The sequence below is a fragment of the Genypterus blacodes genome, unplaced genomic scaffold (assembly GCF_046128005.1).
Source record: "Genypterus blacodes isolate CSIRO-AG114 ecotype Tasmania unplaced genomic scaffold, CSIRO-AGI_Gbla_v1 ptg000067l_1, whole genome shotgun sequence".
Taxonomy (NCBI): Eukaryota; Metazoa; Chordata; class Actinopteri; order Ophidiiformes; family Ophidiidae; genus Genypterus; species Genypterus blacodes.
In genome coordinates this window covers 5,674,247-5,779,325 of record NW_027466879.1, presented here as the reverse complement: position 1 = coordinate 5,779,325, position 105,079 = coordinate 5,674,247, and the positions used below count along the sequence as shown (strand labels likewise).

The following is a 105,079-nucleotide window of genomic DNA, read 5'->3' as shown; positions in this document are numbered from 1 at the left end:
CTTATACATGAAGGTTCTGGGGAGTTTGTCATTGTCTTCCTAGAGAGCTCAAGTCAGGAACCATGTGCTGTTGTGGGCCTGTAGAACCCTGAGAGATTGAATGCGATATTGGGCTTTAGCTATACAAATAAAATTTGATCCAATCATAGTGCCATTAAATTAGCACTTTTTTGCTGATTTTATTGCAATTTTGGAGCTCGTGTAAACAGCAAACTACGGTTATGCTCATAATCAGAGTCACATACTGTACTGCAGATTACTTCACTATGACTTCAGTGCAGCAGTAGGATGAACGCCACTTTATGCTCATGCACTTCAGTTCAAAAACATAGTGAAACGGAAGAAGTTGCAACAGAGCAGCAATAATAGGCACATTTGTTATGTTAGTGTTGGTTACTTAGAAACAGGTGGTAAAATAACCACAGTTCTAATGCTGTGTTAGGGCGCTCATCATACATTGGTAGATGCCAAAGTGTAAGTGGTGCAGTTAATCTTTTAGGCAATGAATTTGGGGGTACTCTGTAACTCACATGGGTTGGACACTGATGGGCTCATACTGTATAACAGGGTACATTCATTTCTGTGTGGACAGACAACCCAAGAACAAAAAAATAGGTCACTAGAGAGAGAGAGAGACAGAGAGACAGAGAGACAGAGAGAGAGATAACCATCAGAGCTAGGAGCTAGGAACCAAGCGTACATGATGATTTGGGAGCAGGATGTGCAAACAACAGTGTGAAGTTGTGCTTTGGTGACAGATGTGCGCATGTTCGCCTGTTACAAGGCCCTCAAGGTCCTGAATGAGAATAAGCAGGCACGCAGAAATGTGGGCAGGGAGGAGTAAGAAGAGTATAAAAAAAGAACTAAAGGTGAGGCTCATTCTGGGTAAGGAAACCTACATGAGAAATCTGAAAGAAATACTCAAGCAGCAAATACTCCCTCTCTTCCCAATTCCGTTGCCCAACTCTTTCCCCTCTCCCAGTAAGATGACAGTGATGCAGGACCTTACCCTGATGACCAGGAGAGTGGACTACCTGACTGGACGGCCACACCATGTTAGACTGCAGAACCCCACAGGGGACCACACACAGGACGGTCCTGTCTTGAAATCCTGCCACCTGCTCAAGTTCTTGGACGACACAATTATTGATTCAGTGAAGGGGAGGAGACAGATTACAATGTTGTGGTGGAGCCTGCAGCTAAACAACAGTAAAATTAAAGAAATGGGGTGGAGGTACAAAATGTCTCTATCCCTGGGGAGGAAGTTGTGTTTGCACAGGTTTAAAAGCACCTTGGAGTCTACATTGACAACCAGCTGGACTGAGATAGGCTCCATAAGGCTGTGTACAAGAAGGGCCAGAGTCGACTATATTTGCATTGGAGGCTCAGGTCATTCAATATCTGCAGTAATTTGCTGAGGATGTTCTATCTGCACCTTTAGCAACAGACTGAGAGTGCCAAAGTGCTCCTCAGAACGCCATAACACAATACTTAGACTATGGGTCTGCATATAATCAGTCTGCCATCACTGAGTCCATCCTCACCTCCTCCATCACCATCTGGTTCGCGTATCATACGCTGCACGGAGAAGGTGATCGGCTGCAATCTGCCGTCCCTCCAGGACCTGCACGCCTCTCGGACCCTGAAGTGGGCAGGCAACATTGTGGCCGACCCCTCCCACCCTGGACACAAACTGTTTGCAACCCTCCCCTCTGGCAGGAGGCTGAGGTCCATCAGGACCAAAACATCCATCACAAATCCAGTTTCTTCCCCTCTGCAGTGGGCCTCATTAACAAGGCCCAGGTCTGCCACCCGACCACATAATTTCCGTAGCAACTTGCACGTTTAATCTTATTCAGTTCAGTTAATTTATTTCATTTTGTGTGTTTTCTAATTTATTTCAATTTCTTTGCATAGTTGTTGTCTTGTTGTCTTATGTCTTATATGTTTTATATCGCACCAATAACCACAAAAAATCCTTTTGAGTGTAAACTTAATTTGCAATAAAAGCTATTCTGATTCTGATTCTGATTCTGATTCTGATTCTGATTCTGATGTGTTTCAAATAAGGCTCAAGTCGAGTCAGGAAGATCACAAGTGAAGACTGTTCGGAGTCCTAAACATGTCATGATGCACCGTATACCAAACTTAATGACAACAATTCGTATAGTTTATTTACACAAATTGTGGATGCTTGTGCAAAACAAAAGTCAATGGAAACCCGGCTACTGTGAGTATGTGGGTACAGACACACACTCAATGTAAACGAGTGAGAAAGCTCTTCTCTGTGTTTACTAAGGGGCCACACTGAAGTTTTACAGTTTGGCTCTGGTGATGAATACATGTTTCAATTAATGCATTTTGGGTGCTCTGTATGTGTAACTGCCAAAATATGAAAGGAGGGAATGGAGAGAACTGATTAGACCTGATTTCATTGCTTTGGATTTATAGGAGCAATATTTCACAGATTTCATCAGTCACGCACACAGCATGCAAAGAGACACAGGTGTGCTCCACACAGGCTTTGACGGGTCTAATCCTTACGAGCAGCGCTACTTTCATATCATATTTCCTGCGCTGTGGCTGTGCTCATTCATCAGTGTTTCTTCAACATCTATGGGTCATCCATCAAAAAATTAAACTGAGAAATGTGCAACGATGAAGACATTTCCTTCATTGCATCCTCTTCTACGCTGCATTTAGCTAAGGGAGCAATATGAAGGACAAGGACAGGAGGCATTGTACTCATCTTATTATGTATTATTAAGGATTATCATTATCAATAATGCACACAGCACAATCGTTTTCTTCGTCCACCCAAATGCCCTCAGGGGGACGGATTCATAAAGCTGTAGAGATTTGACACAATGGGATGTTCTGCAGGGAAGTAGTTTGGATCATGGGATGTTCCAAATAGTGAATAGAGAAAGAGAGAGAGAGAGAGAGAGAGAGAGGGAGAGAGAGAGAGAGAGAGAGAGAGAGAGAGAGAGAGAGAGAGAGAGAGAGAGCTAGAGAGAGTGCGATGTGGGGGGCATTGAGCACTGATAAGTCCAGTATTATATTTCATATAATATGTATTGTATATAAATTTATGTATTATATTATGTAATAATTTAATAATTTAATTCACATTTGGGATTTTGTTGGATTCGGAAGATAAATGATATGAGAATGGTCTAAAATCTTCTTAATTGATCTTTTCATAATAACAGGAAGTCTTGTGTACCTTGGACCAAAACCCTGTCCCTCAAAATATGTACATTTTGAGAGAACACATGTTGTAAATGTTGAAGTATTGTTGTTCAAGTCTGTCTGAATTACGCAAATGATACATCATACATCACTGTCTCTTGCTCTTCAATGTTCCTCCTACGACCCCATGCTTTACTGCTCCCTAACACACTGACTCTGGATCTGTAGGACCTCAATTTTACAGTCAACCCCCTAATTTACATAATGCCACTTACGCAATCAAATAGCTCATTTGTTCCCTCCGTAGTGAAGGTTACGGTCATTGACGTATCTTGTTAGATAGAGGTGTTGAATTAGGTAAACATTCTTGTTTACCAAGACTCATAAGAATACCTGTTCTCCCCACCCATAAGCCTGTGAAAGCTTTGAGAAACCCGGGGATATGTGCGGTTCCGCCTTCCCCAAAGGCATTCTGTCACACAGGGAGTGTTTGGCTTTTACTTTCCCTGCAGAGTCATCACAGCTATACCTTGATCTTTCTATGAGATCTTTATCTCCCGAGTCCTGGGTAAATATGATTCACTGGCGAACAAACTGGAATCAGGATGTGGCCACAACCTACACACATGAAGGCGATAAAACATCTCACAGGACTGGATGACTGATAGACCACTGCTGAATGCGAGAAGTCACCAGAGGTCACAGTCTAGGCCACTCAGCACACATCGCCTCCATTATGACTCAATAACAATAACACTGTCTGACTGATATCATATAATGGAATGACCATTTAGTCCTCAAGCACCTTTTGTTGTGTCCAGAGTGTTGCTGAGACAATACACGTTATCTGTAAGTTGGACCAGAATCATTAAACATTAACTACATTAAAATACAGCTGCAACTCTACAAAAGAGGCTTTTTGACTGCTTTGTTCAAAACATCACTGTGTAGAACACATCAGCACAAAGTCCAGCCTGAAACAAAATCAGTAGAGACGTCTCCTAATCCCTCGCACAGACAACACAAATGTAAAAATTATGTGTGTGACGTCTGAGACCAACACACACACACTTATCATAATTACATGCACATTATACACTGATGTTTGTCTGTATTGCAATTATTCAAATGGTTTATCTTTCTTAGGGGAAAATGACACCAGTGATAAAGCAGCAGTTAAAATCACAGAGGAAGAGTGAGTAAGCGCTACTGTTTATGTATGCAAGTCGCTGGTCTATTTATTCTTTTACCATAATTTAAGACCTGTGTAACAGCGTAAAGGAGCAAATATGATTTGATGAAATTATGATTGTGATAATGACCAATGCCGTTATCTGGTGTGTTCAAAGCCAAAAACACTATTTTTGGCCTGAACAAATTTCAGGCCAGCTTCTCCTTGAATATAAATGATTCAGTGGTTCTCAAAGTGGTGGGCGCGCTCCCTAGGGTGGGGCGCAGAGCTATTGCAGGGGGGGGCACGGCGTGGGATCGGTAGAGGAGCGATATGAATAAGTATAGCCTCAGGTAAATGAATGAGGCGATACTTCTTTATCTCGCTGCAGGAGAATGAGCATCCAGATAACATTATAGCTCCATGTATTTGTATCCTCTTTTATCTGGTTTGTCTGATTGTTCTTTTACGTCGTCCCGTATTGTTTTAGATCGTCTGATTTAGTGTTAATCACACATCGTATCAATAAAGGGGGAAGGCAGTAGCTCAGTGGCTAGAGCTTCTGCTTTGGAACCAGAGGGTCGCCGGTTCAAGTCCCTGCTGAGGCGAGGCCGAACCCTCAATTGCTCCCCCCTCTGTAATAGGTGGTAATGTAACGTAAGTCGCTTTGGATAAAAGCATCTGCTAAATGTTTGTAATGTAATAAACTCAGGACAAAAATGGAAATGCTTAGCCTGTGGCAAGAAGCTTTATTATTGAGCCTTAGAATCTGCACTAAAATTAATCAAACACATTTACTTAAATAGAGGATTTGTGTATGACCTCATCATTTGAAACTTTCACTGCGTAAGCTTGCCATCACTTTAAGCTCATTTCCTGCGTCGATGGGACTTCAGGGCAGAGGAAGTTGCTGGGGTCTTACTGGGGTCAGTCACAGCACAGTCCGTCTGCTGGCACCCACAGGCGTCAATGTGGGTGTAGGTGTAGCTGATCTGTGTGCCGTTACCACAGGACAGCTGGGCGCGCCGCTCTGATGTGGATATCTCCCGGCAACAGGAGCAGGAGTGATGCAAGGAGTTTGACTTTGAGGAGTAGCTGCAGGGAGGGAAAGGACAAGGGAGGAGGAAGGACACACATTTAGGTCTGGAGAGGTTAACAGAGAGCTTTCATAAACCTTGTCAGAAAAATTAAGATATCTATCCTCTGTATTGAACTCATCCTAACCTCAGCCCAGCACCTGGGTACCGACTCCAGCTCCAAAGCCTCGTGCCTTGCGCAAGGGCAATGGCTGGAGCACTAACCTGACATGTTTTTTTAATGGTGCGGGAGTTAACAATGTGGGGTAGAGAAGGTGCAATCTCCATATACAAAATGGGAAACAAGATTCCAACTCAGGACCTTTTTGTTGTGACGTGTAAAAATGTATGAATCAACATAGAGAGAGAGAATTTTAATTGACGGAATGTGAGAGATGAGAATAGACATGAATTAGATTAAATTAGATCAAAAACGAACAATTCTTCCTTGGGGTTGACTATAATCTTGTGAATAGTTGGTAAACAATGATAAACAAATAATAGTTACCAAAAATACCAGCTACCAAAAGTTAAAGCATCATCACAGGCGAATACGACGTGAGGAGGAACTTACAAGGTAAAGGTACCACATGCTCCAGTACAGGAGGTGATGTTGAGCAGCTCTTTGGTTCGGCAGTCATCGCTCTCCAGGTAAGTGCTGGTGGTGGTCACGCTGCACTGACCCTTGTTACCTGCCACACAAACCCATAGGGAGGAATTAATGACACCAAGCCATGAGTTTTGTGTGTTTTTAACAGCCTTTGGACAACAGTGGAGCTCTGTAGCATAACTTCCCTTCCCTTTTCTTTGTCAGTTCATAGTATAATACCAGTACGCTGTGTTAGTTATTTTCAACATATTAAAAGTCGTCCTGTTCAATATGTTCCATTTCCGTGAATTAACTTTATATCTACATAGGCTGCAGCTATGTAGCTAGCGAGTTAGCTAGCAGGTTTGACTCTCCTGCCGTTGTTTATGTAGCGTCACATTTGCTAGGCTAGCACGGAGTTACTCAGCAGTTTGTAAGTTTGTAATTAGTAATAAATTCCTTTCAAATTAATGTACTGTGTGCCAGCAGATGAATGTGTCAATATTAGCGGATTATCTTAATTGATATTAATATAAAATAAGGCTTTTCAATCTCACTTTAGTGCTTTAAGGGAAAAAACAGTTATAGTTGGAATATTGCAACAACAAAAATAAAAAAACTCACAAAATGTGTCATAACAGTGTGGCAGAATACGTTCATATCTACTTGATGATTGATTTTGATTGATTATTGAGTCTGTACATGCATTTCTGACTCTGAGGATGATTGTGGAAAATAATGTTTAGTACATACAGAAACGGCAGCATCCGTCCGGACCGATAGTCTCCGTTCCCTGCAGCAAAGACAAATATTCAGCTGTCACCATGTAAGTCTGTACTGTGTTTTCACCAACCTGAAGGACCTAAGGAACGACCACATGAGACAGTTGTGTGTGTGTGTGTGTGTGTGTGTGTGTGTTTGTGTGTTTGTGTTTTCCTACTGGTATGCACTCCTTAGGGTTGTAGGCAGGGCAGACGGTCTTGGCCTCGACTGTGATGAACTGATTATTGATCTTCAGGCACTCGTACTTCACACACGGGTCTTCTGCAGGAGTCCAGATGTTGCCAGGCTGAAGAACAAGACACACTCGAGTTACTCACTATGGTTACAATCACACTACCCTGACTATTTGGCTGTGTTATGGCAAAAAAAAATATGCATAAGAGGGATACAGGGCAGGGCAGTGAGTAGGCTCAGGCCAATGTGTGCAATAGGCTGAATCACAGATCAATCTCGAGTCAAACATGTCCTGCAGAAACTTGTTGCTGTTACTATAACCTCATGGTGTGTTATATTTACGTTTTGGTGCCATCTTGTGGTGCTTTTCACATTAAATCTAAACTCTAAAACTACAGCCCAGGCCTAAAGAAGGTGAGAAAACAATTTGAGACTCCAGAGGGTTAAACTAGAAAAAGCTTTGTTGTTGCATTTGATCATTGAGACATAAAATACAATTCCTCTTTGTCAATCACAGGCACACACATGCACCAACACTCTGCCTGCTGAGATACGAACCTTAAATGCTTGTGTGACATTGTTAGGAAGCATAACAACGCAGCTGGTTTGCACGCACACTCCGCAGCACTTGTCCTGGATGATGTGGTACTCGTAACCCTGGAAACAAGTGTTTATGATTAGGGAAGGTGCAATTTAGACATAATTTTAGCCTGTAAGACAAAAAACGATGCACTGAACATTGAGATTATAGCAATAAGCTTATTTGTGTGTGTGTGTGTGTGTGTGTGTGTGTGCGTGCGTGCATGCTTGACTTACCACTGCACAGAATGTATCACATTTTACAGGCTGGCATTCTACTTTGTTCAGGTGGCTGATGGGATCGACGTCTTTGCTACAGTTGCATGTTTGACACGACTTTGCGGGCACCGTGTCTCCAACCTGGACAGGCAGAGTCAACAAGGTCAGTGCTCACACAAGGCTCACATTACATTACACTGCATCACTGTACACACTACACAAACATCTAAAGTGCGACGACTGGACTGATTATTTTATCAATTTTGGAGGTTCCATGTCTGAATTTGAAGCTGAAGCTCAGAACAGATTTCGTAATAATAGCATACAAATACATTGCTGGCTACCACAATAACAGATCAACCAATTATATGCTGTTCTACTGCTGGGACGTCACCAGTCTTACCTGGTATTCATGGTTGTTGTGAACGCACACATCCTTCTTCGGCACTGCGATAGAAACAGAGAGAACAATCGATGAACACATGAGAAAAGTGTAATGCAATTACAATAACACACACACACACACACACATATACACTTACCACAGTGGTATATAGGACAGCAGGGTCCCATAGTGGAGTTCAGGGTGGAACCAAGTGGACATGTGGGTGGATCAGAGCACCGTTTGGTGTCACATGCTGTACAAAGATCAACATCAGGTAAGGAACGTTCCCATTTAGCTTAATATTTATTTCTTGCACTAATTCTTGAGTACAAAACGACTATCTGGTGTATACTTTTTGTGGATAAAGTAACTTGAATATTGTGTCATGCATCTACGTGGGATCCAATTAGAGCACAGGTAAGAGGAACCAGTGGCAACACCCATATTGGAAAGGCAGCTGGTGTGTTTGCAAGCCTGTCACAGAAGTTATCCCTATAGGCAGGCCAATGGAAGTAATCGGGCACAGAAAATGTTTTAGTAGAAGTTACGGGTGCAGCTTCATTAGTCATTGCTGTTCTTTAATGTAAGCATTCACTTACCGCACTTCTCCTCTTTACAGCAACCAACATTGTCTGTGACCTTGATTTGACCCTCGTGGTCACAGAGGGGCGGTAAAGGTGTTGGACACGGCAGGGGCCTGCAGTGTATCTGCAGTGTTTCCTCGCATGTGCACAGTTTGCAGCCGTCTATCCACGTGTCATTGGGCTGAGGAAAAACAGCAGGACTCAATATTTACACTTCACAGTAGAATTGGATGGCGAGTTGAAGATGAAGGACATTTTTTGCTCAAGATTCATGTTACCTTCTTCCATGTGTCTTTGGATACTCGACAACGGTCTACAGGAAAAACAGGCAAGCATAAAGTCATTTTCATCTATTTTTCATTTGCTTTCTCTTTCATAAAGTTACTCGATGTTAATTAGCACACCAGAGTCCCATTCCTGATGCTTTGTCCTGGGGTGTTTCTCAAAATCAGCAGATTGACGAGCTGTTACTCTTTATTCTGACCCTCTGGTGCCAAAACCAAAGTTAAAAATCAGCAAAGGAAACCTAAACTCACTGCTTTGGCGCTTCACATTATGATAAAGGAGGTACAAATCTGACAGTTAAAATATACCTCTATTTCTCAGACATTATATTATAGATATATTACATATTCTACATCTACATGTTACCCTGAGAAATCTTCAAATTTCGAACCCATTTTGGTGTTTACGTAACATTGAAAAAACGTTTTATTGCCTTGACCGCAGTTTAATCAAAGTTTTAAATGTAAATGTAGACACTGCCACTGCGTATATTTGACTCACTCCATTCTGTAGTTGGAGAGGTTCTACGCTAAAACGTCATCCGCAATGATCCATTATAATTGCAGTTACTTTGACAATATTTGAGCAAAAGAGATTTGGCCTATGCTGTCACCAAGTTGCATTATGTCTCTTACCACAGCTGTCCACACATTCATCTGAGTCGGCACTGAGGAGGAAGGTGCCCTCGGGACAGTAGCAACCCTCCAGTTGCGTATTCATCATGGCGGTGAATGCATTGACAGCATAGACAAACCTCTGATTGTACCTGCAGACACAACAACATACGAGATGAGGGCCAGCTGTTATGTACTCCCAGACCCAGTGTGAATCAGAGAATGAATGAATGAATGCAAAACCACAATGTATTGAGATACACTACCAGGTTTCACAGGTTGGCTCCACCATAGGACCACAGGCCTTATACACTTTATGGTTTGCACATTTGTGTTCTATTCAGAGTTGAAGGTAGAATGGACAAGTTGTTTTTTTTAGGTTTTAAGGACTTGTTATTGAAATGAATAAATGTCATCACAAATATTTTTCTGCCATACCGCAGAGTCCATCGGTCGCATTCCTCCAGTCAACACACACTCCAGCTTGAGCGCAGGCGACGGCATATGTTTGTAAGCTGGTGCAACCGATCTTACTAGTTTGCAACTGACACACGTCAAACTTGCAGGCCTTCAAAAATGGTTTGTAGTCGACATGCTTGTGGCAAGCCTCAAACACGCTGTGGAAGGATGGGATTCTTTGTCATTATGGACACCGGACACATGTCAAGCTTGAAGAAACCATTAATCTATTCATTATGTTCATTAATTTCAGTCTCTTGTGTCTGTTCCAAGACTCCAAAAAATGTTTTACCTGCTCTCGATGATGTCACAGATCTTTGTGTCACAGGGTTCAGGCGTCGGGGCCGGTGTGGGATAATGTTGCTCACACTGCCTGTTATATGCATGCCATTTATGGGCCATATGGGGACATGAAGAATCAATTTTGCCACTGGGCAACATGCAATCGTTTGTTCGGTTGTTATCACATGTGCCTAGAGAAAAAGACAAATTATTGGAATACCTGAGATCAGCCAGTTTGCCATAATTAATACTATAATTGTGAAGAAGTCAATTTACTGTTAATTTCATTATTACAAATAGTCAAACAGATTAAATTATTTATTGACTTGATTTTTTTTCAGATTCAAAGACAGGATTTCTACACTAGAACTGACCACACTGTCCCACGGTGTTGCCGCCAAATTGATTATAGGGCAGGTAGATGCCAAAAATGAGCCCCGAAAAGGTGATTTTGGCATGAATAGTAGGGATGAGAAGCACTGTATCGATACCGGTGGTGGTGATACGGAAGTCATTATTCTCGTGTGCAGGGTTTACAAGCTTGTCATTCACATAAACCTGAAAAAAGAAACATTATAATGCAAATGTCAACAACCTTTATAGATTTCCTTGTATAGTTCACTGCGTGGGGATATGAAGATTTGGCTAGACTGTTCACATCGAGTCTTTTTTTTTGCGCTAAAATATTGGACTGTTTTGTAACATCCTTACTGTTAAATTATCAGATGTGTGCCCAGTGGTGGGTGTGTGTGTGTGTGTGTGTGTGTGTGTGTGTGTGTGTGTGTGTGTGTGTGTGTGTGTGTGTGTGTGTGTGTGGAGTATATTAACATTACCAAGTTTGAGAAGACACCATTTTTTTCCTTTTGCGTGAGGAAGATCTTGTAGCTCTGGTAGAAGATGGTAAGAGACTCAGGGCAGGACATATCATCAGGTGAATGACAGAAGTAGTTATCAATCATCACACTGAAGTTGTATTTCGTTGAGATCTCTTTCACCAGCCAGTAGGAACAGTTGCCTTGGAAATTGTAGTAGGTACCATCAAAGGTGACATAGTGGGGATCTCCCCAACCATAGCAGACACCTATATACACATATTCAATTTAAAGAAAAAAAGTAATACACAACACACAGTATATTGTTTAACAATATAGCATTAGATTCAACAAAATATTGAGTTAGCTTTCGGCAGTATGTGATTGATCAGACTTACACTGGCATTCCTCATGTTCACAGCATCCCTTATCATCATACACACTGACAACAGGAAAGTTGTTTTCACACACTACAGCTGTCTTATTTCCACACTGTAAGTAGTTAAATGACACTTTGCCATCCTCACAGATTCCAGTAAGGCAGGCACTTTCCTTCCAACTCTCACCATCCTATGAAGGAAATAAAACATTTTAAGTAAAACAGAAGTTCTGTTATTGTCTTTCAGGATAATAAAATGTATCAATCATATAAAATGTAAATAGCACTGATTCTGGGATTGGGTAGAACCTTTTAGCAATGACTTGAATCAATAAAGTTACATATTCACAAAATTGATTACAAGGATGTACCTTTCTCGGAGGGTGAACATCACTACAATCTTGGTTCGGCGTCGGAGGAGTAGGAACAACGCATTGATAGTGCGTGACTACTACTTCACAGCTGTGATTACAGTAGCCTGTGTAACAGTACCCCTCAGGGTCAGAAACATTGTATATTATGAAACCTGAAACAAAGACACAGAAGTGTTGAAGAAAATCATTGTTCTGTCAAAACTCTGATAATGCTGATAATTAGACACGCTATAATCATCCACATCCCAATGTCACATGAAGACAGGGTTAGGGTTAGGAAACAAGGAATTCATCATTGTTGTGTTACTGAAACTAAGACTGATTTATTTGATGTCAAGGAGAGAGATATCAAATTAACCTTGCCAACATTACTTAAGTATTTCAAAACATGGGATGTATTTAGCCATAAATTGTGAATCCAAACCCTGCAGTGGACCACGCTGATTGTGCCAGCTGGGTTGCAAAGAAGTTTTAGACACAATCGCTTAGACAAAGCAATTAAGAAGCATCATACAGAGCTTACCAGGGGGGAAGGTTGTGCCATTATATTTGCAGTGACAACCAACTTGGGGGCTTGTAGATGGAGTAGATATTCCGCCTGTCACTACATGAAATGTACTCGTAGGTGGCTGAGTTGTAGTGGTCTCTGTTGTGGTAGAAGGTGTATGTGTTGTAGTTGTAGGTGGCTGACTTGTTATTTCAGTTGTGGTAGAAGGTGGTGGAGGAGTTGTAGGAGGCGATGAAGTAGTCGTAGGTGGCTGAGTTGTAGTGGTCTCGGTTGTGGTAGAAGGTGTATGGGTTGTAGTTGTAGGTGGCTGAGTTGTTATTTCAGTTGTGGTAGAAGGTGGAGGAGTTGTAGGAGATGAAGTAGTTGGACAGCTACAGCATTTGACTTGAATCTCATAATCAAAGCAGTCCTGGTTAAGTCCTTGTTGTTTGTTGTTACATATCAGACCCACGTCTTTATTGCAGGTTACAGCTTGTCCCACCTCTGACATGGAAAGACCTGGATACAGAGCAACCCTGCAGTGGATATCTACTGGGGCTAAGCAGCTGAGATGACCAGCTGAAATGATCTCCTGGATGGATTCCTTTTCCCCACCCTCTGGGCCTGGTGTGGGCTTGCCAACATTGACCCATTTTGACCAATCACAAATCTCAACATTTCCCCCTGGGCAGGTTGGGCCTGGTGTTGTAGTTCTTGTTGTAGTCGTAGGTGGCTGAGTTGTAGTGGTCTCTGTTGTGGTAGAAGGTGTATGTGTTGTAGTTGTAGGTGGCTGACTTGTTATTTCAGTTGTGGTAGAAGGTGGTGGAGGAGTTGTAGGAGGCGATGAAGTAGTCGTAGGTGGCTGAGTTGTAGTGGTCTCGGTTGTGGTAGAAGGTGTATGGGTTGTAGTTGTAGGTGGCTGAGTTGTTATTTCAGTTGTGGTAGAAGGTGGAGGAGTTGTAGGAGATGAAGTAGTTGGACAGCTACAGCATTTGACTTGAATCTCATAATCAAAGCAGTCCTGGTTAAGTCCTTGTTGTTTGTTGTTACATATCAGACCCACGTCTTTATTGCAGGTTACAGCTTGTCCCACCTCTGACATGGAAAGACCTGGATACAGAGCAACCCTGCAGTGGATATCTACTGGGGCTAAGCAGCTGAGATGACCAGCTGAAATGATCTCCTGGATGGATTCCTTTTCCCCACCCTCTGGGCCTGGTGTGGGCTTGCCAACATTGACCCATTTTGACCAATCACAAATCTCAACATTTCCCCCTGGGCAGGTTGGGCCTGGTGTTGTAGTTCTTGTTGTAGTCGTAGGTGGCTGAGTTGTAGTGGTCTCTGTTGTGGTAGAAGGTGTATGTGTTGTAGTTGTAGGTGGCTGAGTTGTTATTTCAGTTGTGGTAGAAGGTGGAGGAGTTGTAGGAGATGAAGTAGTTGGACAGCTACAGCATTTGACTTGGATCTCATAATCAAAGCAGTCCTGGTTAAGTCCTTGTTGTTTGTTGTTACATATCAGACCCACGTCTGTATTGCAGGTTACAGCTTGTCCCACCTCTGACATGGAAAGACCTGGATACAGAACAGCCCTGCAGTGGATATCTACTGGGGCTAAGCAGCTGAGATGACCAGCTGAAATGATCTCCTGGATGGATTCCTTTTCCCCACCATCTGGGCCTGGTGTGGGCTTGCCAACATTGACCCATTTTGACCAATCACAAATCTCAACATTTCCCCCTGAGCAAGTTGGGCCTGGTGTTGTAGTTCTTGTTGTAGTCGTAGGTGGCTGAGTTGTAGTGGTCTCTGTTGTGGTAGAAGGTGTATGTGTTGTAGTTGTAGGTGGCTGAGTTGTTATTTCATTTGTGGTAGAAGGTGGTGGAGTTGTAGGAGATGAAGTAGTTGGACAGCTACAGCATTTGACTTGGATCTCATAATCAAAGCAGTCCTGGTTAAGTCCTTGTTGTTTGTTGTTACATATCAGACCCACGTCTGTATTGCAGGTTACAGCTTGTCCCACCTCTGACATGGAAAGACCTGGATACAGAACAGCCCTGCAGTGGATATCTACTGGGGCTAAGCAGCTGAGATGAACAGCTGAAATGATCCCCTGGATGGATTCCTTTTCCCCACCCTCTGGGCCTGGTGTGGGCTTGCCAACATTGACCCATTTTGACCAATCACAAATCTCAACATTTCCCCCTGGGCAGGTTGGGCCTGGTGTTGTAGTTCTTGTTGTAGTCGTAGGTGGCTGAGTTGTAGTGGTCTCTGTTGTGGTAGAAGGTGTATGTGTTGTAGTTGTAGGTGGCTGAGTTGTTATTTCAGTTGTGGTAGAAGGTGGAGGAGTTGTAGGAGATGAAGTAGTTGGACAGCTACAGCATTTGACTTGGATCTCATAATCAAAGCAGTCCTGGTTAAGTCCTTGTTGTTTGTTGTTACATATCAGACCCACGTCTTTATTGCAGGTTACAGCTTGTCCCACCTCTGACATGGAAAGACCTGGATACAGAACAGCCCTGCAGTGGATATCTACTGGGGCTAAGCAGCTGAGATGACCAGCTGAAATGATCTCCTGGATGGATTCCTTTTCCCCACCCTCTGGGCCTGGTGTGGGCTTGCCAACATTGACCCATTTTGACCAATCACAAATCTCAACATTTCCCCCTGGGCAGGTTGGGCCTGGTGTTGTAGTTCTTGTTGTAGTCATAGGTGGCTGAGTTGTAGTGGTCTCTGTTGTGGTAGAAGGTGTATGTGTTGTAGTTGTAGGTGGCTGAGTTGTTATTTCAGTTGTGGTAGAAGGTGGAGGAGTTGTAGGAGATGAAGTAGTTGGACAGCTACAGCATTTGACTTGGATCTCATAATCAAAGCAGTCCTGGTTAAGTCCTTGTTGTTTGTTGTTACATATCAGACCCACGTCTTTATTGCAGGTTACAGCTTGTCCCACCTCTGACATGGAAAGACCTGGATACAGAACAGCCCTGCAGTGGATATCTACTGGGGCTAAGCAGCTGAGATGACCAGCTGAAATGATCTCCTGGATGGATTCCTTTTCCCCACCCTCTGGGCCTGGTGTGGGCTTGCCAACATTGACCCATTTTGACCAATCACAAATCTCAACATTTCCCCCTGGGCAGGTTGGGCCTGGTGTTGTAGTTCTTGTTGTAGTCGTAGGTGGCTGAGTTGTAGTGGTCTCTGTTGTGGTAGAAGGTGTATGTGTTGTAGTTGTAGGTGGCTGAGTTGTTATTTCAGTTGTGGTAGAAGGTGGTGGAGGAGTTGTAGGAGGAGATACAGTAGTCGTGGGTGGCTGAGTTGTAGTGGTCTCTGTTGTGATAGAAGGTGTATGTGTTGTAGTTGTAGGTGGCTGAGTTGTTATTTCATTTGTGGTAGAAGGTGGTGGAGTTGTAGGAGATGAAGTAGTTGGACAGCTACAGCATTTGACTTGAATCTCATAATCAAAGCAGTGCTCGCTAAGTCCTTGTTGTTTGTTGTTACATATCAGACCCACGTCTGTATTGCAGGTTACAGCTTGTCCCACCTCTGACATGGAAAGACCTGGATACAGAACAGCCCTGCAGTGGATATCTACTGGGGCTAAGCAGCTAAGATGACCAGCTGAAATGATCTCCTGGATGGATTCCTTTTCCCCACCCTCTGGGCCTGGTGTGGGCTTGCCAACATTGACCCATTTTGACCAATCACAAATCTCAACATTTCCCCCTGGGCAGGTTGGGCCTGGTGTTGTAGTTCTTGTTGTAGTCGTAGGTGGCTGAGTTGTAGTGGTCTCTGTTGTGGTAGAAGGTGTATGTGTTGTAGTTGTAGGTGGCTGAGTTGTTATTTCAGTTGTGGTAGAAGGTGGAGGAGTTGTAGGAGATGAAGTAGTTGGACAGCTACAGCATTTGACTTGGATCTCATAATCAAAGCAGTCCTGGTTAAGTCCTTGTTGTTTGTTGTTACATATCAGACCCACGTCTTTATTGCAGGTTACAGCTTGTCCCACCTCTGACATGGAAAGACCTGGATACAGAACAGCCCTGCAGTGGATATCTACTGGGGCTAAGCAGCTGAGATGACCAGCTGAAATGATCTCCTGGATGGATTCCTTTTCCCCACCCTCTGGGCCTGGTGTGGGCTTGCCAATATTGACCCATTTTGACCAATCACAAATCTCAACATTTCCCCCTGGGCAGGTTGGGCCTGGTGTTGTAGTTCTTGTTGTAGTCGTAGGTGGCTGAGTTGTAGTGGTCTCTGTTGTGGTAGAAGGTGTATGTGTTGTAGTTGTAGGTGGCTGAGTTGTTATTTCAGTTGTGGTAGAAGGTGGTGGAGGAGTTGTAGGAGGAGATGAAGTAGTTGTGGGTGGCTGAGTTGTAGTGGTCTCGGTTGTGGTAGAAGGTGTATGTGTTGTAGTTGTTGGTGGCTGAGTTGTTATTTCAGTTGTGGTAGAAGGTGGAGGAGTTGTAGGAGATGAAGTAGTTGGACAGCTACAGCATTTGACTTGGATCTCATAATCAAAGCAGTCCTGGTTAAGTCCTTGTTGTTTGTTGTTACATATCAGACCCACGTCTTTATTGCAGGTTACAGCTTGTCCCACCTCTGACATGGAAAGACCTGGATACAGAACAGCCCTGCAGTGGATATCTACTGGGGCTAAGCAGCTGAGATGACCAGCTGAAATGATCTCCTGGATGGATTCCTTCTCCCCACCCTCTGGGCCTGGTGTGGGCTTGCCAACATTGACCCATTTTGACCAATCACAAATCTCAACATTTCCCCCTGGGCAGGTTGGGCCTGGTGTTGTAGTTCTTGTTGTAGTCGTAGGTGGCTGAGTTGTAGTGGTCTCTGTTGTGGTAGAAGGTGTATGTGTTGTAGTTGTAGGTGGCTGAGTTGTTATTTCAGTTGTGGTAGAAGGTGGTGGAGTTGTAGGAGATGAAGTAGTGGGACAGCTACAGCATTTGACTTGGATCTCATAATCAAAGCAGTCCTGGTTAAGTCCTTGTTGTTTGTTGTTACATATCAGACCCACGTCTGTATTGCAGGTTACAGCTTGTCCCACCTCTGACATGGAAAGACCTGGATACAGAACAGCCCTGCAGTGGATATCTACTGGGGCTAAGCAGCTGAGATGACCAGCTGAAATGATCTCCTGGATGGATTCCTTTTCCCCACCCTCTGGGCCTGGTGTGGGCTTGCCAATATTGACCCATTTTGACCAATCACAAATCTCAACATTTCCCCCTGGGCAGGTTGGGCCTGGTGTTGTAGTTCTTGTTGTAGTCGTAGGTGGCTGAGTTGTAGTGGTCTCTGTTGTGGTAGAAGGTGTATGTGTTGTAGTTGTAGGTGGCTTAGTTGTTATTTCAGTTGTGGTAGAAGTTTGTGGAGGAGTTGTAGGAGGAGATGAAGTAGTTGTGGGTGGCTTTGTTGGTGTAGTTGATGGAGTTTTTGGTGTTGTTGTAGTTAAAGGTGGAGTGGTCATAGGTGTTGTGCCACATTGCACTGTCTTGCAACACTTCACCCTTATTTCATAGTTTAAACAAATCGGAGGACTCTGCAATTTGTTTTGACATAGAAATCCAACTCTGGTATTACATTCCACGTTTTGACTTAATGGATTGTCTGGATAATAGATAGCCCGACAGTCCACTTCCACTGGTGTCTCACAGATGTCATATCCTTTCCGTATTAAGCTTTTGATAGTCTCATTGTCACCATTTTCCAAACCATATTCAGGGTAGTCTGAATTGATCCATTTTGACCAGGAACATGATGTTTCTTGACAAGGTGTTGGAATCTCAGTAACAGTTTCTGTTGTAGGAGTAGTAGGCATTTTAGTGGGAGTTGTTGATGGAGGAGGTGTGGTTGAACAGGCATTGTAGTCACAACAGAGAACTCTGACTTGATAATTAAAGCACAGAGCCAGTGGTCCCGACTGCTCTTGATTTCTGCATGTTAATCCCCTGGCAAGATGGCATTCTACAACTTGTCCCAGGGTATCAATATTCACATTTGGGAACTTTTCAGCTCTGCACTCGATGTTGATTGGCTTTTCACATATCTTGTATCCCGCCTTTCTAAAGTTGTCATAAGTTTCAGTGTCTCCTCCATGTGTTTCAAGTGTGGGATAGCTTGTGTCATACCATGGTGACCAGTGACAGGGATCACATTCGCCTGTGACATGTGCTGTGGACACATAATACAGGTGTTGGTTTTGACGTTATACTGCTAAAAACTTCATCTGTGTGAAAATAGTGCTCCACATACCTGTTGTGGGTGATGTGAAGACAAACGTGGTTGGAGGTTGGCTGGTTGGACTAGTCAATGGTGTGGTTATTGGGCATGGATACATCTGCTTATCTACTGTGCCATTCTCCCCACAGACTGCTGTGATGCAATTACCAATCCCATCAGTTGTGTTGTAGATGGTTTCGCCAGGGGGATATTTGTTTCCATTGAAGATGCAATGACAAGCTGTATAGAGAAAGGCTCTATTAATATATTACTTCACAAGAATTAGCTTTACAAAATAAACATAAAATATATAAAAAATAAATAAATAAATAAATACCAATATTGTACTTGTGAATAAATATTACTTTGCATATTTCATATTAGTTGTACAACCAAAAAATAACACTAACAATCGAATCTCTACATACCTTGGGTATCATAATGGCATTGGATGGTCATGGAATTGCATTTACTTTAAGGAAGAAAATAAGATAAAAAATAATTTCAGTCTTCACCTGCCACGAAGATATTATAACATTGATTGGCACGTAGTAAGAGACTTACCATATGTGACAGTTTTCACTTTTTGGCACTACATCACCATCATTATAGTGTTTTCCTTCTTTGTCATAGCAGCCACAATGATCCTTTGAGACACATTTCATTGTATCCTCATCAAAGTATGGCTGAGCAGTTGGACATTTTGGATAGCACCCTAATGGATTCACAAAAGGCATAACCTATTTAGCGTTCAACTCATGTATGATTGACCAAAACCAATGTAAATGTAGATTGGAGAGAACATTAATGATAAACATTTGGAGAAGGTATCCTTGATGTTGATTTTAAATCGTCTTACCTTCCAGGGGAGGTATCTGTGTGGAGCAGCTGCCTGAGGGGTTTCTGCAGGTTTTCATGCATGGTGAGCCACATGGCATGTAGTGCCACTCACATTCACCAGGAGGATTGTAGTAATCACAGAAGAGAGCTGGAAAAATGCACCAGATTTTAGATTTGATTTCTCTTGTATTTTTATTTTTATCTTTATCTTTCTCAATCTTAATTGTCACTGAAAAAGCTAACACACTAATTTAAAGACAACCTGCAAAGCAGTCTTGGAAAAAAGATAAAGATTCAGCTGACAAGCCAAAATTAGAGAATGGTGAATGACAATGGTTGTGCATTGCATTGTAATATGATGCTGATTCTGTGTCAGCCAGCTGGTTCTTTGAGAGGTCATGCGTGGCCAGACTTTCAGATGAATAAACATCATATTAAGTATGTGTAAGTAGGATAATGTATGAATGTATAAAATCATTCAAATTGAATTTTGAGATTTATAGGCCTATCCTCGTGCAGGGGAAATACTTCGAGATACACACTTTTTATTTGTTCACTGACATTACAGATGTTGAAAGCGTGTTATTAAAGCTTAAAACTTCACTGATTATGACAATACATTTGTCATCTAAATTGACTATTGAATTTTGTGGATACTCACGGCAGATCTTTGGGCTTCTCCATGTCACGCAGATTCCAGCTTGATTACAGGATTCAGCATATGCAGCCACAGCAGTGCAGAAGCACTCGCAGTCTCCCCCAGTGTCACAAGCACATGAGTCAAACACACATGCTTCATAATATGGAGCAGGATCCACCTAGAAACGAGCATATAGAATTATAAGGCCTTACTCATCGACATCACCATCATCATCATCATCATCAGAACTAGTTCCTATATCTGCAAAAGACCATAATCTAACCATAATCTGAAAGGTTGCAATTTCAGATTATTGTCAATGTCTTGATCTTTCAATGTTTTGAAAACTATTCATGTTTTTACATGAATAAAAACCTACTGCAGCGTGGCAGGCTGAGAAGACGTCACTCTGTATGATGTTGCACTGTTTCTGGGCCCAGGACTGTCTGTATGGGTTTGATGTGCAAGGGTTTGAGATTGCTTCAGCATCTGGGCAGTTTGGAGAATCCTTCCAGCTGTTGCCAAATACCAAAGTGTTGACCACCACAGCATGGGACCTTGTAGTGAAGTCGTTATTTGCATTGTCATCATAGTTGCCACACAACCCACACACGTGGCCCTGAAAAAATAAAATCCAATTGTTTTTCAAGCCTCATTAAAGATGTCTTTATTAAACCTTCTTTTGCATATTTCAGGGTTACCTTATAGTTTGGACTGAGCTTGATGAACAGGCTCGTCCTCCTGTCCCACATGAGAACAAGTCCATTGTTGGCTTCAATTACCAAGTAGATGCCCACAGTACTGTACTTGAATGGAACAGTTCCATTTTCACTTGATAGTAGCTGGTAGCCTCCATCTGTTAGAATCAATTCTCTATTCTAAAGAAAAGAAGGAAAGCTAGGGTGATCTAGTTCATAGACATAGTTTCATTAGCATGGTTTAATGGCATTTATATGACCCATATGTCTCCAAAGGTAAACACACCATAAGATGAACTTTTGAAATCCTGTTTGCATGTTTTCCACCATTACTTGCTTATTGGCCGAATATATGCAAGGATTCATAGAGAGACTTTTTTTTCTAAAATAACTGCATTATCTGTGTTTATAGACTAGGTGTTAGTCTGTTGAAATACTAATGTGATACATTGGTACACCATTTACTACTTTTAAATCATTACTTGCAGTAGTCTGACCTACAGTGGGCCTACAATTATCAAAAAGTAATGAATATTGTCTAATTTTAATTTACACTCCTTATCAAAATGTCAACTTTTGTGTGTGTAATATGAAGCATTTACCTGCAGGAAGATCTTAATGGTCTTGGAGCAGGTGGTTCCTGTGGTTCCACAGGGAACATTCTCAGTGATTACTCTGAAAGTTCCATTGCTCTGAGCACTGCCACAGTAGTCCTGAGGGAGGGCACACATACACGCACACACACACATAAAGTATTGCCGTAAAATATATGATACCTTAACATGTTCATGAGTAATGATGTTTCTTTTTCATGTGCCAGACTGTTTGACATGAGCCAGACCTCTGGAAGATCCTCTGACTCTATGGTATACCTCAGAAACTTCATCAGAGTAATCTACTCAATTCCATTCAGTTTCAAAGTTCAAACAGGAGAGATGAAAGGATGCATCCTCTTTACAATGCTGTTCTCACTGGCAATGAACTGATTGATGGGAAAAATCATGGAGGAACAACAACAGGGAATTACAGGACCTTGTCTTCGGCACTGGAGGACTTGCACTAGGCTGATGACATTGGGCTGCTGGCAAGCAGACACCAGAACAGCAAGTAAACTGAATAGCCTAAGGAGCAAACACCATAGACCAAAAGGTCAACACTGAGAAGACCCACATGATACAAATGAACTCAAGAGTGGAGGAATCAGTCACTGTATACAACAAGCGCAGAAAGAGGAGCTGCAGAAAATCATCTTCTTGGGCAGCACAGACACAACAGATGTCTACAGTAAAAAGGAGCTCAACGGCAGGCAAGGCAAGGCCTAGATCTTCAGAAGTGTCCTTCTGTGTTGAGTGGAATGCTAGAAGACCACAGTCATCATCAAGCAGAAACTCGATGTTTCAGACCAAATGCCCATAAGAAATCCTGAAGATCTGCTGGCGGAATAAAATCTCCAACAATGATCTCAGAAGCAGAGAAGGGATGGCAACCATCTCAGAGACCAGTCAATGGCATCACTGCATGTGTGTGGGATTTCCCCTACTCCCTGCACAACTCTACAGTGGACAGCCAAAGGCAAAAAGAATCATGGCGGGCCTAGGGAGACCTGGCGCGGCACCGCAGAGCAAGAGCTGAAGTTCTATACGGCCTCACCCTGCAGACACCCCCAACAGCAGCGGCCGAAAGAGACAAGTTGCACTCCTTTGGTGCAGTCGCCTCAAGCACCAGACATCGTGATGAGGATCGAGAGAGATACAACGGTGTATGTTGTTCCAGATGCACACAAAGAATTCTCTTTTTATTATCAAAAAGAAAAAATGTTTTGTAGCTATGATGGAAGTTTACACTCTGTGAGATTTGTAGTTCATAAACTGTTTTAGGGTGTTGCAGTCATACCTGAGTGAGAACGTATTCACAGCTGCCATCAAAGTTGTATCGCTTCTGATCAAACGTCATGTAGTGTCCGTCACCATAGACTGAGCAGGTTCTCTCACACTGGTAGGTAGTGCACTGCCACTTCCGGTCTTTACAAGTGCTGTGAATGGATTAAGTATTACAATATTACAATAGAAGACAAGGTTTTACGGTTGTACCTCTCAGTACAAAATTCATACTTGATCATAACTTTACATTCAGACATGTACCCAAGACAACTGCCATGGAATCCTGCTTGTTTGAAGCATTTGTTGTGTGCTTCCTTAAGAGTAGACCTTTGTGATAGGTGAATTGGTATCACCTGAGACCGAAATGTCATGTTTCCTTCTCAGTTTTGTGTTCAGGTAACATAACCATACCACTTACCATAACCATTACCCTCAACATAAATACATTTAAGTTCATTTCAGTTCAGTTGTGGAGTCGACGTTTACTCATTACCCTTGGAAGGTTTGACTGACCTTACTTATGAAATCTCTCTTTTTTGTTTTCCCAACAGTGGGCCAAATAATCTCTAATCTCTAATCACAATAACCGGTTTTGCTTTACAGTCTACCGTGCTTTACCTACCAGGTGTTGCAGTCCATCTTGATGGTCTTTCCAGGTTGGTAGGATATCCCATTGTGAACACAGGCACAGTCCGCTGGATTGATGCAGCCATCTTTACCATCAGATATCATCCCAGATGGACACTTACAGCCAGAAACACACCCTGTACTCACCTGCAGAATAGAGTGTAAACGTCATCTATCCACACAACCCACAGTCATATGTACTATTACAAAGTTCTATTTCTGCTGCTGAACTCATTTCCTTTTGGACAAAAAGAGACTCACACAGGTCATATCTAACGTATTGCAGCTCTTCTGACACTCTGTTCCTTTTGCAGCTGGACCAGCTGCAGAACAGTTGAAGAACTCCATGGGAGCAGCACAGGTCGCTGTGAAATACATTATTCAAATTAATTTGATGTCTTTCACATTGCTCATTTCAGATACCATCACACTATACGAGTACAAGTCCTTCAAAGTGTACAAATCTAACCCAGTTTGAGATCAATTGTTCAACAACATCAGTGCAATTTAGTCACAATGCCAAAAACAATTTATTAAAGCCCTAGCCCCTGTTGTAACAGGTCTGACAAAGCCTTAAATGGTCAAATGTGTTTTTTGGGAGCGTGTGTGAACTACCTGTCTCTCCTTACTGCAAACAATCGATTTTCTCATAAAGCTTGTTTCACGTCTTTAGAATTTTTCCCTGTTGCGTCCCATTCATTTTGACTCGGAGCTTCAGAATCAAAACCCATTTGGTCAAAATTGTGTTGTGTTGTGCTCAGCATGATTAGGATTGAGTACCATGTTGTAATACAGCATAGGTTTAAAACAACAAAGCAAACTCATCCTCCCCTCATGAAACTTACTCAGCTGTTTTTTTCCAGACTCTCCAAAGCAACTCAGCTTCCCTTCTTTGCAGGTGCTTGTGTAACAAGATAAAGAAAATGCACATTATATAATAGATAACAGTATGAGCATCTTGACTTAATAATATTGTAATGTCATCTGATGGTCAGAATTAATCAAATCAATCTTTTTTCCAAACTAATTTTCATACCACATGACCCTGTCCTTGTTGATGACCTGCCCAGCAGGCACCGCAGAGCCTTGATAGTAACAGGGGCAGGCCTTAGCTGGCACACACTTCCCAGATTCATCCATGTACGTTCCCTCTGCACAGATACAGCCATCAATGGGAAGGAAGGAAGAGTAGCAGCTTGGATCTGTAGTGCCGATGCAGCGACAGGTGCGGCTGCTGGATATGAGGGAGTAGGAGTAGATCATGCTGCTGGGGCATGAGCTGGCATACTTGCCTGAGTAGGGAAAACCACAAGTGTCACTTTAAAACAAAAAAGACTCCACTGAGATTAGCAATTCATTTTGCAAGTTGTAGTGTATTTACCACATCTTGATGCATCTTAATTTGTATTACTACTACTGTATAAAAAAATTCACAAATTCAAGAAATGATGTGAGTGATTTTAAGACACTGCATACATTCTCTAAATGGTACAGAATTTATGTGGGAAGATTATTCTGCTCATTTCTATGGCAACCATTTTGGTTTCCATGTACTTTTCCACCTTTGCATGGGAGCCAGAGCTGCTTCAAACATTTTACGGATATCAAAATTAAATATAGCAAATTTACTATTTTAAATGCATTGAATCAATGTTAAGTTAAATCCAAATTACAATTGAAGATGGAGCCTATATCATTTATGTTTTCAGGATCATTACAGTTTTTGCTAATTTTATAAGGAATGGCTTTTTTTGATTATGCCAAAACAAAATAAAAAATAACTAAAATAACCCAAATGCCATAGAAACCATGCTTCCTGTTGTCCTCAGCACTCACCACAGATGGTCTCCCTCCAGCTTCTGATCTGGATGCCCACAGCTGCGCAGGCGTGGACGTAGGAGGACACTGCAGCACACATGCAGTCCTCACTTTTCTCGCAGTTGCAGCTGTCATACATGCAGTTCTGTTAGGAGACAGAAGCTTTCACTTTCAGAACAGGAGCTGCTCAGATTGAAGTGCTTCTCTGCAGATGGTGCAGTTCCACAGATAAATATGGCTGCCGTTAGACTCACGTCTTTGTAAGGTTCAGGACTGATCTCTGAGTGGCAGGGGGCAAACACTCCCTGAGGATCGCTCAGCATGGAACACCAGTGTTGGGCATACCTCTCTGTCACCGAAAATATCAGGAATAGAATTAGTTATCTTTAAGAACACATTGGGATAATAAAGCGATTGATAAATGAGATCACCCTATGTTATCTTACGTCATAAAGTCCTATTAGATCTCAACTGCAAGAAGAAATGGAGACTTGTCCTCATTGTTTTAATTGATCCTGTTATTGCCCTCTTATCCAGTTTTAATCAAAAGGAGTTCGAGCCATTATAGGAAAACTGTTCAAATGATTTAATTAGCTCACATAGTTTCTATGGAGACCATCGCAGACTTTAATACCCACCATTGTCCACGCTGAGGCTACAGGGGTTGTCAAAGTTCTTTTTGATGTCGGGGCAGCCTGCTCGAGTCCTCCAGCTGTTGACAAAACCAGCTGCTGTGGCATCTGGAACGCCGCTGAGCTTAAGAAAGTCGTCAGCCTGGTTTCTGTTGAAGTTTCCACACAGACCTGCAGGCAGGAGGAGTCATATCAATGTGATTAGCTAGCAGCAAAACAATGTGCTTAACTTCAGTCTGCACACATAAGTCGGGTAAGATATACAATACATCAAACCACTCAAATATCAGAACCACATCAAACCACAGTACAGATTTCCACTTAACATATTGTGCTACCCTATATTAAGTGGGATTTTTGTTAATATTCCACAGATTGTATAGCACGGAATGTATGGTTTCATACTTTATGTCCTGTTTGAAATATTAAGTGATCATATCAGATAAGACTTCGGAAACTTGTTAAATTACAAATACAGTTCATCTGTAGGAGGCATTATAACTACCAACAAAGGTTGGATGAATTCTTTTAAAATTCCTTTTAAAAAGTGGCCCTACTTTCTTCAGTCAACAGCATGTAGGAAAATTGAGGCAAACATTTCACAGCAAATACATGTAAATGCTGATACTGTATATTAGGGCTGGCTGTGAGTACCATTGTAAGGATTTGTTGTTTTTTCAGAACACCAAATTGCATGTTTGGCCACACAAACTGACTAATAGCCAGTAATATTAAGGTAAAGCCATTGATGTTTTCAATACATCCAACTTTTTCTGCATAGTAATGGATTTTCTACAGCGTGGAGCTTCAACCCAGAGGCCCAATGGGCTTTGTTTACGTGTCTTTATTACAATACATTTAACCTGAAGAGTGGCTATCATGGCCAGTGTAATGTGCCATTTCTAACATGTCCCTTTTATTGCCATAAAAGCTGACAGACTTGGACATATGTTGTTTTAATGCACATACCGCATGTCTTGGCTTGGTAGTTGCTGTTAGCGGTGATGTAGATCTGCATGATAGGCTGGAGCTGCACCTCTAACACCACGCCAATGGCGGTCTGGACCATCAGGTAGAAAGACGATGCTCTGAAAGCAGAGATCCCAGCTGGAGCAGGGAAATAAGTTAGAAAATGTTCAAACGTTTCAATTTCAACCTTCATGTATTCACCTCAAAGTAAATGAAATCGTCACAAATCAAAGGATGCTTACGTTAGGTAACACACCTAGATTATGTAATCGTAAAACAATTTATTTACGCATGTCAACATCTTAATCGCAGTATACCATATTGAATGTATGTAAACACACAGAAGACTGAGTTATGTCTTTATAATGTTTCCACAGATGTTTTCTGTGTGTTACGGTATTTCCAAAAACAAGTGGAAGCAGTTACAATGTTGTGATTAATATTATAGTCACCAATGTACAATATTCAACCAAAGTATACGGTGCGACGTGATTAAGGTTTGGCAGTAGATTTTATATGTAGATATACTCTTGTGTATTAAGTATATTATACTAGTATTGTAAAAATCAAAACACAGATACTGGAATATAAAAGCAGACATTGCTACTGAAGCTTCTGTGTAATTGATTGGTTATATAGAAAGACATAAATGTGGATAGTGTGCAGTCGATGTCTCACCAGCAGAGAAGGGTAACTGAGCGTAGATGCCATTCACAAAAACCTTTCCACTGGAATGGATGTTGATCACCTGTATGAAGGAAGACAATGACATAGAGTATATCTTTGCACATAATATTAATCAATCAACATAACTTTTAGGCTGAAATATAGCATGATGGGGAGTGTGTGTGTGCGCAACACCTACATTAGCTCCTCCAGACAGGCCCAGGGTGACAGACTTTAGGCAGGTCTCACTCTCAGTTATGCCACACTGCACCAAGTCTCCCTGTACCACAAACTGTTCTCCACTGCAGTCCTGGACACACAACACAGAAAGTTACTAAGTCGCTGTTGATGCTGACAATTTGACAGAAAGACACAGCAGCAGCAGCACTGCCTCCCTTTGGAAAGACCGCAGCAGCAGATGGATTCACAAGAACACTATGCAGAAGACGTGCAGTCGTATCTGGCAGTCAACCTAGTGAACAACACAGATTGGCCTCCCTGCACATCTGCTTAATGGACATTACGCTTTAGATGTCTGAGAACTTTTCATGTTTAGGTTTTGTAATTGACCCTGAGCATGTAACTTATCAAATTTAATGTGACACATGCCTGTTATTCAGCTAAATTAATATTTTATGGGGAAGAATATGTCAGAAATATGTTTTTGTAAGTTCCAGCAGTTTAGAGATTTTTGGCTTCACTTTCCAGGCTATAATCTTAAATAGAAAAGACAGAAATGATGCATGCCACGATCAAAGCTAAACATATGTTGTGGATTCCCAAATAGAACTGTGTTATGCTATAATGATGCTCACACCTTGTAAAATCTATTTTCTATTTCTAATTTCTATTGTCCCTGTGTTAAATCTGCTGCTTAATTGTCTAACCGGTGGCAGGAGCATTAGAACCAAGTTCTCTTAACAAATGATTTCAGGGAACTGTGTGGATGATGTGTAGGTGTGTTACCTTAGCCAGTATGTAGGAGCAGTCCCCATGGAAGGTGAACATTTTCCCATCAAAGGTGTTGACGTGGGCTCCTCCCTCCACGGAGCACGTTCCTGGACAGTTCTCCTCTGTGCACATCCACTGGCCACTTTCACACAAGCTGTCAAGACATACACGTCTTGTCAACTATACAGAATCAGGACTTGACTTGACACAGACATAAACGGACAGATAGCGTACCACTTTTTGCAGTTACTGGAGTAGGAATCCCCGGATTTATAGGTTTTGCCATTATAGCTGCAGGAGCACTGGCTCAGTGGAATACAACCCCGTCCATTCAAATCATCCAGCACCGTACCTGAGGATCATCACCGTGTTACCACATGGAAACTGTGTGTGTGTGTGTGTGAGAGAGAGAGAGAGAGAGAGAGAGACTGCGGCACCTGCAGGGCAGAAGCATCCATCATTGCAGTGGTTTTGGCAGGTTTGGCTGGCCTCTGTGTTAGAGCAGGTATCAGCACAGGGACTTCCACATTCCTTGTATTCCATGTTGTGGGGACACGACTTCCCTGTAGACACATCAGTTTCTTATTACTTGACTTCTACACTTATTCATAACAGTTTGCGGCTCACATGCCCCCGACGTTTCCTGTAATATAGTCAGGTAACTATCCCCCCCTCATCCAATATCAAGTTAGCAATGTCTATGCAAGTGCAGGTCTACTCACAGCAGAGTGCTTTAGTTCTCCAATTTTGTGGCTTTCCGCCAGCATGGACACACTGCCTGGAGAACTCGGCAACGGTGTTACAGAGGCAGAGGGGGTCTCCATGTTTGTCTGAACTGTTGCCACAGTGGCAGAGGTCTGCAACACAGGCAGATGTGAAGGCAGCAACGTCCAGCAGACTGTGACAGCTGCTGAAGGCCGGACCAGTGAGGATCTGCTCACACTGAGGTGTCTATGGGATGAATAGGCAGATAGGAAAGAGATAATTCACAACAATTATTTACTGTAGAATATTTCCGATTTTTAATCACTTATCAATGATCGATGCCTCACCATGTCTTTGCAGTGCTGTTTGGAATTCGGTGTGTAGTCAGAGCAGCTTTCAGTTGGACCGTCCACTTTCCAGAAGTTTGAATAGTCCAGTGCGGTCAATTTTGCACCTTTTGGGTAGATTGAAAGTAAAACAAATTTAGTTCTGTGGGCATGACGATACAAAACCACCTTCAGCAGACATGTGCTACTTTACCGCATTAGGACGGGTCACACTGTGCGTCCAAGCTCCTAATTAGAGGACATTTCAAAAGGCCTAATGAGAAAACAGCATCACAAGATCTAAGAAACACAAAACCCTTCTTTTGACTTGTCCTCTTCACAGGATGGACTTTTAATCCAAAGCACTCATGTCTGTCGTGGTGGCAACCCGAGGTCGCACTGGTGATCACCAACAGTGAAGGAGGCCATCAGGCTGAAGAGGGAGGCCTTTCAGGGGGGCTCCTGGACAAGCAGACTGGTACAGGAATGGATGAGGACTGCACTTGGTCGAAGTGTGGAGTTTGGTGAGGCCAAGGAGAAGGACATAGGTTTGGCTTCAAGAAGGATCTGGCAGGCAGGGCCAGCCCTGGGTTTTCCCACCAGGGGAGGAGAATGGCTGATCTCAACTGAGGAAATAGTCTATTGATAGAGAGAAGACTGAGGAAATCCTTAACCCAACCGAAATGTCTGCCACGGAGGGAGTCAGATGACACGGGAAGGTTTCTTCATGAGATTCTCCCTCAGAGGCTTAAGGCTCTGGATATTGTTGAGCTGTCTCATTGATTTGGTTTGTGATTTTCATGGACAGGATCTGGATGCAAAGCCCTCGAATGGTGTGTCTAGTTTGCTGGAAAACAATATATTGTCCTCTCCAGGTGGGGATGGAGACGCTTCCTTAAGTGAAAGAGTTCAAGAATATTAATGTGGCTTTGGTGATGTGGTGGTGTATCTAACTGCGTTGGTGAAGAGGGAGCTGAGCCTGAAGGCCATGGTCTCAATGTACAGATCAATCTATGTTCCAACACTTACCTATGGTCATGACCTCTGGGTATTGACCGAAATAATGTGGTTGATAAAGCTCAGACATCAAGAGTGAGTTAAGAGTAGAACCACTGCTATTTAGCATTGAAAGACGCCAGCTGAGAAGGTTCAAGCATCTAATCAGGATGCCTCCTGGAAGGAGTTCGCCTTCCCTATGGAGATATTCCAGGCGCATCAAACTGGGAGACCACATGACAGAACCAGAATACACTATCTCACTTGGGAATGTCTTGGGATGCCCCTGGAAGAACTGGAGAATGTGGCTTGGGAGAAAGACAGAGAGGCTACTTTGCTTTGCTTTGCTTTGCTTTGCTTTGCATGCCGCCTCAAAACCCCAGAACCAGAATGGATAAATGCCTTCTCAGGGAAAATAAAATGTTCTCATATTCTAAATTTCATTAGTTAAGCAAAATTTACTGTGTATTTTTAAATGTGATGTCAAAGTTTACCATGGCTGTAAAACTCGTTGTACAGCTGGACTCCGTTGAAGTCTCCACAAAGACCACAGGTTTGGTTTTTGTACTTTGTGTCAAGCTCCACCTGCAGGTCAAACACATCGCTCATCACATCTGCATTTCCTCCCAGTCGCCTATGACAGTCACATTTATCTCAAACTAACTGGCTTACTGATATTGAGAATCACTATTAGTGCATTTTATTGCATTTGACAAGTATGTGGTCCATATCATCACTTGTTTCATCACAAAAAATTTACATTTATACGTCTCTGTAATGTTTCAGCTGACAGCACTTCAAAACAATAATGATCGTGTCAATCATTGTCCTACCAGAAGGGAGTCCTGCTCATTCCAGATGGCAAGCAGTCCCAACTTTGCTTTGATTTTGATGTAGGTGGGAGTTTGCTCAATGAGGACTCCAGACTTGCTGAATGGTAGGATGACCCTGTAACAAGAAAAATTATTTACACAGACTTTAGGTTGAGATTATGTATCCCTAAAAGCAAAAAGACTGAAAACAGACTTATGCAGGATTGTAACAGGACTTATGTAAAGGACTTTTTTATAATTGCCTTCAACATTAAGATTCTTGTATTTTGTGCCAAAAATTCCCTAATTTTTTTTTTTACTTAATATGTTATATAAAATTAAATTTGATATCTATTATATGTATTTGAATATCTTCAAATCACAGCCATTTTTGAGAGCCGTTATGCAAAAACTTAGACAGTCCATGTCTGCTCCCTGGTGGAGGGATCTGTTAGTCACACCTGAAAATACACTCCCCCCCCTCTCCGTGTAGAGTTAATGTGGGAAATGCTATCCTTTTCCATTTAAAACAGGAACATTTGTCGTTTAAAGGTTGATATTGTCATTATTTCAGTGAGGTGCAAATTCCGAAATTTTGCTTGTATATGTTTAGTTTGTTTCATTCAAATCTTTTCCACACATGATGGTACACTAAAATGTGTACCATTCGTGAGCAATAAGATCGGTCATTTCTGCCGGGTGGTGTATATGTAGCATATGAGATAATACTACTACTACAACAACTAATAATGAAATTCTAAAATGAACAGTGAAACTACTTGTGTGAGCAATGAAAGACTTTTCCAAGATCAGATAATCAGTTTTGAAACATTTTTCATGATTACCTTCACCTTTCACCTGCATCCATTTGTTTATTGCCAATCTGAATCCAGGGGTGGATGCAGGAATGTTATAAATCATCCATTAGGATTGGAATATAGGACATTTTCCATAATAATGTTATCCCATTAGAGCTATTGCAGAAAAAGTTGGTTTTAACTCTACCTCTTTCCATCAATGAGCACTGAGCCCTTGGCGAGCTCCACCACGGTGCCCTCCAGCTTCATGATGATGTTGCTGATGGTGGGAAAGCCGTCCACCTCCTGTCGTCTTATCTGGACGTTGAAGTCGTTGTAAGTGCTCTTGCAAGTTGACGTCAGGATGTAGTTGCATGCGGAGTGCAGCTGGAAAATGTCCCCATCATAGGTCTTGAAGTGGGAATTGCCCCATGTACTGCAGATCTGGCCATTGTGGACGGGACTCACACCTTTGAAGACAAAGCAGGACAAGATGCCACAACAGTGACTCTCCCTCTTCATGCACACTTGGCTCTTTACCCATGACTGGTACAACTGATTTTCCACCATTGCTTACCACAAACATGCCTACCTGCTATGTCAGGAATTTTGGATGAAGAAGAAAAGCTGTTCACAGCAGACTTTGCCTCTGTTGAGGCAAAAAGTCAGGAATCAATTAATCATTAATGAGGTATCTCAATACAATACAGACATAATGAGCCTGAACCCCATTCAAGCCCATTTAACCTGTTTCCTCATAGGTAAATATTTGAGCTCTTAACATTTTTGACATTTTTTCGAAAGACTAATGGAGTGTAGAGTACATACCACTGTGCCAAGCAGCTGCAATGGCAGACAGAGTCAGCCACAGAAGCCAGTTGTTTCCCATAGCCGTCGTCTTATCCAGGGGGAGCTCTGAGGACGATGGAAGGCGTACCAAGCTCTTTATACCTGGGAGGAAGGTCTTAATGCAGCAGGTGAAGGAGTGGCATTGCCACAGTGGTTCACCATTACTTGAGCGACTCTCCATCCCAGTATGACTCTCCTCTAAGATCTGATATGAAGGGCGAGGCCGACAACCTGCACAAACACTGTGAGGATGAACAGACGAGCTAAAGACAAATGTACAAAGTCAGACACACACAAACTTCTGAATTCAGTTTAAATCAATGTAAATGCACTCTTGGATGTTGATATAAACATAAGCAATGATGACCAAAACATCCCTCCATGCATCCAGTGGTGTAATGACACAGCCATTTATCAATATTACGCGTTATTTTCAGAGCTAAATTCATTCATTCATTAATTTGATGGTTTCAAATTCAACCAAATTCAGGATCAATCTGTTTCTGATTTTAAGAGTTTTTTTATCTTTCATTTTCTAGAAACAAGCAGCAAAAAGCTTTTTCAGAAATATCAAGTCCAATATCATAAACAATGTCTGAAAGGGTTCTACAGGCCCACAGCAGCAGACAACAATGACACAACATCAAGACTGTCACATGCTAACATTTGTTGTTCAGTAGATGTTTTTGTACAGTGCAGCTTTTTACGTGGAAAATGATTTTAGGGGAGTACTTCCTACTTTTCCAAAAAAAGAAAGGAAATGTCCACAAATGTCAAATGTGATCTGCATTTGTGGGAATAATTCACCAGCATTTTAAACAATAATGAAGAGAAACAACATGTAGGGCTTTACACCACTAAGCTTACACTCACTCTATTCACTGTTAGTATTGTTATTTGCTTTGCTTTGTCCTTTTTTGACTCACGCGATAAAAACTAAAACATATTTGAGGTGTGGTCAGATCTCAAAGGCTATTAACACTTTTGCCTTTTATTCTGTTATCGCCAACAGTCATCCTTTCCAACAAGAACAATGGGAACACGCACAGCACAAAGGCTGAATGGAAAATCGTGATAACTTTCTGTTGTTCTCCTCACGTTGCAGTCAATTACAAATGCATTAGTATTGTTTTACTGTCCACCCAAACTAGATTATGGAGTTTGAAGTGGGCCTCCACCAAGCAAAGAGCTTTTGTTCATATGACATAAACCAAAACCAAAACAATGTCTCATAGTCATGTGTCACGCATAACACGCACATGACTTAATCCAAAACTTAACCCGAACCCTACATGCACTAGACTGCTTTTACTCTTAATGCAAATGCAAAATAAGATATAAAAAAGAGCCTGTTAACCAAAAGTTGACTGATTTCTACAGAATTATAATGTAACATATATTGAATAATTGTATTTTGTTGCAAGTCAAAAAATTCATGGAATTTTACAAAATAGAATTTGTGGAATTATGACATTAAGCTGGAAAGATGTAGCATTGTGATGACTGAGTTTGTACTGATCACATTTCCTGTAAGGCTGAGCGAGGTGAGCGGGAAGAGTGTTGCATGCTGGGATATTGTCACTGGAAACCTCGGTTGCCTCATAAGGCTCATTCTCAAACAAATGACGATCCACTTATTCTCACAACCCGAATGTGTTTTGGGTTCATCGCCTACCTCCTCTATTATAACACCAGCTACCACTTTGCTTGATGTGGTGGTGTAATGTACTGTTACATTCATATTGCTACCATAACATCGAGAGAACGCGGATTGTTTTTTACTGCATGTGCCAAAAATGGATCCTTTTTAATTCTGCAGTCCAGCATTGTCAGAAAATGGCCGCCACCCGCCTCGACAAAGCTTCTACTTCTGCAACTGATCTTCCACTGCAATACCAATATGAGACAGCATGTGAGACCTGCGGCTGGTCTGCCCTGTTGAGAGGGCAGAGAGCTTTTCCAATGCCGTCACACTTCTCCTGCTCTTCCCACTGATTCCCACTGATCCCACTGAAACTCTTCCACGATTGCCTAAAGTCAGTTTGGTTGTTCTGTTATTCTGTAAAGCCCTTTGAGTTGCACTCTGTATTAAAGGTGCTACATAAATACATAAAATGAAACAAGAAACTTTTCACTGCTACAGTACATGTACTTCAACCCTTTTTGCCTTCTATCCACATTTGACTGAGCTTTAATTGAATGAGTATCTTGTTTTCACCACAGCCTGTATAACCCAGTTGTTATAACATCTGACTAAGTAAGAAATCCCACCTAAAGACCCCCCCTGCCCACCCCAGCAGCCATAAGAAACTATTTGGTGTTCAAATTTGGAGTCATTAGTCAGACATTACATCTGACTTTTGAGTAGGATGAGAGTAGTATGAGGGTCCCATTTTCAATTCTCTGCACAAGCCTGTTTAATAAATTCCATTCAAAGAGCAGAGCTTGCATAATATTGAGGTTTTCTGAGTCATCATCAAATGTAAAACTATTGGGTCAAAGTGTGTTCACCTCCTTAAACTAACAGTGATAACCAGCAAAGACTTTGGTGGTTTAGGCTCCTGTGGTTTGACCTTTGAATATTTTGGAGGAATCTGAATGTAGTTTTTTATCAATACTTAGTAACACAGCAAACAGGTGATAAGATGAAACTATAGCCCGAATTTCAACATCATGTGTACATATTAAGAAGGCAGTGGAAACTCCCCTTTTATATCATGTAGCTTATCGTTCATCATCAACCAATCACACATATCCAAGTGACATACAGAACAAATAATCACAATCACTAATTTAGTTGTTGAGAATAGTTTGTAAATTCATAAAAGTTCTCTCTCATGTAGAACCACTTTCACACAAAAAAGTGTAACCAAATTAAAAAATCATATATATACTGTGTCTATTTACAGTATATATAGTATTTCATGTTCATGTATTTACCTCCACCAATGAGGTTATGCGTTTGCTAGTGTTGGTTGGTTTGTGTGTTTATCAGTAAGATTAGTCAAAAAGTCATGAACCTAATTTCATGAAACTTGGTGGGCAGGTTGAACATGATCCAGGTATTTTATATGTTGGTGGGGCTGCAAGAGCTACTTTTAAAGTTTTATACTTTTGTTTAATGAAATTAGGAAAAACAGTACATGAAAAGATTATGAAAGAAGAAAGTTAACACACCCTGTCCTCTGTGTCCTCTGTGTCCTTTGTGTCTGGGTATCCTATTCCTGACCTGTATGAGCAGAAGCACTCGTGGTCAATGTGAAATATGGGCTTTGTCTGAGGACGTGTTTGAAACGTGAGGCTTCACAAATGGACCTAAAGCCCCTAACTCTGGTGTGTTTGGAAAGAAATGAGCATTCTCACTGAAAATCAGTCAAATCTGACAGCTGTTTAGTGCAACATTCCGTTAGTTTGCTTTTCATCAACAGAAAAAGTATTGAAATAAGAGACTTCCCTTTACACTGATATGTGTTTTATTTCAGTGAGTTTTGGGCTTCGACGTTTGAATTTTACTTTCATTTTCTGTTGTCACTAATGCTTTAAGTGTCTTTTTCTCTTAATTAATAATACTACATACTACATATTGGCAATAACAGTGACTGCTATGGCATATTCACTTTTGCAGCCAAATATTTTAATACTTCAGGAAAACCAGGAATATTCAACTTCTATCCCAGCTACTGTGCACTCAATTTCTCCATTTTTCTTACTGGATGATTTTGTCTTTGGAATGGTGTTTTTTAAGCACGTTATTTGCATTCATGCCGTATGTGCAACATGTTTAGTCCCAAGCCAGTACACGCTTGGACACAGCACTGTGACAGAGATAACGTACCAGAAAGAGGGAGGCGTGACACCCTGAAGCTGTGAGCAGACATGTGACACATCAAGGAGCTTAAGCTGCTTCATACACAAAAATTATCAACGCACAATTCAAATATATGAATATATTATATTTATATATAAAATAACACTGTAATCTAACCCACCAAATTGAATAATTTTGTAATCGTAACACAATCGGTCACACACAGAAGGCGATAAGGCAGATTGAGGTGTATCAGCTGTTATGGGTGTGTATCAGCTCAGAGTGATAGCTCTGGGCGATGCTGGGTGCTGCTGTTTGGTTTGCAGGCGTGATGCTGGACAAGGAATGATCAAACATGGGATGAACCTGCGAAGAACGTAAGACTAGTTTGATGACTGGGTGTTTCCCCGCATTTTTAATGGTTCTTTAACATTAGGAAATTGGGTGTATGTCAGAATGCAGCAGGTTCTAGATATCCTTGACAAATACTATAAAGGCAGATTATGTGATCTAATATGTATTTCAGTGGCACTTGGTGGAAGGATTAGACATGGTTGAAGGAAGAACCCATTTATTTTACAAGCATTGACATTTTTCCATATTTTATGTTACACTGTAATTTCTAAAGAATAAGACATATTCTTCCTTTGATAGACATTACATTTACATTACATTACGATCATTTGGCAGACGCTTTTATCCAAAGCGACTTACATTACATTATATTACCACCCTTCGCAGAGGGGGGAGCAATTGAGGGTTCGGTGCCTTGCTCAGGGGCACCTCGGCAGGGACTCAAACCGGCAACGACAATGATCAATAGATGGCCGGCTGTCCCGACTCTCTGCTACAATCTACTGCTAACCATAGTGACAAGTAGTCTGAATGGTTGTCTATGGCCTTAAGATGTTGATAATAAACAGTTAGAAATGTTAATGAATGTAATAACTTTGATTGGTGCACCACCAAATCTGCTGTAATGTTCCACAACCCGCCTCTCCACAAAATTTCGAGAAAATCAAACAATAAACTGTTAACACGACTAAATGTAACACCTTTTTTACTGCGTCACATCAAGATTTAACTGATCCCAGCCAAGGTAATGTTTTAGTTCCATTTCCTTATTATTAGTATTTCAACATTATTTTCAAACCCAATTTCAATTTCCGATTCAGTCTTTTCTGTTTTTCCTTTTTTTGTAGAGAAAGTCGATTCTCTGTAGCTTTTGCTTGAATAACACTATAAATTATGTAAAGTGAGTAACGTTTAGTAAATAAAAGAATGAAATGGCCTTGATTGGACGTGAAAATTCTCATGGCCTAACAGTTTCGCACGTTGGTTCCATCTGAAACGGTTTTCTTGTTTGGGTCAGTCCTGTAATAACACTCCCGCCCAGGTGGTGGCGGTAATGCACCCGTACGTTTTACAACAAAAAAAACCCCGGCAACAAATAAGAAGAGGGTGAAATTTTTCCTTCCGGGCGCCAGCGTGTGTGTTATCACAGACGTTTGTTTGAAAAAGGAACTTTGTGATATAAATCCTCGGCGTCAAGATGGTGAAGTTATCGGCCGAGTTGATTGAACAAGCGGCCCAGTACACGAACCCCGTGAGGGACAGAGAGCTGGATCTGCGAGGTCAGTCACGCGCGCACACGCATAGTAGCTAGCGAGCGAGCTAGCTTGCTTACGACCGGCGGCGCTCAGGCCGAGATGCGGCAAAGCGCGGGGGATAAAACAATTAATATTTAACAAAATGTATGTCAAATATGTATTAAGCTATTCATATATTAATGAGGAACCCTGAAGGTGCTTCTTCTAGACTTTGGTGTATTAGCCACACATGCAGCAGGCTGTCTGGGTCTGCTTCACACAAAGGTTGTTTGTTCTGTTCACCAGAGCAGTCAAATATTTTGTTCTAAGTTCTTGATGTTTGGGTCTGATATTTTGTCCTGATAGGTTATAAGATCCCGGTGCTTGAGAATCTGGGAGCGACCTTGGACCAGTTTGACACCATTGACTTCTCAGATAATGAAGTGAGGAAGCTGGACGGGTTCCCTCTGCTCAAGAGACTCAAAACGCTGCTCATGAACAACAACAGGATCTGGTGAGTTTGAGCTCTAATGCTGACTGCTTCTGTGGTGGGGCCAGAGGGACGTGGAGACTCTGACCTCCAGCCAACTGGAGGGGGTCTGCACCTCTGCTGCTCCCCCCCATTTATGCGATGGAATGTGTGTGGACATGCTGGGTAACGGCTGCTTGTGATCCGTTTCTCTCTAATCTCTGCAGTCGTCTTGGTGAAAATCTTCAAATGTCTCTACCCAGTCTGTCAGAACTCGTCCTGACAAACAACAGCATCCAGGAGCTGGTACGTCTGTTTCCCTGCTGCCACCTTGTGATACTGTTTGCTGTTGTACAAAATGAGTATTGAATAGAGATGTACTCGTGTAAAATGTTGTGTTTTCTGTATCGTTTTTGTCTTTAGGGGGACTTGGACCCGCTGGCCTCTGTGAAGACTTTGTCGCTCCTCAGGTACGGTGTTCAATCTTCATCTTGAGGACAAAACCTTTGTTGGAATGCAACCATGATGTGTTTTCCCTGCACACTTTTACCTCCTGGTTTGCGACCTGCTGATACTAAGTGATAATAAGTGATGATACACTGATTTCATTTCCAGCCTGTTGAGGAATCCTGTAACAAACAAGAAGCATTACCGGCTCTATGTCATCAATAAAATGCCACAGATCCGCGTACTCGACTTCCAGAAAGTAAAGCTGAAGGTAAGTGAAGCGAATAAGCCAGAGTGATATTATTGGCATGTTTGGTCCTGCTGTTCTTTGAGAATGTAGGCGTGATGACCTGCCACGTCTTTCTTCATCTTAGTGTGGAACAATAACTTAGGACTGGCCCTGGCTGTGTTTGTTAGAATCCCAACGTGATTGATGCATCTGCATGCCTGTCACATCAACAGAGGCCACTGTTGTTCTGTGTTGTTTGCACTGAACCCTCCAGGCTTTGAAATTCCAAAAGCTGGTCGATTGTTGGCTAAATATTCGCTCCTACTCAGTTCCTTCTAACAGCATTCAGGGCCGGTCCTACTCTAATCCTTTGAAATAGTATTATAGTAAACAATACTGTGAGTTTTGCTTTATATATTTTTTAGTGTTTCAGTGCCTTTTATTAAAACTTGTTCACCCTTTGACTGAATGTTCTTGTGTATCGTTGTTGTACCAAGTCTTTTCCCTTTGATGAAGAAGGTTCACTCTGTAATGATTGACTGTATTCACTTTAACTGTACAATATCGCCATAGGAGCGTCAGGAGGCGGAGAAAATGTTCAAGGGCAAACGAGGTGCTCAGCTTGCAAAGGATATTGCCAAGCGAACAAAAACGTAAGATGGAAACCCGTCCTGGACAGCAGCTCCTCAGAATCACTGGATCCTGGCTGGTGGAATCGCTTAAATAATGACTAAACCTTGAGACTCCCACAAATCTGAATGTCAACAACTCAACTGGAATGGAATTACAAAGCACAAAACACACGCCCAAGTCTCTAAATGATTTCAGTCGTGTAACATTTCGACATGAAAGATATTCCCAGATGTCTGGATTTTTTTTTGCCTGAAAACCTTCGTAACAGTGTTTCTTAGGACTGCTGTCTTTGGACGCTGTGTCAGCATATTTGACTCAAGAAAAGATACTACACCTGAGATTCACTGCACTGGTTGAGAGGTGAGAGGCGGGTTAGATGGCGTCGTCTAAACGAGGTGCCTTCCTTTTTTTCTCCTCCTTTTAGATTCACCCCCGGCGCAGCAGTGCAGCCTGACAAGAAGAAGGCGGGGCCATCTCAGGCGGACGTGGAAGCCATCAAGGTGTGTTTGTTTTGTCTTTAACGCTTCCAGTCGTCCTTCAGCAGATCGAGATGTGAATCGGGTGCCTTCACCAGCTTCTGTGACCCACAGAAAAACCAAAAAAGCAATGAATCACTCATTGATGTCAGCAACATGACGATGATGTCCACTACAATGGAAATGAATTGGATCTGTTTGTATTTCAGAATGCCATCGCTAACGCATCGTCACTGGCAGAAGTGGAGCGGTTGAAGGGAATGCTCCAGGCCGGTCAGATTCCAGGACGAGAACTCCGACAAGGTCAGTTCCAGCAAAACACAGCGCCGTGGTAACAGATGTCCATAACTGAAATTCAGGAAATGCGACATTTGTACCTTAACAAAATTTCAGTGTCAGAACTTTCACGCAAAGTTTTGCTTAGGTGGATTACAAGTGGAAGTACAGCAGAACATCACACAGGTTTTTACAAAAGTTTTCATTTGCCTGTGTGTTGTCGCAGCTTCAGACACAATGGAGGAAGAAGAGGAGGTGGAGGAAGAGGAGGAGGAGGAAGAACAACAACAAGACGGTAATGCTGCTGAGGTGGAGGTTAATACGGATGGAGGAGGTGGAGAGGACATGGATGAGGGAGACCAGGAAGAAGAGGAGGAAATGGACGAGGAGCCGCCAGTTAACGGCTCCTGAATATAATGGAAGCAATTTTCTGTTTATCCATCATTTTTTGTAGATTCTTCTGTTCAACGTGCTTTTACATTTCTGTTGTGAAAATGAATACATTAAACTCTTTTTCTTAATTATTTTTGTGGTATCTGTATTTGTTGATCGATGGGTGTCTGTGCGTGAAAGCTGCGTGGTCTCCAGGCCGAGTTCATCTACAGAAGAATCCACATTCTTCCTTTTGTAGTTGTGACCTAGTTTGGATGCTGTGCTGTAGTCAAGGACATGGATGTGTTTGGTATTGGTACAGAGTTCTGTACTTCCTTTTGGCTGATGTCACTCTTTCTACTGTAGGATGTGTGTGTGGCCCTGGTAGATGGTTAGATGTGCCCTTCCTCTAGTCTTGCAGTGGTTTAGGATGAGGTGGTTACATTACATTAGGAAGAAAGAATACACAAACATTTTATCAAAAAAATCATTTATTAAGAAAATGTGGAGTGAATATCGTTTCACTCCTTTGTGGCTTCTCAAGTCTCCTTAAAACAGGAAAGGCTGCTGTATGATGTTGTCAAACAACAAAATTGTAGCAAAAATATAACTCATTCCATTCGCATGGGAATGATGGATATCAAATACATCAATCCATGGAGCTTAAATGACATGAAGACAGATCTGAGCATAACACAGGCAGCATTCAGATAAGAACGCATGTGCGATATATGAACGGGACCTTTAAATGGAGTCCAAGGAGCTCGAGCCGCCGTTCAAGAGTGCTAGACTACTCAATAAACCTTAATGCAAAACCACTACAAAAACATTGCGAATGACTTCACAAATGCTGAACTTTTCCCTTAAATTAATATTCCGACGACTTGACAAAATCTGTGTCAAAACTCGGCCGAACTTCATTTTAGATGTGTGTGTTAAAGTATTCTTAAGTAAGTTTGTGGTTCTCTTCCAGGTCTGTAGGTCTTTGAATGGACCTTATGGATCCATGTTGTTCTCTCCTGGATTCCCAAACAGAGCTGTGTTATGCTATAATGCTTCATTCTGCACCGTTTGTTGATTTCATTGCATTTGCCAAGATTTTCCTCTTCCACTCCTCGTAGTCCTGTGCTGCCGGCTGCTGCTCTTCCTCTTCCCTCTGCTGCTTTGGAGATGAGGGCGAATCCTCTGGAGAGAGAGACGCACCCATTAATTACTAAAGCCAAGGTAGGAAAGTTTTCTGATGCTGACCAACAAATTCAATTCAACCGACATAAACGCTGCTCAAAGGTATCACAAAATCCCAAACCTGATTGTCTAACTCACCTTTCTCCGTCTGTTCTGTGCTCTCCATCAGCGTTTTCTGTCTTTTCTGTGTGGATCTGGCTGCTCCCTTCAGTGGAATGGCTTCTTCTGTTTAAGGGAACACAACATAACATCGTTAGATGTAATTGGACCTCCAGTGAGATTGGTGGTGCTGTTCTAGAAGCGGGTAGAAATGGAGGCGGGGCCAGAGGTGTGCTGTGATCCACATAAGTCATTCTACACTTAGTCCAGATCTGATCTCCAGATCTGTATGCAAACAGGTCCTACTTACTGCTGAGGTTCTGGCCCAGGCTCTGGAGCTGCATCACCAGACGGTCAAACACGGCCTTCTTGGCTCCGGACGAAGCTGCCAGTTTCTTGTCGACTTTAATCTTCAGGCATCTGAATGTAAACGAAGCAGAGCGGCACAGTTGATCAAATTTAAATTGTGATCGCGACACAGAAAATGTGCAATTATCAAAATGTGAAATATGACTTCGGGCCCACTGACCTGCAGGCTGCGTAAAGAGCCGCTGAGGTGAACAGAACTTTGGACAGATCCAGATCACTCTGCTGGGCGGCGGGGAGACTCTGTGCATACCTGAGAACCAGAACACAGGCCACTGCTGAAAAACCAGGCATGCATCTTACTGCAGCTGTGCACTTCCATCCAAAAATGTGTGTGTGTCATAAATCAGACCCAGACCTTCATGTATGACATCATGTTCTGACACCTGGTCTCACCTTTCCAGAATCTGAGCTGCCAGTTTGGTGGCATCCATACAGCCGTACTGAACAGCCATCTCCTTCAGTCCCAGGCCGGACTCCAGTCCCAGGAGACACTCCATGGCCTTGTGGCTGCTCTGGTACTGCTTCTTATTCAGCCCGGACAATCTGATGACGTATTCCTAAAGACGTTGCACCAAAACCAGAAGGTATCAAGAGACATTTTCTTTTCTAATTATTGTTACTGAACAGCGTGATGAAGATAACAGCTTACTTTGTCCAGTGAATGCTTCATGGACGTGGCTGCCAGCTCCAGGCAGATCACCGCCTTGCTCGTCGACGTGATGTTACCGAGAGTCGAACATTTCACCTCAGATAGACGCACGTATTCCTCAGCCCGGCTGCAGAAGGAGGAAGGTTCTGTTAGGAAGACGCCACTACAAACACGCAATGACGGCCAAAGTCTGGTGGCATTGATCCACAAATCTAAACAATCGGAAATTAACTCCAAAATAAGATTTCAGGCAGTGACTGTATGGGGATTCCTGAGGTCTATATAATGGTAAATGATCCTGCAAATACTTGTGACCATGATCTGAAGACATAGAATAGATCAATACACTAAATATGACGTCTTTTCTCCTGTTATGGGGGAACCTATAGTATTTGCCAAAACTTTGACTACTACTACTACTACTACTACTAATGACTACTATGGCAACACAAAACTAAACTTCAACAATCACAGACTTGTAAGGTCAATGATAAAAACAAATCATTAAATGTCTTTGTTTATATTGCTTGTTGATTTAAACACAGTTTTATTACTTGAACATTAAATTAAGTTAAAAGAAATTGTGAATACACGATGCACTTTCGCCAACTTCTGTCCGAATGTTTCAAACCCATCTTAACTGACTCGAATGGTTGTTTACGGTTTGTGGAGACGGAAAATAGCAAAGTAAAATAATCTTAATCATTTTCCGCTCCGCTGCAGCTTTGGTAGCGGCGGGTTGGAGTAGCCGCTTAAGGTCCCGCCAAAACTTCGGAGCCCGGAAAGCTAGCCGGAAGTAGCACCGAGCTAAACCAAACACTCACCGGAGGGTTTTGGCTGAAGTGATTCCCATCTTTGAGGCGAAACTCGCCACCATGTCGCTCTCCATGTTCCCCGCGACAAAAACCCACACATGCAGGTCAAACAGGAGGAGGGGGAGGAGGAGGAGAACCTCTGAGGAAGAGGAAGTGAAATATTGAACTTTTTCGCCCTCGGTTTTGCCTGTCAGACAATCCAACCTGTGAGACTGTTGAGACCTGTGTGAAGCCTTCACACACACACACACACACACACACACACACACACACACACACACACACACACACACACACACAAGGCGTAACAGGGCTCATATGGCCATGGAAACGATTATGCAAGTACAGTAATTACATCTCTTCTTTTCAGGGAAGGTAAAAGCATAAAAACAAACACAAAAAGTTTAGGAAAACTCATGGAATGTTAAAAGGCATTGTTTAGATTCTGATTTGTTATTCTAAAAGTGATTGAGACTCAAGCTGAGGTCTGGCAGGGAGGGGCTTCATGTTGCCATAGTTACATACAGTAACTTCCGGGTGCAGTCAGTCAGCAGTTCATTATCATTATAGCATAACAGAGATCTGTTTGGGAATCCAGCAGATACGTTTATCTGTCATTGTGGCATGCAGAACTTCTTTCTTTGTCCTGTACAAGAAACAAAATGGACCTATAAGGTCCATTCAGAGAGTTACAGGCCAGGAACAGAAGCACAAACTACCTCTATCTGGACGGAGCTGAACAGTGAACAACCTTCCCTCTGCACAAACATCAGCCACAGATCAGCATCGATGCAATCAAACACATCTTTATTGCATTTTAGGCTACAAGGTTGCAACATTTGATATCTTCAGTCTGAGTAATAAAGTGGTCGGTTACATCATCATCCTCCGCTCCCAGTAAAACACTGGCACCAAAAACATCTTGGTCCCTTCGATTGAGGATATTCACTCAATAATAAAGTCCACTTAGTTAAAATAAGACGGGTAAAATGTTTCAGTCTCTGCTTCAGAGAGTTTAAAACCTGCCGACTTCCGCTTCAGGAGAGACGTGGAGGGGGTGCAGATGTTATACAGATGTTTGTGTCTTTGCGGCAGGCGAAGAACGTCACCGTCACCCTGTTCCCGCCTTCTCACAACACACAGACTCGTTTGCTCATGGGTAAATCACAAGCGTCTGCGGGGACTCACACCCTCTACGTTCGTCTTGAATTCCAGCCGGGTTGTGCTTGGTCCGTTTGTCAAGCCGAACCAAATGCACCCCATTAAAAGTTCAGTTCTGCCCTCTTTGGTCATCCTCTCGCCGCTCCACAGTTTCCTTCCGATAGGTCCGCTGCACATTGGTTTCCCCGGGACATTTGTCTCGGATCTATAGGATGAGCTGCTGTCCCAGGATCTTTCGGTTGATCTCAGCCAAGGCCACGGAAAACACAAAGGCCTTCTCGTCGGAGAGACTTGCATAGATGTCCACTTCCTTCTCTTGTTTCTCTGTAAAAACACCAAACATTTCCAATCAGAATCAAGCAAGGAAACAATTTCATCTTTCCCTTTTGTTGTCTCATTGTGTAGATGTTTGTGGTTCTCTCATAGGTCTGTAGGTCTTTGAATGGACCCTCATGGATCCATGAACACGTGTTTAAGCCTCTAGAAGCTCCTCTACATGAACTTAGAAGTTGAGTGAGATAAAAACATGTTCACCTATGGCCTTTGACCCTAAAACCTCTGTTTGTTTTCATGGATCTCTATTCTATACTAACTTCCGGTTGCCTTCTCGCTACAGCTGGCAGCTCGTGCGATGTTGCCCCATAACGTGAGAAACAACACAAACAGATTGAGTATAAATGTCAACAACACCTTTCTCCTCTTCCTGTTTCTTCAGCCCCACTGTTTTCGGTCTGCCCCGCCCCCTCCGGATGGGATCTGACTGGCTGTTGGTCCGGGATCTCCTCCTGTTCTCCATGTCGTTGGACAGAGGGGAGTCGATCCTGTCCCTGCGGATGCGCTCCGTCCTCCTCCTCTTTGACTCCAGCTTGTCTGCCGCGGAAAACGGCGAGAGCGTGAGACACGTGTGTGTACACAGGAAACAGGTACATCAGAGGCCGAGGTGGGGATTTATGATTTAAAAAATGATTTGGGTTTTGGTTATGTTCAATGATTTGTTTGATGTCTTCTGCAGAACAATCAAACACAACGAGGAGCATTTTTGTTCCCGCCACAGGTTGGCCGGTTTGTTTTGTTGAGGTCTGAAACGTACCTGCAAGCGCCGGTGACGTCCTCTCGTTCAGCTTGGCGTTGAGAAGCTTTCTGCTAATAAACACGTAACCGCACGGGCAAGACTTACAAGCCACAGGGATCTGCAGAGGAGGAGAGACAGGGAACAGGTTTAATGATTCCATCCAAAGGTATGTATATATATATATATATATATATATATATATATGTGCCTGGTTAACATCATATAATGTTCATAAGCCATTAACCTGTATTGTTCTTATGTGATCACACCTGTTGTTTACAGATTTAGTCTCACCAGAGTGGAACAGAACTAATGACAGCTGGTAATCCATTGAAATGCTGCTTATTTTGATTAGTAGAGGGCAAACATATATAGATACATAGCGATCACTCAACTGAGTCTGCATATAATAATATATATACATATCAATAATAATATTTTTTTAACCTTATCTTTTTTTTTTTTTTACATGAAACTAACTTTTCTTGTTCTTTGGGCCTTTTAGCTTCTGCCAGTTTTGTAAGTGTTCTTCTTCTCGTTGTTGTTGTTCAAGCCCACTTTATGGCGCATTACTGCCACCTACTGGACCGGAGTGTGAGGTCGTATCGCTGAATAATCGATCACATCATTTTGAATCTTTAACTATTGTGTGTAGCAGAATGTTAAATATGTAGATGGAAATTGGAGAATATTACGGCGTTAAAATGTCACAGTTGGACCGCGGCTACTAACCGACCTCACGATGCTGTTATTAAGGTTCAAACACTGTAATACACGTAGCAACTTGTGTAGTAACGCAGAGCTGTGCGAGCAAACACACACACACTGATCGTATAAGACTGTTATAACAGCAGCGCTACATTCCTCCATTTTGCTGCAACTTAACACCAAAACCAATGTCAGTGACCCAATTTCAGATGTAAATCACTCCCAAAATCAGGACATTTTGTAAAGCAGACGACAAATCACTTTAAACTCGTTTCTCTGCTGCCATCTGGCAAACAGTACGGAAGCATTAGACTAATTTCAGCCTGCAATATTGAAAATGTATCGATAAACTCTTCAATCGTGAAAGCAGGTCAACCCATGTTATTATTTTTTTTTTTTAATACATTAATTTCTATATGTCCCCGCTGACTCAACTCGATTTGTTTAAACCCCACGAAGTTCACATAGCACAAATGCAATTATATCTTCAAAATGCCCCCCAAACATTGCATTTCGATCAGCTTAATCGTGACTTTAAAAGGCTCGTAATGTCGATGTTCGACAAAAACAAACAATAATTTATAACAAACATATCGCTGCTGAGTTAATTGTGGATTACTCTAATAATAATGTCGCTAAAAAATCATGGCGTGAATATGTGTTTGCGTTGGTATGTGTGTGTGTGTGTGTGTTTCCTTTGAAAAATGAACTGCATGGAATTTGGTAGATTTCAGTGTATTTGAGGCTTCGTTCCGTCGGGCCGAAGCTGAAGCTGAAGCTGGTTTCCGCATAGCGAGCAGCTTCAACAACCCGGAGACACGCTGCCATTACGGCCACCGATAAATCACCACAAGTGCCCACGACCACTCGCGAGTCCCGTCGAGTCACCCTGCGTGTTTTCTCACCTGTTGGTCGCACTCGGGGCAGGATTTTGTAGCCATTTTGACTTTCTTTGTTTTATTTGCCGACATAGTCCGTTTCCTGTGACAGCAGGCCGATACTTCTCCAGGAGCTCAAACTTCCCTCTGCAAATGCATGCAGCACTAGCGACTCACTGCAGACACATCACACACACACACACATACACACACGTGCACACACGTGCACACACTCAGACACATTCACCCGCACACACACACGAACACACGCTACGGTTATAGGCGACAACACACAGTTAAGACGATCACTCACTCACACTACACTAATAATAACAACGCTAAAACTACACGCATGCGCAGCAGACTTACTTCGCAATGCGGTTGCATTCACGCGCAGCGAGAAATATCGTAAATGTGGGTTTTTAGTTGTAAAATGTTTTATTCTGTGTCTATTCCTAACGCAAATTAAATATTATTTGTAATGGTTTTTGACCATTTCATTTAATGTGATGTTATTCTTAACTTGATTGTATTTTATTTTAATTTATTACTAAATTATTAAATTATTACCTTTATTACTTACTATTACTATATTACTAACTAATGTACTATCAACTCCATACTTAATAAACTTAAACCAAATCAAGATTATTGTTATTAATAATAGTAACAATATTATTGTTGTTATTATTACATATATTATTATTTTCATTATAACCATTATGTTATATTGTTATTATTATCCTAACCTTTTTTGTGTTTATATTTTATTTAGTTATTTAGTGTAGCTTAAAAATAGAAACAAAGGAGCCCTCAATTTCACCAATTATGCCACAATTATCTCTTTCACACACTTATTTTCTCTTTGTCATTACTATCTCTCCTCTTCTGTGATCTTTACTGTGTTATACTCCTACCATTCTCCTCTTCATTGTTTTTCCTTTTACAGAGGAAATCCATTGTAACTCTGGCCCAGTGTAGAGCAAGCTGTACAAAAGTTTTTTGATATTCCATCTATTTTTGCAATGATTGGCAGCCAATATTGAGTGGGCGTGGCTTATTCTTCACAGAGTGTCTTAGAACTTGGTGCTGTGAACCTTCTAGCTAAAATATGCAAAATTATATACATGCCTGTGTATCATACACTGTTGCCCATGAAGTTGGAAATTTTATTTATTCCAACTTCGTGGGCAACAGTGAACAAGAATCTTCCCAAACCAGGAGCCACAGCCCCTTAAAATAATAATGTAAACTGTTCTAATCAACACAAGGCAAAAAAAACAAGGATGCTTTGTGATCAGAATGCGAGCCTGCATGACCAGGCCAGCGTAAGTATGCGTGTGCGTGTGTTGATAGTGATCAAATCTGAGTCACAACTTTCTTTTTTTGTTTTTATTGAAGCAAACATTTTACATGACAGTGCGCATACAGTTATAGAATATTTTGGAGATCATTTTTTATACAGATTGGGGGGGCGGGGGGGGGGGAAGGAGAGAGAGAGAGAGAGAGAGAGAGAGAGAGAGAGAGAGAGAGAGAGAGAGAGAGGGGAGGTTGTTTTATTATTATTATTATTATTGTTGTTGTTGTTAAACTGGAGGTTGTGAGTGCACAGTAGTGTGGGCGCAGAGTCCAGGATGGCATCATGTTGATCTCATAGGGTAAATACAGTTTTTACAGGAAGATGTCTACAAATTGCATCATAGGCTGTGGTAAAGAGAAGGAGAGAAGAGAGAAACAAAAAAACAAAACAAAGAGAGGAAATCTTTCTTTATCAAGCAAGTTTGAGGAACCAAACACAGGCAACATTCAAGGTCTTTATTATAAAACAACCCGTAAAACAAGAGTATGCGACAGGGGAAGATACATGTCTCTAGGTCCAGAAGAATGCAACATAATACAAATAGACAGAGGAAGACGTTATAACATAATGAGGGATTCTAAGGAGTGAATGGGAATGAGGAGGAGCAGGGAATTTATGTGTGATGAACTGATTGGTGTATGGCTGGCATGTGACTGGCAGGAGAGGGAAACTGGAATCAAAGAACAAACACACTCAAGAGAACAGAGAGGAGCAGAGACAGGAACAAAGGCTCATCATGGGGAGGCAGTAGCTCAGTGGGTAGAGCTTCCGCTTGGGAATTGAAGGGTCGCTGGTTCGAGTCCCTGCCGAGGTGCCCCTGAGCAAGGCACCTAACCCTTAATTGCTCCCCCCTCTGCGAAGGGTGGTAGTGTAATGCAATGTAAGTGACTTTGGATAAAAGCGTCTGCCAAATGCTCGTGATGATGATGATGTAATGATAATCCATATGTACATGGGACAGCTGGGACTCATTCATGAGATAAAATCCACCCACAAGTTGAAAACATCAATGTAATTAGAGCAATAGCGTCAACAAGAAAAGAGAGTAGAAACTTGTTATTCTAATTATTGCTTTTTCAGGGATGAAGTTCTTCTGAAGTTTTTTTTGAGTGTAAAAAACGATGTCAGTGACCTTACTTGGACGTAATTTCCACGAACATCATTACATTTTGTAACGCTCATGAATCCTCAATGGAAAAGTCAACAGATCAGAAGCGGAAGAGCTTTTTTATTTTGAAGGTTGTAACCGGATGTCTCTTATTTAAACACGGCTAACTTGACCAGGCTGTGATGGCTCATTGAGCCAATTCGGCATATCACGCTGTGGATCCTTTCGGTCACACCAGTGTAACTGTGTCGGTCTGGGTGAACATATTTAATTCGCAATCATCCTAATCGTCTTGGTTGATGAAGTATCGAGGCGATCTGGAGGAAACATGCATCGTCTTCGGTACCTAATAAATCGCCCGCCGGTCGTCCTCCGTCAGATCGAGCGGTCTTATTTATCTCAGCATGCTCGGCTCCAATCCGCGGGCCCGGCGCTTCACTCCGGGCTCAAGCGGTTCAGCACGGCGGAGGCCACGGCCGAGACGGCGGAACCGACCCGGCTTCGAGAGAGGAGCCTGAACATGGCAACGCTCAACCCGCAGGTGAAGGCAGTGGAGTATGCGGTGAGGGGTCCCATCGTCATCAAGGCGGTGGACATCGAGAGGAGGCTGCAGGAGGTTATAACGCACTCTTCATCACTCTCACTAAGTTCTGTTTGCGGGATTTATACAGTACCATCGCCAGACACACATGTGATATCTTTTATTGTTGTGTTTTCTCTTATTAAACGTTTTGCTGTGAGAGCGGCAGATGGCAGAGGCAGTGTTGCATCATCCTCTTCCTCGCTTCATCCAACTAAATACTTAGTTAGACGCAAACAGACGAAGACGAATACCCAGTGACCCGTGTTCGCTCGGGTGTTTGTTGTGCAGGGCTTTGTCTGTTGTCTGCCTTCAAATATCCGTGTTTGTCAGTGTTTCCTGTTTGTGGAAAGTTTGTGTATCTGAATGACCCACACACACGCAGACACACACGCACACATCAAAGCGGGAGAGAGTGAGCAAACCACAGCACACACATGCGTCTATTTACATTCCAGTTGGCATTGTACCATATCTTTGTCAGGTAGGATGCCAATGTACACACACACACACACACACACACACACACACACAGAATTGCGATTAAGATTTGCATTCAAATTAGTCTTTCATGTATGTGTGTGTGGTTGTGTTTAACTGATTCCGGCTGCATTTTCCACATAAAGCAGAGGATTAAAGATTTTCTGTATATTATTTTCTGCTACTGTGGTATGAAGGTGATGATCTTGACTGTCTTCTCTCTGCAGGGCGTGAAGCAGCCCTTCACCGAAGTCATCAAAGCCAACATCGGGGACGCTCACGCCATGGGCCAGCAGCCAATCACCTTCGTCCGTCAGGTGAGGTTTGTAGAGGGAACCGTGCAGATTCAAGCAGTGAGAACGTTTGACTCAGCGTGTCATGTATTCAGGGTGCTACTATGTACAAGATAACTGATTCATTGCTGTCTTTTGACCTCTGAGATCAGAATCAGATCAGGTAGCTTCTTCCTCTGTTGCCCTCATTCATCAGTAGAGGTTAAGCAGTTCACAGTGATCCTTAAGACCTTCTGGAATTATGAAAGATCAATCTAAATACCAGGCTCAGTCTGTAATCAATCCTCCCAGTTTGAGTCTCTAACTCTTCCCCGTCAGTTCACCACAATGACAAAATGCCAGCTCTACTTTTTTTTGCTGGGCTGCTGTGCGGTGCCAGATTCATTTGCCTACCAGGGGCAGAAGGTAAACAAATCCAAGCTGCAGGTTGGAAACTCCTCCCTTTATTTAGATTTTTACTTTGAGTCATCAGCTGCTTAAACGGACTGATGAGTGCCCAGTGTAGATTTCATAAAATAAACCGTAGAACAATAAATTAACTCTTCTTCTATTGCTGCGACTGTAATGATAGGCTTTGTATTGACGGTATAATTTAATATCACATTTAATATCTTCAGTGTATTTCTTTATTTTTTATCATGAAGTTGTCTTTATGAGAAGAATATTTCTTGTTTCATGGTTTCTTGACACGCCTCCATGTTTGTGCCACAACCTGACTGGGAATTCTTCAGGTCAGGCCGCCTTCGTTTCAAAGCTCCAACGATAACAATCCCAGAGTGTGTGCTGAGAATGTGCTTATGTTATCAGTGAGTGACGTCGCTTCAAATGAGGCTTGAGGAGAATGTTGCATATTTCTCAAATAGTTGATTAAAGAGCTTTGTGATGCGCAGAAATATGCTTCACACATTAATATATAATTGGTTTCAACTCTGAGGTATTGAAGCCCATGTTGATCATCACTGCACCGTAATGAATGCTCTCTGTCTTATCATCATGACATGCTCTCATTCCTCATGTCATGATGATAACGTCTCTGCTTGTTGTTGGTGTGTGAACTTGTCTTCCATCTGTGGCGTCTGTCTGCAGGTGGTCGCTCTGTGTTGCTTCCCCGAGCTGATGGACAGTCCGGCTTTCCCCGACGATGCCAAGCAGCGAGCCCAGCGGATCCTCCAGGGCTGTGGAGGACAGAGCCTCGGTGTGTGTGTGTGTGTGTGTGTGTGTGTGTGTGTGTGTGTGTGTGTGTGTGTGTGTGTGTGTCTGCATCAGGCTACACTATTTCAGTCAGCGGTCAAACTGAAGGATATTGGAAGTTTCCATTAAGTAGAGCAGCTCAAGCTTCACACTGAGTAACAACAGGAACACAGTCTGATTTATTCGCAAAACCTTTATTCAAATATAGTGGAGAAATGTTTCGATCTTTGAGAAAAGTATTTCATTTTAAGATCAAAAACAATGGTGGGAACTCAAATGTTGTCTTTTGTGAGTGTGTGTGTGTGTTTGTTTGTTTGTTTGTGTCAGAGTATCTGTGAGGACGTGACGTTTAAAAATAATCTGTTTGTGTGCATGTCAGGCTCGTACAGTGCCAGCCAAGGGGTGGAGTGTATCCGCCGGGACATTGCCGGCTATATCGAGCAGAGGGATCTTGGTGTGTCGGCTGACTGGAACAACATCTACCTCACCACCGGGGCCAGCGACGGCATCATGGTATGACCTGATACTCCTGAATCATGTGTCAAAGAGGTCAAAGGCCTGGAGAAGAACCATCTTAAAAGTTTACCAAACATCACAGACGTTTCAAGTGACGTTCGTAATCTCGACACAAGCCAAGTTAGAACCTGAGGAGTGGAAACAATTTGATCTGGTGTCGTCGTAGGAAACAACGCGGTGTGCGTTGTCATGTGACGCGGTATTGTGATTTCCGACTCTTGGAACGAGTCTGCTAAATATTTCCTTAAGTATCTGCATCCAACAGTGGTGTCAAGGGAGTTACCAGAGATCTTGATACAATATAACATTACATAACAGTATTTATTAGCTAGTTTAGTTATGATTATGATATTTCAAGTATTTGTGAGTCTGTAGTAAGCAGATTGAAGCAACAATTGCATTACTGAAGGTTGAAAATAAAGTGAAGAGAAGATAATACTGCACTAAAACAACTGAATCCTGAATCCAAAATGTAGCAAACACACAGAATGAATGTGCTTTAAATGGCTGAGCTGTGTTCTGCTGCCATTCTGTCATTCTGAGCCTGAATCGTCTCCTCCGTCTCCCAGAGCATCCTGAAGCTGCTGGTGTCGGGCCGCGGCAGCTCCAGGACGGGCGTGATGATTCCCATCCCCCAGTATCCACTGTACTCGGCGGCCATCTCGGAGCTGGAAGCCGTGCAGATCAACTACTACCTGGACGAGGCTAATTGCTGGGCGCTGGACATCGGAGAGCTGCAGCGAGCCTACAGGGCGGCCAAACAGCACTGCCAGCCCAGAGTCCTCTGCATCATCAACCCGGGAAACCCCACAGGTGCAACACCGCTCAAACAACCTTCATCCATCCTTTAGCTTTCAGTCAGTGTGTTTACATGCACTCAGTATACTCTACTGCACAATCGCAGTATGAGTCTGCTTGAATAGATCCATGTACACTCGATTTACACCCCCTCCCCCCAAATCCCACCCTGTTCTCCAGGTCAGCTGCAGAGTAAGAAGTGTGTGGAGGAGGTGCTGCACTTCGCCTATGAGGAGAACCTGTTCGTTATGGCCGATGAGGTAAGATAACATAGCTGGTCAGCGAATATACTGCATGTGTCACCAAGCAGACTGTGTGTATAGATGAATGGCAGCGTGTGTAGATGTTCTGTGCTTGGTCCTCGGGCCAAGCACAGAACATCTACAGAGCACAGACTGATTGATGTTTGGGTTGTGCAGGTTTACCAGGACAATGTTTATGCCCCAGGCAGTCAGTTCCACTCTTTCAAGAAGGTCCTGTACGAGATGGGACCTGAGTACTTCAACAACGTGGAGCTGGCCTCCTTCCACTCCACCTCCAAGGGCTACACTGGAGAGTGAGTGAGCACACACACACACACACACACACACACACACATACACACACAAATAGTTTCAGAATAAGCTTATGGATGTGTCGTGATGTCACCTTCCTCTCCGTCTGTCCCGCTGTGTCCTTGTCAGGTGTGGTTTCCGTGGAGGCTACATGGAGGTGTTGAACATGGATCCAGACGTGACGACCCAGCTGGTGAAGCTCTTATCCGTTCGCCTCTGTCCACCCGTCTCCGGGCAAGCAGCCATGGATGTCATCGTGAATCCTCCACGAGTGCACGAGCCCTCCTACGCACAGTTTACCAAGGTGTGGCAGCGGCGTGTTTTATGTTCTATTGCAAAGATTTGTTCTGCTTTAAATCTGTAGACAGTTTAAGGTAGACAGTGAGGAAAAAGGTTTATTTTGTAATATTTTAATATTCTTATATATACAGCACATTGTGTATTTTGCGTTTTGTTGTCCAGGAGAAGAATTCGGTTCTCGATGCTCTGGCTGAAAAGGCCAAGATGACGGAGGAAACCCTCAACTCGGTGCCAGGAATCAAATGTAACCCAGTGCAGGGAGCCATGTACGCCTTCCCTCAGATCTTCATCCCACCAAGAGCCATTCAGGAGGCTCAGGTCTGTAGACGCGCAGATGTAGACACACAAGATTGATCTGGTGGCAGGTGTGAGATGCTTTTGCTTTCTGTCTGCAGTCTCTGTGCATGGCCCCTGACATGCTGTACTGCCTCAGACTGCTGGAGGAAACTGGCATCTGTGTCGTTCCAGGAAGTGGCTTTGGTCAGAAGGAGGGAACATACCACTTCAGGTGAGAGCTGTTCACTTCCTGCCAGCAAGCACACAGTGTGCATTGGAAAAGGAAAATTCATCATTTAATAACCGACAGTCTTGACAGGCCAGAAGCTGAAAGTGAAAACCTTTCAAATATTTTTATTTCCTGGAATCCGATCTTGTAGGACACAGACTTGATTCCCTATTGTCTAATTTGGTAACGTTTGCTAGATTATAGCTGACTGGCAGCAATGTGGTTTTACTGAGGCTCAATGATCAATAGCTGTTTTTTTTGTACACATTTTACAGTTCAACTTTAAATGAAGTTCCTGATGATTTGACTCTAAATAAGTGCAGATTACCTCATGTCTGTTTTGGGAGGAGTTCAAAGGTAACATGCATCCTGCTTGTGCTCTCTCCTCAGGATGACCATCCTACCAAGAATGGAGAAGCTGAAAATCCTCCTGCATAAAGTGAAGGAATTCCACATCAAATTCCTGGAGGAGTATTCGGCACCGGAAACCACCGAGCATTAGAATCCCGTTGGAAAACCACGACCGACAAACCCTGAGATATGCTTTAAAATCCCCCGACCGATGATGAAGTGGCAGCGTGTGTTAGGTTCACGTTGCTTGAAGGTTACTCTTGTTTTTCAGGACTTAATGCCACAGAAATATTGTGCCTTTCTCCCGGATGATGTACGAAGGACCCTGTAAATATCAAAGTCCTCGAGGAGAGATGCAGAAGCTTGAGGAATAGAAAACGAGCTAAATCTGCTGCCATCTGCCCTCTGACTTGCATCCATTTTCCTTTTTGCTACAATGTAGTAAACATCATTTAGTTTTGTTTGTATATTCTCAAGCCCCTTTTTTATGCTTATTTTAAAACGGTACCTTCAAAGCAGATGAAACACGAAAAACACATCATTGTTATGATGGATTCTACTTTCTTAAATGCTTCGCACATTTGCAATCACATATAAATAAGTTCAACAAAGTTCTACTTATTCATCCACAAACGCATTACATCCTCATTTCCCAAATTCTTAAGTGGAATTACATGTAGGAAATAGTACATATGATAATTATACAAGTAGGATATCATACTAAAAAGCATCAACTCTTAATAGTTATACTAAAGATGATGTATTTATTTACAAATCTGTCATTGCCTTGCATTTGTTCTCACCTCTAAGATTTGACTGACGCGCTGCAATAAGCTGCAAGCAGACTGAACTGGACTCGATTGACTCGTTTGGAGACTTAAAGTACAAAAAGAAACAGAGGACTTCTTTACTTGAAACTATTTATGACTCCCATTTTGGTGCTTGACATGCAGGAAGACCTAAACAGCCAAAGATTCCGTCTCCTCATCTCCTGCTGCCCCGAAATTGCGACGACTGTATGAGCCTTTACCGTGTTCTCAGACTTGAATTTACAGATCCTGATTTTAACCTCTGCCCTCTCAGCTGCCAGCGGCTCCGGTAAATGTCGAAGGTCGCAGTCGGATTGACCTCAGCCATAACTATTACAGACGCTGCTGTGAAGTTACCCACACAGGATGCAGTCTAGACTTCTCAGCACAAGTCTACACTCACACTACAGGGGGCATTGGCTGCATGGTCATTATTTGAACTCCTCATCTGGGTGACTTTATCATTATGAATTAACCCAGTTGTAAATGTTTCAAACCTACAAATCCAGAATTAAGACTGTTAATCTAAAGTTTATTCTGTTTTATCTTTTTGTAAGCCCTCAGATGTCTGTCAGCTTTAATTTGGAAGAAGGAATTCCAGATTTGCTTTAGCTGATGTGATATTCTGTCATCTTTTATACATTAAAGCTTTACAGATCCCATTGACAGAGTTGTGCAGTGATTTTTCAAACCGGTAGAAAAGTGGAAGAAGAAAGGGTGAAAAACAGGAAGCTATTCAGACATTACAGTGGAGAGAGGAGATGATGAGATCAGTAGGGAAGAGTACAAAGGTGGAGAACATAACAGGTTACATTTTCGCTTTAAGATTGACTAAAACTTTACATTAAATAGCTCAGCAGTCATCTGATCTGTGAGAAGGTGAAACTAATGTGTTTAGAGAAAAATAAACAAATAAAATACTGAAGTAGAAGACTTTTTCATTAACAATAGTACTAAAAAAATCGCACATTTGCTTTACTTGCCAGGCGATTCGCAGCAGTTTAAACCTCAGCCCGGTAGGTGGCGGTCAAGGTGTGTGGTCAAGCGCAATCAATCCTCAGAAGAAGAAGAGGCAGGAAGTATGATGGCGGCGCCCGTGACAGTCACTCACTTCGGGGGCAAGCTAGTTTTATAACATTTTATAACGTTTTCTGAAATTCCTCGGACTTGCTATGTGGAAACACTTGCGTGAAATCTCCAAAAGTCTTCACTGTCGCGCTGTCGGAAGTATTAACGTCAAATGTTTCTCTACATGAGGCCGAACGTGCAGACCGCAGTGAGAAGCCTGCGAGCTTTCCACCGGCACTGTAAACAAACATGGCGGCGGCGAGAGGCAGAGACTCGGAGGGGCTGCTGCACGCACGCGGGGCCCCCGTGGAGGGTCCTCTTCTTCGGCTCCGACGACTTCGCGGTGGAGTCCCTGAAGCTCCTGACACGCAGCAGGTGTGTGTGTGTGTGTGTGTGTGAGTGAGTGAGTGAGTGTTAGAGAGAATAGGAGAGAGTGCGTGTGAGAGAGAGAATAGGAGAGAGAGCGTATGAGAGAGAGAATGGGAGAGAGAGAGTGTGTGTGTGTATGAGAGAGAATGGGAGAGAGAGAGAGTGTGTGTGAGAGAGATACTGTGAGAGTGTGTGTGTGTGTGTGTGTGTGTGTGAGAGAGAGAGTGTGTGTGTGAGTGAGTGAGAGAGCGAGTGAGAGAAAGAGTGTGTGTGAGAGAGAGAGAGTGAGTGTGTGAGAGAGAGAGAGAGTGTGTGTGAACTGAACTCAAGCGAGCCTAAAACCTTTTTGCAGACTCGTGTGTTTCCTACACATTTTTCAATTTGCAACTTCAAAATACGTAAAACTAGAATGAATGTTGAACCTTCACATCTCTGTCATCAAGTTTGTCTGACTTCCTGTCACTCTTATTTTGAAATCGGGGCCGGTTTGACTTCCTCCTCGGTGTGACTGACCTCTTCCTTTCATTAGCAGGAGTTCCGGTGAGAAGATAGTGGAGAGACTGGAGGTGGTGGCCTTGTCCAGCAACGTGCCTGTGAGGAGTTTTGCTCAGGAGAACGACCTGCGGGTCCACACCTGGCCCCCCAAGGACGTGGACGGGCGCTTTGACGTGGGCGTGGTGGTCTCCTTCGGCTGTCTGCTCCCAGAGAAACTCATCAGTACATTTCCATAGTGAGAAGGTTTTCACTTCTTCTGTCAGTGTTCTATCTGGGGAGTCTGAGGGACCGATATCTGACCCGGGACCTGAGTCGGTTCCAGTCCATGTGCATATTTGTATACCCTACAAATGAATACGTGAGAACCGTCAGTTCCCCCTTTTTCAGCTCTCACTCCCTCAGACTTTCAGCCAGAAACGTCACTGTTAAAACACAAACCTCAACTGATTCTCATAGATTTGGCTTTTGCAGATCCTTTGCTCATTTTGAGAAACTGCGATCTTCGTGCTTTTACCTACAGTAGATATGTCATTCAGTGTTATTAATAAATGTGTGTGTGTGTGTGTGCAGCGGCATCCTGAACCTTCACCCTAGCCTCCTGCCGAGGTGGCGAGGTCCGGCGCCCATCTTCCACACCATCATGCACGGCGACGCTGTGACAGGCGTGACCATCATGCAGATCTGCGCTCACAGGTAACCAGTAGGGAGAAAAGGAAACGCTCTGTGTGCTCCTTCCTGTTTCCTGTGCTGTTGTGTGATCGACGGATGAATAATGAGCCTTTACGCCGCAGGTTTGATGTGGGCCCCATTCTCAACCAGCAGCTCCATCCGGTTACGGAGAAGTGCACCGCTGAAGAGCTCGGAGCGGCCTTAGCCACCAAGGGTGCAGATCTGGTGAGTCCTCAGAGTCAAACTAAACCAGGAGATCATGCCACTGAAATCTGCACGTTAATGAGCCGCTGCATAGTTAAGAGCCGCTGCCTCCTCGGGCATTAAGGGCTTCTATGTTCACCAAATCACAATAACAAACCACAATTCTCCTTAAGCTCCCAATTCTAAGAGAGATGGAAAAGAATGCTAAGAGGCCAGTAACACACGTTTATGAATGAGGGAACATGTGACACCTTTAATCTGAGGCTGTGTTTATGATGCACTTTAGAGTTAACAGGATGTTCACCCAACACTTTGATTCTTATTTTCTGTCACAGCTCATTGACACCCTGAAGACTCTGTGCCAGAGAATCGCCAATAAAAGGGATCAAAGTCAGACGGGCGTCACATTCGGTACGCCGACCCGAGACATTTACATTCACGCTGAAAACAAAATCAATGGCTCTAACTCACAGCTTCCGCTTCTCTCTGGCAGCCCCCAAAATCAAGAGGTCTCTGAGCTGGATGGTGTGGGAGGAGCAGACCTGCCACCAGATCGACTGCCTGTTCCGCGCCATCGGATCGCGGGTAATTACAACCAAGGCTGGCCCTGAGCTCACATTAAGGCTTTGAGCGTTCATCTGGATATTCTAACTGACCAGTAACGCAGAATGTGTCAATGTGTCTAGTAAGCAGTGTGTTCAGGCCTTTGTCTTTCTTCTGTTTACTTATCTTCAGATCCCTTTACAAACCATCTGGATGGGCCGGACCTTAAAACTCCTGGATTTTGTGGGGAAATGCCACATTTCGTTTTCAGGTAAAGTTGTTGAAAGTGCAGATTTATTAATGTCAACCTTGAAATGACGTCATAGTTGTTGGTCTGTAGCATATGTGTTGATAGAGTCGGACGGCTTTGTGCTTGCAGATGAAAGGAGGACGCCGGTGCCTGGCTCAGTGACTTATCAGAGGGAGTCAAACACCTTGGCTGTCTGCTGTAAGGTCAGTCCAACTTCATTTGTTTACCACTTTAACTTCCAAAGATATTAACAAAACTTAATCTGTCGTTGTTTCAGCGGCACCATCATATTGATTTATGTTTCATTTGTTGTGTAAGTAGTGAGGTCACATGTCTACCAGGTTATGTTACAATGCGGCACTTCACTTCAACGCCTCTCTCTATCTCTCCACACACTGCATATACGCCTGCAAGTCCTTAAACGGGGTGTGAACCCCCACATTGTGTGTCATAGACGGTTAACGTTTGTGTGGTCGTTCTTTGTTCCAGGATGGCTGGGTGGGATTCAAGGCGGTGGTGCTGAAGAAAAGGCTGACAGCAGCAGATTTCTACAACGGCTACCTGCACCAGGAAGTGAAGAGGACGAATCCCCAACACACAACAGAAGGCCTGTTTGTCAGCAAAAAGATACGGCCCAGGAAAGTCAGTGATGCTGTGATGAAATGTCACTAAAGACGCGGCACCGCAGGTTCCAATCATGATACGCTTGTCTGTTTTAAGACATCTGCACGCACGGTATATTTACTGTCAAATTAATGTCATTTAATGTCACAAAATTAAAACCACTATTTATTTCTACAAACATTGCCGAGTGCCTTCATGAGCCTACAGCTGTCTCACGACGTCCTGCATGTATATCTGCACAATATTCTCGTAGCTACTTCACGTTATGGGGCTGCATTACACAAGGTTATAGGAAAACACTTTCTGAGGCGACAGGGAAAATCTTTGCATCTAAATAAACTTGTATTTTGATGGAGGAGCTTCTAGGCTACAACAGCTTCCCTTGATCCATAAGGGTCCATACCAATCCTACCAACCACCACTACGACAACGCTGACTCCTCTGCCACTGATGCAGTTCGGACCTTGATCGATCTGCTTATTCACCGCCTGGCTTTCCATGATGCCACATTCTGCATGAAATTGACAAAAACAGATAGGCGTTCCTGGGTGGAAGCGGACTTGGTGCCCTGTTGGTGAAGCCGCTCCACAGTACCATGTTCGAACCCTCTTAGCCTGACCTACGTCCTCACTCTGCAGCTCCTGTGATGCCAAACGAGTGGATCTGCAAGATGTCCAGAGGTCGACGCCACCACGCCGCCGTCCTCAGCAACGTGAACACACCCGATACACTGATAACTGACCCAACTCTGACTTATTTTGCAGGCGATGAACTGGAAAACCCACGCTGATAGACTGAGCGTAAGTTGAGTCAGTGCTTTCTTTATTGCGTATAAGTATTGATCTGTGTTGTTACTGTCTCAGCACAAAGGTTTTATAGTACATGGCGATGTAGAGCAAACCAATCATTGATATGAAGTCAGACTGGCATGGTAAATAAACACCCATCTATATTGATTGATTACCCAAATCCTGCATTATCCTCCTTTATTATTACTTATTGTCTGCTAATAGGAAACAAACTGCATACTGAAGGTTTATTGGAAGCCTTTTAAATATTTAAGGCTTACAATAAACTTTCAGTAGCATTTTAGCAGGAACTTTTTATGCGACATTTAACTCTAATTAAATTTTTGAACCGTAAGCCATCTTTCCCAGGTTTTCTGACGGCCCTGCCTGTTTTTGCTCAATTTGCTGTCAAAGTTGACTGTAAACACATTTTGTCCACATTTACACTCTCTCCTTAACCTGATGGTGGCGCTATAACAGCAACAGTGAAATTTAGTTTAACTGCATTACATAGAAGGGTAACTTTAATTTGAGTTATTCTGGTTTGAGTTGACAGAGCCCACTGGTCCCCTTCAGTGTGTGTGTTATTGTATTAATTATAGCTCAATAATCCGTGTTTGAAGCCCCCAGAGTCTCTTCTGCATCCAGTCGACCTTTGCAAGTTCACTCTTACACACAGTCAAGCACACATACACATGCGTGAACAAGTGTTACCACAATTGCACCCACTCAGCGGGAAGAGACACACACAGGAGCTGAAACACACCTCATAGGAGGACACTGTCATGCCCCGGTGCCTCCACACACAGGGAGGCAGAGGAGGTTGTTTTTGGCAGCATCCTTTAGGACCGAACCAAAGAATTCTCTTGTTTTGTTGAGGCTTGTGAGGGATAAAGGGAACAAAAAGGAGATGAAGAAAGAGGCGACGCGGGCCAAGGAGGGAGACTAAATGGCTGCTCATGTTGCAGAAGTGCTGAATAGCTCATTTTACAGAAGAGCAAAGAGTTTTATTATCTTATTTATTAGTGGCTGTCAGAGAAACTTCACATTATGGTCCGGGAACTTTTGCTCTGAAGTGTCAGAAACAGAGGCAGAGATTTATAAATAATTAGCTTATAAACTTTATCGTGCAGTCACAACACAACATGCAATAACAACAACAAAATACAAAAAGTGCCTCATTTTCCCTTCCAGCTCCCCACATCTCAGCTCCTAAATGGTGACCCCTCTGTCCTCCTTTGGGACCCAGTGAGGATGTTTATGTTTATATTCACAGACCCCACGCAGGTCATGTTGTCCATTTCAGAAGACACCCTGCTGGCAACACTCAAGCTGGGTCCAGCTCACCAAACAGCACAAGCTTCTCTCTGAGTTCGGTGCAATTAAATCTTCTCACCTCGATTTCTCAAAGGAAAATCTCCTGCCTCCCTATGTTCTGTTCTAAAGCTCGTGCTTTGACGCGTTGGTATTCGGACATCTCCAACTTTCTTTACACTAGTAGCACAAAAACTAAAAACAGACCGACAACCCGCTCTATCAAAGAAGACGACGCACATTTATTCTTTTAACACTGAATCCTGACCTCTACACAGGAGGGAGGAAGAAAGAGTTATTTCAGTGTGTGTGTGTGTGTGTGTGTGTGTGTCCAACTGCATCTCCCTGACGGTCCTGAGGAGGGAAAGAGTTGGAAAGACGCCCAGTCCATCTGCTCGTCACTAGAAGCTTCACTGCTCCATTTTAGTTTGTGTCTCTTATTTCCCTGTTGTCATGTAATCATTTCTTGCAGCCTTTATCACCATGATGCTCCGGTGCAGCTCTGTAGGCGTTTGGATTGGTGTGTGGGATGAGAACGAGGATGAGGATAACATGAAATGGACCAATAGCAAACCTCTCAGCTACACCAACTGCTCTCCAATTGAAAAGAACTATCTCAGGGTAACATCCTGTTAGAGCGAGAGCTTGGCCTGCGCTGATCTGTGTGTGTGTGTGTGTGTGTGTGTGTGTGGTCAAAGAGTGAAGGAAATGGCTCTTAGTCTGTGGCTTGGGATATAAAATAAGCAGATCTATCAAATAAGATGTGTATAAGTGTGTTTGAGTGCTACAGCACATCAGAGGCCAGCTAGGTTCTCTAAGCAAAACTAAATCTGCCATTTTCTCACACTGGCTTTGAGAAAAACCAGGACACCACAGAGCCGATACCAGATCTGTGTGTTGGACGTGCGCCATGACAGATGGACGAGCCTGAGGTGCACAGCAGGAAAAGCAGATATGACCTGAAAGAATCACCTGAAAACATGAAGTGGACACAGAGTTCTACTGTACAACAGCTGGCAAAACACAACCTGAACTCATCCCATGACACTGTTGACCGGTTGCACGTGACGGTGCGGTGGCCGGGGTGGTGATCGGGACCGAGCCCAAATGAAAGGAACAAGAGGAAATATTGTCTGGGCGATGCAACGGAAGTATCCCACTCCCGTTTTCAGACGTATCATGTTGCAGGAGACTGTTCTCATTTATCACAGTATCGATTTGCTTTCTCTCCCCCTTTGCCCTGCTAACACAAGGAAGAAGTGTGTGACCCGAGACAGAACATGATCGTTAATGGGGTTTTTGTGTGTGTCCTCACAGGAAGAGAAGAAAGGCTCCGAGTCACTGTGTACAGTTCTGTCTAATAACCACAACTTCTACCTGACGATGAGACGTGCAGTGAGAGTGTGTGTGTGTGTCTTTGTTTGTCAAAGGCCTCAAGGTAAGACTCCCACTTGGTGGCTTCCTCTTCCTCTTTGGTTCTGCTCTGTCACTGTGTGCCAGTCTGCCCCTGTTTCACGCCGACTCATCTCTCTTCTCTGTGCACAAAGCCAAGTCTCTGACAGGTATTTGTGTTCCCAACACTTTGCCAAGAAGCAGAAACAAGAATACAGTGTGTGTCTCTCCGTGTTTGGAGACATGATCTGTGTTTGCTTCTGGCTCCGCTTCCATTTTTATGATGATATATTTCATGACTCATAACATTTTTGCATGGACCATCACTGCTCTCCTGCTAGTCGTAACTGTAACTGAGAGTATTATGACGATTGTATTTCCATAACTAAGTCGTGCACCATTAATATATGCGACTGAACTCTAGTAACATTTGCCAGTACTCCTGACGGCATTTCCATTTGTGATGATGTCAGATGTTGTGTTCTGTCTTCTCCTCCTTTTGTCTGTGTCACTTTTATCTATGTTGTATCTTTGTTTATGACAGAACAATGCTCATCACTGTTGAGTGTCCTGCTGGCTCACTCCCCGCTGCAGCATGGTGCGCATACCCCCCCCTACTGGCCACATGACTGTACTGCTCTGTCCCTCGACGTTTCAATCATAATACAAATAATGACTTTAAAAATGGTGTCATTATGGAGGCAGCAAGTTGAAATGTTATTCACAAAAGGTTTCTTATTAACTTTAAGATTTGAGGTTGTTTTTAAGTGACAAATGTAATGTGGATGTTGTTTTACTTTTCCTTTCTTTTTCTTCTTCTATTGAATTTGCACGTGTGTGTTCTTTTGCAGATGTGATTACTGAGCTGGAAGTGGAGGCGCTTAAAGGTAAAGTGCACTATCATTTGTGTCAAACAGTTAAAGGTGTCCTATGGGTGGCGCTGTGAGCATTAACACTTAACTAGAAGCGCTGTGAGGGTGCAGTATCAAACTTACAGACGACAAACTTATAATTTCGTACCATTACTTTTGAGATGGAGTTAACAGACACCATGAAACATAAAGATGATGCAGTATAGCAAAGTTCTTTTTTTTTAATCTTGTTATCTGATGATGTGATGTATTCTGCACATTTGTATTTAGTATGAATCCATTGGCGGTAGGCCGAATGATGAGAGATTTATGGTTCCTGTGTGACTCTCACTGATGCTTGATGTGTAATGATTATGGTGGATCAGATGTGATCCACTGTAATAGGATGTGTTGCATATGGTAGTGGACATTCTTTCCCTTATTATTAGTCAAGCATGTACTTCTTACACTCACAAATGACTTCAGTTTGTGTATCCTGCAGATGAAAGAAGAACTGAGTGTCATGTCCGTCTGCAGGCCTTCTTTGATTGCAATTTAGAGCTAAAAAGAGAAAGGGAGATATGAATGATATAATGAGTTTCTCTTATAACACAACATTGCCAGCTCTTCTCAGAAACGAGCCTGCTGTGTGTGTGTTCCTGTGCTATTTTGATCATAATAACAAACAAAAAAGCACTTTAGATTGTATGAATTGCTCTTAAGAGATTAAAAATAAGTGTTTTATTTTAGGAAGCAGGAAGGATGAATGTTTTTTGTTCACACACACACACACACACACACACACACACACACCACACACCACACACCCACCCACACACACACACACACACACACACACACACACACACACACACACACACACACACACACACACACACACACACACACAATTTCCCACACAGCTATACAAATAAAACTGCTCTTGCTGATACAGTATACACACACACAGCGACTCTAATAATGCATCGTCACACTCATTGTATCAAAACAAACATATTACACCTCATTTTGCCACTGAGTACACACTCATGTATATTGTATGAACATGGAGAATCAGCAGGAGTGTATGGTCACAACATGTCTGATTTTGTCAAGTTAAAGGCCTGTCTGAGTTCACTTCCACTTCCAAAGAACAAAATGTATCTGTGTACTTTACTTGACTGAAATAATTTCACAATGACATCACTAACAAAGCAACCAACGCTTCCTTTCTTGGTATGGAAACAGGCCTATTAGCGTCTGCCTCTTTTTCTGTGATCCAAAGCAGGTTCCAAAATATTTCATGGCATAAATAGAAGCTGCAGCGTGTGGCAGAACCAAACTGAAACCCTGGAGGGAACAGGAAGGTATAGTGAGTAAACGTGAAACTGATGGCGGCTGCTGTGAAATCATCTGACATAAAGTGGTGAGCTAATTCATAATTCATATGCCTTGCAGTGTTTACAAATAAAGGATGATGCTGAGCTTCACTGCAACGTAAGTGCGGTTGGCGAATGGAACACAACATGCAGCGTTTTGGATTATGGTCACAGGCCAGTGGGCGTGTAGTTGGTTGATGATTGGAGAGAATATCCGGAATATCAGGGAGCGAAGAACCCACAGGGGGAGTAAAGCAGAGCGGACAAGCAGGGCAGAGCCGGAAAATAAGGATCTTTACTAAAATAAACTACATACAGTGGGCGCGCGCATACACACACGTATTTACACAAATCTGGGAATAGATTCACATTCCAGTGGATTATACAGAAACAATATTTCAGGCACTGATATTGATGCCAGTAATGCAAACGTCTGCTGAATCTGACTCCAAAAATTCAATCAACATCCCGCCTTTCGAATATTTTCATAGTTTATTTTCAGAATAACGTTTTATTTTTATGATCTATTTTTAACTCCCATATCAGTAATTCATTCATAAAACATTGGTTGTATTTCAAATCGTAATACAACTGTCGTAAACAAATGTGTCTAAGCATCAGGAAAAAGAAAAAACATAATTCTCTGTCTTTTAATGCTCTAGTGTTGCCAATATGACAGAATGACAGCAGGTTTACTGAATGAATGACATAGATTGCATATTTCCTACTTCCCAAACAGCTTTTCTACGCGTAATACTGAACAATGTAAACAATCGACCGAGAGACGATTTTAATAATCAACGACGCTTTTATTTTTAAGACCAAACCGGAAGTGGTGAATGTTTTCATGGCTAGCTTGCCAGTGGCCGAACCTGGAGCGGGTCTGTGCTCGTTACTACAGCTGACAGTTGTGTGAAGTGGGTTAGTTAGCGCGGATCACTTTCGGTTCGCAGTTCCGACATCGATCGACCTGTTTCTTCACCGCCTGGCGCTCCGCGGAGCCACATTCTGCATGAATTCGACAAAAACTCCCAGTCGTGACGATGGCGAGAATACCGACACTTTGCCTTTGTTTGTTGATCGTGTGGGAGACAACAGTTTTCCTGGGAAGTTCTTCCCTGGTTAGCACCAAAACTTCTGGTGAGTAACTGAAACCACGGACAGAATTAGCTTTTATGAATGTGCTCTCACGCTACAACAAAGCCGCTTCTTTTTTTTTCTTTCGTTTTCACTAACTTCGACATTAATCCGAATTGGAACCGAAGACACAAATATTAGCTTTCAACCTGCTGGGGCACAACGGAGGAAGGAAACTTCTTTTGAAACTTAATGTTTCACAATTCGTTTGTCATTAATAAGTGACACCATAACGCACTTTGACAGCTGAGATAAACTGCACACTCATCGCGACTCCGCTACTATCTGCTGCTCTGTTTACGTTTACGTCCCCGGACCGGGCGTCGATAAACAATCTGTATGTTCTGTCCAGCAAAAATACATGTTCTGATTCTAGACTCTAATTGAATGTTGTCTCTGAGTGAGTCCGTGTGGGCTGGTCGGCTCCTCGCATACCTGTGGGCGGGTTTCGCTTCTTCCCTCCTATTCAGCTGTAAACATCCCAAACTAGTTATACGAGTTATTATAACACGTTTATTGACACTATCAACCACCGTGGAGCTGATCGATGTTTCAAAGAGTCATTTCCGTCAACTCAGTCAAGTCACAACACCGGATATCATCAGTTGGTAGTGATTATTATGGGGCAAAATCAATTCACTGATAGAAAACTATGTCATCTGTCATCAAGTAAAAAGCTCAACTATCTCCTCATTTCTGCTTCTAACATGTAAAAGGTCTCTGTTTCATATTTGAATTTGGGTTACCTTCATCCTTTGTTAAATATAGTACCCATAAAGCAACAAACAATAATATAAAAATAATAACTAAGCATAAATAATACATCTAAACGATTACAGCGTAAAACATACAGCAAGGAAAGATTGTAGCTTTTTAAATGAGGTTTGTGAATAAAATATTAGTACATTTAAGAATTGTAACTAAACTGCTGTGTATGATGTGAGAGGAAAACGTTGTACGCATGCAGACTTTGAATAAAAAGTAGAAGAGCTGATTACCTTCTGGAATTTAGTCATAAAAACTGTCATTGTCTTGTAAACAAATGTCGTAACCCAGTCTGAAGGCAGTAAATCTCCCCCCTAGAACTGCTTTGAAATCCCTTCATCATGCCATAATCAATATACACACCTCGTAACTTAAACCTGTGGCCATTAAATGCCTCTACTTTTTGTTATGTCGGGACATGCTGCAAGAATAAAGCTTAAATTAAGAGAATAAAACCTGATTAAAGTGTGAGCAGACCGAGAGGCGTTCAGGGTTTCACTTTGAGACTTTATGGATCAATACCTTTTCTGTTTTCTCCCACTTAATGTGACTGTTTTTAAAAGGGTTGGTTCCTCTTATGGATGGAAAAGGGCAAGAATGACCTCAGACTTTACAGGTTTAGATTTGAACTCTATCACTTTTTCCATATTCTATCAATAACACTATTTCTATGATTGACCGCTCACTGGTTTACTAATGTTGATGATTTGAATGATTGGTACAAATAAGTGAATTAGAAAATATATACATTTGAGACTTTGTTTTGATGTGGTTGGTGTGTGAGACTCCCTCAGTCCAGAGCTCAGTGTGTGTTTGATGGAGACAAAGGGCACCCGGGGTCAAATCAACTTATTTGACGTATTTCTCTCTTTGTGCCGTCGTCACAGATGAGGAAGCTTTCAGCATCTGGCACGCGGCCGCAGCTCAGTGCCTGGTGGCCGAGGCTTCTGCAGGGTTGAGCCTCTCTTCCTGCGACTCAAACCAGGGGTCCCAGTTGTGGAAGTGGGGCTCAGCTCACCGGCTCTTCCACGTGGAAACGTCGCTCTGCTTGGGCCTGGAGGTCAGCAACAAGACCCTGATCCTGCTGGACTGCGGTTCGAGCAACTCGCTGTGGTGGCGTTGCCTGGACGGAACCGTTTACACCCTTTATCAAATGGGACTGGCGGTCATCAATGGGAAAGTGACTGTCAAGCGGGACTCTTCTGACGTCTGGGTGAGAGATGGAACCGACGACAACATCTGCCAGAGGCCGTACCACGGTGAGTGTGCGTTCCCTTTACGCAGGGAGAGAGAAAGTGCTTACAGATCTGTCAGCAGCACTGTAAAAAGTGCTTGGAGGAATCCATTACAGAGGGCAGAGCACTGACTAATGCCTGGGGAGGGGCTCAGACAAGGAGTGAAACAAGAGTGAGGTGCAGTCTGTGTCAAGTTAAGTGCTCCATCTTAAATTCTGGGATTTAGGGAGGATCCGCTCCAATTTCACACCCTGGGATATCCAGCTCGTCTGTCCGTCTGTCCCGTGGCTTCTGTGCAGAGCGCCTTCTCTGGTTTTAGTGTTATTCGCTGCAGAACCTGACTGGCGTGTTTCTTCCTTCCGATCACTTATTGGCACGGCGGCCAAAGTAACAAAACTGTGGCGTGTCAGGTTACAGATGAAGGGATCGGTCTCCTTCTCAGATTTACTGTAAGAGCTGAGCACATCAGAGTCTAAACTGAGCTACAGTCCGTTTCTCTGGGACGCTGGGGGAATTCCTCTCCTCAGCGTCTGCTGATTGTAGCCGCGGCCGCACACCTTCGCTTTCACTTCTGTTTCGCAGGCCCAAACTAGAGGCGTCACTCAAACCATTTGTATTTCCTGCTTGTAAACAACTCCCGGGCCCGTCTTTTGTGATATTTCGTACGCCGTCTCTTTTTCCGCCCTAATTATCCATAAGAATAGAGACATATTGTGTTAAGCTTCGCAGCTTGGAGTCCAGCTGGCCATTTCTAACTGCTTTTGTGTTTGCCAGCAGGGGAACACATAAATTATTATTTTTTGGTTCTTAACTGCACATTTCAAAGATGCCCGGTGCAGCAGCCCTGATGGTACAGCTGAATTCCTGGCTAGTTATCAGCCATCAAAGGAACATATTGTGCTTTTATGTTGTGGTTTTTCCTGATGTGACATAGCAAAGTGTGTGTAGGACTGTTTGTTTCACTCAAACCCAGTAGATCCCCTCCCACTCTCAAAGCTTTGTTTTGGTTTTGCGTCCTTTACTTACATGCCAACATGAATGTAACATCTTCGTATCCTTCCCTACACGTCTGGCCAACACAACACACAAAAGTACAAGAGTTGCACACCAGAGTAGAGTCCACACAGTTGTTGCCACCTTGGGGCCTGAAGCAGGGGGGCGGGGGGGGGGGGGGGGGGGGGGGGGCAATCAGGACAGTCCAAGCTGTGTGTTGGCTTATCTTGGCTGCAAAACGTTTTAATCACAAGAAGAGGAGAGAGAGGCGTCGTCGGAAAAAAATGGCAGCACAAGTTATGGAGAATCTCATTGTGTGATTAAAAAAGTCCCACGTGACATCAAGCAGCTGAATACTGCTCAGACTGTAACACACACAGTTTGGTTAGCTCACACACTTTGTAGTAAGAGATGGATCTACAAACTAGAACTTCCTGAATTAGAATGAGTAAATTTTTTTCTGAATTATACTTAAAATAACGCCGATCTTCCTGGTTTTGTGTATCATTTTACACTCCGTTTCCACTTTATTATGTACACCTGAACAATCCAATCTAACAGCCCTCCTTCCTTTGTGAAGCTATGATTTCTTTTGTGGACATTGCAGGTGAGGCGTCGATGAAACCCGACTCTAACTTGTGGCGTTGTGTGTTGTGTTGTTGGAGTGTGTTGAGTTGTTGTGTAAACGCTGCTCCCTTCACTGGAAGGTGTCGAAACGCACGAGGTTCCGTCGCACGGCGTGAGATGGTCGCGATAAATGATAGGAAACGGCTCAAAGATTAACGCTGGAACTCAAGAGGACAGGAAAGCTGGAGAGCAGATAAATGAAGATCCAGTAATGAGTCGTGGTCTTGACTCATCAGATAGCCTGGAGTGACGTTGAACAGATGACAATACGCACGTTTTTTCCTGAGAAAGTACGGCGGCGGTATCTCCTCTCCTCTCCTCTAAAGCCCTTTGCTGCTTTAAATAGAAGCGCGGCTGAAACCTAAACGCTGTTATCTTCGTCCTTGAGGAGAAACACTCATCACTTTCCCCAAGATGCTCTGAGCTCCAAAGTATTAAAGCAGCAAAACTCTTTTCACCGTCTGTGTATTGCAGAAGAAGACACTGCGCCTCGAGTGTTTCCTGCCGTCAGCGTAGCAGAAGAAGACGTTTAATGGAGTGGATGCAGAGAGGCGTGCACATGAATTCACATCACTACTACATCTGTATATCTCCAGTCATTTTTGAATTAAAGCTATTTTTCCCCGTCATTAGCATAACATTTGATCTCTCTCCTGTCTCGTTCTCTCTTTTGAACAAACACGCCTACAAGCCCATTCTCACGTCTGCCATTATTAGATTGTTTACACCGGGGACTATTTAATTCCTCCCGTCTCACCAAATTGTTCTTTCTGCGTTGCAAAGCTGCAGTTCCTCCACGTCGAGGCAAAGTTACAGCTTTGATTTACAAACGCACAGAAGCTGATGTAACTATTGCTTGTATTATTTAAGTTACATTTCCTTTTTTCCATTATTTACAAGTGCGAAAAATCCTTCGTATTCAAGGCCAAATCTAAATCTGCCCGTGCCAATTTCTGCCCAACTCGGTTAGCCAACAATTGTTCCCAAAGAAAGGTTTCATCTCTTCCGAGTCCAAAATTTGGAGCTTATTTTTTGTCACGCATGAGTAAAGTGTTCTGCCGAGCTTATGTTTGCGTCTCACGAGTCGTCGGCGCGGTTTTTGGAACCGAGACGTGGAGTCACAGTTCACTTGTATAACAGGCCACGTTTTAGAAGTTTGTGATCGGTCTTTGACTTTGTCTTTGTCCCTCTTTTGTAGTGGTGCACACGACCGATGGGAACTCTGCCGGTGCCCCGTGTGAGTTTCCTTTCCACTACAATGGCAGCTGGATTCACGGATGCCTCCCGGATGAAGATTCCCCCGGACTGTCCTGGTGTTCCACCTCCTCCGACTATGACCGAGACAGGAAGCTGGGGAACTGTCTGAAACCTGGTGTGTTGTGTTTTATTCTTTCTACGTAGCTTTTTGTGGTTTTACCATCGTCGCCGTTTGGAATCACAAATCGTTTCTGTTGCGCGGATCTTTTGTTTTCCAAGATGTAATCATGATATCAGTGACCTATAATGAGCCCAATGTGTTCAGGCTGTTGTCTTGCTTTCTTCCTCCTGCCATGTAATAAATCATGTTGAAACCCATCCAGGGTAAACAGAGATGAATAACACGCTTAGTCACACAGATATTCTGCCTTTTTTTCCGTTGCAGAGGAGGGATGCCAGACTCTCTTCGCCGGGCCGGAAGGGAAGTCCTGCTACCAATTTGTCCCGAACGCAGCGGTGACCTGGCACCAAGCTTTGGATTCATGCCGCAGTCAGGGAGCTGATCTGCTCAGCCTGTCTGCTCACGAGGATTTCCTCTCCAAAACCTGTAAGGCCCACTTCCTGTCTAATTAGAGCGCCGCAGAGATAAGCATCTCATGTTGCAGGTGTAGCCTCCTCCTCCTCTTCCTCTCTCTCCTCCTCCTTCTCCTCCTCCCACCCTCTTCTGTCTCTGCTTATTCTGTCCTAATTTCCTGATCATGTTCATTTTCCCCAGAGTTTGAGTTTGTTTTGTTAGAATAGCCACAGGGACTTCAGCGTTTCTGTGGAAGTGCTTCAGCTCTCAGACTCGGGGCTTTCCGCTCTCGTTTGCTGACAAATTTTCAAGTGGTTTGCGAGCCGCTGCAGCGACTGAGGGAGGAGAATTGGAAACAACCTGTTTGAAATTACCAAATGTGGTCTTCAAAAGTTCCAATGCAACACACGCTACATTCACCCGCTCTCATTCAGCTCAGGGTGCAAAGGTGTGTGTGGATGTTCATTTAATGAAAAGAAAACAGTTGAATGAGCAGAGTTCTTCCTGTCTCATCAGTTCTTTGAGTCATGAACGCATCTCTTTAGACACAGCTCAACCTCCGCTCACACTGCTGTCCACTCCAGGTTTTTATCTAGCATGTGACATCACCGCACAGAGATTTGCTGTGCGTGCAGAACGACATGCAAAGTATAAGAGAAACTGCGCCCTGTGACAGCACAAGGGCCCCGTCGGTGCTTTAGACAACAGAGGTGCTGCTGCTCTGAAACCTGAAGCATGAAGTACCTGGAGTGTCTCAGCAGCAGCAGGACGTTCGCCCTGGCTGATCGGGTTCAGTCAGCTGACTCTGACTCTTATGTTGTTACAGGTTGCACCGGTGAGAAAGATGACGTAAAGCAGCACGTTCACGTTGCCGCTGCGTATTTGAAAATCGCGTGTTACACCACTTTCTCTGGAGTGAAGTTTAAAATGTAAGGCGTGCGTCACATCAGCAAAGGAAACCTTAATTATGTACTTTAGGAGAGCACGACTTAAGTCTCTCTCTTTCTGTTCTGCCACAGCAGGTAATTACAATCATTATAATAGATTTGATTTGAATAGAACCTTTCAGGGCACAAGAAGACACTTCATAATATATAATAAGGGAGGCAGTGGCTCAGTGGGTCGTGCTTCCGCTCAGGAACCGGAGGGTTGCCGGTTCAAGCCCCTGCCGAGGTGCCCCTGAGCAAGGCACCAAACCCTCAATTGCTCCCCCCTCTGCGAAGGGTGGTAATGTAATGTAATGTAAGTCGCTTTGGATAAAAGCGTCTGCCAAATGATCGTAATGTAATGTAATAACAACGCATGCCAGTACTTAAGAATGACATGAGCTCACTGGTATGATGTCACAGAGGTCAGCTTCTCTAAGACTTCATATCTCCCTCTGCAGCCACACTCTATGTTCCACAGTTGGTTTCATGTTCTGGGTCGTGCAGTAAACCAATGTGGAATATTGGTGAAGCTGCTCCTTCAAGGATCTTGAAGGTTCCAATGGCTTAGATTTCGGATTTTTGACAGGTTTTTGTTCCACTTTGACAGAATGTGTGTTTTGTCTTTCTCTTTCTCTTTCTCGCTTCAGTCCCTCCACATTAATCTGTGTGTTTGCGTCGTTAGATGTGTTTTATTACACCGAGTGGGCGGTTTATTTGGCGTCCCTGTGCCTCAGATCGATGTGAACTTGCCCGGACACGAACTACACAAGACGCTTGATGCAATGTGGAGAAGGGATGGCGTCACTTTAGTCGCGTCACTCGCTACGTCCGCTGTTGACGTCAAACAAGGTGGTTCCCTGGAGTGGGGACACTTCATCTTGGACATCACGGCAATTGGGACAATTTGAATCCAAGTCAAATAAGCGGTGCCTGTCTGACAAAACACTCAGCTTGTTCCATTTGAATGTGATTTGCCTGGTTTGTGTCCCATTCAGTTTACATCCACGTGATCTCTCTGGTTGTACCACTTTCTCAAAATAACCTTTATTACCGTTGGTCTTATTCCAACTCTCATGCCACATTCAAAGTCACCATGGTTGCTCTCACTTAAACACACACACCGATGAGGCGTACGCCAATGAAACTGGCTGCACATGTCGGACAATCCTCTCACTCTGTCATATCTTTGCTCTCATGTGTTGCAGTATTGGACGGCCTGAAAAAAATGCCTGAGAAGATGTGGATCGGCCTCCATCAGCTGGACACCTCTCAGGGCTGGCAGTGGTCTGACGGCTCTCCTCTCACCTACGTGGCCTGGGAAGGAGGTGAGGCATTGGTTCAGTGTGTTTTCTAGTGTATTTACCTCCTCTCCCGATTTGGAGTCGTACTTTTTCTGCACACGTAGCGGATCGAGGGGCCGTCACAGATCCGGCAAACGCGGCTCTAACCGCCGCAGACGCGTGACGCTGACGCCGAGGCTGTCAGTTTTCCGTTGTTTGAAACGTCTCCTCACAAACCACAAGCTGCACGCTGTTGTGATCTGCTGTCGCTGGCGCCGTGCCATAAACTGAGACGTGGTGTCAGTCAGAGAAACAATAAGTCCAGTGTGGTAAAGAAGCTCGTTGTGCCTGCTTATTGTACACGGCGTGGCGTTGGGATTGTTATTGTTGCTGAATAAGCCATTAATAGTACTGAATGGAAGGCTTTATGCAGCCTGCCAGCCTCTGTAAGGCATTGTGCTCCTTTTGTGCGTATCAGACGGGAGGCGTTGTCCTCACACTGCAGTTTGACCTTCAAGGATACTATAACCATCCGGACTTGCACTGATATATGAGCTCTTTACAGTTGCTAGAATGAACTGCGTGTCAGTGTTTAGTCACAGGAACTGAAGTATTTCATCATGAATTCTCTTTACTACCCCGTGTGCGTGTTGTTATGGTGACTGCAGAACGATGCTACTTCTCCACTCTGCAGGCACAACGGCCTATAAGTGATATCAAAGTCCATTTTTGTGTGGGTTTGTGTTTGTGCCAGGAATGCTCTCTGCCTCCATCCTCCTGGAATCAGACTGCGGAGTGCTCAACTCCAAACGTGCCTACGAGTCCGAGTCGTGCAACAAGAGGCTGCCGTACGTCTGCAAGAAGAGCGTCAATGCCTCTGACACAGCAGCAGCGGGTACGCCACACTCTTTTGGGTCACTTTTTCTTCTTCTCTCCAAAATACCAAGAGTCCACAAAAGTCCTGCTTCCTTTAGGAGGCTGCACTTCTCCTTACATCCTCTTTACCGACTGTGTTGGTCACCTTCCGCCTGTTCTGCTCTCTCCTCTCACTGTAGAGTCCACGCTGTATAGCGAGACGGTCTGTGCCGACGGTTGGCTCCCATGGAACGGCTGGTGTTACAAGTTGATGAAGGACGAGCCTCTGACTTTTGCAGAAGCCCTCCTACGCTGTAATGACACGGCCGGAGGAGGAGAAGGCTCGCTGGCCAACCTGCACTCCCTCGACACCAAGGAGCTGATCAGCACCAATTTCCACGCAGGTAAATCCGTCATCAGCACGTTCCCTTAACTTTAAGGATTACCATCAACTTGTGTGTATTTACAGGTCATTCACATCTAAACTAGGTCACTGACAGGGTTTTCTGTAGACAGCATTGTGTTGAGACGCTTGAGAATAGGGAATCGGTTGATTTGCAGTGGAAATGAGCATTTAATTCCAAATGTATCCTCGGTTAAAGGTTCAAACTTCCCTAAACTGACATGCTGACGTGTGTTTACCTCACCAGATGACCAGCTGGATGTGTGGATCGGTCTGATCGGCTCCGGCACCAACCCCACCCTGTTCAGCTGGGCCGACCAGGCGCCCGTCACCTTCACCTACTGGCACTCTGACCAACCAGCCCAGCCTACCAACGACATCAGCTGTGTCTTCTACTCTGGAGAGGTGTGTGTCCTTTTGTGTAACCCCACCCATCCTCTGTGTGTGTGTGTGTGTGTGTGTGTGTGTGTGTGGGCGTGGGCGTGGGCGTGGGCGTGGGCGTGTGTGTGTTGACCGTGTTTGTGTCTTGTGATCATCTCCTTCATTTTGTTATGTTTGTGATTTCTAAATCCAAGATGTTTCCGTTTTCCACAGTCCCATGGTTGGTGGGTTGGGAATTGCACTCAAAGGCTTCCTTTCATGTGTCAGAAGAAAGGACAAGTCACAGAGTCGACGTCAGGGGCTGCCGGATGTCCACTAGAGGGTGTAAGTAATGTCTGCTTACTTTCATCTTCAATACGTTGTATAATCATAGTCTGTGAGTCTCTTTGTGTTTGTTTATTTATTTACAACACAACAAGGACCCACATACGAGCATTTTACAAAACCAAATATTCTGTCCATCCTGCTTACACAGAATTGCGAGATAGTGGGTTAGTGTTTGCTTTGTGGATTATTCACCGGGGAGCTCGGATGACAATTGTTTCAGATGACGACACAAGAACAAGAACAGCAAACCCTAAAGGGCTGAATGCAGAACTGGTGGCGTCCCACCATCTGTTCATAGAGACGCAGGAATCCAAAAGAGGAAGTGGCATTGTGAAGCAAGACGAAACGGCACTCTGCTGTTTTTCGTTTCAGCATTTTGGCTGAGAATTTGATGTGCATTGTAATTCAGATCACATATATATTGGTTTATTGATTACATGTTGTCTTCAATTATAATATTCAGATTTTGTCCACATTTGCTCCCTAAATCAGTAGAACTTTCCTCTCCCCTTAGGGTTGGAGGAGACACGGCAACTCGTGTTTCCAAGTCAACTCCAAGGAAGCCGGCTTCAAAGATCATTGCAACCTCACCATCAGAAACAGGTACAGAGCCTGTGACCCTCCAGACTCTCCAGAAGCCTCAGCTCTCCACACAGACACTCTCTGGTTCCACTGCTATGAAACTCTCTCTGACTGTCTGAATTCAGCGCTTGACTCATCATCTTGACGTCTCATTCTTTTGCACCACATTCACTGTCGCACTTCTGAGTCTGAGCGGCACCAATGTACTGATATTGAGTAATTCTCTCCAGGTTTGAGCAGGCGTTTATCAGCCGTATGCTGGTGGAGCAGATCAGCAACCAGAGTCAGTATTTCTGGATTGGGCTGCAGGACATTAAGAACACAGGCGAGTACCAGTGGCTGAGCAAGGACGAGACCCAGGGCTATGTGACCTACACCAACTGGGGCTGGTTCGAACCAGGTTAGTGACAAATACAACGCTGGAATAGATCTGCAGGTCCATCCAGTAAGTGAAGTTTAGCGTTATCACACACTAATGAAGGAGAGAGGAACTGCACTCAGATTTATGAGTGTATAAAATGTCATAAATAAAGAGGTGAGAACAAAAGGAGTCCTGTAATGCGATAGGAGTGAGTCCATATTTATATCTGTGCATAGAAGAACCAAACTGGATGGATTATATAAGCCTGCTGTGTGTGTGTGTGTGTGTGTGTGTGTGTGTGTGTGTGTGTGTGTGTGTGTGTGTGTGTGTGTGTGTGTGTGTGTGTGTGTGTGTGTGTGTGCGTGTGCGTGTAGGCCACTAGACCTGCGTTCTTTTCTGTACAATGCTTAGAAAGAGTGTGTATGCCCACACAGCCACGCCGACGTTATATGCAGTTGTCCTCTGCTCCTGGTTGTCAGATCGACAGGGAGGCTGTGCAGTGATGTCCACCGCCAAACCCCTCGGCACGTGGGAGGTGAAGAACTGCACCTCCTTCAAAGCCGGCACCATCTGCAGGACGGACATCAGTCCTCCCCCGCCGCCAGAGGCCGAGCCCAACGCCAGCGCGCCCTGTCCAGAAGGATGGATGTCCAGACCAAACATCAAACACTGCTACAAGGTGTGTGTGTGTGTGTGTGTGTGTGTGTGTGTGTGTGTGTGTGTGTGTGTGTGTGTGTGTCTGTGTCTGTGTGTGACTGTGTATTGGCTGTAATAGAATCCATCACCTGTAACACAAACCCAACTTGCACACACACATACACACACACAGCTGTGAACTTTTTTTCATGCTAACCACATTGAGAACAAATGACTGCACATCTCTGCAGCCATGTAGGGGGAAGTTATGAATCTATGTGTGAAGCAGAGGAAGTCCTATCTCACACTGTCTCACTGCACAGAATTTGTTACTGTAATTGAGTGCATTGAATGTGAATAGTTGTGGTGTGTGTGTGTGTGTGCGTGTGTGTGTGTGTCGTGCAGGTGTTTCACGAGGAGAGGCTGAGCAGGAAGCGCTCGTGGGAGGAAGCTGAGAGGTTTTGTCAGGCTTTGGGAGCCACCCTGCCCAGCTTCACACAACCTGACGAGATGAGGGCCCTCCACTACGTCATGAGAGACACCATCAGGTACACACACACACACACACACATACTTGTCGCATGTTGCACGTGCTGCACATTGTGTGTCATGATCCTGGTTGTATCCTCCACATCCCTACGCATCTAAACGGTTCCCCTCTGCAGTGATGACCGTTTCTTCTGGGTCGGTCTGAACAAGAGGAACCCGGCCGAACGCTCCTGGCAGTGGAGCGACGGGCGACCTGTGAGTATCTGACACGACACAGTGCGAGAAGACGTGGGACTAATATGTGATAAAACACAGATAATCATATTCCCTGTCTCCTTTAGTTCTGAGTGTGTTTGTTTACGTCTCCACAGGTCTCCATGAGTATTTTACACCAGGATTTCCACGAGGATGACGCATACAATCGGGACTGCACTGCATTTAAAGTGAGTCAGCGACTGCTTTAACATTTTCAGAGACGGTAGCTTTGATCCGATCTGAAAATAGAGAAATTAATCAATTACTGTGACTTTTTTTTTCATTCTTTTCTTTTGTGAATCTTTGTTTTTCGTAAAACACAGCTTCATCTGTGGCTAAAGTCCGTTTGCTCAGCTGCTTGTGGGAGTCATGAGATGTCCTGCAGCTAAATTCCACCCCCACTGACTCTGATATAATATCCCACATGCTGCCTGAAAACAAAATGCTTCGCCGTTATCCTGGCAGCTCGTCTGAACAGTCCATTATCTTTGTTTTTTATGGCGCTCGGACACTTTGTCACTCCAGATATCTCCAGTTCAGATTGGCCCCGATGATATTTTTGCAGCTTGATGTGACTTGGTAAGAGTCACGCTCTCTGTCCGACCGTCTGTTTGTCCGGGTGCTCAGGCTTTGACCTCACCACACACACACACACACACACACACACACACACACACACACACACACACCAGATGTGTAATGTCACGCATTGCGTAACCAACAGACAAAGGCTGATCGGGTCATCGTAGAGGCTGAGGACATAAAGAGTGGAATCAAACAATTTTTTTTTGTCTCTATCAGACAATGAAGAGCAGCTTGAAACACTTGTTTGTGTTTCTGATCCACGACTTGCCGCCCACACCGTTCTACGCCACTCCATTTCACTGTGACGCCAGGCTGGAGTGGGTCTGCCAAATACCCCGGGGTAAGATTACACACACGAATGCTATTATGTGTGTGTGTGTGTGTGTGTGTGTGTGTGTAAGAGCTGACATCTCTCATGCTGCTTATTAAAGTGGGCTCGTTATTTTGCGGGCATTTGGTGGCCACACAGCACCCCCGTTCAATTAATTGAGACGATTTATGTGAGGAGTTATAAACGCAATAATCAAGACGGGAAAATAATTACAGTGTGGCTTCAAAACCTAGAGGGAGGTATTAATATCTCTAAAGTTGTCCAAGGATTCAAGATGTTCTCCTTCTTTCTCTTTTATTAGGAAAAACGCCAAAGACCCCTGAGTGGTACAACCCAGGTAACCAAGAAACCTTCAGAACAGATACAGATTTCTTTGTTTTCTTGGTGAAGTTTTGATCTTTCAGTGGCATTTCCTCCCACCAATCAGCTGCAACCAACATCTGTCTGTTGTGATCTTCAGGTGGGCATCATCAGTCGTCCATCTTTATAGACGGGAGAGAGTTTTGGTTCATCACCGAGCCCAAGCTGCCGTTCGAAGAGGCGATGCTCTTTTGCGCCGCGAACGGAAGCAGACTGGCTACACCGCTTAGCTTCACCGCTGCCAGACAGATCCACCAGTATGTCACGAAGGTAAAACAACAACAAAAACACAGGAAACAGAAACTGAGCTTATCAGTATGTTCTCAAAGGAGTGGCACCTCATCAGGAGAAATATGTGCGTCTGGGCCGTTCACTCTGTTCACTCTGTTCACTCAGGGTCACGGTATTTGCCTCATAGGACCGTCTGACCGGAAACATTCTTCCCTCTTTATATCTGGAAAGTTGTTTAGTTTTTAGTCAGCGAGCAAACAAGCAAACAAGCAGGCAAGCTGAGACAATAACACAGCTGATATGAAATACAAACTTTAAACGCGTCAACAGAATGAATGCCTACAAACCACACCCGTCTCATAAATCCTTCATTGTTCGCCGCTATGCCTTTGCAAGTTTATTGATTCAGAATTAATTAGAATTGACCATCAACAATGGACAAAGAGGCCCTAAATCACAGTGTTAGAAAGTGACCTGGGTCATGGTTCATCTGCATATGTGTTGATGTGGTTCTTTTATAAGTCATAAATCAGCAGCAGACTCTCTGCACGGTCGGGTCGGGGGTGCAGCAGGGTTTCTGCCCCGCGTCACCGCGGACCAAACTGCACGCATTCTTATCTCGGCTCTCAGATTACTCCGCTATCTGCAAGGTTGTAATATTGATGATGTGAAAGGGAAAGACGGGGGGATAAAGTGATAATCACTCGCCGCTCTCTTCTTCCATTACTGATTATTAGCGGGGGGACAGAGCTGTAAAAGTACCCGGTCTCTACAGATTGGCGAGAATGTTATCAACGATCAGCAGCCGAGACACCGGCGCGCTCCCTCTCCTCCCCGTGAAGCACTTTGTGAGCTCGGTTTAAGAAAAGTGCTATGTCAGTAAAGGTTGTTATTGTATTAGTAATGATATGATGCAGCGCTGAGGCTTGTGATGCTTTTTTTTTTTATAGGTATCGAGTTCCCACAAGCAGAGCTGGTGGGCCGACATGAGAGAGCCCGGACGCTTCTTCCCCATGACGTAATGCGATACAGAAACACACACACACACACACACACGAGATGTTGTACAAACCCCAATCAAATATTTATGATGCATATATTAATCCCCGCGTGTTTGTAGAATAGGACTTTGATGCTGACTGGTGTCGTGTGTGTGTGTGTGTGTGTGTGTTTCAGCTACAGCCAGATGCACTTTTATCATTCCGTTTTCCTGGGCAGATGCACTTCCATCAGCCCGGAAAACCTCTTCCCAGGTGAGCAAAGGCCTGTTTCTGTTTCTGCACGGCCCGATGAAACACCTCTTGTGTACTTTGTTTGTTTCATTAACAGGTTTTCATCTGGTTTAATGGAAATCTGCCCTTTTTATGCGTGCGCCAAAATTCAGGATAGCTTTAATTTTGCCAAATGGCTGGAGGCTGAATCAGAACAGCAATTTGTACAATTTTTTACATCAATTCTCTTATCGTATTGCTACAGATTCTGGAGTCCAGGGTTGTGTTAGAAAAAAACCAAAAGCAACATTCTAACTTACTGAATTATTATTTATCTATTTTGTCTTCTTTTCCTACTAACATTCCTTTGCTGTTTGATATTCCCCGGCAGAGTACGAGTACAGTTGTCAGCAGCGGCTTCCCTTTGTGTGCGAGCGGCACAACATCACATCGGTGGAGAGAAACCCTCTGCAGCCTCACGCCGGAGGAGTCTCCTGCGGAAATGAATCTGTGGCCTTCCGAAACAAGGTCTGATCACACACTGCACACTCCCAAGCACTGCCGCGTTCAGCTGAGCTTTAGTTTTCAGGACTTCTTCGTGTAAGCTTTAAAAATTTAATGTCAAACAGGAACCGCTGGGAAACGTAAAGGGAGATTTGAGCTGAGCAAAGAGGATGATGGGACTTTTATACATCAAACGGAAATGCAGCATAAATACTTCAACGCTGCCTATAAACCTTATATCTCTGCGTTAATCCAGTTGTTTGTTGGTCTAGTTTTATGTCATTGCTCAAAATAGACCAACCCCCGCATTCAGATACTTCAACCACCTCTACAATTGAGCTTAATGGCAGAAATGATGGTAAAGCATCAACGGTAAATGTCAGGCTGGGGTGTTAGGCCAGTATGAGTCAAGGGTTTCACATCATTCAACAGGGATACAGAGAGAAAACTAAGCCGATGAGGAGTCGTTAGTGGTTTTGTTTACAGAATGAGAGACGCCTCCCTATAGGCTGAGATATGTTGGGCCTTGTTACATGGAAGATATTGATGAAATGAATCAAAACGTGTATTTTATTGTGTATTTCTCAGTGCTACACACTGATGCAGCCAAGTCATCAGCTGAGCTTCAGTACTGCCAACGAGGAATGCAAGTCGCTGAGGGGAAGTCTGGTGACCATCGCCGATCAAGTGGAGCAAGGTGACCGCACCGTCCTGCCACATACTGACAGCTGATCCGAGTCAAATGCATCCTGAACCCTAAACATGAGTGTACGTACACGTTTCCAGACTTCATCACGACCCTGCTGCCGAGCATGAACGACGTAGACCACATATGGATCGGTCTGAAGTTGAAACCCGAGGAACCGGAATGGATGGATCAGTCTCCGGTCTCCTTCCTCAACTTCAACCCCTTGCTTCACGGCATGCTCCGGCCGATACGAGTCAACGTGAGTCTCCTTTAGCTTCACGCCTGTGCCGACGTCAACACGGACATCAGCCAATGGAAACTCACTGTCAATGTAAAACTCAAACTGACCACATTTGAATGATTGTTTTCTGCTTTTTGGACAGACTTTTATTCCAGAGAGCATGGAGCTGTGTGTGTTTATGATCAACAGCCCAAACTCTGCCATGATGGGGACCTGGGACTACAGTGCCTGCACCGAGATGCAACACATGACCATTTGTCAACACTATGCAGGTAAATCACAGGCACAACGTTGATTTGTTACCCAGAACTCTTGTCAACTCATCTCATCCTCGGGATTTGTGAAGATGGAACATTTTCTGCAACAGAAACACTTGATGACAATAGATGAATAAAGATAATTTGTCTATCCCTCTGGTCACGTGACACTTGTTCATCCAAAGTAAACCGTGATGTTCCTCTCATGTCAGATAAGGTGGAGGAGTCCCACATCCCCTCCGTGCCGTTCAACGTCAACAACCACACCATCCTGCTGCTCCACAGTAACCTCACCTGGTTCGAGGCCTTGGAGCAGTGCAGGAAGAGCAACATGGACCTGGCGAGCGTGGCCGACACCTTCCTGCAGTCCGTCCTCACCGTGCACATATCCCGCGCCCGCACACCCATGTGGATCGGCCTCTTTAGCGAAGATGTGAGCGTGACAGACGAGGGGGAAACTGTTTATTCGCCGTTCTTGCACGCTTCTCTTATGTTTTTAAAAATTTTCTCTGTTATTTCGTGTTCAGGAAGGGATTCACTACCGCTGGACCGACCACAGTCACACCGTGTTCAGTCGCTGGTCCTCCGACGTCACCAGCGGTTCCTGTGTTTACCTGGATACTGACGGCTTCTGGAAAGCCACAGAGTGTGAAGCGGAGCTGGAAGGCGCCATCTGCCACAAACCGCACAGTGAGCGCTCCACAACACAGACACGACAAGATAATGAGAGAGAAACTAACTTTTGATTAACCAAGATCTCCTTCGCTGGGACCCTAATCAATTGTCGCCTCCTTTATTGTAGATGAGATCATCACCACGCCAGAATCCGTGGCTGTGAAGTGCCCCCACAAAATCAACGGCCCAAACTGGATCCCGTTCAAGATCAACTGTTACTCCTTCCAGCTGGCTTCCACCCGATGGGAAGAGTTCGACCAAGGGCAAATTCACGAAACCTGCAGAAAACTCCGTAAGGACGCAACTTTGGCGACGACTTGGAATGAGGATTTTTTTACGATTCCAATAACAGACTTAGCGTTCAAAGTAATGCGAGCACTGATTGACTGTGTTTCAGATGCAAAGGCAGACATCCTCACCATCCGAAATGAAGAGGAGAACGAGTTTGTGAAGCAGCAGCTGATACCGTTCCAAAACCTGGCCCAGTTTGTGTGGCTGGGGATGTTCAAAGACGACAACGGTGTGTGTGTTACTGCTTCTACAGCAAACTGACTCCTCAACATACAGAATTCTGAATCCTGTAAGCGATTCTTGGTCTTATTGTCATTTCTTTCCGCTTCAGACATCCAGATGAAATGGTACGACGGCACAAACGTCCAATATTCCAACTGGAGATCCGGCAGACCTGACGTGGACGGAGATTTCATGGCTGGTCTCAACCCCAAAGGAGTCTGGGAGCTCATCACCAACAAATTCTACTTCTCTGACTACAAACAGAGAACCATTGTGGCCTGCAAACTGGACAATGGTTTGTGTTTCCCAGTCCACACTCGTGTTTCATGTTGGTCTGACCGCCTCTCCTGTCTAATCCTCCTCTCTTTCTAATCCTCCCCTCTTTAAGAACTGAAAAATGAGTACAACCGCTCATCCAAGGATTTCCAGCACTATGGCAACCTAACTTACCAGGTTATATCCCGGAAGCTGAGTTGGTTCCAGGCGGTGGAGGAGTGCGGTCAGCGCGGCGGCCACCTGGCGAGCGTCCACGACATGGAGCACAACGCACACGTGGAGCTCATCGCCAAGACGGACGGCTTCCCTCTCTGGATCGGCCTGTCCAACCAAGACGTGAGAGAAACCTTTATCTGAACCAGAACCTGTGTTACGAGTGTGTGTGTGTGTCTGTGTGTAACTCAGATGGTGTAACACGGGTTGTGTAACGCACAGGCGAGCAGCTCGGCCTACGAGTGGTCCGATGGGACGAGGCTGGACTACACGGCCAAGATCTCAGAGGCGGAGGCGGGCTTTATCTCAGACCAACAACACGTTAGCTGTGTGTTTGTGACCCCTACTGGAAGCTGGGAGAGGACAAGCTGCTACGCTGTCAAAGATGGAGCCCTCTGCTACACCACCGCCACCACCACTCAGAGTAAGAGCTGGGGGAACAACACAGTCTGAAAGCACTTTGTTTTCGTCATTGATATCATTTTTATATCCTCCATATTTTCCCCTTGTGTCTTTATAAATCAGAGGCCAAACTTCAGGCTGCCCCAGCGGCCAATCACTGCCCTCAGAGCAACGGTACGTCCAAGTGGGTGCAGCACCAGGATCACTGCTACGCCTTCGACATGAGCCTGTACAACTACAGCGTGTACAGCATGGAGCAGGCCAGGAGCATCTGTCAGAGCATGGGTGAGGAGAGACGCAGCTCAATGCAGACAAAAGGCCGATTTAGGAATGTTTGATTGGTTTCATTTGTGTGTTTGTTCTTCTCCTGACAGACGCTCATCTGCTCACTATAACCACCAAAGAGGAGAATGACTTTGTGTCAGATTACATGACTGAAAACCCTCTGATCACCAATCGAGTATGGCTGGGTATGGATGTTGATCCTCAAGGTAAACCCTATAAAAAGAGGTTCATAACATAAACACGGTGTTCAGGGTTTAGGAATATGAACAAGATCAAATGAAAAGAGCTAATAAGTGAACACAGACAGCAGCAACACGTGATGTCTCCTCCCGCTCCCCTCTCCTTCCAGGTACGCCACAAACCTGGCACGACGGCTCTTCTCTGGCCTTCTCCAACTGGAAGCCTGGAAACTTGAAGGCCAAGAAGTCGGATCCGCGCTGCGCCATCATGGTGTCGACAGAAGGAGGCGTTTGGAACCTGGTCAGCTGCAAAGCCAGCCACAGTCGGGTCGTCTGCAAAACTGCAACCAGTGAGTAGTGCTGTACCGCGTAAAGTAGACGAAAGACAAAAACACAGCGACTTTGTAAGATCTGCGTTTGTCTTTTGTACTTCTGATCTGTGGCTGCAATTGGTACAAATATTGTTTGTGCTGGGCCACAGGGCTGGAGGAAGACAGATGGATCGGATAGATATAGACTTTACTGATCCTTCAAGGGACATTCAGACGTTACAGCAGCACCGTCGTCAGAGAAGCGGCAGCGCTTGACACACACGCTTCCAACTTAGATTTAAAGCTCAAACGTCTCCTTCTCCGTCTTCTCTGCCTTCTTTTTTATCGCTAGATAAAAACTTCCAGCTCCTCTCTCCCTCGATCGTAAGCCTCTGCGATTGGCTGGGGATGTTGAAAGGCAGGAGGCGATGGGTACTTCACTGTTTTTAAAGCTAAATAAATTCACAGGCATACAGAATTCTGTTTGTTGTTGCTGCGAGTAAGCGACTGTCGGTTTCTTGCGGCATTAAAAACAACTCGCTCACTGCTTTACACGCGGCTTGTCGGATGGGTTTTTGCCTTTTTAAAATTGCACTTGCATGCAGTAAACTAGGTCCTCAAGTCGCCATCAGACCACAAGCGCCACTTTTGTACCTTGATGTTACTGTATGACATGTTTTGTATTGATTTCCATACATCCTGGTTTAGTGTCAGTCACTATGATAGTCAGTTTATGAGTGAAACCTTGCTTGAGGTGAGTGACAGTTTGATGAGTCATATTCGTCTCACGCACTTTGTGGAATCACCGCAAACGACTGACACACTCCTTCAACCTTTTTTTGCTCCTCAGAGTCTGCCGGCTCTCCCGTGGCCCTGGCTTTCTTCATCGTAGTCATCATCGTTCTCTTGTTAGCCGTCGGCTTCATCATCTACAAGAAGAAAAGAACCTACTTCTCTTCCACCGTGCGCTACAAGAGGACCTTCGACGAAACGGACACTACCAGTATTATAACAGACGCTGAATGAGCTCGGGGGGGGGGGCGGCCTCGTGAGTAAGGACGTCTGAAGCAAATGCAGCTTGCCATGTTTTAAGTTATTTATTATGAGTTTTTTCCTCACGCCTGCAAGATTTTCCAGAGCTGTCTGTCAAACTGTGTATATATTAAGAGAATTGTCCATATCCCCCAATTCAGTTCCTTTGGGGGGGAGGGGCCTTATCTTTCCCCTCCCCCCTCCTGTTTGGTTCATAGCAGGAACCAAATCTAAAAGTTTGGTTTGGTAATTGCTGATATTTGACATCAGTGGCACGCGACTGTTTTCCAGATCAGCATTTTTTAATGAAATAATAATATTGGTGGATTTTCATGACCGAAACGCTCCTGTAACTCCAGTTCATTCCACATTTACAGTGGTTCCATAGATTGCACTGATGTATGAGTGAGTCTGACTCAGCAAAAAACAAACTAACTATTTATACATTGCTAAAAAATGTAATCCAATCTGTTTTACATTTGAAATTCAGAGGGTTTTGATGTCCACGTGTAATCAACGCAGAGGTGTTGTTTTAAAGGGACAGTTCACCGGGAAACATACAAACAGACAGCCTCGTTTCAGAGCCACTTTGCTTCCAGAGTTCAAACTATTCATAATGACTGTGGATCATCTGTGTTTGAGGTCATTTGGGAATTTTAAACTCAGTGCTGCTGTATTTTGGTGAGCCACTGCTAATATCTGATCAATCTGATCAAATCACACTGTGGATAAAGATGTTTTTAGACGGACTGTCCCTTTAAAGTAGTAGTTGAATCTGTGATAGGTGAAAAGAAAATCTGACTGTGCCTTTAAGACTAATTGGGAAAAAATGTCAGTTTTCCATATGAAACACTGGATTGAGTTTAAATGTGTTAACCCGTCTTAACCTATCAAGAGTTGTGCATTAGTCAACATAATTGATAGAGAAATCTGATTGTTTTTGAGTCCTGCTGATCACTTTTCAGAGTCCTAGCATGGAGATGAATCAGAGACACTTGTCTATTATTTATGTCTGACTTTCCTATGCACTTAACTACTGAGCAAGTATGCACTTTAATATCGTGGAGCAACAGTTCCAGCTATGTGTAAGCACAATGAAGTTTGGAGGACTTGAGAATTTAGAATTGCACTGGTGGTTGTAAATGCTTTGTAAATATGTTTGTTTTATAATTGAGAAATGAACCAAAGACTTTTGAGTCTGTTGAATGTTTTGAGCTTTCCTTTTCACGTTTTAGATTTGGTTCCATAGGGCTGCTGACCGGTTCATGTCACAATGTACAAACCAAATGTGCTTTTGTTTCTTTCCCACTGATCCTAAACTGGTTTATCGGCTCCAATCAAGTACAGAATCCTTCCAATAAAAAAACACCCGTCTTAAAAATCACTCCGTCATGGTCTTAATCAAAATCCAATCATGCAATTAAGTTTCTGTGGTGTTAAGTCATCTAATAGACACATTTAATGGGAATTGGCAGGTGGAGAAACTAGTAGGAAAGGACTCATGGGAAGAGATGTTACGTCATGTTAGGTTACAGCTTGTTGATAAAGTTAGTACTTTCGGTTTGCTCAGAGTTACTTAGTTCAAGAACCACTGATGCAGCAGAACGAGGCCTCGTCCGTCTGCGATACTAAATAACCCTAAACAAGAACAACGCTTCATTTCCTCTGATAATTTTTGCATTAAAATCTTTAATCCAAAATTAAGATCAAACTAAATTTGTACATACATAAAGCTTTTCAAACACAAACAATAGGTGTGAAAAAGGTGCAAGTTTTCACATTCCTCAGTGGGAAAAGTCACACAAGAAAATTTGGAACACAACAGGAAAAAAAAAAACGTAACAGAAAATGTTTTGACAATTCTTATTTTCTCTCCCTTAAGAGCATTCATCTTATCATTACAACTAGAATACAAACTAACTCGCTGTTGCCCATCACTCAGGTTTTCTGCTTCATCCCTCTAAACATTAAAGCACTCGTGGTGTTAACAGTTAAAGACTTGCATTTTTATTTTTTATTTTTTATAATTAAAGTGCACTCACGAGAGCAGAAACAAAATGGTGTCGACCAAACTCTCTCTGCACTGGGTCATTTTCTAAAGTTTGCATATCTGCAAAAGCTTCCCGCGACAGAGGCAGGACACGTGTGCACTTGGCATTACCTGGCGCCACTGGCTTTAGTTAAACACGACGATATGAAAGCATGTGCAGAAACGATACGAGCTACCCGAGCTGATTCGGTCCCTCTGCCGCCTCTTTTTCACCGTCATTCACGCAACCAGAAATCCTCCAGGTCGTCATCCAGGTCAGAGAAGTCAACAGACGGTCTGTTGTCATCGTCGTCGTCGTCCTCCTCCTCTATTTCCCCGCGGGGAACTGCCGATGAGAAACAAGTAGTGAGATTTTGGCGTGACGTAATATTAATGAAAGTGTGATCTCCGGTGCAGATAATAAAGGAGTTAAAATTGCATGTAAGAGGAGGAAAGTGATTCTGTTTCACCAAAATATTCAGATCCAATTAAGTGAGGTATTCTAAGAGAAATCAAATCTGTCAAAGCTAATGAAAGCTGTCCAGCAGGTGGGAAATGATTGCCCATCAATAAATCATTCAAGACAAAACACACAAGCATGGGAGAGAAAAGGACAGAGCGACGTACTTTCCAGACTGTCCATGTGTTCATGAAGAGTTCTGGCCAGGTTGAATAACTGGGAGAGAGGGGGAGAATTTCCACAGTTAAATTCATCTTCATCCAAAACATGTCATAGTATTATATTATGTATTCATATAGAGACTTTAAATCAGCATCCAGTGTGAGGCAGAGGCTCTCTGGATGCTGCCAGCGTTGTGATCAGATCTCAGTCGGGGTGCTGTTGCATTATTTAAGCCCCCTCTTCTTCCTCCTCACTCCAGGAAACCATCATAATCCATCTTTACAATCATTAATTCACTCTTTTTCTTAATACATGGGCCGTCTGTGTTCCAGGGGACCGGCGAGTCACGACTCCCATTCATTTACTCATTTGGCAGATGCAACACAAGCCAAGGCTGTGTGTGAGACAGCGAGTGGAGCCGGAGGAGAGGACGGCATTCTGATCACAACGTGTCCAGGGAGCGTTTACACCCCAACATGACATCACACTGCCCCCCCAAAACACACCCCGGTGATGAGACCACATGTTGGGGTGTAAATCTGAGGGACACTGGAGCAGGAACACACACACACACACACAGGTCAGACTGCGATCTGATGTCGTCCTATCAGTCTTATTGCACAAAACTGGGCTGACGACACAAATAGATTTTGAAAGCTCAATGTTAAGAAATCTCAGGTTACTATGAGCAACAGCACAGCTGAATCATCACAATGGGGAAATTCAGTTAAAGCACTTCAGTAAGCACACACAGCATTTAACCAGTGTGTGTGTGTGTGTGTGTGTGTGTGTGTGTGTGTGTGTGTGTGTGTGTGTGTGTGTGTGTGTGTGTGTGTGTGTGTGTGTGTCCTCACCCCTGCTTCATTAGCAGCTCCCAGGACATCAGAGAACCTCTGCTCACAGAAATGCAGCAGCACCACCAGGCAGAGGCCGGAGCTGATGAAGCCATCATACTCAGACTGAAGGGGAGGAAGGGAGCGTTAGGAGTCCAGACCACATGGTTCATATGTGACACATACTCACACACCTGATACCACAGCGGGAACATGAAGACTCACCTGCACGTGTGTCCTGTATAACTCCCTTATATCAAAGTCGTCTATGTTGAGATGCAGCTTCTCCTTGCAGAGTTCACAGGTCGTGATCGCCTCCAGATTTGTGCCTGAAAGCCAAAAGATCAAATTAAAAAACGAGATGATACCAAACACTTAGGAGACTTGGAAGGTGTTTGGTTCTTGCAGTTACCTGAGCTGATTTTGGAGCAGAGCCACTTCTTGATGCAGTCCTGGTGAACGTACTGGAGGCTGCCGGTGCAGCGGCACGGCTCGATCAGGGGGTTGGAGGGAGAATCCTCCCCCATTTGGCAGATACGGCACAGATCCCCTTCCTCTTCATCAGACTCCTCCAGCAGCAGACTGTGGGAGGAAGAGGAGGACGTTTATTCTCAAAGCCATTACTAGAAAAACAAGTTGCTTATTAGAATCACATCTCCCAGTGTTCCATCTCCATCACCTCTCCTTGATCTTGCGGAGCTTCTCAGGGTCGCTGCCTTTGTTTGGCTTGTCGCCCTCCACAACATTGGAATCCCACAGACGTGCGTCTTCCAGATAAGGCAGTCGTTCCTCCAGAAGAGAGAACTCCACTCCGACGGCCCCTCCTTCTTCCTCCTCCTCCTCTTCATCATCCTCATCATCATCCTCTTCCTGTGATGTTTTAGGCTCCAGGTCGTCCCACCTTCTCAGTAGGAGCTGTGGGCGGCTGCAGCCATCGTCCAGAGCTGCAGTCGACTGTGCGCTCTCATCTCGTCCCCTTCTTCTGGAAACACAGGAAGAGGAACTCAAATTATTTTACTTTCCTAATATTACAGAAATGATGAGTGCAGGTCATTTTGAGTTCCTTACCTCTCCCTGATCTTCTGCTTCTCAGGCTCTCTGCTGAGTTTACTCCTCAGGCTGCCGGCTGAACTCTCGCCATCTTCGACCGAGTCTGTAGGAGGAAAGTCGTCTTGGGGCTGCGGCCTTTGTGGCTCCGGAGCAGAGAGCTCCACGCCGGCCACGCCTTCATCTCGGCCTTGTCTTCTGTGGCGTGAGAAGAAGGGAGAGCAGCGGTTACGGAGAGAAGAAGAAAGCCAAGAGGAGCCGCCGCCGCCGCCGCCATTACTGGTGTTACTGCTGGAGCTGCTGCTGCTGCTGACGGCGGCAGGCTCCCTCCAGGTTCGGGCTCGGGCCAAGTCAGCGCGGCTGCTGTCGTTCTGGTTTTCCTGGATGGGGGCGAGCTCCAATCTGCGATGTCTAGAACTGGCGGAGGTTTCCGAGCCTCCAACGTTTGGCTCTGGACCGGACGTCTTGGTCCCCTCTTCGCTGTCCGCAGACTCTCCGCCAGTTGACGGGCCGTCGTCGGACGAGTCGAAGGATCGCGTGCCGGAGGAGCTGCTGGAAGAGTCTTGGCTGGAGCGCCGGGAGAAGAGACGGGACAACAGGCGCCGAGTGGAGCGACGTCCCTCTGGCTCCGCACCTTCAGGGGCCGGCCTTGGTGGGAGGGTGGCTTCCTGTCTGGCCAGGGGAGAGGTATACCAGGAGCTGGGGGAGGAGTAGGAGGCATCTGAGGCAGATACACGGCTTCCTGTCGGTTCCTTGGTTGACTGGAGGCCGGAGGAGCCGGTGAGGAAACGAGACGTGGTTCTGCTGCTGTAATCACGGAGCAGCGGAGACGTGCGGTGAGCGGAGGAGGACGAGAGATGGCGACTTAGAGAACTTTCTCTGGTGGAGGAGGAGGGGGAGTAGAGCGTCTCTTTAGGCCGCGCCCCCTGTGCATACGTGGAGGTCACACGGTCTGCCTGGTCTGAAGTAAACAAAGATGGATGCAAATCAAGTTGGGATCGTTTGGTGTCACAATGGATTAAGAGTTGGTGTGAGTAAGTAGGACTGTGCGAGTGCGAGTGTGTGTGTGTGAGTAAGTAGGACTGTGCGAGTGCGAGTGTGTGTGTGTGTGTGTGTGTGTGTGTGTGTGTGTGTGTGTGTGTGTGTGTGTGTGTGTGTGTGTGTGTGTGTGTGTGTGTGTGTGTGTGTGTGTGTGTGTGTGTGTGTGCGTGCTTACACAATGAGGTCAAACCAGGCGTCCTGACCCTTCGTTCTCCCAAACCAGAGAGGCTGCGCTCGGTCATCGTCTCCAGAGGTCTCCTGGACAGCAGAGGCTTGGGTGAGGAAGATGAAGGAGATGAGGAGGATGAGGATCGGGACAGTAAGCGGTGTGAGCTCCACGAGGAATCCAGCAAGTTGTCACTGCGTTTTTCACCTGCGGAGAAAAGGTTGGTTTACATGTGAGCACAGTGCGATGTTGCGTAGAGATGTTGTGTAGCTGTTGTGTAGAGATGTTGTGTAGCTGTTGTGTAGAGATGTTGAGTTTATTACTGGAGTATGTGGATCCTGTGAGTGAGGTCCCAGTTGTTCTGGAGTAAACTCCTCTGTAGGACAACTTGGCCCTTTTAGAATCCCCATCATCCCCGATGTTCAGGCCCGAGTGGATCCCCAGCCGTCCGTCAGAATCACTCTGAGGGATAAAGACACAACATCACAAACATCAGACACTAACGAGGCTCGCCGGCTCAAAATCTAAACAATCCAACCAAACCCCTCCAGCCCCCGTACCAGTTTGCTCCTGCTGCTGTGAGAGGAGTCGGCCCAGGGGCGATCGTAGGCTGAGCTGGAGGTGGAGAGAGAGGGCAACTTCCAGCTGCTGGAGCGACTGTCAGAGCTGCTGTAGTCTCTGTAGGAGCTCAGGTGACGAGAAGTCTGAAGGAGGGAGTGAGAGAAGAGTGTGAGGTTATTACTGAAAGTTTAAAGCCTCCAACGACACAGGAACAACCAGAGTCTGTTCATGTTTCCTCATAGAACTTGTGATGGGAGAACAGCATAATGGTGGCGTTATTCTTTCACCAAGCGAACGTGCATGGGTGCAGTACAAAGACTTTAGTTTGGGCTTTCGTCCAACAGGAAGTCGGGCAATTCCTCCAATCAGATCTAAGGCTTGGACAGAGCAGGAGTAGATTTCGCTCTCCTTTCTTTACTTTCAACAGATTAACTAAATGGAAGCAATAATCAAAGCGCGGTGTGACGGCTGATTTGTTCCGGCTGATTTGTTCCGGCTGATTTGTTCCGGCTTTGCACCTCCAGCAGTCTGGATTCTTCTGGAAAGGACCGGAACTGAGAGACGCGGCCCAAGCCAACGGTAACTCTATCTTTCGGGACAGAGCCTTGACGAGCAGCCGGACTGAAATACACACGGCGTCTGCCAAGGAATCTGGGCCGAGCTATTAAAAGCAACGCCCAAGTGACTGCTGTCGCAACACGGATACGAGGAGTCAGCTACTGTACCGCCATCCTGAGGGGGGGGAAACGTGGAACAAAAAGGCCCGGCTCGCCCTTTTTGACTCTCTTAAGAGCGTAGAGCCCCGTAGAAGGTCAGAGGACGAGAACAAGGAGAGCAGGATGACACGGACGGCTCTGATTGTTTTTGTCTAGTTTGCCTCAATAAAGTTATGTACACATTATTCAGGGAACTCTTCATCCTAACCTGTCTTTGTGTATCAGGCCTGGACTTAAAGCCAGCATGCATCATAGAAACTCATCTCATCCTCCACACACACACACAACCAGGTGATGGATCCAGGTTTGTGATCAGCCTACCTGTTGGCTTATGTCGGCTTTGAGGGCGGAGGATGACCTGGGGAAGCAGTCGCTGCTCAGCCCTCTGTCCCTGCTGTACAACCGACTGGAACCCAGCGATGAAGAGGAAACGGACGTACTGGACACATAGGATGAGCGCGGGCTGGACACAGAGAAGGAAAGCCTGCGAGACCTGGAGTCCATCATGAGCGACTGACGGGACAAAAACAAGAGAAATACAAGCGTGTGTTATTACACGGCAACATGTGACCTTAGCTCAGACTGTAGTCTTATGTAATTACACAGTCTGAGGTCTGAGGGAGATGATTTGCTGGGAGAGTCGGCAGTCGGCTTCTAGATAAGGAATGCAGTTTAAACTCTGCTGCAGTCTGAATCTGATAAGCCAGTAACAAGGTCTCATGGTGCGTCCACGTGACCCGTGTGTCTGCAAACTCTACTACTTGCTTGCATGCCGCATGTTGGCCCTGTGTCAGCCTCAGTATCTATCCTTAGGACCGTGAACTCAGTCACATGAACGTGAGACTTCTGAGGAGCAGCAGGAGTGTGAGCCCAGAGTCTAAATAAGCAAACTTCAATACGCTGCATTGCACACACAAGAGCACAGATTCATCAACAAGACGATGCTGCTTAGTTACAGCTCCATTTATTATTAAGACCAAGAACTGAGCGAAATTAGGACATAACGGATGCAACTTTTTAAACCTATAATAAATGTATTATTATAAAACAGTACACAACATACTCACTTCTAGAAAGTTTAAGCATCAAACGTCATCTTTTACTTCATCCCCCCGTGTGTGAGGTGTCAGTGTGTGTGTATGCTTTGTGGTGAAGGTTTGCAGTGCAGCTTTAGATTCCTGCTCTCGCCCTGAAATGGCACCGGCAGCTAAATGTTATTGACGTTAACATGGGCAGCAAACACTCCAGATGACCGAGCATCGAAACTCCCACCTCTCACGTTTTGTGCTCCAAACTATAATCACATAGACATTTACCTGAGAGCTTCGATCCAAACCTGCATTGCTCACTTATCAACATTTAGGAGCTTCATAAATTAGCCGTTAGCTGTTAGCCAGCTCATCTGTACGCGGACGTGAAGGAACGTGTCTCTAAACGTCGCCCCACGTCGGTGTTCGGCACAGATGGGCGGTTGGTTTGTCAGCTTGTTTGTTTGCATGGAGGACTTTGGCCACAGAAGCGGGTGACATTGTCCGTAGCGGTATTTATTCTTACCTTTCAAGAGAAGTTCAGTTTGCAGCATCAATGGCGTCTGTATGTTGACTGTCAGCACGGGCGGTCACGTGATTTATAGAGAGCTGAAGCCCCGCCCCCTCCCCTAGCTACCAGCTAGGATGTAGATAAATAAACCAAAGTCCTCATTCACGGGTTCTTTAACTGCGACATTTAAATTACAAATAAAGAAAATTTATCCACCAGATTTAATTCCTAGTTTTGTTCGAATAATTAAATTGTTACATTTGTACACCCCATAATTTCTGAGCATATTTGTTGCCTACAAATTTCATCATAATGTGAACAGTTGAATTGGAAACATATCAAACAACAACAATTAAATTACAAATATACACAATATATCTAACTAAATTTATAGACAAAATTAACCAGGAGGGTCACTTAGGTAATAGCACGTATCTGCAGTTATTTACTATGTTGAAGTTTGGAGAATCTAAATGAAATAGATTTTTCTAAAACGAAGAATCAAACAGTGAATTTAATATTTTGCCATTATGTTTTTGGGAACGTTTTGAGTGAACTGACAGAAGACAATTATTGCACGCTGAAAATTGAGAAATAAAAAAATACAGATTAATTAAAATCATGTGATATTAGATGGAACAAAGGTGAATGAGTTTATGAAGAATTTGCTGTTAAACATCCACTTGATGTGCCACAGCACCAAAGCAATTGTATGAATACCACAGCCACTGCTCACTTCTGTATCTGTCAGGCTCATTATATATGAGTCAACCCCCATGTGTAAAAGTAAAAGTTTACTTTTTTGCACATCAGGCATAGTGCTTATCTGTGTTATGCTTAGGCTATTATAGTGGTGTTCTAATTTCACAGTTGGGCTCCAGGATAAACCTGACCTGATTTGAGCCCAGTGTTAGTCTGTCACTTTCTTCAAACTCTTCAGCTCCTGTTATGACATATTAAGTTTCCTTTGTTACTTTGAGTTTTTCAGATTTCAGTCTCCTAACATATCAACACAGTGTCACCTATGATGTGGTATGCTATGATGGTTCAGGATTCTATGTCCTCATCTGGTTGCAAACCCGGTCTTGCATAATCGTGATGTCTTAACAGTGAACAAATGTACTTCTTCTGGCATCTTACCATGAGGACAGAACCTCCAGTGTCTCTTGATCGTAAATGAAATTGAACAAGTTAGGAAATGGTTTCCCAGTAGGCTCAAGTTGGGGTAATTGGTGCAATTTATGGGGTGAAAAATGATAGAAGACACAAGCCAAAAGACCCCAACCTAGAATCATGGTCCAACGCTCAGAAGAGTGTTTGCTTTGTAGAAGCGTCCGTGTGGTGGTGTTTGGGGGATATGCTGCCATGTGCTGTGTGGAAATGGAGTGTCATGGATTTGTAGTCACATCCACTATTAGTTTAGAGAGGGAGTTAGGGATTAAGACCGGCCACAGGGCAGCTTGTGAAACAGTCCAAACATTAGCCAGGAAATATAAAACACCAGTTGGAGTCCAGCATCAGAGAATACCGAAGATTCCAGCTTGGAAGAACATGAGCCATTCAGCCTGTTAACTTGTTTGAATCATCCATGAACAGAACATTTTGGATGATATTCATTCATTTGCAATCAGGATATTTCTGTGATGTGTTATCTATTTTTAACCATTGGCAATTATATAAATGTTTGATCAGTTCAGTCTAAAAGTGATGGAAGGAGAATTCTGACAGGCCGCTAACATGAGCTCAGGCATGTTGACATGTGTTCAGGTCATTAAGTACGACACTGACATCGTCTTTCCATCAGTTTTTGACATTTGTGATTATGTCAAACGAGCTAAATTAACTTCACACCAGCCGAGATGTGGATGAGGAAAATCTGATTAAGTCTGATCTATCGGAATATGTAAATAAAATTGAAGAAAGCTGAAAATAGATTTTTTTTTCACCAGAAGTACATTGTTTGTCGTGTTCTCTTTGATAAATTAAAATGTTGAATAAATTACATAATGTTCTTCAGTTTATAGTGCTTTAAAATTCAGTATTGAACCTTATTTACCTTATTAAGCTCTCGGTACGGCCGGCAGCAGCTTGTTTCTCTGGATGGCATCACGGTTGTAATTGTTTATTGGATGACATCATTGCTATTAGATGGATGGCATCACCTTATTAGTTTGATGCTGTCGTTGTTGGTGTACGCTTTAGAGCCTGATACAGTAGTAAGCCACCTTGGAAACCAACACAGTGTTTTGACCGCATATTGTAATTTTGTGTTTTACGAATAAACAACACATGCGGACGTTACCTAGTGTCTATTTGCCAGGCAACGACTTGCCACTACATACAATATCTCACACTATTCATTGGATTTTGACAAAACTAGGGCAAGTGCTGCATCTTACCATGGCATTCTGACATTTTCAAAATTAAACTGAATGCCCCAAGGGAGACGCTGTAATTACAAGTCAAAATTAACCAGTAAAAACTGCTTAGAGCTGGTTATGTGCTTGCAGCAGCATTGCTAAAATGGCAAATACCCAACAAGTGTAACAAGTGTAAGCATTTTTCTATGATAGTCTGAATATAAACAGCATATCTCTTCATTTAGCAACACCTCTTATTAAGAAGACAAATGGTGTGGAGCCTCAGGATAGCATCAGATAGAAGGGCAAATCCTATCTATAATGCCACACAACAATTAAGTCATGGTTATTGTAAATACATTTTAGTGTGTATGTCAATCCTCAATTAGGTTTGTGTATTTTCACAACCGATTCTGCACAATTTTATCTAAATGTACCGCTTTCCTATTTCAGTTATTATGCATCATTTTTGATAATACTGACTTATACTAATGTGAGAACAGAAAGAACTGTTGCATGGGTTGTAATTATAGTACAATTCAAATAATGAGTTATTTTCACCATAACCTATTTTTGTTGATTCTTGTTTTGTTGATTTATATTTTTAAACCAGTACCACACATGTTGATTGGGGCATGATATCTTTCTACATCTGTCTGTGTTCACATCGTTCTGTATTGACAATAACCGTGCCTGAGCTATGAAAGACTCTATAGGGGGCTGATAACACAGGATTTTCAGGCATGCACAGATTAATACTGACCTCATATAAATTCACTTAATACCCTCCACAGATCATGTGGATGTAGATGCAGATGAAATTAGCAGCATTGTTTAAAGGTCTGGTGGTTCCGGGAGTGACATCGGAGCAAAACAGCTCAATAAAAGACCCCGAATCACAGTGTGATGTGCCATTGCTGAAAAGGAAAAACAAATTAACAGGCTATTCATCTAATTTCCTGTTATCAAGGTGAGCAAAGATATTTCTATTATTGATGTTCATCTGTACAACATGATGCAGTATATTTATATTCATCTCTTTGTTGCAGTTGTTGATGCAGCTGCAGAGCAATGATGTGAGCTTACATTGAAATCATCAGAATCTGGGTCATCCGTAACAAAGGTAAGCCGCACAGACAAACATACACATTACTCACACACCACTACAGGACTGACGTCATTGTAAAAGCGAGGCGTTAATTGCTGGCCACTAGGGGACACTGTAGATCACACTTTTTCACACCCGTGCTTGGGGAAAGCAATTGAGCTGCACTATTATTTGCATGCCACAACTTGTTGTTTGTTTAGTCAGGGTGGCAATTAAAGCCAATTTCAACAGGTTTAATTAGATTGATTTGAATTACTGTTTTAAAGGCACTGTAGATGCTGTCATCATAATATTAAATCCAGGATTAGCAGCATTAATGTGATTTGCATAAACATAAAACTGGGCAGATCTCAGCGAGAATGGACTCAAGCTAGAGACACTGAGACAGTTTCTAAACGTCTTCACAATATTATACTGGGGCAGAAAACCACTGAAACTTCATTTGTGGTGTTAAACTGTAATGCACTGCGTTTGTGTAAAGTGTAGAGGGTCCAGGATGTTTTTTTTTAGTGTAGCGAGGCTGTAGTGTTAGACAGCAGATGCATACTAATGTGAAGGTCAACAAGATACTCATCGTGCCTGGTAAAATGTAGCACTTAAAAGGCCCGGCAATCCATTATTAGCAAGCATGTATACAACAGAACAGTGATCAAACCAAGTGTAAATCTACCCAAGGCTAACCGAACAAGAGGTGAAGGAGAAAGAGAGAGCGAAAGGGATAAATATAGGAGGGCCATGCTGCAGATTAATTGCTGACAAAAAGGACGCATGACCTAGACAAATGAGGAAGTGCAAGGTCTGGTGAGCTGGGGAGGAGGCTGCTCAACCCACTTGCAGGTCTGTAGGCCAATGCCAATCCCCCTTTGCTCCTTTAGACACATGATTGTGCACACTGCTACGTGAAGACAGACTACAAGCTCTCCTCCCCCAGTGCTGCTGATAGGATGATAATGGAGCATTCCTCCGAGCTGTTTCTCATTCATGTTAGCTATGGCAGGGGAGGAACATGCATTTTCCACTGGGGGTTGCTAACTGAAGCTTATAGCCATGTAACCTGAGATTTCACACAGTGTCGACCTCTTACTTGGATCCACTTTTTTTGTACTTGAAGATGGATACTTACCTGCCCCCTCTGAAATGTTGTTCATTCATTCCAGCTGGACTTGATGGCGTGGTGTAACATCAAAGATTGCCAAAGTTCCGAGCCTTTAACACAATGTGTGGAACATTTGGAAATGACTTGTGTATTCCCACTCAAGTGTTTTGATGAAACAAGTTTGTCGCACCATGTGTTGCTACACACACTTAAAATTAGAATATGACATAATTTTATTCAGCTGTGAGGCTTCAGACACAAAATAGCTACAAGAATGTCTGGATTTCTCCAGCACTGTGTAATCACAAAGGAATGTCCTGAGACATTTCTGCTTTTCCTCTACAAGACCCCTCTTTTCCCACGGCTTGTCCAGTTCTTCAGAATCTGTTTCCTCTTTCTCCCTTCCTCCCTCACACTCTCTCTCTCTCTGTTTGTGAAGACGCACGGATACCACAAAGGCTGGTTTATAGGAGAACGACAATACAAGCTCAGTGTCTTCAAAAGCACAAAGAGCCAGAGCCTGTGTCTTCTGAGAAACCTTGAAGGAATGAACATACAGGCTAAAGTTGGGGTTATTTCCCTTATAAATCAAATGATCAAATGAAAGATTCACTGAAACAAACAAACATAACACAGTGCAGTTATTTGTTACCAAGCACATACTCTGTGTTGTTGTCCGAGGGGGATTGCCTATGTTGTGATGCTTGAGAAACTCAAGGACCAAGTGCTGAGACTTTCTTCTGTTCAGAAATTGTGAAGAAAAACAAACCTCTGGCTAAATTTGGACAATACTTCCCATATTCTATGCTTCAGCAGTGTTTACTTTTTTTGCTTACAGTGTGATGTTTCCCTTTATGTTCCTCTCACGGCAAACTGACTGTAATTTATTGATATGCCTGTTTTCCTAATGAGGAGGCCAACATAGGCTGTATTTAAAGGCTCTGGCCTGGTTCAAACACGAGAGGAGAGAATCACATCTGAACAGATCAGTAACAATGGGGGAAAAAGCAAGGCCACATGTGTTAACACTTTAGGTCACATGTTTGAGGGGCACCATCTAAAATGCTTGTGAGCTATTTGCGGACATTCTTCTCCCTCCGTAGTTTTTAGCCTGCTGTTCTCCAACAAAATAGAATTTGTCATCAGCACAAATGTTTTGTGATGAAAAACATAGAGCTGATGTAAAAGAGGAGGAACCCATTTTCTATCAATGATAGAGTTTTAGCAGCAGAGCTTGAATCCTCGCAACCACTAAAAGCCTCTTCCAAGGATTCAAAGAACATTTGTTGGTCTTAATGTTCCCCAGACACAAAGTGACATCTGCCTCCCTTCCCTGCATGCCTGCTGCTCTTTGTTCACAAGAGCAGTGAGGGGAGAGCACATTGAAGTCAAAGATGATGTCACCATTGTGATCATTACTGTGCTGTGTGGTGCCCTATTTTTGACCAGGCGTCACCGAGAGCAGGCCAGAATGTCTGCCTGCACGCTGCCAGGAGGAACAGTAGCCTGCCAGTATTAATTAAGGCAGGGTCTGTTTTCAGCAGCCTTAAGACCGCCTCCGTGGGCTCACCTAAGACTCTGATCAGATTGTCTTCTTCAAACAGATCCTTTACATATCAGTTAATATCAGCTTTTGGCGTTGTTCGAAACACAGCTCATATTTCTCAAAGCTGTGGAGGTTTTCGTTTCATTTTTGTGCCTTTTCTCTCTGTGATTAACAATGACTTGATTTAATATTACTTTGATTTAGTCAGGGCTTCTCTGTTATTCACTTTTTGCTATCTTTCAGGCAAATAGATGTAACAACACTTAAATTCCCCTTTACCGACCTCTGGATCTCCCTTATCACAGTGAAACCAGGGCACTAATATAGATTAAATTATGAGTTGTTACCTTGCTCACCACTCATCCCCGTTGACCTGCAAGAACACTGTAGTCCTATGAACTAGTTGGTTGAATAATTTATTTTTGCAGATTGAAGAACTTAATAGAATTTAACTCATTCAATTATCATTTTACAAATAAAATGAAGCGAAAATTAACAAAAGAATTTGCTCCAGTTAATATGTGCCCTGTATTTAGTCCATAAACTCTAATATTATAATAGTAAGCCTACAGGCTAAATGAGACTAAGCAGCGTTGTGTTGTTGTTAATTGGATCATTATTACACACCAAATCTGCATTTTATTTCTAGAGACAATGTACTCTTTGACACCATTACATTATGATGGTTCATTTACCCGCCGTTATTCACACCGAGAGGCCTAAATAAGAAGGTGTGTGATGTCGCTCTGACAACTTGAGTCTCTGTTGACTTCATTTTTCCTGCAGCCTACATTCCAAAACCACTGGAATGTTTTCTACATAATTATTGCTTAATCTTTGGATGCTACACTGTGAAATGTCCATGAATGCCTCAATAATTAGCATTTTTGTTTTAAATGTCAAACAATGAGTTCATTATAAATCCTGCAATGGTATTAATAAGATAAAAAAAATGGATAAGGGAACGGAGAAATGTAGATCTAATTCGATCATATTACCGCAATAAAGCTTCACTGACAGGCAAGATATGGTATGTTTGTGTTATAATTTGTGTTATAACCACAGCCTGTGTGTTTCTGTGTACTGCAGGTTTCTCTGCTGACCTTTCCAGTGTACCTGTCTTCAATAACGTGCTAATTAAAAGTTCCAGTAGAATCTGAGAGGCTGACAATTAATAGGTCCATAAAGACCCTGTGTTTTTATTATGGGGCCCAGTAGTGTGCCCAAATCTCAATATCATCCTGCTCACTGTTGATCATTTAAATTTGACTGTGAACTGTGGGTCCTATAAACAAAGCCAAAGCGTACATTGTGACATGCAAAGTCGTAGGTCTTTGAAGGAACATTCTTACACACTCAAGGCAAATATCAGCTCACAATACAGATGAAGAAAGGTGATATTTTACTCAGAGGAATGAAACATTATCTAAGGCTGAAAGTGCCAAAACACTTTAAGTATGCTGAGTGCTAAGGCCAAAAGACATCTAGAAACCTTGAAGAAGTCAGGAAAGGTCTGAAATCTGATAACTTTATAACAATGAGAGATGTACTGTATTCACTGTAGCCGGTGTTGAATTAGAGCGGTCAAGACTAAAGCCATCTTCACTTTGACCATCAGCTCACCTACACAAGTTCCTTATCTACTTACTACTTTTAATGAATTTAGATTGGAATGTGTGTTGTTAATACACAACTGAAATAAAAATAAATGAGAAATAAGAAAATCCTTTTTTAAATTACGTTGAATTGTGTATAGACTTTCATGTATTCATCATAGCTCTCAGGATTTGCAGCTCAAACACAGGCCAACATGAGTTTGGTTCATCAGCTGGATTTGTGAAAGTGGCTCATATGTGTAAATTTGTTCTATGTATATAATGAGGGTTCATGGTCCATAATTAAACTATAAGATGACATTTTTGACACTATGTATTTACATATTTCTCATCTTATTACACCTTTTGCACTAAAAGTCACCATAGAGGGAATTTTAAAGCCATATTTACTTTGAAGACAATTACAACATACAGCTGCTAAGATCTTCTTATGGTATCCACAGTCAACAAAACAATTTCAGCATTTTGTGTTGAGTAAAACAGGTCTTGCGTGTGGCAATGTGTGAGGGCTGAAATCATATTGCCTCTTACTTAAACATTGAATAAGTGTCAAATGAGACCAGTAATTATTTCAGTTTGATGTC

General features: G+C 43.6%; 9 protein-coding genes across 11 annotated transcripts; 4 read left to right on the top strand and 5 right to left on the bottom strand.

Moving 5' to 3' along the window:
• Positions 1 to 5,139: 5,139 nt before the first annotated feature.
• Positions 5,140 to 8,917, bottom strand: LOC143004596 (intestinal mucin-like protein). Its single transcript, XM_076155610.1, has 9 exons — positions 8,768 to 8,917; positions 8,326 to 8,421; positions 8,187 to 8,230; positions 7,802 to 7,924; positions 7,544 to 7,642; positions 6,969 to 7,097; positions 6,782 to 6,821; positions 6,014 to 6,131; positions 5,140 to 5,458 (listed from the first exon to the last, which is right to left on the bottom strand). Exons 2-9 carry the CDS (start codon positions 8,354 to 8,356, stop codon positions 5,233 to 5,235), a joined length of 810 nt encoding a protein of 269 aa, XP_076011725.1. The 5' UTR covers positions 8,357 to 8,421; positions 8,768 to 8,917; the 3' UTR covers positions 5,140 to 5,232.
• A 4,330-nt stretch (positions 8,918 to 13,247) lies between these two features.
• LOC143004731 (mucin-5B-like) lies at positions 13,248 to 33,050 on the bottom strand. Its single transcript, XM_076155854.1, has 36 exons — positions 32,849 to 33,050; positions 32,613 to 32,669; positions 32,229 to 32,490; positions 31,245 to 31,359; positions 30,906 to 30,996; positions 29,437 to 29,543; positions 29,107 to 29,335; positions 28,822 to 28,947; positions 28,619 to 28,736; positions 28,400 to 28,538; positions 27,633 to 27,743; positions 27,446 to 27,515; positions 26,768 to 26,905; positions 25,805 to 25,969; positions 25,421 to 25,515; positions 25,185 to 25,311; positions 24,385 to 24,640; positions 24,194 to 24,249; positions 23,610 to 23,713; positions 23,344 to 23,495; positions 22,735 to 22,873; positions 21,444 to 21,554; positions 20,845 to 21,021; positions 20,523 to 20,762; positions 20,165 to 20,321; positions 19,523 to 19,651; positions 19,228 to 19,378; positions 19,092 to 19,135; positions 17,204 to 17,317; positions 16,613 to 16,726; positions 16,151 to 16,264; positions 15,560 to 15,673; positions 15,098 to 15,211; positions 14,636 to 14,749; positions 13,712 to 13,825; positions 13,248 to 13,363 (listed from the first exon to the last, which is right to left on the bottom strand). Exons 1-36 carry the CDS (start codon positions 33,048 to 33,050, stop codon positions 13,248 to 13,250), a joined length of 4,782 nt encoding a protein of 1,593 aa, XP_076011969.1.
• A 5,071-nt stretch (positions 33,051 to 38,121) lies between these two features.
• snrpa1 (small nuclear ribonucleoprotein polypeptide A') lies at positions 38,122 to 41,320 on the top strand. The gene is made up of 9 exons (XM_076156272.1): positions 38,122 to 38,311; positions 38,633 to 38,780; positions 38,963 to 39,041; positions 39,159 to 39,205; positions 39,351 to 39,453; positions 39,985 to 40,064; positions 40,469 to 40,544; positions 40,730 to 40,823; positions 41,023 to 41,320. Exons 1-9 carry the CDS (start codon positions 38,230 to 38,232, stop codon positions 41,205 to 41,207), a joined length of 894 nt encoding a protein of 297 aa, XP_076012387.1. The 5' UTR covers positions 38,122 to 38,229; the 3' UTR covers positions 41,208 to 41,320.
• A 716-nt stretch (positions 41,321 to 42,036) lies between these two features.
• On the bottom strand, positions 42,037 to 44,408 carry orc6 (origin recognition complex, subunit 6). Its single transcript, XM_076155869.1, has 7 exons — positions 44,295 to 44,408; positions 43,471 to 43,597; positions 43,215 to 43,378; positions 42,982 to 43,071; positions 42,763 to 42,872; positions 42,492 to 42,578; positions 42,037 to 42,353 (listed from the first exon to the last, which is right to left on the bottom strand). Exons 1-7 carry the CDS (start codon positions 44,357 to 44,359, stop codon positions 42,226 to 42,228), a joined length of 771 nt encoding a protein of 256 aa, XP_076011984.1. The 5' UTR covers positions 44,360 to 44,408; the 3' UTR covers positions 42,037 to 42,225.
• A 662-nt stretch (positions 44,409 to 45,070) lies between these two features.
• cunh16orf87 (chromosome unknown C16orf87 homolog) lies at positions 45,071 to 48,475 on the bottom strand. 2 transcript variants are annotated; one of them, XM_076156305.1, is made up of 4 exons: positions 48,132 to 48,475; positions 46,537 to 46,636; positions 46,137 to 46,311; positions 45,071 to 45,770 (listed from the first exon to the last, which is right to left on the bottom strand). In XM_076156305.1, exons 1-4 carry the CDS (start codon positions 48,195 to 48,197, stop codon positions 45,692 to 45,694), a joined length of 420 nt encoding a protein of 139 aa, XP_076012420.1. In that variant the 5' UTR covers positions 48,198 to 48,475; the 3' UTR covers positions 45,071 to 45,691. The 2 variants fall into 2 exon arrangements, with proteins under 2 accessions (XP_076012420.1, XP_076012419.1); XM_076156304.1 differs by having other exon boundaries at positions 46,137 to 46,316; positions 48,132 to 48,471.
• A 2,250-nt stretch (positions 48,476 to 50,725) lies between these two features.
• On the top strand, positions 50,726 to 57,615 carry gpt2 (glutamic pyruvate transaminase (alanine aminotransferase) 2). The gene is made up of 11 exons (XM_076156093.1): positions 50,726 to 51,188; positions 51,860 to 51,949; positions 53,012 to 53,120; positions 53,496 to 53,629; positions 54,202 to 54,445; positions 54,611 to 54,690; positions 54,850 to 54,986; positions 55,114 to 55,288; positions 55,447 to 55,602; positions 55,680 to 55,792; positions 56,180 to 57,615. The coding sequence occupies exons 1-11, from the start codon at positions 50,901 to 50,903 to the stop codon at positions 56,289 to 56,291; spliced, it is 1,638 nt and encodes a 545-aa protein (XP_076012208.1). The 5' UTR covers positions 50,726 to 50,900; the 3' UTR covers positions 56,292 to 57,615.
• A 405-nt stretch (positions 57,616 to 58,020) lies between these two features.
• On the top strand, positions 58,021 to 61,351 carry mtfmt (mitochondrial methionyl-tRNA formyltransferase). Of its 2 annotated transcripts, none has more exons than XM_076155858.1 (9): positions 58,021 to 58,392; positions 58,919 to 59,116; positions 59,452 to 59,574; positions 59,673 to 59,775; positions 60,090 to 60,165; positions 60,248 to 60,339; positions 60,490 to 60,568; positions 60,677 to 60,750; positions 61,037 to 61,351. In XM_076155858.1, the coding sequence occupies exons 1-9, from the start codon at positions 58,190 to 58,192 to the stop codon at positions 61,217 to 61,219; spliced, it is 1,131 nt and encodes a 376-aa protein (XP_076011973.1). In that variant the 5' UTR covers positions 58,021 to 58,189; the 3' UTR covers positions 61,220 to 61,351. The 2 variants fall into 2 exon arrangements, with proteins under 2 accessions (XP_076011973.1, XP_076011972.1); XM_076155857.1 differs by having other exon boundaries at positions 58,916 to 59,116.
• Positions 61,352 to 67,767: 6,416 nt separating this feature from the next.
• On the top strand, positions 67,768 to 89,564 carry ly75 (lymphocyte antigen 75). Its single transcript, XM_076156311.1, has 35 exons — positions 67,768 to 68,035; positions 69,685 to 70,056; positions 72,851 to 73,024; positions 73,295 to 73,456; positions 75,558 to 75,677; positions 76,387 to 76,527; positions 76,688 to 76,891; positions 77,138 to 77,295; positions 77,485 to 77,595; positions 78,113 to 78,201; positions 78,411 to 78,580; positions 79,021 to 79,220; positions 79,583 to 79,725; positions 79,843 to 79,921; positions 80,038 to 80,109; positions 80,723 to 80,846; positions 81,139 to 81,174; positions 81,298 to 81,467; positions 82,379 to 82,446; positions 82,605 to 82,681; positions 83,031 to 83,167; positions 83,732 to 83,840; positions 83,930 to 84,090; positions 84,215 to 84,344; positions 84,542 to 84,762; positions 84,857 to 85,019; positions 85,132 to 85,296; positions 85,402 to 85,524; positions 85,627 to 85,812; positions 85,906 to 86,129; positions 86,229 to 86,430; positions 86,532 to 86,693; positions 86,783 to 86,899; positions 87,043 to 87,222; positions 88,034 to 89,564. Exons 1-35 carry the CDS (start codon positions 67,939 to 67,941, stop codon positions 88,207 to 88,209), a joined length of 5,223 nt encoding a protein of 1,740 aa, XP_076012426.1. The 5' UTR covers positions 67,768 to 67,938; the 3' UTR covers positions 88,210 to 89,564.
• Positions 89,565 to 89,884: 320 nt separating this feature from the next.
• marchf7 (membrane-associated ring finger (C3HC4) 7) lies at positions 89,885 to 96,929 on the bottom strand. Its single transcript, XM_076156312.1, has 12 exons — positions 96,785 to 96,929; positions 95,552 to 95,743; positions 94,514 to 94,657; positions 94,277 to 94,415; positions 93,963 to 94,160; positions 92,768 to 93,707; positions 92,379 to 92,681; positions 92,112 to 92,281; positions 91,925 to 92,028; positions 91,721 to 91,825; positions 90,872 to 90,920; positions 89,885 to 90,590 (listed from the first exon to the last, which is right to left on the bottom strand). Exons 2-12 carry the CDS (start codon positions 95,735 to 95,737, stop codon positions 90,481 to 90,483), a joined length of 2,448 nt encoding a protein of 815 aa, XP_076012427.1. The 5' UTR covers positions 95,738 to 95,743; positions 96,785 to 96,929; the 3' UTR covers positions 89,885 to 90,480.
• Positions 96,930 to 105,079: the final 8,150 nt, after the last annotated feature.

Excerpts from the sequence above, each read along its gene's own strand:
- LOC143004596 (XM_076155610.1), bottom strand. The coding sequence starts at position 8,356 with ATGGGACCCTGCTGTCCTATATACCACTGTG. Across the intron at positions 6,822-6,968 it reads ACCCTAAGGAGTGCATACCA|GGAACGGAGACTATCGGTCC; the intron begins GTAGGAAAACAC and ends TCTTTGCTGCAG. Across the intron at positions 5,459-6,013 it reads GCATGTGGTACCTTTACCTT|CTACTCCTCAAAGTCAAACT; the intron begins GTAAGTTCCTCC and ends CCCTCCCTGCAG.
- LOC143004731 (XM_076155854.1), bottom strand. The coding sequence starts at position 33,050 with ATGGAGAGTCGCTCAAGTAATGGTGAACCACTGTGGCAATGCCACTCC. Across the intron at positions 23,714-24,193 it reads GTCTGGAAAAAAACAGCTGA|CGACCTGTGCTGCTCCCATG; the intron begins GTAAGTTTCATG and ends TGTATTTCACAG. Across the intron at positions 19,136-19,227 it reads AGTGAAAACTGTCACATATG|TAAATGCAATTCCATGACCA; the intron begins GTAAGTCTCTTA and ends TCTTCCTTAAAG.
- snrpa1 (XM_076156272.1), top strand. The coding sequence starts at position 38,230 with ATGGTGAAGTTATCGGCCGAGTTGATTGAACAAGCGGCCCAGTACACG. Across the intron at positions 39,206-39,350 it reads AAGACTTTGTCGCTCCTCAG|CCTGTTGAGGAATCCTGTAA; the intron begins GTACGGTGTTCA and ends TTTCATTTCCAG. Across the intron at positions 40,545-40,729 it reads CGGACGTGGAAGCCATCAAG|AATGCCATCGCTAACGCATC; the intron begins GTGTGTTTGTTT and ends TTTGTATTTCAG.
- orc6 (XM_076155869.1), bottom strand. The coding sequence starts at position 44,359 with ATGGAGAGCGACATGGTGGCGAGTTTCGCCTCAAAGATGGGAATCACT. Across the intron at positions 42,873-42,981 it reads GCTCTTTACGCAGCCTGCAG|ATGCCTGAAGATTAAAGTCG; the intron begins GTCAGTGGGCCC and ends GTTTACATTCAG. Across the intron at positions 42,579-42,762 it reads CCTGGGCCAGAACCTCAGCA|AAGAAGCCATTCCACTGAAG; the intron begins GTAAGTAGGACC and ends TCCCTTAAACAG.
- cunh16orf87 (XM_076156304.1), bottom strand. The coding sequence starts at position 48,197 with ATGTCGGCAAATAAAACAAAGAAAGTCAAAATGGCTACAAAATCCTGC. Across the intron at positions 46,317-46,536 it reads GACGTCACCGGCGCTTGCAG|ACAAGCTGGAGTCAAAGAGG; the intron begins GTACGTTTCAGA and ends TTTCCGCGGCAG. Across the intron at positions 45,771-46,136 it reads GAAACAGGAAGAGGAGAAAG|AGAAACAAGAGAAGGAAGTG; the intron begins GTGTTGTTGACA and ends GTGTTTTTACAG.
- gpt2 (XM_076156093.1), top strand. The coding sequence starts at position 50,901 with ATGCATCGTCTTCGGTACCTAATAAATCGCCCGCCGGTCGTCCTCCGT. Across the intron at positions 54,446-54,610 it reads CAACCCGGGAAACCCCACAG|GTCAGCTGCAGAGTAAGAAG; the intron begins GTGCAACACCGC and ends CCTGTTCTCCAG. Across the intron at positions 55,289-55,446 it reads CCTACGCACAGTTTACCAAG|GAGAAGAATTCGGTTCTCGA; the intron begins GTGTGGCAGCGG and ends TTTGTTGTCCAG.
- mtfmt (XM_076155857.1), top strand. The coding sequence starts at position 58,190 with ATGTTTCTCTACATGAGGCCGAACGTGCAGACCGCAGTGAGAAGCCTG. Across the intron at positions 59,117-59,451 it reads CTCATCAGTACATTTCCATA|CGGCATCCTGAACCTTCACC; the intron begins GTGAGAAGGTTT and ends GTGTGTGTGCAG. Across the intron at positions 60,751-61,036 it reads CCTTGGCTGTCTGCTGTAAG|GATGGCTGGGTGGGATTCAA; the intron begins GTCAGTCCAACT and ends TCTTTGTTCCAG.
- ly75 (XM_076156311.1), top strand. The coding sequence starts at position 67,939 with ATGGCGAGAATACCGACACTTTGCCTTTGTTTGTTGATCGTGTGGGAG. Across the intron at positions 80,110-80,722 it reads GGGACTGCACTGCATTTAAA|ACAATGAAGAGCAGCTTGAA; the intron begins GTGAGTCAGCGA and ends TGTCTCTATCAG. Across the intron at positions 83,841-83,929 it reads CGCCGATCAAGTGGAGCAAG|ACTTCATCACGACCCTGCTG; the intron begins GTGACCGCACCG and ends ACACGTTTCCAG.
- marchf7 (XM_076156312.1), bottom strand. The coding sequence starts at position 95,737 with ATGATGGACTCCAGGTCTCGCAGGCTTTCCTTCTCTGTGTCCAGCCCG. Across the intron at positions 93,708-93,962 it reads GCCTGGTTTGACCTCATTGT|ACCAGGCAGACCGTGTGACC; the intron begins GTAAGCACGCAC and ends TGTTTACTTCAG. Across the intron at positions 90,591-90,871 it reads ACACATGGACAGTCTGGAAA|TTCCCCGCGGGGAAATAGAG; the intron begins GTACGTCGCTCT and ends TCTCATCGGCAG.